Genomic DNA, 101525 nt, shown 5'->3' on the forward strand with positions numbered 1-101525 from the left:
CTTGACAGCTTGAAGAAGATCGAAGATAGCATAAGCAGTCAGCCGGATCAGACACCAGCTCCATCCTCCATGGATCAATTCAGCAGAAGTAAAAGCTTAACAGCTTAACAGCAATGTTGAGAATCAAAATTGTGGCCAGTTTGGCCTCCTGGATTATTTTTATTGGCTTAAATAAAGAGAGAATGGCAAGGGGGCAAAATTTGAACTTCCACTTTTGACCCTTGCTTGAGTTACAATAGAAACTAATCCCTACAATGAAAATAGAAACTAACTCCCTACAATGAAAATAGAAACTAAGACTACTAACTTGGTCCACAAGACTTGACAATTACTTAAATTAGATCAATTGAACCAACCAGTTCATTGGTTTATTACATGACTCAAAAAATAAAAACAAAACAACCCAAATAGAACCATGGGCTACTGCTAGACAGTTGCCTACTCCAAATCATGGTTGCTGCTGGGCAGGAGCCTTATTCTTCTTCTTCTTCTTCTTCTTCCTTGAATACACCCTTGGTTCTGCATCAATTCTCCCTGGCTTGAAAACATTCATCTCCGCCAAATGGGTGAAGGACATATAACGCTCGTACAAGTCCGGATCAAGCTTCTTGAAGTCATCGGCGTGTATCCAAGTGCTATCATATCATGGGTGACCCTTCCATTTGATGAGAAAGGCATGGTAATCGGCAGAATTGTCAAGGCATCTAGCGGATCTCTAGGGGCCTAGGCGACTGCCGCCTTAGCGCAGGGCGTCTTGCACTGATTTAATTGATATCGGAGTAGGGTACTTAAAGTGCATCCTAGTGCACGAGGCTCCCGCTACTGCAGGGTCTGGGAGAGCCAAATGTACGCAGCCTTACCCCCTGCTCGCAGGAGAGGCTATTTCCAAGTTTCGAACCTGCAACCAAATACATGCTCGGAGTAGGGCACTTATTTATGCCAAATATCATTTAAGTAAATGAAATATATTTGTATTTCATTTACTTAAGATATTATTCATAAATCAGCAAATACCCCCCATTTGAATCCAATAAAAATAGTTAAAAAATCAAATTCCAAAAGGATAAAAAGTCAACCCCCCAGTTTAAGAACAAAAACTGGATTTGTGGCGGTAGGTGAAATTTTCAACTTTCTAATGCTGTGTTTTTTCTCAAATCTAAAAATTCCATAAATCTTAATATGGTAAAACATTGCTAAAAACTCAAAGTGCGGTAAAATATTCATTTGTTTTGATATTTTAAAAAATATTTTCATTCAGAACAATTTTGACAGCATTCGCGTACACCAAATAAGGTTTTACCGGAACATAACTCTTTCAATATAAATCAGATTTAAGCAATCTTAGATTTGTTGGAAAGCTGGTTTTGTGGTCTACCTATTACAAAAAGTCTCATGTAATACTAAAATCATTTGATTAGTCAAACTTCTTAGAGAACAAGAACATTTCTCTAAATCGAGAGCAATTTAATTACTTATTGATATGATCATATTTTCTAAGAAAAGTATAAACCAAATGTATGTTGTGATTGTTTCAAACTTCCAATAGCTTGCTTCTTCAGTTCTGCTGTCTTCTAGTTCTATGTTGATTTTTTATGACTTTATGTGCCTTAATATTTATTTTTGTTTACTTGACGTGACTTAATGTTGATTTTTTATGACTTGATGTTGCTTAATATTAATTTTTTATGACTTGATGTGGCTTAATATTAATTTTTTATGACTTGATGTGGCTTAATATTAATTTTTTATTACTAAATAATGTTAAAAAAGAGGGGAAATAAAAAATAACACTTGGGCACCTTGTCGCCTAAGTGCTTAGGCACCCCTCAAAAGGGGTGCAACTTGTAGTTCGATTCATGGAGCTGTTATAAGCAAGCTCAGCTATATCAAGTATGGACAGCCAAGTCTTCTCATAATCATGAACCAAGCACCTCAATAAGTTTCCCAAGCTCCGATTAACTGCTTCCGTTTGCCCATCAGTTTGTGGATGAAAAGATGTGGAGAACTGGAGCTTTGTGTTTGTTCTTAGCCATAAAGTTTTCCAAGAGTAACTCATAAATTTAACTTCATGGTCAGATACAATGTTGTTGGGCAGGCCATGAATTTGCACCACTTCTTTGAAGAACAGCTTGGCAATTTGACAAGCATCAAAAGTCTTGCAACATGGCAAAAAGTGAGCCATTTTAGAAAAGCGATCAACAACAACCATAATGGAATCATACCGATCTCTAGTAGGCGGCAGTTCAAGGACAAAGTCCATGCTAATATCAACTTATGATGCAAGAGGGACAGGTAATGCAGATTATAAACCTATATTTTGCTTCCCTGCTTTTGCAAGCTGACATAGCCAGCACAGTTTGATCACATTATCAACATCTTTTGCAATGTGTGGCCAATAATAACGGTCTGTCACCTGAATAATGGTATTATCATTCCCAAAATATCCTCCCAAACCTCCTCCATGTAGCTCCCTTATGATGTGATGTCGTAGGGTAGAGTTGAGAATGCATAGACGTGTTCCCAAGAACAAGTAACCATTGTTAAGAGACTTGGAGTCTGGTATACAATTTCAGCTTTCTCAACCTTCGATACCCTCCACTGCTACTTTTGTCCAGACAGGTAATTTCACTACATGTCTATCTTCTTTTCATCCCTGGATCATTGATTCAGGTGCGCTCCGATCATATGGGGTTTCAGGTAATTTTTCTTCTTTTCATCCTTCCAATTCTAATGTTACATTAGCCAATGACTCCTTACCTAAGGTTAATGGTGTTGGAACTGTTCGTCCCAATTCTTCATTGTCCCTATCTTCCGTTCTCCATTTACATAATTTTACTTTTAATTTGTTATCTGATAGTAAGCTCACTAATACTTACAATTGTTCAGTGACCTTTTATCTTAACTCCTATGTGTTTCAGGATCTTACAGCGAAGAAGATGATTGGAAGGAGGCATGAAAAAGGGGGGCTGTGCTGACTTGAGGACGCATCTCCATCGGTTGCTTGGTCCAACGTTTTGTCCCCACATAAAGATCTCTGTCGTTTGGGACACCCATCGTTGCAAAGTTTTTAGAAATTAGATTCCCATTTTAGTTCTCTTTCTACCCACAACAAAATGTTGTGTTTGAATGGAAGAAAAGACATTTATTGGAGGTTACTCGTTCCCTTCTTTTTCAAAGGAAAGTTCCAAAGATTTTTTGGTTTGATGCTGTTTTGATTACATGCTTTCTTATAAATCGCATGTCTTCTTCTGTGTTAAATGGTGGCATTCCTTATTCTCTCATTTTTCCATCTGAACTTCTCTTTCCTTTACCTCCACGTATTTTTGGGTACGTTTGCTTCATTCATGATCATCGTCCAAGTGTATCAAAGTTGGATTCTAAGGCAATCAAGTGTATTTTCCTAGGATATTCTCGTACTCAAAAGGGGTATCAATTTTATTCTCCAACCATACAAAAGTATTTTGTCACCACCAATGTCTCCATTGAGTCTATGTCTTATAATGATGAATCTTTTGTTTTGTCTGATTGGATGATCATATGTTGTGCAACATTCTGTTCCACAGGTTCCGCAAGGTGCTGCCCCTTCTCCTCCTCCACCACCACCACCTCCTCCACCACCTATTCAGTTTACATTCTATCATCGTCCTCACGGTAATACAACACCCCCAGCTTCTACGGCACCTACCACATTGCCTTCATCTCCAGATTCTGAGCCAGTGATAAATATACCTCCTTCTGATATTGATGTTCCTATTGCTCTTCGTAAGGGTGTTAGAAGTTGTACTAAACATCCTTTGTGGAATTATGTGACTTACTCTGGTTTGTCTTCCTCTTTTCATTTTTGTCTCTCCACTATTGCATCTCATCCTATTCCCAAGTCTATTATAGATGCATTATCTAGTTCTGGCTAGAGGATAGTAATAGAGGAAGAATTGTTGGCTTTGGAAGAAAATCAAACTTGGGATTTTGTTCCCTTACCCGTGGGTAAGTCCATTGTTGGTTGTTGGGGGCTGTATGATGTGAAGGTGAATCCTAATGGTTCTCTTGCTCGGTTGAAGGCTCATTTGGTAGCAAAGGGTTATACTTAGGTTTATGGAGTTGATTATTTAGATACTTTTTCTCCTGTTGCCAAACTTGCTTCTATTCGTATTATGATCTCTCTTGCAGCTTCTCATCACTGACCATTATACCAGTTGGATGTGAAGAATACTTTCCTCCATGGTGATCTCCATGGGGGAGTTTATATGGAGCAACCTCCTAGGTTTATTGCTCAGAGGGAGTCTGGTCTGGTATGCAAACTCATGAAGTCTTTATATGGTTTGAAGCAATCTCCTAGGGCTTGGTTCGGTAGGTTCATCGAAGTTGTTCATGAGTTTGGATTGTTGCGTTGTGACAGTGATCATTCGGTATTCTGTCGCCATTCTAAGATGGGTAGAATATTTATGGTGGCATATGTAGATAATATTATGATCATATGAGATGATGTTGAAGGCATCAAACAATTGAAGATACACTTACAACACATGTTCCAGACTAAGGATCTAGGGAGGTTAAAATATTTATTGGGTGTTGAAGTGGCTCAATCAAGCAAATGTATTTCGTTCTCTCAGAGAAAATCTGTTTTGCATTTACTTACAGAGACAAGTATGTTAGGGTCCAAGCCCTATGGATCTCAATGTGAAGCTTACTGTTGATTGTGTTGATGTTTTAGGTGATCCTGAAAAGTATCAAAGACTTATTGGAAAGTTAAACTATTTGACTATTACTCGGCGTAACAATGTCTTTCCAGTCAATGTTGTGAGCCAGTTTCTGTCCTCTCCTAGGACATCCCATTGGGATGTTATTCGAATTTTACGGTATCTCAAGAAGGCCCCTGGTCGTGGTTTGTTGTATTCTGATCATGGTCATGGACGTGTAGAAGGTTTTTCAGATGCTGATTGGGCTGGATCTCCCATTGATAGCATAGCTCAAGAACTCGTGAGATCTCGGCGAGATGCCGAGTTTCTCGATTTTTCGAAATCTCAAGATGAGACTGTCTACGAGTCTCAAAATGTCAATATCTCGCCGAGATCTCGGTTTGACATAGGACAATGCCAATCTAGGTCCTTTATATGAGTGCCAGATCTTGCTGGAAAATCTTGGTATACAGACACCTATCTATGTCAGGAACCAAGACAGACAAGACAGACACTTATTTATGCCTAATATCAGTTAAGTAACTGTTTTTGTATTTGTATTTCATTTACTTAAGATATTATTCATAAATAAGCAAATACCCCCTATTTGAATCCAATAAAAATAGTTAAAAAATCAAATTCCAAAAGAAAAAAAAGTCAACCCCCCCAGTTCAAGAACAAAAACTGAATTTTCGGTAGTAAATACAATTTTCAACTTTCTAATGCTGGGGTTTTTCTCAATTCTAAAAATTCCATAAATCTTATTATGGTAAAACATTGCTAAAAACCAAAAGTGTAGTAAAATATTCATTTGTTTTGATGTCCAAAACACTATTTTCATTCAGAGCGATTTTGACAGCATTTGCGCACACCGAATTAAGTTTGACCGGTACAACTCTTTCAATATAAATCAGATTTTAGCAATCTTGGACTTGTTGGAAAGCTTTGTTTTGAAGATGATGATCTCGGTCCAGTTCAGGACTTAAGCAGACGAAGCTTTTGCAGAAGCCTAGCACTCCAAGGTGCTAATGTGCACTTTGATGTAGGGGTGTCAAACGGTCGGGTTGGGCCAATTGAATTGGTTTCGGTTTGGGAAAGAGTGAATCAAAACCAAATCATTGAGGAACTTAGGTTGTTGGTTGGTTTCGGTTCTTTAGTATTGGATTAATACTAGTTCAGAATGATTTGTTTTTGGGCTTGAACCACAATGAAATCTTATAAGTTTTATTTTGGTAAGTCAATAAAATCTTACATTCATAACCTTAATTGAGAAAAAATGGAGTAAAAACACTTTAAATCATCTTCCCCAATTCAAACTAGTATAATAGGGAAATTGATTTGATGTGTCTATATTGTAATTAGAACAAAGAAGAATAAATTATAGGGGGAAAATAACTAATATTGAAATCAAATGACAAATAAAGTTTGTAGTGAAATCATTATTACAAATCAAATCATTATTTATCATTATAAGGGAGGGAAAGATAACTAATATTGAAAACAATGGATAACTAATAAGTGAAAAGATAAATAATATTGAAATCACAAAATGACCCCTAATATCAAATCATGCATTCAATGTCCAACTAATTGTGTACAATGAACAAAGCTAGTAATGAAAATTTTGTTTTTTTTTGGGTAGAATAATGAAAATTTTGTTACAAATCAATTTCCGTATTAATAACCTTATACTCATTGATTTGTAACAATCCCCCCTTGCAACCAAAAATCTTTTCACTAATATTGAAATCAATGGATAAGTTTACCCAAAAAAAAAAAAAAATCAATGGATAATCAATTCACCTATTCATAACCTCATATTCAATGATTTTTTATATGCTTCATTCGATTGGTTTTTTGTCTAGATATTGGTTGATTTGGTTTTTAATCGGTCTCATCATACCCTAGTTCAAAACAGTTCGATAAGGATCGGTTTGATTGAAATACCACAAGAGTACTAAAAATTCCATGTCCAATGATTGTCTTCCTTCTCGAGTTGCATTTTATGAAGAAGATAAAGCAAGAAGATGATGAAGAAAGAATACATGGGTCTCACTTCTTTATGCTAAAAAAAACTCTTGTAAACTAATAAGAGAGGGAGTAGAGAAGACATGTAAAAACAATATAGCATATGCTGAGAATAATTACTCCGTTGATTTTTCTGTCTTTCCGAGTTGATGGAAAGCACTCTCTCTCCTCCCCTGTGAGTGTGCTCTGAGTCCTCCTCAGTGAGTGAGCTTCCTTGGTGCCATGGCCTACTACTACTTCGACGAAAGCTTTGTTGCCTCCTTCGTAGATCCACTAATATGTCATCTCCTTATTACCGTTCTTCTGTTTGCACACTGCTGCCTGGAATTTTTTGGAGCGCTTGTCTTTCTATTTGCGTTTTTATTGTGAGGGCTTCTTCTAAAATCTGTGAGTAGCTAGTCTTCAGGTCTACGGTCACGGTTCCCTCTTACCCTGCTTTGTCGATTTCCCTAACTTGATTGGCTTCCTGGGTCCTACATTCCTCGACCGCTTTGCTCATCTATTCTGTTATCGCAAACACTATTTATTCCGCCTTTATAGGTGGCATCCCCATGGATACTATCCAAAGAGGATCTGCATCTACATGTCCTCCCCCACCCCCACAATCCACCAGATCCATATCTGGAAGAGGATGATGAGTTCTTTCTAGATGATGACCTTGAGTGACAGGTCTCGGCCTCACAGGGCCTCACTCTATTGGGCCGTGTTCTCAATGGCAAGCAATACCGGTGACAATCGGTTACCGAAGCTTTGGTTATAGCATGGAATCTGAAGTTTGGGGTTGAGGTGACTCCTTTAGCTGAGCATTTCTTCCTATTTACCTTCAAGCACCCTATTGATGTACAGAATGTGCTGGAAGAAGGGCCATGGTCTATTTCCGGCAACATGTTACTTCTTACGCCTTGGACTGGAAGCATAGAAGTTGAGTTTGATCCCCCTGAGTTATGGATCCAAATCCATGAAGTACCACCGGAGTTGTTAAATCTACCGGTTGCAGTTAAACTCGTAGCAAAATTGGGAGAAGCAAAGTGTGTTATGGTGATTAAAGGTATGCAGTTCGGAGAGAAACATGAATACATCAGGTGCAGAGTCCCCATCGACATTGGTAAACCTCTCCGTTCAACGATTCCGATCAAGGGTAACGCCTCAACCATATGCTCTGTTCATCTTAAGTATGAAAAATTACCAATATTCTACTATTTTTGTGGTATGATTGGGCATGAAGATAGGCATTGTGAGGTACTCTTTGATGCCCGGAATACCCATCAATACTCCCATGGCTGTCCCTCTGCTGCTCATTGCCCCCAATTCCCTTCCTTCCGATTTGGGCCTTCTATGCACTCCATGGCACCTTCCCCGAGAATGATTGAATCAGCAATAGCTCAAAACCTTGTTTACTACGAGGGAGCAAACTCTGAGGAAGTGCAAACCAGCCCGATAGCTCCAGCCCAGGTTCATCGTCCCACTCTCTTCGCTGGCACTGGCATTAACCAACCTATACAGACCCCACCTCAACATCACTTTCCACGTGGAACCCCCCCATTAGCCCTCCCCTCATCCCAATACCATGCGCATCAACCCACCAACCATATCACTGCCCAACCACATCCTTACTACCATACCAGGCAATCAGATACGACCCCCACTACGGGCCTGACACCTGATGCTATCCCCTCCACCCCCATCTACACTAATCCCAATGCCACCCTCCTCCAACCTCTAACCATCCCAAATTAGGAAACGGTTACGCATAAATTTCTGTCCCAGCTTTTACAACACCCTGATGCTTCAATGTCCCTTTTGTCCCTCCTCCCCCTTTTAGCAGATATTTACTTATCCCAACCTGGCCCACCACTCATTCTGGCTCTGGGCCAGAACCCACCTTTAACCCATCAGCCTTCTAACCACCTAGACTTGGTTGCTAACCCAAGCCCACCCCCACCTCTAAATCAAATATCGGCTACCAATGAGGCCCACCACCTAAACAACCCAACTCAGAGCCAGCCTAGTGTCCAAGGAACTAGCCCAAACACCCGTGCACTTCACCTCCTACCCACTGAGTCCAATACTAGCAAACCAAAACCCAAGCGCAGGAAGCAAACCCAAATTGAAACCTCCCAACTTCCACCCTCACATCAAGACCCACCCACAGCAGATCAATTTTTAAGGTATGACCCCTCGATGGCTGGGGGATATCAGCCCCACCGGGAGCCATGAGATTTATTAGCTGGAATTGTCAGGGGCTGGGGAGACCCTTGGCGATTCGTGCTCTCTCTAATCTCACCCAATAGTCTAGGCCTGATTTCCTATTTCTGATGGAAACGAAGGCGAGTGGGAAGAAGATGAATAGAGTTTGCAGGCGACTCAAACTTCATAAAGCTGTGATTGTCGATCCTCATGGTCATTCGGGGGGATTAGCTCTTCTTTGGAATAATTCATATCAGGTGGAGGTCCTATATAGCGACAATCGGATAATCGATGTGTCTGTTCAAAGTCAATATACTGAGCCTTTTTTCCTTACTGTGGTGTATGGGGACCCAATCAAAGCTAACTGCCAATCTGTTTGGGATAAGCGAATTACCTTGGGAGCTAATAGATCAAAGGATTGGTTGTGCATAGGGGATTTCAACTCCCATTTGGTGTGGCATGAGAAATCTGGAGGAAATTGTAAAACATCCAGAGATGTGATCAACTTTCAGAACATGCTAAATTCCTGTCATCTCATGGATCTTGGATACCATGGACCAAGATATACTTGGAGTAACAAGCGTAAAGGCGTAGCAACTATACGTATTCGGTTGGACAGAGCACTGTCGAACACTAATTGGAGGATCAACAACCCAGAGGCTGTGGTTATTGTGAAAGCTATGGTGGGTTCAGATCATAGCCCCTTCCTTATAGATTCTGAAGGAGTTGTTGCCCAGGAGAAAGGCCTTTTAGGCTAGAAGCCATGTGGCATAGACACCCTGATTTCCATAACGCTGCTGAGAAGGCTTGGTCCACCAGGACACATGGTTCACCTGCTAATATATTCGATCAAAAAGTGAAGCACTGCAAACCAATTTTCCAACAATGGAACCGTGAGGTTTTTGGAAATATACAAATCAAAATTAAAAGGCTTCAACAGAACTGGAACAAATACAAGATTTGCCTACTTCTGCTACAAATGAAAAAAGGGAGATGGAGATTCGCGCAATGCTTGACGAAGAACTGGCCAGGCAAGAAGTAATGTGGCATCAAAAGTCCAGGGTGGACTGGTTAACTTGTGGGGATCGTAATTCGACTTTCTTTCATGCTATAACTATCCAAAGGCGACAGGCGAATAAAATCTTCAAACTTCGTCTCCCTTCGGGCAAGCGGACTACCTCCACTTCTAAAATTTTTTCGGAGGTCATCGATCACTACCAGCAGATATTTACAGCTTCTCCCCCTAATTCCCAGGTGATGGACACAATGTTAGCTACTGTGGATCCTATGGTGTTGGTTGATGATAATAGCTTCCTATGCACAAGTCCTACTGTGGAGAAAATAAAGCAAGCTGTTTTTGGGTTGGGCCCTTTGAAGGCACCGGGACCAGATGGTCTGCCACCACTTTTCTACCAAAAATTTTGGGGCCTAACTCACTCTGACCTGGTTGGTTTTGTGCAGGAATTTTTCACTAATGGTACCCTTCCACCTGGGATGAACAATATACTGGTGTGCCTAATCCCAAAAACAAAGCACCCAAAAACTGTAGATCAATTCCGATCGATAAGTCTTTGTTCTGTAGCCGTGAGAATCATTTCCAAAATCATGTCTTCAAGGCTTAGTACTCTGCTGGATCAGCTTATCTCACCGGCCCAATCCAGCATTTGTACCTGGCAGGCTCATATTTGATAATATTTTTACTGCGGATGAACTATTCCATTATATACGGCATAGGAAGAAGGGGAAGGAAAAGTTTATGGCGCTCAAGCTCGACATGAGGAAAGCTTATGATAGTATCGAGTGGCGGTTTCTTGAAAGGATGTTATTAGCGCTGGGCTTCTCTACACAATGGGTGGCGATGGTCATGAAGTGTGTAACCTCTGTCAACTATAATATTTTGATCAATGGTGCTCCTCGGGGACAGGTCCTTCCCTCAAGGGGGATTAGACAGGGCGATCCCCTATCTCCCTCGTTGTTTATCCTTTGTGCCCAAGCTTTGAGCTGCTACTTCAAAACGATGGAGAGAGATGGTAAGATTAAAGGCATTCAGGTTAGAAACAGAACTGATCCAATATCACACTTACTCTTTACTGATGATTGTTTACTGTTTTCTAAGGTAAATCTTAAGGAAGTCTGGGAGCTAAAGCAACGCATTGAGACCTACTGCTTGGCCAGTGGTCAATCCATAAATTATGCGAAGTCTCTTCTCACCTTCAACCCAAACACTCTGGCAAAGATAAAGAGGTGGTTCTCTCGGATTTTCAAAGTTAAGTATGGGCAAGGACCGAACAAATATTTGGGGTTACCCACAGAGATTGGTCTTTCTAAAATACAGATCTTTAAGGAGTTGGGGGAGAGGACAAACCAGAAAATTCAAGGTTGGAAACACTTATTGTTATCTCAAGCTGGAAAAGAAACACTCCTCAAATCTACAGCTCTAACCATGCACAATTTTGTGGCATCCCACTACAAGCTTCTAGCGGCGCATCACAATGGTATTAGGAAAAGATCCTCTGATTTTTTTTGGGGCTCCACGGAGGACTCTCCAAAAACCAAATGGATTGGGTGGAGCAGACTCTGCAATTCAAAGGAAACTGGGGGTTTGGGATTCAGAGACCCAAAAATACAGAATGAAGCACTACTGGCGAAGGCTGCTTGGAGACTTTGGCAATACCCCACCTCCCCTTGGAGCATGTTTTTGAAGAAGATTTATTTCCCTGCTATTGATTTCCTGCAAGCTCGTTTGGGGTCCAACCCTTCATGGGGTTGGAGAAGCATAATGCTAGGTAAGGCTGCTCTTATGAAAGGTATTTGCTGGATCATAGGAAATGGGGAACAGGTTAAGATTTGGGAGGATCAGTGGCTACCTCACGCCCCAAACTTTAAGATTAAACATCCCCCTCCCCCACATTGCCCCCTTTCCTATGTCTCCGACCTTATTAATCATGATAATATGGAATGGAAAATGGAGCTGCTTCAGGAATTTTTCTGTGCTACAGATAGGAAGGAGATTCTTAAGGTGCAGTTACCTCTCTTTCCCAAGGAGGACCAGCAAGTTTGGGCTGGCTCAAAGGATGGTCAGTTCACAGTGAAGTCTGCCTATCATACACTATGTAATTATCAGAGGGCAAAGCAACTATCTCACCCCTCATCCTCTACGACATCTACCATCCCTGGGGTCTCACGGGAAGGCTGGAAGTTCATCTGGAATCTTACAACTATTCCAAAGATTAAGAACTTCCTTTGGAAGGCGTGTGCAGCTGGTTTACCCACTGGTGAAGCGATGCAGCGAAGGCAAATACAGGGGGATCATCATTGTCACAGATGCGGGTACTTCCTGGAATCAACTTCTCACATTTTACTGGATTGCCCGTTCGCGAAGGCAGTGTGGATTGCTTGTCCTCTCACTGTCAACTTCGTAACAAGTGCCGCCTCTAATCTGGTGGATTGGATCATGAAATGGAGGGACTCGCAACTGCAAAACAGGAAGGACAGCCCAATTATATCTCTCTGTGCCTTTGTGTGTTGGTATATATGGAAAGCCAGGAACGAATTCTTGCATTATCAATCCAATGCTACTCCCATCGAGGTCTCCCAATTGGCCACCAGTGCATTTGAAGAATTTTGGAAGGCCCATCAGTCCACGTCTCCAACAAACTCAATGTCTGTGCCAACAGTGCATGTGACATAGAGTTCTAAGTGGAAAGCTCCACCCTCCAATTGGACTAAGCTCAATTGTGACGCTTCAATGGGTGGCCAAAAAGACAAGCAGGGCATAGGTTTCATTATCAGGGATGCTTAGGGTAAGCAATTGGTGGCGGTGTCTGAACCAATTCGATTTGCCTCCATCTTGCAAGGGGAAGGCTTGGTCGTTAGAACCGGAATGCTCCATGCCATAGCAGAAGGTTTTGATAACATCATGGTTGAATCAGACAATTCAATCAAGAGCTTATCCACATCCTGCTGGGTAAAAAGCGCCACCCACCATTGGAAGTGATCCACTTAGCAAAGGACATACAACAGATCTCCTCCTATTTTCTTCAATGTACCTTCGCTTTTATTCCAAGGACTATCAACACTGTAGCTGATACCTTGGCTCGGAGGGCAGTGTCTTTAGAGTATAGGACACTATGGCCCATTTCCTCTCCATGGCTTGTTCGGGCTTGTAACGAAGATGCCATGAGCACTTTACTCTCTAATGAATGAATTCCGCTTTACCAAAAAAAAAATAATAATAATTACTCTAAGGTCTAAAGAGTAAAGATAGCATAAAAAAAAATTAGGGCTCATGTTCTCTGTGCCGCAGCGCAGGCTGCGCCCAGACACATGGGTCTGCCACTCAGGGGGGTAGTCGGGCAGGGTGGTTATTGCGCCCACCCCCATGTGTCTGAGCGCAGCTTGCACCCTGCACAAAGAACATTCTCCCAAAAAATTGTTTATAAAATGAAGTGAAAAAGATTGTTAATCTGTCAATAATCCCATTCAGTCAAATGCTCGTACACGCATTCTTATTGACCCCACACTGGTGCAGGATGCACGACCAGATAGAGAGATCTCTTGCCCATTAAATGAAACCCATATCTACCAAACAGTCCAAATCAAGGGACATGAATCCAAGATCTAAAGTCTGCCTTGGCAGTTGCCATTGAAGACCATTAAAGAGAGGAAGGAAACATTAAACAACAATAATAATCTCATAATAAATTCATAAAACCAAATACCTTCAAGTGCAAAACAAGTATGTAGGCTGCAAGTGGGGAATGAAGACTGGCACCGAGGAGTTGCTGAAAATCATTAAATCTGCAGGAGATTCCATTTAAGGACATACCCATATCTGCAAGCCGAAGTAAATAAACAATTTAAGCAAAGACAAATAAAATAGAGAGAAGGTTTCTGCGGGTTAGGAAGTTAACTAATGGTGCCTTAGGAGGAACCCATTATTTTATTAATGGACTTCAAAGTTTCCCTCTGTTGTTTGGATCTTCTACCCATGCCCAGTGAAGGATTCCCCTGAAAAGGATAAGAAAAAAATGAAGGAAAAGGATTAAGTTTCCTTCAGCCGTGGTGGAGAAGGGACAAAGACAGACTTGTCTCCTAACTTATGGGTCTATGGAGTAAGGGAAGTTTGATCGTTTGTTTGGTTGGTTGGTCGGTCCCGCGCTTTTCGTAGACTTCACTTTCCATTTTCAAGTTCCAACACTGCATATAAATGAGGAAGTTCACCTGCGGCTTCTTCACAGGTCGAATCCCCGAGACCCACCGAACCCCAGATCATATTCAGGTAACCTTCTTTCTGCCATTGATTCTCTGCCGAATTCTCCTGGGTTTATTCCCTTCTCGTCTCTCTGATTTCCTTATCAAACTTCCCTTCTTCTTTTTCCATTGTTTCTGCGTTAGAAACCCGGACAGTCAATGGAGAATCCACTGAAAAGCAAGCATCACGTCAGTGAATCTGAGGTACGGGCTATTCATTTGCTCTCTCTCAAATAAAATTTTCTTCCATGCCTTGTTCAATTGCTATGATCGGTCACTGACTGTTTTCTCCTTTTCTGTGGACTGTGAACTTGTTTCAATTTGGTCTTTGGGTTTTTAGTCTTCAACTCTGTTCTAAAATGTGTCTGATAGGTTTTGCTGGTCTGACAAACGTCACAGACCACGGTACTTTGGGGATACGAGAGGGATAGAAATCAACATTCTAGGGGTATTTCGTGTAGGTTCTGTAGGGTCTTTTATCTTTCCCAGTAGGAAATAAATGAAAAATGGATGAGAATGCCGTTTCCAAATTCATCTGATACTAAAAATGGAGAGTCAGGTTAGCTCGAAGGAGTCTCAGCCAACATTGGAGGAAGCTAGACTGTTATTACAAACAGGAAGGAATGCTGGTAAGACTTGGAACTGTTGAGATTAAGGTCCTTCATCTACTTGAGGAGCTATCTCCACTTAATGCCTTAAGGTTTTGGGTTGGACCCTCCAACAGGAACAAGATAATGCAGGCAGAGTTTCACCGGGTTTGAGTTACAGTCTCTGCTTTTGTCAAAGTGCTAGGGCCTCCTCATGAATCGTATGTTGTCCTAGCTACATTGAGATTGGAAAACCCTGGTTCAGCTGTTAGCTACTTGTTTTCTGGAAGGTAGTAGAATTTCTTTTGGGTTAGGGTTGCCTGCTCTTCAAATTGTGTTAATGGCATTTGTCCATTTCAGAGCTTCTGCATCAAAGGGCCGGTAGGGGAAGTTAGAGGGGACATCCTGTCTGGAAACCATGCTCATCCAGGTTGTGTTTTACTTGGAAGGGCCTTCCTCTAGAGTAAACCTGCTAATAGATCTGTTGTGGTTTCTTGCTCTAGTCGGGGTTATTTGGTGGCATTTTTTACTTATTTGGGCTTCGGATTTTTTAAGAAGGGTCCCTATCACTGATTAGATGTGTGGATACGATGTTGGGGGTGGTGACTTCGAATCGATACCAATTTTGACATATGTTAATTTTCGGTTTAAAGCAAATCGGGTGGATCTTTTGGGGTTATTTGGGGGCATTTCTGTACTTTTTTGGGCTTGGGATTCTCTAAAAAGTGTCATTATCTCTTATTAGACGTGTGGATGTGATGTTGAGGGTCATGACCTTCGAATTGATACCTATTTCGACATATGTTCATTTTCGATTTAAACTAGACCAGGTACACATTTAGTTTGGCTTTCTCTTTTCCTGCCTTATAATTTTCAAGAGGGCTTTATGGTTAATTGGGATTTGGAATGCTTATTGGTAATTGATAAAGATACTGAGGTTGAGACATTATCCAATACTGTTAATTGATCAAGTAGAGCTATACAAGGTTTATGAGAAGTAAAGCTCGCCATACATAACATTATCTGCCTTTTGCCTTCTTTTTTTTTCCCTGCTTCAGCTCCTACAAGGCTCTGGTTTTTAACCATTTAAGTTTTCTAGCAAACTGATGCCTGAAGCATGCTCCACAGTCCAAAGTTTATCTGCAAAGACCGAAAGAGTGAGAAAAGAGGAGCTTTGCAGACAGGATGAAATATATGGAAGTATTTGTTTTGAGGATGGCATTAATTGCTGGTCTGGAAGAGGATGGAAGATTCTAATACATGATGCGGTGGGAGCTCAGAATTTACATCTGTTGCCTGGAGAATTCTTCTCTTATGCTGCGAAAGCATGTAGAGATGGAACAGATTTCAGAGGCACACACTGTCTTAGAGACGTAGACCCACAAAATTTAGCATCAAGTGGCCAACCTCCAAACCCAGAAATACTTTCAGATTTGGGACATTCGACGTTGAATACTTTACAATTGAACAATTTTCTTTTCCCCTGAGTACCAGCAGGCAATAAAGAATGTTTGCTCCTTTTTCTTCTACTTCTTCCACCCTCCTCACCCACCCCCCCCCCCCCCCAAAAAAAAATGAAAAAAGAAAAAAGAAAAGAAAAGGATAATCTCAGAACAGGTGGGCATCTCATTTCCAAATCTGGATTACATTAAATTTAAATGTTGTTTCTGTTTTCCTTGTTTTGGCTTGATAATTTCTAGTGCTAAATTGTTGTAGTTGCTGCACATATTCGACATTTCATATTATTAGTTTTTCTCTGCTTTCCCATGGCAGAAATTGAAAGAGAACAGGATCAATTCATATGGCAATCACAATGACAACATTATCCTGAACTTCGACTTCTCACAAGGCCTGCAATCTTGGCACCCCAATTGCTGTGATGGTTATGTTGTGTCAGGAGAGTCAGGTTACCTCAATGCGATATCAGCAAACTCAGGTGGGAGATATGCTGTTATCACAAATCGGAAGGAATGCTGGCAAGGCTTGGAACAAGATATCACAAGCAGAGTTTCACCTGGTTTCTCTTATACTGTCTCTGCTTGTGTTAGAGTGCTGGGGCCTCTTCATGGATCCACTGGAGTCCAAGCCACACTAAAACTTGAGTACCCAGACTCAGCAACTAGCTATTTGTTTGTTGGAAGGTAGCAAAATTTCTCTCACTCATGATGAATAATCTTATCAATTCATTTTAATGGCATTTGTCTTCCGCAGAGCCTCTGTGACAAAGGACCGCTGGGAGAAGTTGGAAGGCACATTCTCAATAGCGACCGTGCCCAATCGGGTAGTATTTTATTTAGAAGGGCCAGCCCCTGGAGTAGACCTGCTCATAGATTCTGTTTCTGTCTCCTGTTCCAATCTCAAAGGGCATGAGGTATCCATTTCTTTAGCTTTTTCTTTTTTGATCCAATTGTTTTCAAGTAAAAGCTTCAGTATGCAGTCAGAAAATTTGAGATTGTTTAATGGGTTGGCATTGAAATATTGGAAAATAATTAATAACTGCCTAAGTCGTATTTGCTGGTTTAAAAACTCATCTTATTTACATCATAATAGAATCATTAAAAGCATACAAAATTTTATTTTCAGAAGTTGGGCATTCCTTTGCTGGTTTAAAAACTTATCTTATTTACATCACAATACAATCATTAAAAGCGTACAAAGTTTTCTTTTCAGAAGTAGGGCATTCCGTACATATTTGCTGGTTTAAAAACCTTATCTTATTAACATTGCAATAGAATCATTCAAATTTTTACAACATAAATTTTCTCCATCCCTTGGTGGATTTTCTGCAATCTTTGGAAATTTATCTTTGTAAGACGTTTGAAATCATTAACTGCTGACCTAAAATATGCTCTGATCTTTATCTTCAGAGTGCAACAATGAAGTGCTTTGCTGATGATGAGAACATTGTACTGAACCCCCATTTTGATGATGGCCTTAATAACTGGTCTGGTAGAGGCTGCAAGATTGCATTACATGATTCTATGGGAGATGGAAAAATACAACCATTGTCTGGAAAGTTCTTTGCCTCTGCAACTGAACGCACCCAGAGCTGGAATGGAATTCAGCAGGAGATCACTGGAAGGGTGCAGAGGAAGCTTGCTTATGAAGTCACTGCTGTGGTCCGGATATTTGGGAACAATGTCACTAATGCTGATGTACGTGCTACTTTATGGGTCCAAGAACAAAACCAGCGTGAACAATATATAGGCATTGCCAGGTTAGCTTCCATTACTTTCCTCTTGTTTATTTCTTCCGTTACTCGTAGAGTACAAGAAGAGGACAAACAAAGCAACCACAGTCCTCATAGAGAAAATTGATGCACCAACCATGATAAAATCCAAGAATGGTGAAGAATCAATTATAGACCAAAGAAAAGACCAGCAACAAGAACGCAGGGCAGAGAGATTCTTCTCTGCGCAGAAATACCATATCTGCAAACCGCAAGGAGTAGGAGGGCTCTGATTGCCCTAGTATTAAGGTTGAATCTCCCTTATTGGTATAGGGAGAATATTGTCCTAAAGTTTCAGCCAGATCCGAGAACAGAGCCAGATCCGAGAACAGATCAGTGAGTTCTTGAAAAACACCCTTGGGAATTAGGGATTCTCAGAAAGCTGCTGAAACCAAATCTGAGAGTAATATCACCACAAAACAGTCTCCCAAATAGAAGATTCTCACCATACATTATGTAAAAAGAAGGTCTGATCACATCAACATCAGAATCAGATCATAGTACCATCACCAATCTGTACCACAGAGAGAAAAGCATCACTACACACGGAGAAATCTCATATGCGCAGAAACCCTAATATGCAAAGGTCAGTGTAATATTTTTGATAACTAGAAAGATAAGTGATCATTTTTTTTGGCGATAACTAGAAAGATAAGTGATCTTTAGATGATCAAAGACAGGGATGTTGAGAGATCAACATCAATATCAGCAGAGACAGCACTGGGGGGGGGACCATGCGCAGAGAAACCTGAAAGAGAGAAACCGCGGACATAGGGACCACAGTTCTAATGACTGAATTTTCACATAACAACAAACTTTATGTAGTTAGTAATGTAGACCAGTCACAAGTGATAACCAGTCCACAAGAGGATCGCAAACTTCAGGTCCAGTGACATTAAATTCTTCAATTGGTTCTCAGATTTGTAGGAAATTTCAAAACAATATAATAAAAAACAAGAAACCGAAGAAGGGAAGAAGAAGATATGGTAGATTGGTAGTCTCTCTCAGACTCAAGTCTCTCACCCATGGTCTCTCATCAATGGCGTCGCACTTTACTCTTTCACAGAGCAAAGCACAACGCTATGTTTTTTTTCTTCTCAATTTCATTAATCTAATTCGTGTACAAGGCTGTAGCCCCTTACAAACTTATATAGAAGACTCAAAAACAGATTCAAACACTAAAAAGGAAAGGCCTAACCCAATCCTTAACTTATAAGGTAACATAAACTGACTAGGAAGCTAAAATAAAAAAAGAAACTGGCTCAAAACAGGACACTAACTAAACTAATGAAGCAAATCTGGTTTTCTTACTTTCTACCCATATTTTAGGCCCATTAAAGTGACCCATTACAAAGAAAATCCATGGAATCAAAGGCCCAACACATACATAACCCAACCCAAGTCTTATTCCAATAAAATAAGCCCTTTAGTTGACTTATCTGCATCAATTCTCCCCTTCTTGAAAAAAAAAAAAAACCATCCACGAGTTTGGTAGGGATGGAATGAGACTTGCACGATCATCCTTCAATGGGAAGTAGAATTCAACAACCTCTGACTCCATCTGCCGTCCCTCCATGGCTCTGATACCAAATAACGTAGACTAGTCACAAGTGATAACCAGTCCACAAGAGGATCGCAAACTTCAAGTCCAACAACATTAATCGATTGGTTCTCAGATTTGCAGGAAATTTCAAAACAATAAAATAAGAAACAAGAAATCAAAGAAGGGAAGAAGAAGATAGGGTAGTCTCTCTCAGACTCAGGTCTCTAACCAATGGCATCTCACCATACTCCCTCATAGAGCAAAGCCCAAAGCGATTTTTTTTTTTCTATCTCACTAATCAAATTTGTACAAGGCTGTAGCCCCTTACAAACTTATATAAAAGACTCGAAAGCAGACTCAAACACTAAAAGGAAATGCTTAACCTAATCCTTAACTAATAAGGTAACATAAACTGACTAGGAAACTAAAATAATGAAAGAAACTGACTCAAAACATAATTGTAACTAAACTAATGAAGTAAATCCCATATTTTAGGCCCATTAAAGTGACCCATACAAAGAAAACCATGGGATCAAAGGTCCAACACATACATAACCCATCCCAAGGTTTATTTTCAATAAAATAAGCCCTTTAACTTATCTGCATCAATTAGGCAGCAAGAATTCCATATATCAACAGTACTCCATGGAAGAACAACTTTCCAGCAACACAAGAAACCCCTGTTTTTCATATTCTCACAAGTAGGGTTTCATAACATACAGGGAAGTTTTGTTTGCTGCAGAACAAGATAGAATGCACAGAGAGAGACTCTCAAAACTCAGTTTTAGGTAAGCAAGAATGATCATTCCCACTCTGATACCATGTTACAAAAGCAGACTTGAATAACCAGGATCAAAGTAGAATAAGAAGAAGAGAAGAGAGGGGAAATCAAGAGAGAAAAAAGAGAACTCACAGTTCTGGTTAGATAGCCCTAGTGTGAGCAATGTATTATATATAATAAAGGAGAACAAAAGAGACAAGTATACTCCTGGTTATAATAAACCAGCACAGATTTACCCCTATACATACGATACATAAAAGAAAGAACCCTAAACTACCCCTACCGGTAATACATAAACATTACATTCTTAACAAGAATCATTTCATTCCGTCATCATTGTACGTGATTGATCTGTCCCCTGAGTTTTTCTAAAATTTCTGAAGAGATGCTGGTTGCTTCTGAAGTTTGCAGGCATCAGACAAAGAGTGGGCACAATTACAGGGAAAGTTCCTCCTGAATGGTTCACCATCAAAAGTAGTCTTTTATCTAGAAGGGCCACCTCCAGGAACTGATATTCTTGTCAATAGTTTAGTAGTAAAACATGCGGCAAAAGTTCCCCCTTCACCACCACCTATTATTGAGGTTTGTCTTTCATGCATTAGCCCTCTCCTAAATACATACTACAATGTCTCTCTCTCTCTCTTCCTGTCTTTTTTTTGGGGGGGGGGGGGTGGGGATCTTCTGAGATTTCTTTCGTTTCTAGATTCTCAGTTTCGGAAGTCTGATGCAAATATGATCTTACTGTCGGAAGTGTTCCAAGGATTGAATTAACTTATCAATTTGTTCATTTATTCGTTCACTTGTTTTGTAGAATGCTGCTTTTGGAGTTAATATAATTCAGAACAGCAGTCTTCATGATGGTCTTAATGGGTGGTTTCCTCTTGGTAACTGTACTATGAGTGTTGGTACTGGCTCACCTCATTTGCTTCCTCCAATGGCAAGAGACTCTCTTGGACCACATGAACCTCTTAGTGGCCGGTGCATTCTTGTGACCAATCGTACACAAACATGGATGGGCCCTGCTCAGATAATCACAGCTAAGCTAAAGCTCTACTTGACATATCAAGTGTCTGCTTGGGTTCGTGTTGGTCCTGGAGTGAATACACCTCAGAATGTTAATGTTGCGCTTGGTGTGGACAGTCAGTGGGTAAACGGGGGTCAAGTTGAAGTTAATGATGACCGGTGGCATGAAATTGGGGGATCTTTTAGAATTGAGAAGCAACCATCCAAAGTTATGGTATACATACAGGGTCCTTCTTCAGGTGTTGACTTTATGGTTGCTGGACTTCAAATTTTCCCGGTTGACAGGCAAGCGAGGTTTAAACATTTAAAGAAGCAGACTGATAAGGTAATCTTTAGTTAAAGCCCATTACATGGTGACTGATATTTGTTCTTTCATGTTTAACACAAACAGCATTTAGATCAGAGGTTGGAATTTTAAGCAAATTGATTTGTGATTGTGGCTTTTAAGTAATTACCTAATAACCAAAAGATAGCTTTGGAAGTTCGATAATCTACTTTCCAGTTGAAAATTACTTGGCTGAGTATTTTAGCATCAATATTGAATAATTTAATCCATTATTTCTTTTTGTACTTTGAAGAACCTGATCAACCAGTAGAGTTGAAGTTGCCATTGGTTGAGTGAAGCACTTGCCAAACTCAGGAGGATTTTATATGCTTCTTCCTCTGTTGAACTATTTCAAATTGTGTTGCTTTGCAGATACGAAAGCTTGATGTTATCCTGAAATTTACGGGAGCCGATGTTGATAGTTCGCTTGGCACATTTGTGAAAGTCACACAGACACAAAATAGCTTCCCCTTTGGAGCATGTGTCAATAGGACAAACATAGATAACGAAGACTTTGTCGATTTCTTTGTAAAAAATTTCAACTGGGCTGTGTTTGGAAATGAGTTAAAGTGGTACTGGACGGAGGCACAACAAGGTAAATTTAACTACAAGGATGCTGATGATATTCTTGACTTGTGTAAGAGCCATGGCATAGAATGCAGAGGTCATTGCATCTTCTGGGAAGTGGAAAGCACTGTTCAGTCATGGATCCGATCATTGAACAAAAATGATTTGATGACAGCTGTTCAGAATCGGCTTACTGGTCTTCTCACGAGGTATAAGGATAAGTTCAGACATTACGATGTAAACAATGAGATGCTGCATGGCTCTTTCTACCAGGACAGATTGGGCAAAGATGTAAGAGCATACATGTTCAAGACAGCCCACCAACTGGACCCAGCTGCCACTTTATTTGTGAATGATTACCATGTTGAGGATGGATGCGACACTAGATCTTCTCCTGAGAAGTACATTGAACAAATTCTCAATCTGCAAGAACAAGGTGCACCTGTGGGAGGGATAGGAATTCAAGGACATATAGATAGTCCAGTTGGACCTATTGTTTGTTCTGCCTTGGACAAGCTGGGTATACTTGGTATTCCAATATGGTTCACAGAGCTAGATGTTTCTTCAATAAATGAATATGTTAGAGCTGATGATTTGGAGGTAATGCTTCGAGAAGCCTTTGCTCATCCTGCTGTGGAGGGTCTCATGCTTTGGGGATTCTGGGAGCTGTTTATGAGCCGTGAAAATTCACATTTAGTGGATGCAGAAGGTAATGTTAATGTAGCTGGCAAAAGGTACCTTGCTCTTAAGGACGAGTGGTTGTCCCATGCTCATGGACACCTTGATGATCAAGGAGAGTTCAGATTTAGAGGCTTTCGTGGGACATACACTGTTGATGTTGTTACCCTAACAAAGACTACCACTAAGACATTTGTTGTTGACAAGGGAGAGTCACCACTTGAGTTGACCATAAGTTTATAATACTCCATGTGCCATTGGATCTAAATAAAGAGGAACATCCTTCTGGTTATGTTCCATGCTTTTATTCATTTGGGGGAGAAATAAATAAATGACATCTTGTTGGGTAGCATGGTATCTCTTTGTCATGGACTATGGAACATTAATGTATCTTGTAAATGGTCTTGTAAATAAAACTTCTGCCAAGGGATTTCTTTATTGTCACTCAGGCAAAGAATGAATTGATTTTCCAATATGTGCACAGTTGTAATATTCTGGTGACTTCAATTTTTTGTGTTTTTGAACATCTAGTATGGATTAGCTGGGGAGGAAGATGAGTGATAAATGCTGAGGGGCAGGGTGGGGGGAATGGCTTTGAGGGGCCAAATTTATCAATGAGAAGAACTTTAATCAAGTTCTTCATTTTGGCTTCTTCCCATCACCATGGATATCAATACTGAACCAGCCTGCAAGTAGAGGGCCTAACCCAAATACTACACCTCAATCACTCCTACCTTCTCTCCACTGGTTTCCTTTACTGGGAAACTTCAAAATCAATTTTGATGGGACTTTTTCTCCCAGTTCTGCTGATATTGGGATAATTATAGAGGATTATATATAGGATGTTATTCATAGCCATACTAGCCTTTGGGTAATCTTTTGTAGATGTTACTGAAGCTTTAATTGAAGCTTGCCTGTTCTTAAATCAAAATTTTACTTCATTGCAGATCAAGTATACCCCTCATGAGTCATGATGCCAAGCAGCAGGTTATTGACTTGCTTATCTGTCAGTTAAACAAAGTGTTTCTGATGGCTGCTTTTGCTTACCATTTCCTGATTGTGTTTCTTCTTCCACTTTTTCTTCTTCATGTTTGTAATTTTATGAGTTTTCTCATCAACAAAATCCTTAAAAACAAAAGGAGTAGAAAAGAGTGGTTATGGGTGGGGTTAATCATTTAGCCTAATAGCTTATAATCCAATCCGAACCCAACCCATTTATTAATAATTAATCTTGATGAAAGTGCACCCCATTAATCTCACTAAAGGTTTAAGTAAACTAAAACTACTATTTCCTTACTTCCCATCATTGTATAGGATTTATATAACCAACCGTCCAGTCACCTTTATGCCTCACCTTGGACACATGGCAATGGACTATTTCAATCCCATGCCAACCTGACCAGACGAGACCTGACCAGACCAAACCAGACCAGACCTAGCCTTTAAAGGGCTAAGAACCAATGAAAACCTTAAGGGAGCATAAGAGGTGGGGAAAGAATAAACTGAAAACCTTCTATTGGTTTAGGGTAGTAGGAAGCTTGAAAGACCAAGTAATCCTAGTAGCCCACTTTCTGGACTTCCTGTCCATGAAAAAGGGAAACCTCTGCCCCTAAAAGCTGAGGTTATGCCCAAAGCTTGGTATATAGTTCCATTGGATGCCTAAAGAAGACGCTTATCCCTTGTCAACTTGTCCGAGTTGACTAGGGTTCAACTCGGAATGAGCTAAAAATGTATTGATCTTAGGAAGGGTGACCGAGTCAAATTGGTGACTGAGTCTCCTAGTCCTTAGGCTCCACGAGTCAAAAGGTAAAAAACCAAAGACATTTTCTCTGCTATAACCTTGCTGGCCTAGCTAAGCTAATCATGTTCAAATCCAAGTGTGAAACCATTATAGATCTTTCAAAACAGAAGAACAGAGACCAGATTCTAACAGCCCAACATTCCTTTGCTTCCAACTATAGGTATTGCTTGCTTCAACAAACCTTCCTTGCTTTCCTTACCATTTTTTTAACTGTTCTCAACTCTCCAAGTCTCATGAAGATTATGCATTACTCATATAAACCTTGCCCAACTCCTCTTTTCAATCCTTCAATAGAACAGTACCAACAGAAGCCATGGCCAAGAATTGCAGAATTCTTGTCTTCATTGGGATTCTCATTTTACATCTTATCCAATTTTCTCTTTCTTCTGTTGTTTCTACTGGGGACTTCAATAAGGATTTCTATGTCATATGGTCTCCTAACCATGTAAACTCTTCTGCTGATGGGAGAATAAGAAGCTTGAAGCTTGACAAAGAATCTGGTAAGTTTGGACAACATAGAACCAAAGACTCTGTGAATTCATTTAGTACCTCTCTCTCTCTCTCTTTACTGTTTGAATCTTACATATATATATATAGGTGCTGGTTTTGCTTCAAATGACATGTTCTTGTTTGGGGAGATTAATATGCAAATCAAGCTAATACCAGGTCATTCAGCCGGCACAGTTGTGGCCTTCTATGTAAGTAACTCTGTTTTTTTTTTTTTTTTTGAATAATTCTTTTGTGAGTGATGATTGTTTGAACTTGAGCTTTGGGTAATGCACACAGATGAGCTCTGATCAACCTAACCGCGATGAGATAGATTTTGAATTCCTTGGCAATGTGACAGGGCAGCCATACATTCTTCAAACAAACATATACACTGATGGGTTTGATAACAGGGAACAGAGGATTTATCTATGGTTTGATCCAACAAAAGACTTCCACACTTATTCAATCCTATGGAATCTTCACCAAATTGTGTAAGCCATTTTCAGAAATTCAATCTTGTATGTCTCAACAAAATGACTTTACAATTCTTACCCTCTGATTAGATTAAGAGATTTTCGAGAAACTAATTATGTAGTGGAATATATAATGTTCATGTTGTTGGGGTATGATGTCTTGTATTCTGTCGCTTGCATGAGTGGGTTGATTCCAAAGGGCAGTTAAGAGGCCTGGAGTTTTTTAGACGTGTATGGGTAAAAGGGCGTACCCAATACACGAGGCTCCCTGCCACTGTGGGGCCTGGGAAAGGTCATAACGTACACAACCTTACCCCCGCTCTGCGGAGAGGCTGTTTCCTAAGACTCGAACCTGTGATCAATTAATCACAATGGAGCAACCTTAATGTCGTACCAAGGTCCGCCCTCTTATAGGCCTATATGGGTATTTTGGTGAATTACCTGTATAAATTTCGCTTTAAATTTGTAGCCAGGGTTCTTTCTCTAAAATCATTCTAAAAGAAGTGTGAGGACGAGCTGCAGTAACCATATTCTCCATTGATAGTGAAGCAGATGAATTTGGATCAGGTCCTGCATGGGTCAAATCTGGACCCTCCATGGGATGTGGGCCCTACACACTAGAGGTTGGTCCCTTGGAGGGTCCAGATCTGTCTCCATGGTCCCTAGATGGGGACCTGATCCAGATTGAAGTAGATCCCATCTCATCGTGGATGTAGGCAATCTTACCGAACCACGTAAATCTTTGTGTGCATTGTGTGATTGTTTGCGATTTCCATTCCATTTTGCATCGTTTTAGGTTCTCGTTTTTTCTACATATGTGTGTTCCTCTTGTAGGTTCCTTGTGGATTGGGTACCCATCAGAGTATATAGAAACCATGCAGAGAAGGGAGTAGCATTTCCTAGGTGGCAACCAATGAGCATCAAGGCTACTATATGGAATGGTGATAGCTGGGCAACACGTGGCGGGAAGGACAAGATAGATTGGTCCAAGGGTCCCTTCATAGCCTCATTCAGGAACTATTCGATAGATGCTTGTACCTGGAGGGGAAATGCAAGGTTTTGCAGGAGTGATAGCAGTAGCAATTGGTGGAACAATGCCAAGTTTAGCACTCTAAACCCATGGCAGAGAAGGCTATTCAAATGGGTGAGGAAGTATCATCTCATCTATGATTACTGCCAAGACAACCAGAGATTCCAAAACAATCTTTCAAAGGAGTGCTCTCTTCCCAAGTATTGATCTATATTAATTACAGTTTAGTGGGTTGAGGGAAAGAAAGAACAAGAGAGAGAGAGAGATAGAGTGAGAGATTGCAACTTTTGCTGTGAAATAATTTGACTGAACTATTATTGGCCGAGGCATAACCCATCGAAGATTCCAATCACACGGACTGTTCTGCCTATCTTTCACACAATTGGCTATAGACCTTGCTCCACTTAAGGGTGTCAATTGGGAGGTTCCGATATTCCGGACGATTTGTACCGGTATTGGTACCAAAGGTGCCAATCCTAGAATTAATGTGGTCCCGAATTGAAGGGATGGAACGGTGCCAATTCTTAAATGATTCTACGCACGAGTATGAGAAATCCTCTTCAATTACGCTTACTGTGTGCCATGTGTCTTGTCCATTGATGGACTCATTCCTCCGGTACTTATCTTTTTTATCTTTTTTTTTTTTTCTATCTATAGAAAAGGGAGAAGAACTTTAATAGTTTGTGAATCTTTTCAACATTGTAAGATCTAAGGTGCCACTTACTTTAGAAACGGAACAGTACCAATTCTTAAACGATTGTAGGCACGAGTTCAGGAAATCCTCTTCAATTACGCTTACTGTATGCCATGTGTCTTGTCTATTGACGGACTCATTACTCCGTTACTTATCTTTTTTACTTTTTTTCTATTTATAGAAAAGGGAGAAGAACTTTAATAGTTTGCGAATCTTTTCAACATTATGAGATCTAAGGTGCCATTCACTTTAGAAAGCAACTTAGAATACGAAACCATGATGAATTTCATGGTTTTACTTCTTTAAACTCCCTTAGATCACATGTAAGCTTCTCAAAATGACAACTAAGAATTAATGATGACCGAATAAATAAGCCCGTATATGGTTTTAATCCTATCACTTAACAAATTTTTAGAAATAGAAAAAAAGGTCCATCAATGAAACTTCCATAAGAGAAAATACCACCCAAATACATCAAACTACAACTAGAATGCAAGAATATGAAATATACCTTTTGAAAGGGTATTAGTAGTTCCAGTTCCATCTAGTATCTAACCGATATTTTGGTATCAGTACCATTGGGAATCCTATCCCAGAACTATCCCATCCCATTTATTATTTTGGACCAAAATTAGATCCTAATATCGTCCTTTTTATTAATGGGATGGTCTAGTACTGGTTTTATTAGGATGCTTCGGGGATGGTTTCTGGTTTGTCCCAAATTGACACCCTTAGCTCTGGCATTCCATTCCATTTCCTTGAGTCCCATATGATTCATCCTTGTCTCCCCTAGCCTGAATCCTCTCTATGCATTTGATAAACCCGGTCCCACACTCCCACTCCTACGTATATACTCAAATAAAATAAAGGGAAAAGGTTCTCTAACCCGACCACGAAGGATACATTAGCACACACACACACACACATTGAAAATGACCTCTCTGCCCCTTATGTATGAAATAATTTGTCGCTCCTCATTGGTGCGTTCCTCTCCTCTATGCCATTTGCTCAAAGAATCCCCTCCCTAAAACAAATAAGTCAGACCAAACCTTTGGGGACCCATATCAGACCTTGGGCCTCAATGTTTGGGCCCTGGTCAACAAAGATTTTGAATTCTAGGTTTTGGCCAAAAAATGGCTTAATCAGGAGTTCCAACTTCAAACTTAAATCCACACAGATGCCCAGTTTGTCGGGCCATTTCATAATCGATGCCGGACCATCACTGATCTCCTGAAGCCCATTAAACTAGAATGGCTCATCGACAGATAATCATAATGGATCAGTTTCGACTTAAGACCCCTCCATAAAGGATGGTTCAGGTGAGGTGATCCCAAACCTAGTTTGAGCTGGGCCACTATTACTGGGCTGAGCCCAAGTTGGTTTTCAATTCTTAAGGGCAGGTAGCTAACTTCACCTTCTGCCCATTTGGTTTGTATCAACTCAACTGCAATTTACCCTTGTGGCAAAATGAAATTTTAGAAGAAAAAAGGGTCTAAGAGTCAATAAATTTTAATTACATGGTGGGCTATATCATCAAGATGGACCATGAAATTTGAAAGGTGGCTAATTGAAGGGATCCAATAGTGGTCAAAATAGTTAAATAATTCTATTATTTTCCATCTAGGTAATTAATAACCCCGTGGATTTGACATGTGACGTGTATAGAGATTTCTTTGACTAGTCAAACACATGGAATCCTTGGACCATTCTACCCATATATAATAACCCAAGTGTGACTGAAATTTTCTGGATTGGATGGTTTTGTTCCTAATGTTATTTAAAAGTCGATTTTTTTTTTTTAACAATTTTACAATTGGTTTGTACCGTTCCACCGATATGGGATCGATTGAGTATCGGAATTTATTAGGTAGAGATGCAAATTAAATTCTTTCTTAAGTAGTATTATTTGAGTGTTAAGAGTCGGCAACAATTAACCATCTAAATGGTCGGTTTCCTTGTATCATTTTCTTGTTCGATCAGTGATAGAGAGTCATTATCAATAAGTGATGATTGTTAAACAGCCCATGCTAGGCTTTTGTTATTATTGAAACATCCAATAAGGCCCGAAAAGATGGGAATGAAAAGGGTCTAATTGAGGTAGGTGATGGGCTAACATATGGTTGTGGATATATAATTGTGGAAGTCTAGAGAAATATACATGCCTAGGTGAAACGAGATATGATTGATTCCTAAAATTCGTTCCTTTTCTTTGTTTTACTGGCTTCAAACTAGGAACTGAATATCCGGTAAAGGGTGAGTTCGGGGTTTACGCGTATACATTAAGTGTAAGAACACAAAAAATTGTCAAATCTAAGTGCCTAAGAGAGCTCATTTTAATTAATAAAAGGGTGAGGGTTTCCCACACTGTCGGAGTGTGAAGAAATCTGCATGTGGATCCCACATTTGTAAAATATATAAAATAAAAATATGATCAAATGTTCTCTGTGTCGGGGGCATAGGCTGCTTAGACACATGGGAATGGGAAAAATGACTATCCTGCCCCCTTAAACTGTAGAAATACTCAGCTCATATGTCTGGGTGTAGGCTGCACTGCGACACAGAGAACATCAGTCCACAGACAATTTTTGGGCGAAGATACAGAAAGAATCCGCACACAGATAGTTTGTGGATATTTTCCCCTTAATAATATTTGCTACTCAATCGATTAAGACTTAATAGTAGTATACTTAAAATAAACTGATATTTTTTATTTTAGTTGGACAGTTCTAAGTTTACAATCAAATACTAAATCAAATATTCAAGGTGTTACATGCATAGAGCCATTAACCATAGGCTACCTCTTTTTTTATCTTTTCGTTTTTTTTTTTTTTTTTTTTTGGAGTTAAAACTCTAGTAAATATTTAAACTAGGCGCTCTTGCACAACCTGCTTTTGTTCATCCCCACACGATCACGACACCTTATCTTTGTCTAATTTCTCCTTCCTTATCTTCTTACTCTACCAGTTATTTGCACACGTGGGAGAACGACCCTATTGGTAGTTATTAGTTTATCCGAAAACGGCGGAGGGCGGAGGGCGGAGGGCGGGGGGGGAGTGGGTTTAGTTCTTAGATGTGAATAGTTTTTAAAAGTTATCTTAACCGTAAATTATCTTATGTGAGCTGAGGTAGGTTTCCTCATCCAAAGGAGACGCAGAGTCAGATTCACGTTTACGTACGAGGAAGGATCACATTCGTTTAGATAGAATTCACCCTGTGAGGCCCATATGGGGTGGATTCCATCTGAACGAGTGTGACCTGTTCTCATACAATCACTTACTTGAACGTGAGCTCAACTCCAAGACGCAAGCCTTTGTCTATAAAACCGAAAACCTTTATTTTTTCTCTTATATATTTTTTTTTATCTCCATCCTTATTTTAACTACCCCTATTTTCTCCATCTTACGTTTTAGAGGTTTTTTTTGGTTCGTTGTTTGAAGGGTGACCTTTTCCGCTGATGGCTTTGCCGTAGGTTGATTAGTCTTCTTTTTTCTTTGCATTTTTGTATTCGTCTGAGTATACCTAATGTTAAACACTTATATTTTTATTTTTAATTATTAATATATCTTTGCTGACCTTTAAAAAAAAAACTACCCCTATTTTCTCTCCTCCCTTTCACCGTTGTGCATGTTTTACTACCATTTGCAAGGAGCAATTACTATCACTATTCTACACTTAATCTATATTTACTAAAATTACCCTACCTTAAACTTCTTTTTTAAAAGTACCCCGCTTTTAAATTTTTACATCTCCTTCTACCCTCATATTTTTAAATATCCAGATTGTCCTTCCTTTTCACCTAGTAACTTGCTAATCTATTTAACCTACAATTCATCTTCTACTTTTTATTATTTTTATCTTTAAAATAGTAAAAATTAAGCACCCACCCACTTTTTCTCTCCCGTTTTTTACTCCATCCCCCTTTTTTTTTTTCCTTCAATTTTTTTATTTAATTAATTTTTTATTCAACATTTCATCCACATCATTCTTCAATCATATAATGGTTCTAAGTATCGGTATCGTGTCGCCCGTATCGGGCGATGTACCAATTTTGTTAGTCACCGATATCGATACTATGCTGATACCGTATCAGTAGCACGGTATTGACAAGGGGTAAAATGGTCAGAGAACTCATTTTTTAAGAAAATTCAAGGGTAATTTTGCCCGATACAGTTGATCCAGGCCGATACCGTGTCAATATTGTATCGATTTTGTAGGTTACCGATACCTGTTCCGATATCGTGCACTAAAACCATGGAATAGATTGACTCTCATAAAAAATAGTAAAAAGTAGATTGAATAAAAAAAGGAAGAGAGAGTAGAAGTGGGGTGTTTTGAAGAGAGTCCATCTGTTCCATGGTTTTAGTGCACGGTACCAGAACGGGTATCGGTAACCTGCAAAATCGATACAGTATCGGCCTGGATCAGCTTTATCAAGCAAAATTACCCCTGAATCTCTTTTAAAACGAGTTTTTTTTTAACCATTTTACCCCCTTTTCATACCGTGCTACTAATACAGTATCGACACGGTATCAATAACTAGTAAAACCGGTACGTATTGCCCGATACTGGTGGTATGATACCAACACTTAGAGCCATGATCTGTTCAAAGAAGAACGATGACGATGAAGTGTTGAATAAAAAATTAATTAAATAAAAAAATTAAAAAAAAAATTTAAAAAAAAAAATCGAATGGAGTAAAAAACGAGAGAGAGAAGAAGCGGGTGGATGCTTTCATTTTTTATTATTTTAATGACAAAAATAATAAAAAATAGAAGATGAATAGTAGGTTAAATAGATTAGCAGGTTATTAGGTGAAAAGGAAGGGCTATCTGGATATGTAAAATATGAGGGTAGAAAGAAATATAAAAATTCAAAAACAGAGTAGTTTTAGTAAATATAGACTAATTGTAGGGTAGTGATAGTAATTACCCCCTATATATATATATAGCTATGAAATGAGTGGTCGTCGATAATTTGACCCATGCAATTAATCTACTTTACAGAATGATGATTCCAAAACATTTAATAATTTTGTCTTAAAGTGCAATCAAAGGGAACCTACCCGAGTTCCGATGATAGGCCTACCATGGCCACCAACCATTGAAGTAGAGAGTGACCAGCGTTTGCAGCCTACCATTGACACTATTATTAAGAGATATACATAGGAGAGTATAATATGTTGTGGGTCCCAACGTCCCAATCTCACCCCCCTCCCATGCATGCAATGCCACTCACTCTTCAGATAATTGATGAATGTTATTGTTCCATCGATTAAACTCCTCCAATAGGTTTTATGTTATTATCTCATATGAGCCCACATGGATTATGAAAGGGGTTTATTGTGAGTTAGTATGGTCTTGGCTTTCTTTTAGGGGTGTCAGATCTTCTGGTTTTTTAATGTTTCTAGTTATAAGGGGTAAGGTCCAGAACTGGATCAATAAGTTAATCGATTTCAAATTTGATATCCAACACCATTAACTAATGGATGTGCTGGTTCTTGTTCCTAAATGGTTCCAAGTAATCCAATTTTTTTAAAAAAAAATTCTCTAACACATGCTATATATATTTAATAATATTATAATAAGACATTAATTTCAATCACATGAGATATGCTTCATTTTTTTCCCCCTCAAATCACAGAATGTTCTTAAGTAAACATTCTCAAATGAACTTTTAAAATTTACAATCAAATCTTCGATAAAATAGTATATGAGACAAACGGTACCAAACAAAAGTGAGACTAAAAAAAATAAAGGGTTTGACAGTAACTCTCATGAAATTGAGTCTTAAAAATTCTATAAAATATAGGATTAGGTTATGAATTTGTTCTGGTTCTATTGGTTCCTAATTGATAGATTCTTGGAATCGGACTAATAAGCCATTGGGTGGGGGCCGTTCTGATCCAAAATTGACACTCTTAGTTTCTTTATTCTATAAATGAATAAGACTATTAACATCAATCTATGAAAGATTGTTTTGTTCGTACCTAAACACAAGGGATAAAATGACCATCCCACCCTTCATAAAAGACAAAACTTTCACCCGCAATGTGCCAACTTGCACGCTTTCATTGGTCCACGCGCTAGCACACTCCCCCCACAGAAAACGTCGGCCCTCAAACATAAAACAGTTCGGTAGAGAGAGATGGAGGGGTCAGGGATGGCTTGCTATTAGCTGGCCGAAAAGGAAAGCTGTCAACCAGGGGCTTTCGAGCCTAGTCTAGTCTAGTCTAGTCTAGTCTAGTCTCTCTCTATCTCTCACCATCTTTACAACTATATAAACAGCCCATCATCTCTCTACTCTCTAGTACCACTACCACTACCACTACCACTTCTACAAGTAGACCCTTTTATGTAGCTAGCTCGCACCATTATAGCTAGGCACTCCTCCACTTAACTAAAAAATTTAGTTTCCTCATTGGCTGTACGTAGAAACAGCCCTCGATCCACAACACACCATGGCCACAGGGGCCTCCTTTAGATTTGCTTCTCTTTCTCTTGTCCTCCTGCATCTCCTTGCATGGGCACCTTCTTCACTATGGGCACGCCCTGCTACCTTCCTCCAAGACTTCCGTGTCACTTGGTCCGATTCCCATATCAGGCAAATCGATGCTGGCAGGGCTATCCAATTGGTCCTCGACCAATCTTCAGGTATATTTATTCTAATTACTAATTACTAATTCTGTTACTTTCATAACAACTCTGATTCTAAGTTTTAATTTGGTGAATTAATTTTCAGGTGCTGGGTTTGTCTCTAAGAGCAAATACCTGTTTGGGCGTGTCAGCATGAAGATCAAACTCATCCCTGGTGACTCTGCCGGCACCGTCACTGCCTTCTATGTCTGTTTCTACCACTTTCTTTCCTTCATTATTTTCCAAATTTTCTCGATTCTGATTTCAATATTGGGTTCTTCTCTCTCTCTTACAGATGAATTCGGACACCGACACGGTCCGCGACGAATTAGATTTCGAGTTCTTGGGGAATCGGAGTGGACAACCTTACACAGTCCAAACCAATGTGTATGCCCATGGAAAGGGTGACAGAGAACAAAGAATCAACCTCTGGTTTGACCCTTCTGCTGATTTCCATACTTACTCCATCTTATGGAATCACCACCATGTCGTGTAAGTCTTAATTAATTACTTTCCTAAACTTAATTAACTCTTCATTAATTAATTAATGGTGGTGGGGGGGTTGGTGCAGGTTTTATGTAGACGAAGTACCCATTAGAGTTTACAAGAATAATGAGGGAAGAGGGATACCATTTCCAAAGTTTCAAGCCATGGGGGTTTTCTCTACTTTGTGGGAAGCTGACGATTGGGCCACAAGGGGTGGACTTGAGAAGATTGATTGGAGCAAAGCACCCTTTTATGCTTACTATAAGGACTTTGACATTGAGGGTTGCCCTGTCCCAGGTCCTACCAACTGTGCCTCCAACCCTAGTAACTGGTGGGAATCCCCTGCTTACCAGCAACTTGATGCCGTTCAAGCAAGGAGATACAAGTGGGTCCGCATGAATCACATGATCTACGATTACTGTGCCGATAGATCTCGCTACCCCGCCGTCCCACCGGAATGCGTTGCAGGCATCTAAAATCTAAATTGTGAAAAATAGCTAGATACTATTATTACTATCTATCTTTATTATTTAATGCGATATTAATTATCATGGATGCCAAGGTTAATTAATTATAATCTGAACAAAATAAAAATGGTGATTGTACGTTGTTGTGTGTTATTCAAATTATCTTGAGAGAATTAATGTTGCAATTTCTATTAATATGTAATTATTTCCATCAAGTGTGTATAATTAAATAAGTTATTAATGAAATAATAAGGAACTTTACTTTGATTAATGATAATATTTTTTGTTTTGGTTCTGCACACTGCCACTCCTCTCTGGAATTGACCAAAATTTAATTACGTCGGAATTCCACATAAATGGGATGTTAACCACTTCTTAGCCGTCAGATGTTTTGACTTTTTAACTCTAAAACCGCTGTCTTTGACCTCGTTGACGATTAAAAGAATTATGCGTTATGCGTGTCGTGAATTCTTGTACCTGTTTTGGAGATTGACCTGTTCCAATATTATCTGTGGTGATTCAGATGAGACTTTTTCTGAGATTTGTGATGGTAGTAGAGGGCTTGTCTGGAGCACATCACTAATCTTGTTGGAGGAGTGGGGATGAAGCTCCGCCCTATGATACGGTTGATCCGATCAATGGAAGAGTATTTATATTCTTTACCCATCTTGTTGTAAAGAAGTTGAATTTGAGGGTTTTCGTGTTAGGGTTTTGAGAAGAGAGAACCAACACCGTTTTGAGTGTTTTTGAAAGATCTTGATTGTAAAACTTTCTTTCATTCCATAACGAAATATCTTCAATTTCGCCTGTGGATGTAGCACATCGTATTGATATGTGAACCATGTTAAATATCTGTGTTATTTTGCTTTATTTTTGTTTCAGTTTTCTTTGGTGTTTGTTTTTACACATGTACTAGAAGGAAGTACTGAAGAATGGGTTGGACCCACGAATGGAATCGAATGCCTTAATTAATAGACAAGAATGAATGAGAATGTAAGATGCGTACATGTAGCTTACATGCACATGTAGACCACCTCAACAAGAGGTAGCTGAGGAGAGTGAGGACATTATTGATGATGATGACACCCACAACTTACCTACACGTGCATCCACTGATTATGGAGTCAAGAGTCGTACATAAAAGTCTTTTGAATTTTTTTTTTCATCTATTGAGTTCACATTTAGGATCTCGATTCTCTACTTTCGAGCTGTGCCCCTACTTCCGTGTGCTTTACACATAGTAAGATGGAAAAGATCATCTTACCCCCGTTTGGATAAGGTACTCGAGCAGGGTAAGGCGATCTTTTTGCCACCTTACTGTGTTTGGGGCGCACGGCACAATATGAGTAGCTCGGCTGTAAAATTGAGTTCCGACCCTCAAATTTATGGATTAAGTCATAGTTGAAAAATCAGGTTTTTCAATTCCACGCATTCTTTTCAAACCTGAATAATTGATCAAGCCAAACCTACTCATGAAAAGTCATTTTCTTTTAAATATCTTCTTTCTCTTTCTCCAAGAGAAACGGAATTAAGCCTATGATTATTTCATAGTGAGAAGAACAAAAAAGGGTTAATGTTGAAGAAAACAAACAAAATTTCAAGGGTTGTTGTTTAGCTGCAGACCAAACTTACGATTTGTTAATAGTATATACCATAATAATAATAACAATAAATAAATAAACAACTCAACGAGTTTCACGTGAATTGAGAAAAAAAATTGGGTTAATAAAAACTCGGACTGATTTGGACTTCGTCTGGCCATTTCTTAAATCTAAGAGTCTTCATGACTCTTGATCAGTTTTATATTCTTTTTGTTTTACTCGACTCAGGTGACTCGATCGAGTCAAAACCTATTTTTTCAACTATGGGATCACACGAAACTAGGAGTGTTAAAACAAATTAAGCTCTGACGGTGCATGGATTTACATGAATTACTGAAAAATCAAAGATGCATGCCAATATAGAGGGGGGGGGATGATTAAATTAGGTGTTTAAATTTAATATGTGATTAATAGAATAATACAATCTTAGACTTATTCATCCAATGATTATAAGCACATCATCCCACACATGGCTTAAAAATTGATAGCTTGCTGATCTTTAATTTGACTAATTAAGTTGCTCTCCAATTCTGGTTGGAGAGACATGACATTTGAAGAGCTTACATCTGAAATTGCATGATGTGTATATAGAGATGCTAGGAGTTGTAATATCCTTACAATAGATAGATCTGCAAAGGGTCTTGCTAGCTCCCCTTTTGCTTCCTCATCCCCCACCCCCTTCTCCCTTCTCTATCTTCTTGAATGTTGTGTCAATATCTTAATGGAAAAAAGAAGCATACGCCGCTCTTGTATAGATTTCTTTTATATCTTTCTCACATAATAAATAGTAGAGCACATACTCTCTCTGTCTCTCTCTCTTATTTGACCATATAGACCCCATATGAATGATACATCCTCCAGACTCCAGACAACGATCTCTTGCCCAATATATATATATATATATTAAGATAGAGGACGGGTTTTCTACAAGGGCAATGTAATAAAGAACTTACATGGGGTACAAGATCCACACGACGAACCAACGTTCTTTTCCCATATATAAATTGCTTTTGTCTTTTCCAAAATAAAATTTATGGTAACACTAATTAGCTTATCAAGAAAGCCTTTTTTTTTTTAACGAGCGTTTGCATTCTTTTTTTAATTTTTTTTTATGAAGAGTGTTTGCATTCTTATTTTTCTGGATACATTATCCAGTTATCCACTTTATTAGGGATCCTCAAAATTCTTAGTATGTTTACACGAATCAACTCAAGTAAGGATCCTCAAAAAAAAAAAAGGGACTGATTAGAATGGTTATTAAAATTGTAAAACGAACCAAACCAAAGAACACAACTTGAAATTAATGGAAAAAACGAATATATATTCCAAGAAGACAAAGAAGATGAACATGAATAAAGTGGATCGGCCCACATGTTGTTGGCCGACCTAAACTCCAATAAGAGTGGTGTGACTCTCCCTCGATCAATTGTCTATTACCCTTACAAAAAGAGAGAGAGAGACTTCTAAAACCTCAGAAAGCCAAGAAAAAAGAGTGATCATATCTAACAAAGTTATGGACTTGGACGTTCTCAATACCTAATCGCCAAACTTTTATTGATAGAGAGAGAATTGGGGGTTACACTCCAATAATTATAGGGGTGCCAAATCACTTGTCCTTTGAGAAGATTGAAAACTGCATTTCAACCTCGTTAATAATAGGTAGAACACACCAATTAATATATTTGGAGTTGCATTATAAGATCTCGTTCAAGGGTGCGTGCTCCAGACATCTTTAGATGTAACACAACTAATGACCTGATCGAGCATGTTCAAGTTCGGTTAATGAAGTGATCAATCAACTCATGGTAAGCTGATCTTGTCATGTCCAGACAAGAAAAGCTGGATTTATTTCCGGTGTTGTGGTGGAGTTTGGCATGGTATCATTACTAGAAAAAAAAAGGGAGAAATTGTGGAGGACATGAAGACACGCCGATGACAAGCCCATAAATAGATCCATACCCTTTTAGAAGAGGGATATATATGAACTGAGAGCGCCAAAGTAAAGTTCGAATCTATTAACTTGATGGAGACTACATGATTTAAAAGACGAAGAAAGGGGGTGATGGTGGGAGAGGAGGAATTATAGCAAGAATGTTTCTGCTACAAGGTTAGCCGTCAAGAAAATGGAATAATTAATTCACTTTCCGTTTTTGTATTTTCTAAAATACCCTTTAAGATCTCATTTTCTTGATTGCCAGCTTTGTAGCAAGAACATTCCTACTACTAGTGTAGCAGTAAAATTTCGTCCAAGAAAGATGGTGAGGGATGTAAGGACCATTGAAGTTTACGATTCTGATACCATGTTAGAGAATATATATATGTATACATAGAGAGAGAGAGATAGAGAACTCAACAAAATTAATGTGGTTCGGTTCAGTTTGAACCTACGTCCACACAAAGGTAATATATTCTTCACTAATTCAATAGGACACGGTTCTCTCTACTTAGAGAGTAGGAGAGAATCAAGAAGGGATTGGATACATACAAGGAAAGAGAATTAAAGGAAACTACTAGCCTTTATTACAAGAGAAATATAAGGAAATAAAGAGCGGTTGATAGATCGTTTTATATACATCTACCCTAGGGTCTGCATTTATTGGGTAAGGTATATATGTTAACCCAAGCATCTAAGGATGGAACAAATCATACGCTGTACACAATAACTAGTCATATGTACGCATGGTTCTAAGTATCAGTATCCTATCACTCGTATCGGGTAATATATATCAATTTTTCTAATCATCAATATTTTTTTGCTAAAGGTCAACAAATATATATTAAGAAAGAAAGATATGAAGATATGTACAAAAAGAGTTGAGGGAAGGAGTAAAATGGTCAGAAAACTCATTTTTTTTAAAGAAGATTCAAGGGTAATTTTGTATATAGATTTTACAAGTTACCGATACCCATTCTTATACCATGAACTAAAACCATGTATGTACGTGTTGTAGATATTGTAGACTTGTATTTTTTTTTTTTTTTTGATAATAATTGAAGACTTGTAGTTAATAGGAGAATAGATATCATTAATCTGTAACCTGTACCGCTGTGATTTTTATCTACTGGTGTAACGTACTGCAGCATTGACTGTAGGTGTCATGTGTGTTATGTGGGGCCCTTTGTGCACATATGGCACCTGTAGCACCGCACGATGAATACAACAGCAAATAATGATCTATACCACTGTGCACAATATGTCTGTCTTCCATGGAGAGACCCACTATCACATCAATCAATCATCTTCATACCCCTTCCTCCACCCTAAGCATCTTTCGTATCAAACTGTTCAACATATCCTCGCGTCTCTTCCACCTTCATTGGTTCCATATATAATCCATATATACCATCCATTACTGAACCAACAAACCCGGTTTATTTCTACCTGGTTCCACTTCAAACCAAATGTAACAAGTGTTCACCACTATATATGGGCTTGTGGAATGATCGTAAGATAGAAATGGGTTCAACATTTGGAAACCCCATGAGCTGAACGGTTAGTACTGAACCAGAACCTGCAAAGTTTAAAAGCCAATCTTAGCTTGCTAGTTAGGTTGGGACTCCCGACCGACAGGGGAGTGAGCTCCTAACAAAATGAGATAGGGGCTTTCTTCATCTTTGGAATCCACTTTTTAATATAAGTTAGAACTTTAAACTGTATCTCTTAGTTCCACGTTCCAATCTTCCATCTTGTTGTTATGTGTGATCTGACTGATGGAAGATGACTTTAATTTCATCTTTGGAACAAATCTAAAGACTCTGTTTGGTTGCAAGTGAAATAATATTTGTGAAGGTAATTACAATTAAATCAAAATTAAAATGAAAATTTTATATAAAAAAATCTATATCTGATTATAGTTTTATTAAATTTTGTATTTCAATTTTTTGGATTTAAGAAAAGAACATAAATATTTCATTTGAATAGTTTTGTTATCATATTCAATAAGAATTTAGAAGGTGGGCTTTGGTGCAACGGTAAAGGTGGCTCCATTGTGACTAAATGGTCATAGGTTTGAGTCTGGAAACAGTCTCTTATTTGCAAAATTAGGGGTAAGGCTATGTATAAATTATGACCTTTCCCAGATCCCGTAGTGACGTGAGCCTTTTGCACTGAGTACACTCTTATTCAATAAGAATTTAAAACAGTTAAACAATTATTATAGAAGTTTCTTTTTTTTTTTTAAATAATGTCACTTATTTTTCTTCCCTTCTCTGGGGCTTATATTTCGTCTTAAATTTTTTTTCGTGCAAATGATATTTTGCATGAAATTTTTCTTATTTTTTGTACTTTATTTTAAAAAACAAATAATATGAAATCTTATTTTATAGAAAATTTTCCTTTTCTAACGCTTTGTACATATATTAACAAAGCTTCAAAAGGGAGGGGACCTGGATGCAAATTCAGTTCTTTCTTAAGTAGTATTATTTGAGTGTTAAGAGCCGGCAACAGCCAACCAAAGGGTCAGTTTCTTACCACTGTAGAGGCCATTATCAATAAGTAATGACTGATAAACAGCCCATGCTAGGTTTTTGTTATTATTGAAACATAATAAGGCCCAGAAAGATAGGAAAGGAAAGGTTCTTTTCTCTGGATCTTCATAATTGGGGTAGGTGGTGGTATTAGGTGATAATAATGACATGGACCGGCTTACATATGGATGTGGATATATAACTGTGAAACCCTAGAAAGATACATGCCTAATTAAGATGCGATATGATTGCATCACCAAGGTCGTGTCCCATGCGATATTCAATAAAGAATTTGTTATGTGTTTAATGGGATGCACTCTAGTGTATGGGTTTTAGATTGGACCAGTCTAATATAAGATAGGTCAAAAGATTTGATTTAACGCGTTTCACTAACTTCAGAGCTTTTGACATATCGATCAAGTACCTAACATTTGGTATCGGAGTTGCACATCATGTCACGGATTCGAGTCACGGAAATGGCTACTTATGAGAGGTCTACCTGAAATAGAGTGAAAGTCGTCAAGAAAGGGTTACCTGTCGCCAGTCAAAAACCGTGAAACAGAGTGGAACCGCTTGGAAAGGACTACCTACCACCAGAGTGAAAGCTGCCTAGAGTGAGAGTCATCGAAGACGACGATTGTGAAAGCGTGATGGTCTGTTATGTGCCTAATGAAACCCACTCTAGTGTATGAGTGCTAGATTAAGCCAGCGTAATATATGACAGATTAAAAAGCTTGATTTAACGCATTCCATCAGCTTCAGAGCTTTTGATGTATCGATCAAATATCTTGCAAGATTCCGTGTTGTATATGATTTCTTTGTATTATTGGCTTGTAACAAGAAACTTAAGATCTGGTGAAGTATGAGTCCTAGGGGCAAGTCATCTTATGACTGCCAAACGAGAACAAAGCCTTTACCTGAATGATAAGGTTTTAAAGAGCTTGTCGGTGTGGACTATGGACTACTCACTACAGATCCACAAATCACAATATATTCAAAATCTTGATTTAATTATTGTGTTTGATTATTTATACCGAACCAGCTTGCACCGTAATTGTTTTGGCTTTAGGGCAAAAAGCCAAAAACCTTAAGTTCTAAATTAGGTACAATAAGAGATATTTTTAGTAGTCAAAATGTCAACTCATTATTGAAGTTTTGTTTTATATGCAAAAGAGTTTTATTTTTTTTTTATGTTACGTAGGATGGTGATAGTTTTTATTCATCTTGCATGCATGGTTACATAGATATTATTATCCCATTGTTTTATTTTATGAAAATATATAGATAAAAACATAATATTTAATAAAATTTTAAATTATTTATATATTATTAGATTATAATTAATTGGTATGAATATTGTAGCAGTGGATGCATTAATATTAGGATTCATATCCAATGACCATATGGATTTTGGCATCCAAATTCGATTAAGATATTAAACCATCTATTTACATTTTTACCATAGTCCCTATGAATCCTTAGGCTCCGTTTGTTTAGAGGGGAAGGTGGGGTGGGATTGTTGGGAAGATGAGACCCACATGTTAGAAAGAAATTATTTTAATTGTTTCTAGGTTGTAGTGATATATACATAGAATCTAGTACCTATATTAATCCCATGTAGAAATTAGGAGTCCGTAGGAATTGAAAAGCCACTTCGACAATATTTTTTATATGCAGCGACATAAACTCAAGGGCTGTTTTGATATGATTTGTTAAATTAATTTCATGGAGTCATAAATTGAAATTATGGTATTTAATATGATTTTCACCTTATTTATGAGAAATTGAAATCAATTTCATTTGAAATAATGAAATAGCTAACACCTGTTTTATACTAAAATTGAAATCAGCCGACAATTCTTCATCTGCCATTCTTGCCCACGTGGAGCATTACAAATATAGACACGTGCTAAAAAATACAACATTTTAGTTTTACTAACAACGTCCACTGACCCTCCTCCTTGCGCTGCCTTGGATCAGTGGATGTAGTATTTAGATGCTGTTGTCATACCTTCGAGAGCAAATGTAGAGAGTGATCAAATATTCTCTCCACTTAATTCGTAACAAGTACGTGAAGAATCACAGAAAATAATTCCACATTGCCTCGAGATGTGTCATAGAATGAATTATATGCTATGATCTCTTTATTTGGCATAATGCATTTTAAAGTCTTGAGATCTAACGATCAAAATTAATAACATCGTACCATCAATAGGATCGGCCGGATTCATGAACGAGTTCGTGATACATTAGTACATAGAGGAATTCCCAAAACAAGGGCCACGTGCTTCGTAGGAGTGTTGATATAAGTGGCTAAACACTAATATACTTTTTTTTTTTTAATATAAACTAAAGCACTTATTTACATTTCCATTTTTGGAGAGCACTTTTTGCAAGAGACAATATGTAGTGCGTTCTTCAATCAATGAATTTCCATTCGCGTAGAGCACTGTTTGCAAGAGACAATATGTAGTGTGTATCTTCAATCAATGGAGCATGAATTGATTTCAGTTCCTCTGCATGTATGTGCAGGTGAATGTACATGTGAGAGTTAACCATTTATTGTATTTTTGCCATTTATAAGGGGAGGAGGGGTATTTATGAAGATAAAACAGACATGTGGTTACTTCTCAGATGTACATTCACATGTACGTATGTCCAAATGATCCATTCTAGCATAAACTAAGGTCTTTGGAATTTATGGAAAGTCTTGGGTTACCTCCTATCCGTCTTCACCGTCATGGATGTTCTTGAAACCCAAAAACATTTTTAAAATATATAATTCTTCATTTTCATTCTTGCGCAGGGTAATTGGTATCGGCTCGAAGATATCGATCCGGTTCGGCGAACATTGGTTTTGATTCGATAGATTTACCCCTATTTTCTTCAAAAGATAAGATTTTTTTAAAAATATTTTTATCCTTAGTCCTTACCAATTCATCGATACACAAGGTTTTAAATCTCATTTTCGAAGCTAGTTTCAACCTTGGTCGAAATCAAGATTTCACAAGTTTTGACCAAAACGTAGTATTTTCCAGATAAAACTCGATATGTCATGTGCTATCAAAACTAGTCGGAACTTGGTTTTTTTTTTAATCAAAACTATCGAACTGCATTGGCCTCATTTTAGGTCAATCATCACTCCGTATCAAGTTAGTTGACCATTGTGACAGAGGTTTCGTGCGACAGTAGGCAAGGTGGCCGTCCTGTTACCACGGGGATTAGTTAGGACAATGTATCCGGATACCCCTTGTTATAAAAAAAAATAAAATTACATTTAATATTTCACCAATAAAAATCATTATTTATGTCTTAATTGCAATTAAAGGGGACCCCACCCGAGTTAGGATGATAGGCCTACCACGACCACCAACCACTAAAGTCGAGACTCAACGTTTGCAGCCTACCACTAGCATGCATGCCAATACGGCTTCTGTTACATTCTCATATGAGTCTTCATCAAAAAAAAACATCTCTCAAATGAGTTATATGGGGGTTAATTATGAATGAGATTTATTGTGGTGGGTTAATATGGTTTTGGATTTCTTCACTTTAAAAGTGTTCTTTACCAATTTTATCTGAGAGAGATAGTACAGAGAATAATTTGCATTGCATTGTACACACTATAATTACAAAATGTTCTTAGAGGAAACAGTTCTTTTTTTTGGTAAAATTAGAGGCAACAGTTCGGAAACTAGAGACTAGTGACGAGAGAGAGAGAGAGAGAGAGAGAGAGAGAGACGGCTTGCTATTAGCTGGCCGACGCTTTCAATTCGAATATAATAGAGAGAGCAGTCTAGTCTAGTCCAGTCTAGTCTAGTCTCTCTCCCCGACTATATAAAGAGCCCACCACCTCTCCACTCTCTGCTACCACTACCACTCCCTCAAAGCCGCCTCAGAATCATCAACTCAAATATACCCTTTTGTAGCTGTCTCTCTCTCCAGCACACACTCATCCAGTTAACTTACTAGTTTCCTTCATTGGACGTAAAAACAGCGCGCCCTCCACAGCACAGGACCACAAGAAACCATGGCCACAGGGAGCTCCGTTAGATTTGCTTCCCTTTCGCTTGTACTCCTTCTGCATCTCTTTGCATTGGCACCTTTCTCAATATGGGCACGCCCTGCTTCCTTCCTTCAGGACTTCCGTGTCACTTGGTCCGATTCCCATATCAGGCAAATCGATGCTGGCAGGGCCATCCAATTGCTCCTCGACCAATCTTCTGGTATATTTATTCTAATTACTAATTCTATTACTTACTTTCAAAACAACTCTGATTCTAAGTTTTAATTTGGTGAATTAATATTTTCAGGTGCTGGGTTTGTCTCTAAGAGCAAATACCTGTTTGGGCGTGTCAGCATAAAGATCAAGCTCATCCCTGGTGACTCTGCCGGCACCGTCACCGCCTTCTATGTCCGTTTCTTTCTCTTTCTTTCTTTCCTTTATTATTATTTTCCAAATTTTCCATCTTCATTAATGTTTCTTCCCTCATATATACAGATGAATTCGGACACCGACACTGTCCGCGACGAATTAGATTTCGAGTTCTTGGGGAATCGGAGTGGACAACCTTACACAGTCCAAACCAATGTGTATGCCCATGGAAAGGGTGACAGAGAACAAAGAATCAACCTCTGGTTTGACCCTTCTGCTGATTTCCATACTTACTCCATCTTATGGAATCACCACCATGTCGTGTAAGTCTTAATTAATTACTTTCCTAAACTTAATTAACTCTTCATTAATTAATTAATGGTGGTGGGGGGGTTGGTGCAGGTTTTATGTAGACGAAGTACCCATTAGAGTTTACAAGAACAATGAGGGAAGAGGGATACCATTTCCAAAGTTTCAAGCCATGGGGATTTTCTCTACTTTGTGGGAAGCTGACGATTGGGCCACAAGGGGTGGACTTGAGAAGATTGATTGGAGCAAAGCACCCTTTTATGCTTACTATAAGGACTTTGACATTGAGGGTTGCCCTGCCCCAGGTCCTGCCAACTGTGCCTCCAACCCTAGTAACTGGTGGGAATCCCCTGCTTACCAGCAACTTGATGCCGTTCAAGCAAGGAGATACAAGTGGGTCCGCATGAATCACATGATCTACGATTACTGTGCCGATAGATCTCGCTACCCCGCCGTCCCACTGGAATGCGTTGCAGGCATCTAATTAATTAGTGAAAAAAAAGTATCTATCTTAATAATGTAATGAGATTAATTATCATGGATGCCAAGGTTAGTTATAATCTGAACAATAAAGGTAAAATGATGGAGAAAAAATAAGAATGTGATTGTTGTTCTGTGTTATTCAAGATATCTTGAGAGTTTTACCAAAAAAAGTTATCTTCAGAGAATTAATGTTGCAGTTTTCTATTATTATGTAATTATTTCTATCAAATGTGTATAAAGAAATTATTAATGAAATAAGAAGGATTTTACTTTGATTAATGATAATGTTTTAGTTGTTTCTTTTGTTTGGCAACAAGACTACCACTCTTCTCTAAGGAGCTGAGATATTTGTTACCTGTTCGGAGGAATTGGAATTAGGATAGGAGGAGTGAGATCGTTTAGAGGGGAAGGTGGGGTGGGATTGTTGGAAAGATGGGACCCACATGTTGGTAGGGTTTTGTAGTGGTGGAAATGTTGAGGTAATATTACTTTTCTTATTAACAGTAACGAAAGTCCCACCAATTTGGTGAGACATGAGATTATGGAGTGCCACATCAACAGGTAAAATTATTTTTTTTATGAACAGTAACCAAAGTCCCACCAATTTGGTGAAACGTGAGATTTTGAAGTGTCACATCAGCAGTGAAAACAATTAATGATGTCATATGAGCTTTTGTAAGTTCACCACTCCAAATTAACCAAACAAAATTGGGTGGGATTTTGAAATGCCACAACCACATTAGCATTTTCCCACCCCACCTAGTCCCATCTAAACAAACGAGGACCAGAAACCCCGTTTACCATATCAGAGGTTTACGTACATAGAATGATTATTTTGGTGTAAAGACTACAAAGGAGTGACTAGAATTAATACGTCACTCTGGAAGAAACCGATATGATGCCGATACGGATAGGTTTTGATCGGATGGTTTTATTTAAAAATCAAAATTTTTTTTTTGACAGCTTTACCCTTGGTTCATATCGACCAGGTATCGAAATTGGCCTGAGCCAATACATACCGGCCGATACTGCTGATCCATGACCGATACCTCCAACAATGGGTCTACCCTTACTTGTAGTACTGGCGAGCTATATATATGTCTAATTCCATGACCCCACGGTACATTATTTGATGATTTGAACCTCTCCTTCGAGTGTTACATTACAGTTACGTTAGGTACATGGGAGGATAAGGATGAAGTAAGTGATTCAATTCCCTTCCCTTTTATAGTATTAATTAATTGTTACTATCACCATCAACCAATCATCTTATTCATACCCGGCCCCTTAAGAACATCTTTCATACAAAAACTATTCAACCAATCCTCACGTCTCTTCCACCTTCATTATTAGTTCCATATATAATCCATACCATCCAGTACTGAACCAATAAATAAATAAACTGGCCTGTTCGATCTACTTCTACCTGGTTCCACTTCAAACCAAATGTAATTAACCAGTGTACGTTCGCCACTGTATATGGGCTTGTGGATTTTGATCATAAGATAGAAATGGGTTCAATATTAGGACTGAACGGTTAGTACTGAACCAGAACCTGCTGCAAGCTAGGTTTAAATTAATTAAAGCCAATTAATCCTAGCTAGGTTGGGATTTGGAAGCATGAGTCCCGACCGACAGTGGGGTCAGGGGTGGGCTAGCTCCTATAACAAAATGAGATAGGGGCTTTCCTCTTTGGAATCCACTTTTTAATAGAAGTTAAAATTTTAAACTGTACCTTGTAGTTCCACGTTCCATATATCCTATGGCTTTATGTGATATGACTGATTGAAGATGACTTCACTCTTTTTGGAAGAAATCTATTTGGCTCGGTTTGATAGCAACAAAACACAAATACAGGAAGGATAAATCAAATTAGAGAAAGAGAACGGTACGTCGCAGCGTGCGGTGGCATGCGGCCGTTGTATCTAAACACAGGGCTGTGTGAAATGATCACTGCATTCTCAGAAATTTCTATCTTTTCATGTTATCGAATTATTCTCACCACTAATGGTCTCACATCTTCGAGAAATTCCACCTTTTCATGGGGTTACAATTGTCATTTTGCCTTCTCCAATGTTTGGGAGTAGAGGCAGCACACTGCACGCGTTGAGGTAGCGATCTTCTTTCTCACATAAAATAGTTAAAAAATCATTATTATAGAAGTTTTCATTTTTCTTTTAAAACTTATTTCACTTCTTTTTCCTCACATTCATTTGGACATGTTTTAGGTTACAAAATTTTTCAGGCAAATGATGTTTTACATGAAATTTTTTCTACTTATTAATTTCAAAAGTTTTACACGGAAATTAATGAAGCTGCAAAAAGGGAGTGTGGTGGATGCAAATTGAATTATTTCTTAAGTAGTATTAAATTATTAATTGAGTGTTAAGAGCTGGCAATAGCCATCCAAAGGGTCAGTTTCCTCTATCATTTTCTTGTTCATACTTCATACCTTAATTACCACTGATAAAGGTCATTATCAATAAGTGATGATTGATAACTGTGAAAGAAAGCCTAGAAATATAATAAGGAGGCTCAAAAAACTGGGAAAGGAATTGAAAGGGTCTTTTCTGTGGATCTTCTTAATTGTGGTAGGCAATGGCCGGTATTAGATTATAATGTTATGAGTTTATATATAATTATGGATATATATAACTATGAAAGCCTAGAAATATACCTGCCTAGTTGAAATGTGATATGATTAAATCAAGATGCTTAAGGATATTATCCCATTCAATATTCCATAGAACAGTAAATAAGGTTATTTGGTAAGCATTCCATTCTTAAATTCTTGGAATGTGACCAAGAATGCAGCTCATTCTGGAATTGATTTTTTTTCCATTAATTCCACGTTCTCATTCCCACTCCTGAACTTTGATATTTGACGGTCTTTTTTTTCTACCGATTCGTTGTCCATGAGTTATTCAATAATGAAACTCCATGAATTGTGTGTGTGATTTATTCGATGAAATGTTTATTTAAGAGTGAGTATTCTAAAATAAGAATGCATTTTATTCTAACATTTTAATCAAACAATATTCTCATTCTCAATTAAGAATGTATTCTACATTTTGAGAATGAGAATGCATACCAAACACAACCATTCATGTAGTACAAGATTTCTTTGTATTAATGACTTCAAACTAGATGCTGAAGATGTAGTGAGAGTAGTAGTAATCCATAGTCCATGCTGGCAGACTCCTAGCTTGAGTCCTTATCATATATAGATAAGGGTTTTGCTATATTGGTTAGGCAGTCATATCATGACTTGCTTCTAAGCCTCATCCTTATCTCCTTATTTTAAATTTTAATAATTCAAAATGTTGATTCATATATTTGATATATATGTCATTTATATAGACCATAATTCATCTTCATCTAGATAATAGGCCATTTCTATTAGTTCATAATTCAGGGATTTAAACAAAGTGAATTTGGGTACATAAATCAATTCACAATTTGTATCCAATTAGAAGATTTAAATTCTTGATTTAATTATGTTTGGTAATACCAAACTTCGCACCATAACTATTTTTGTCTTTAAGGCAAAAACCTTCGGGTTCAAAAATTACGTACAATAGAAGATACTTTGAGTAGTCAAAATGTCAACTCATCAACGGTGTTTTGTTTTATATGTAAAAGAATTTCGTCATTCTAAGTCACGTAGGATGGTGACAGTTTATGATCATCATACATGATTGCATAGAGATTATCCCATTATTTTATTTTATGAAAATATAAAGATAAATATATAAAATATATTACATATCAAGCATAAATTTTTAAATAATTTATGGTCGAGATCGTTGTTTGATCGTGTAGCTCTTGTACCAATACATTGAGTCAATGAGAGAATGCACAAGGGCATCCGTATGATGAAATTTTTTATTTCAGTAGGGGTTGCATGGGAATTTCATGCATTCTTGTGTCTGGGCTTAGGAGCCATGTGATCAAGTAGTATTTTTTTTTTTGAAGAGGTAAAAGAGAATTTATATAGTCTCATGGTTCTTGCGTCTAAACACAAGGGTGCAAGAAATTACCATCCCACCTTGGTGAAATAAAATTCTCATCCATATTGATGCCCATGTGCACGTTCTCATTGGCCCCCATGCTAGTGTAGGGGCTACACAATCAGACATCGATTTCTTGCTAGGGGTGTCAATAAAGCCCGGCTGGCCCGAACCCTCCCTGAGTTCGGCCCGGGTCCGACCCTGATTTTTCAACCCTGAGGGCGGGTTTGGGTTTAGTTATAGTCTGGCCCTGACAGGGTCTGGTCGGGTCAGGGTTTAGATCCCGGGCCTAGCTCAGCCCGGCCCGACCTGATCCTGTATTAATTATAAGTATATATATATTTATGCTTAATATAAGTATTTTCTTAACAAAAAAAAAACAAAGAAACAAAAACAGAAAAGAAAAGATAGACTATTTTTCTTATTCATTATTGTTCTCCCTAGTAGCCTCTTTTAATTAATGTCCTCTGGTCTCTTACTTTTAAGTTGACACATGATAATTACTAGCTTTGTTATCATCATGTAGTGGGAACCCACAAAAAGAGTAGATCACTCTGGTAAACTCTCTAATGACTTTGGTAATTTAGGTTTTTATACATATTCTAATCTGTGGTTCATTGCTAATAGATGAAATTGGTAATCTTGAGATAATAAAGATACAAACTGAGACATCTTCCATTAACGTATGAAATAAAACACACTTCAAATTAGAACTATTCTAATGTAAAGTCATGGGGGGAAAAAAAAAAAACAAACTTAAACCAAAGCTTTTTCCCTCTTCTAAATTCAACAAAACAGTGCACCGATATGTAGATTAGTCTCCACCATTAGATCCAAATGAATCCAGATAAGTGCGAAATGTTGCAGCTTTCTTGGGTTCATGATTCTGATCAAAGTAGCTAATCTTCTCATCCAAATATTTATTTAGTCCACTTCTAACCTTTGTATCAAAACATAATTGGTCCATCCATTTGGTTCGAACCTGGTTTTGAAACTTGTCCTTAACAACCATAAGCGTTTGATCATTCTTTGCCATAAATCAGGGTCGGGACTGGGTTGAGAGTTTCTTGACCTTGGCAGGGTCGGGTGGGGTCAGTGTCAGGGTTAAGGCCTCTAAAGTCTGGTCAAGGTTTAGGGTAGGCCTGGCCCAACCCGACCCATTGACACCCCTATTTCTTGCCCTATACAAATATTAAGATAGAAGAGGGTTTCTTACAAAGACGGTATAAAATGAATTTGCATGCTACACCAATGAGGGAGGTTTAAGAATGATCAATTATATAGGTCCACATGATCAAAATAAGAGAGAGAGAGAGCGAGAGAGAGAGAGCCCCACTATTTATTATGTGAGACAGATATAAAAAAATCTATTCAAGGGCGGCGGATTCTTCTTTTTCCCATTAAGATATTGATAGGACATATAAGAAGAGAAGGAAGAAGGGGGAGCGGGGTGGGCCGGGGAGGGGAGGGGAGGGGGAAGCATAAAAGAAGTTAACAAGACGCTCTGCAGGTCTATCTATTGCAAGGAAATTTACACCTCCTAGCATCTTTATATACACATCAGGCAATTTGGTTTAAGCTCTTCTAATTTTTATTTCTCGCCAACTAAAATCGGAGAGCAACTTCGTCAAATTAAAGATTAGCAAGCCATTAATTATTAGTCATGTATTGGATGATGTGGTAATTATATCATTGGATAAATAGGTCTAAGATTGGATTAGTCACATTTCTTTTTTTTTTTTGGGGTAACGGTCACATTTCAATTTTAAACACCTAATTTAATCAAATTTCCTCCCATATATATTGACATGAATCTTTGTATTTGTCAGTAATTCATGTAAACCCATGAATCGTGAGAGTTTTGTTTTACCACTCCTGGTCTACTTGTTCCATAGTTGAAGTCAACCCCATTCTTCATTTCTTACTTCCAGCACTTACTTCTTTTAATCGGCAACGAGTTGAAGTCAAAGCCAGCGGGTCCAACAAAAGAAGAATTAAATAGTCAAAACATCAGACCGCTAAGAAGGAATAACATCCCATTTACGTGGAATTCCAATGCAGTAAACTTTTGGTCAATTCCAATTTCAATTCGTTCCAACGGGTAACGATGAAGAAATTTCAATTCCCAGAGAACTAAGAGTGGCAGTCTAAACAACTAAAATAATTATCATTAATTAAAAGCAAAGTTCTTCTTATTTCCTTAAATAATTTTTTTACACACACTTTGTTGGAAATAATTACATATTAATAGAAACTGCAACATTAATCCTCTCAACATAACTTGAATAACACACAACAACAATCACGTTGCACCATTCATATTTTCTTCAGATTATAACTAACCTTGGCATCCATGATAATTAATCACAGATAGTAATATAGTATCTAGCTATTTTTCACAATTTAGATGCCTGCGACGCATTCCGGTGGGACGGCGGGGTAGCGAGATCTATCGGCACAATAATCGTAGATCATGTGATTCATGCGGACCCACTTGTATCTCCTTGCTTGAACTGCATCAAGTTGCTGGTAAGCAGGGGATTCCCACCAGTTACTAGGGTTGGAGGCACAGTTGGCAGGACCTGGGACAGGGCAACCCTCGATGTCAAAGTCCTTATAGTAAGCATAAAAGGGTGCTTTGCTCCAATCAATCTTCTCAAGCCCACCCCTTGTGGCCCAATCATCTGCTTCCCACAAAGTAGAGAAAACCCCCATGGCTTGAAACTTTGGAAATGGTATCCCTCTTCCCTCATTGTTCTTGTAAACTCTAATGGGTACTTCGTCTACATAAAACCTGCACCAACCCCCCCACCACCATTAATTAATTAATGAAGAGTTAATTAAGTTTAGGAAATTAATTAATTAATGAGTGTTCGTTGTTTTAGTAGAGTAGACTACTTACACGACATGGTGGTGGTTCCATAAGATGGAGTAAGTATGGAAATCAGCAGAAGGGTCAAACCAGAGGTTGATCCTCTGTTCTCTGTCACCCTTTCCATGAGCATACACATTGGTTTGGACTGTGTATGGTTGTCCACTCCGATTCCCCAAGAACTCGAAATCCAATTCGTCGCGGACGGTGTCGGTGTCCGAATTCATCTGTAAGAGAGAGAGAGAGAGAGAAGAACCCAATATTGAAATCAGATTCAAGAACGTTTTGGAAAATAGTGAAGGAAAGAAAGTGGTAGAAACGAACATAGAAGGCGGTGACGGTGCCGGCAGAGTCACCAGGGATGAGTTTGATCTTCATGCTGACTCGCCCAAACAGGTATTTGCTCTTAGAGACAAACCCAGCACCTGAAAATTAATTCGCCAAATTAAAACTTAGAATCAGAGTTGTTTAGAAAGTAACAGAATTAATAATTAGTAATTAGAATAAATATACCTGAAGATTGGTCAAGGACCAATTGGATAGCTCTGCCAGCATCGATTTGCCTGATATGGGAATCGGACCAAGTGACCCGGAAGTCCTGGAGGAAGGTAGCAGGGCGTGCCCATATTGAGGAAGGTGCCAATGTAAAGAGATGCAGAAGGAGGACAAGGGAAAGGGAAGAAAAACTAAAGGAGGTCCATGTGGCCATGATGGCGAGAGCTATAAAAAGGGTTTATTTGATTTGATTCTGAGGCTTTGAGTAGTAGTAGTGGTTAGAGAGTAAAGAGGTTTTGGGGTGTTTATATAGTTGTAGTCTTGTAGAGAGAGGAGTTTTTCAGCCAGCTGTCTCTGTGCCTCTCTCTCTCTCTCCCCAGTCTCTACCGAACTGTTTTATATTTTATTGCATCTCTATTTCTTATTATGATCCTCTATCCTCATCCTCAAAGAACAGTTTTGTATTTCTATCATTTGAAATCTTCACAATATTAACAATGGCTAATTGAAAAACTGCGATGGGTATATAGGGAAGGACATGGTTATTAGGTAGTTATATAATAAAGGGAAAAAGATCTCTACTTGGTGGTGTTTTCTACGCCTTCTCACAGGGCACTGTGAGATAACGCCTCTGTCTCTAGGTAGATACTCAGGCGTACTCACCCATTGAGCCAAACGCTTGTGTAGAGACCATGGGACCAAGTAAAGATTTCTTGCCCTATAATAAAATACCACCATCTTTTTGAATCTATGTTTACGGCAGTCCACTCCATATCAAGTAGGTTTCTGTCTAACGACAAGTAATTCTATTCTACGAGCTTCACTCTAGCACCAGCTCGTCTCTTCTGCATGAGAGTTGGTACTAAGGTGCTACTAAGAATAACTCAACCCATAAATTCTTTATAAGGTGAGGGAACCCAAAACTATATGAACTCATATCAAATCTTTTTGAGATAAATCCCCTTAATAAATAAAAAAAAAAAACCTACAACACAAGCAATAGGAATTTTCTTATTGCCCATAATCGTGGATGTCAAAATAGAATAATCCCCTTCTCCTCTAAGTTCGTAAATATCTCAAATTTTAGTATTTTTTAAAATATCTTTTTAATCATATTTGATGTTGACACCTGAGTGGGGCCGGATCGTAACATAAAACCTAGAAGAGGAGCTTAATCTATTTAATTATAATATTCATGGATTATCCAAAGAGTGAGTGGCACTGCATGCATGCATGCATGCATGGGAGATTGGGACATTGGGACCCAACATATTCTACCCTCTTATCTCTTAATATTAGTGTCATGAGTGGTAGGCTGCAAACGCTGAGTCTCCATTTCAATGGTTGGGGGCCGTGGTAGGCCTATCATCGGAACTCCGGTAGGGTTCCCTTCGATTGTACTTAAGACAAAAATATTAAATGTCTAGCGCAAGATGATTGGTGGCCGTGGTGGACCTAAGATGTATCGATCATTTCATGTAATCCTATGTCTAGACGCAAGGTAAGATTCACACACTGCACATGATAGACCAAATAGCCTTCTCTTACCACAAAAACATGTAAATTGTTTTAACCACTTATATATCAACACTCCTTAGAAGCCAAAAATGTTATCAAATGACGTGGCCCAAGTTTTAGGAAATGGAGATATGTACGGCTTCTCTAGCCTTGCTAGGAATAATCTCTATCTAGGTACTTGTTATTGATTAAGTGGAGAGAATATTTACTCAATCTATTTGTTCTCAAAAAGTACTAGACGACATTTACCAAAAAAAGTACTAGACAATAACATATAATACGTACACTGCATGCGAGAGGAGGGTTAGTGTACGTTGTAGGAAAAAAAATCCTCTCTAATTTCTTAAAAGTGCAGTATGGTGTAATTCGAGTTTGGGATGTTGCCACTTGGTAAGCGTGGCATCCAATGATTTGAGCTTGAGAAGAAAGAAAAAATAAACTGACTGAATTGAGCTTGGAGCGTTGAATGTTGCACCTACCAAGTGATGACATCCCACCCCCAAATTGCATCGTACAACACATGTTAAGAATTGGAGAGGATTTTAATAAAACTAGTTACTACAAGTAACCTCTAAACTTCCTTAAACGTAATGAGGCAAGGTGTTGTATTTTTTGGCACATGTCTATATTTGAAACACTTCACATCGGCAAGATTGGCAGATGAATAATTGTCCGCTGCTTACAATTATAGGTACGCTGTTTATAATTATAGGTATAATACTAGCCCATAAAAGTTTATCAAACGAAAAAATAAATAGGTAAAAAGAACTCCGTTTGGGAGTGTACGGGTAAACGCCGCCTAGACATATGGGAGGGCAAAATATCGCCCCACCCCCATGAAATGTGCAAATGACGTTCCGCTTGATGTCTTCACACACTTTTCCACGTATGCACAAGAGCCACACTCCCAAATAAAGAATACTTCTTCAAAAAATATTACAGAGCACATAAAAGAATGCAGAGGGCGATGCATGCACAGTAAAAGAATCCAGCTTGACAACCCATTCATTGCCCATATATAGGGATGTGATGCAAGTGTTTTCTGGATTTGGATACTCTGTGGCTTAGGGTTGGGCGACCATCATGCTTTGCTCAACTCACAAGCCGCCACGTGGATTTTATGTCGATCCAATGATTGGTAGACAAGTTCAATTCAAAATTCATAATTATCGCTCAAAATTCAAAAATGTCAAGACACCGTCTACTTTTACCCCAAAAAAAATCAACACACCGTCTACCAACCATTGGATCAACATAAAATCCACGTAGCAACTTGTGAATTGAGCATAGTACAATGACCGCTCAACTCTAGGCCGCAGAAGATCCAAATCCATTTTTTCTTGGGGACTACGGAGTTTTGAATCATCATCTGTAAACTAGATTATTAATTGCTTGGGTCAATTATGGACAACCTCTCATTTCATAGCTAAATATGAAAAGGAAAGACAATCTTTTTTAACTCTACTGTTCGAACCAATTCTATGTGGAAAAACCCTAGATTTATAGAATAACCGATTTTGGGGCTGATTCAAGCTGATTCTCCAATCTAATTCGGAATTGATCAAGACTGATTTAGATCTCAATTCCAAGTTTAAAATCTCGTATTTATTGCAAGAAATCCGAAATATTTTTGACACTATTTCAAGAATTCCATCTAACCATCATAACCTGTGAATTAATTTAGAAAAATACGATCCTTTCTTCCTTATCTCTAGCTTCTCGTTTACAAAGTTTCCTTCATTCTTTTCCATTAACCCTTAAATTTTTTTTTTAAGAACACAAACAGAAAAAAGGTAAGGAGAGAGAAGGAGAGAGAGACATTGGATAAGGACAAGGTGTCAATGGTGATCGTGTGGGGTGTACCTGCACCCTTGACCTTGACCTCAGAGGATGTATAGTGGGTCTTTATGGCCTACCGGGTAGCCTAGGGACCCAAATATGTCCTAAACACAAACCGGACCAAGAATAGGGGAAAATTATCTCCTCCAGTTTTCTGTCTGGCCCAGCTCTCCAGTTTCTCTATTCGGGGGTGTTGGACCCCATCCGGACAGAGGTAGGGTGGTTATTCAGAGGAACTGGGAACTGGAGGTAATAAAGATCCAAGAATAGGTTGTGCAAAAGAGCCTAAGTTTAAATATTTACAAACTCAAAAAACATGGATGATACATTTTTCATAGCATTAATTGGTGTAGCATGCAGATTTCTTTCCACCTTGGCAACGTCGGAAACCCTCTTAAGCATTTGAATTCGACAATTATTTGTGCTCTTACTCCCAAAGTGTAACTTCTATTACAAGAAATAAGAGCGTTACCTCTATCACGAGAATCATGTCACCAAAGACTTACCAAGGCTTCGGAGGAACTATTGTAAATATGTAAATGGATAGACAAAAATCTAAATCAAATTTGGATACTAAAATCCAGATATGGTTATCGAATACTGTATCTGCTACTACAATTTTTCGTTCCAATTATGCTCTAATAGTATATAAATTATGGGAAAATTAATGCTACCTGATTGCGTGGTTGGCGTGGCTCTAGTGCCTAGATATAGAAGTGCACAAAAGCATATGAAAGTACCACCCTAGCCTCATGAAAACAAAAAATGACATCTGTGTTCTTACGTCTGCATGTGCTCTCGTTGGCCCATGCATTGGTGCAGACACGACAGGCCCAAACATTTATCTCTTGCCTTTAATAATAATTGGGAAGATTGTTTATATCTGGCAGATTCGGATTAGATTTGTCCTTACGGATCTCCTGTTAACTAAGCCTAAAACGGCCAAAACGATACCCATCTCCCCAATGCGTGAGTTTCTGATCTGTGTTCTTACCTCTGCAGTCGGGTCCATGGTTTGAGGAATTGGTATCAGATCGACCGATTCATATAGGCAAAAGCTGTTACCAATTCCTGGCCAATCCCATATGTGGAGGAAAACTCAGTCCTAAAACGAATAACCCAAGAAGACAAAGAATGACCATGAATAAAGTGGATTAGACCCACATGTTCTTGGCCGGCCTAAACTCCACTAAGACTGGTTTGACTCTCCTTCAATTGTCTTACTCTTACAAAAAGTGAGAGAGAAAGGAGTCCCTTTTAAAACCTCAGAAAGCCAAGAAAAAAGGCTGATCTAAGAAAGTTATGGACTTAAACGTTCTCAATACCTATGACTGATCACCAAACTTTTATTGAAAGAACTGGGTTACCCTCCAATAATTATAGGGGTGCCAAACATCTTGTCCTTTGAGAAGATTGAAAAGTGTATTTCAACCTCATTAATAATAGAACACACCAATATATTTGCCTAATTGGATTCATGGTTGGAATCCTTCAAGGGCAATGAAGATTTGCAGATCTATGATTATGATCGATAGGAGAGGAGACATCAACCAAAACCCACTTGCATACACTCACCACCTACATAATTAATTGCACTTCTTGCTTTCCAAAAAAAAAAAATCTTAGGCAGCGTTTGGTATACATTTTTGAAATGCATTCTAAATTGATTTTACATTCTCAGATAATAAAAAATAATTGTTTTCATCGACCAAGAAAACGAAATCGACCTAGAATGCATACCAAACACAGCTTTAGTTTCTTATTGATTGTCAAATCAAGTTTATGCTTCCACACTGTTTAGTGTACACTAATGCTGTGTTTGGTATGCATTCTTGGAATGCATTCTAGGTTGATTTCACATTCTCTGATGATAAAAACAACTATTTTTATCATCCAAAAATGTGAAATCGCCTTAGAATGGCATTCAAAGAATGCATATCAAACACTATCTAAGTTATACTAAGAATCACCTTTCTCAAGGGGGAAAAAAACACTTTAGGCAATTAACTCCAAAACACCCAAAGTAGAGATAATTTTCCCTAAAGAGAACAGTCAAAGTCCCTTTGTTCTGTCCTTTCAAGGGTCTCCTCTTTTATACCTTACAGGGTATATCCATGCATGCCGTAGCCATCTATTCTTCAGATTTATAAATTCATTATTTTCCCCCTTTAAGATGATCTACTAGAAACAAAAAAGAATGCTCCTGGTTCACTGTTACTGAGTGAAAATTCAAAGAAATTTGATAACAGCTACATACCAAACACAATAAGATTAATTGATTTGTCATTTGCTTCGAAAGGCACATGGGCATTGATATATTCATACAAATAATGCAGAAAATTAGGGGAACATGTTCTAACAATCACATGAGAGGAAAGCCTAAAAAAGAAGTTAGGTTCCAAGTGACTTAATGGAGATCAGTCACAAGTGGTAATCAGTCCACAAGAGGATCACAAACTTCAGGCCCAATAACAGTAAATACTTCAATCGGTTCTCAGATTTACAGGAAATTTCAGAACAATAAAATAAAATAAAATAAAAAGAAATTGAAGGGAAGAAGATAAGGTAATATCTCTGAGTCTCGGGTCTCTCACTAATGGCATCCCACCATACTCTCTCACAGAGCAAAGCACAAAGCTATGTTTTTTTTCTCCTTTCAATCTCATTAATTCAAATTTGTGTACTAGACTGTAGCCCCTTAAACTTAAATAGAAGACTAAAAGACAGACTCAAATACTAAAAAGGTAAGGTCTAACCGAATAATTAACTAATAATGTAACATAAACTGAATAGGAAACTAAAATAATGAAAGAAATTGACTCAAAATAGAACTCTTAACTAAACTACTGAAATAAATTCCGTTTTCCAACTTTTAACATATATTTTAGGCCCATTAAATTGGCCCATTAATGAAAAAAAAAAAAAAAAAACCATGGGAGGCCCAACATCTACATAACCCAACCCAAGGCTTATTTCCAATAAAATAAGCCCTTTAGATGACTTATCCGCATCGGGATCCCACCAATCCAGATGGAATTATTGACATTCAAAAAACACTGTGCTCTTGCAGAACAGTATTCTACAAACACTTCACCAAAGACACTTTCATTGTTTCTAAAATGTTGCAAGCACCTAAGATTAAAATCCTAAAATCAATATTTCGAAAACATGAACTGGAGGCGGAGTAGGCCAGTCAGGCAAGTTGGTCCAAAGAGTTCAGGCTTGCAACTACTCTGGGCTAACAAAATAAAACCAGCTGACATTGAAAATAAATATTTCTCATGGGTGCGATGGCAGGGTACAATCAACAATGGCTGGATAGGGTGTGATAGTGGAGCTTGCAATGATGGGCAGGGCGAGGTGATGCGCATTGCACTGGAATGGAGTTTATGGTGGTGCTGATGTTGCAGTGGTACACCCCCTTCCAAACAAAAAAATTGGAATTATATCATCAAGAGTAAAAATAGAAAATGTGAATTTTTATAGGGAAATAGAATGCTACCTAGTTACGTGTGGCACGTAGCTCCTGTGCCTAGACACAGGGCTGCACGAAAATGACCGTCGCACCCTCGGGGATTTTCGCCTTTCCATGTGGGCACAACAGTCATTTCATGCAGACCTATGTCTAGGCACAGGAACCTCATGACGCACGCCACCAGGTAGCGTTCTATTCTCCAATTTTATAGTTAGGTTCTTGCTTTTATTTGTACCAAACTATAGGGGAGGTACATGTAAATTGCTCATTTATTTATTAATTTGATGGACACACTTCCAACAATTTAATAGAATGATTCAGAGAGATTTGGTAGACACTGAATTTTGTCACATCGAAAAATTATTTGACAATAATGGAAGGAGTCTCTTGAAACCTCATTAGAAAAATGTGTCGTAGAGCAGTTCAGGGTTTTGTTGGGAAAATGACTATTTTGCCCTTCGTATTAATTAAGTGCCCTAACCTTTTCAAAATTGACCAAAACTTATAAGGTGAGTGTGTTTTGTCATATTAAGCTTATATCTATAAGATGCAGCAAAGATGATGTTGTTTGGCCAAAATTTTATGCAATTACAATATTGTAGGTGCTTTAAGCAAAGATGACGTTGCTTTGAGCGTGGTTTTGAATATGTTCATACATGAATTTACTTCCGACGTCCACATCATTTGATAGTATTCAGAAAGACCTTTACAACGATATATGGTTCGTCAAAATCAGACTATTGAATGAAAAGATATTGGTGTCCTAAGTTTTAGGTCACAAATCACTTTTCTGGCCAATTAAGTAGTGTCATATGGTATTGTCTCTGAGATACCTCAAGCACCATCTCTAAGGTACCGTATATATGATGATCCTTGCGGTACCGCAGGGCTCATGGGGTGGTCTATAAATAGACTCCCTTCATTAAGAAGAGTGTGCGTACTGGACCGGAGAGATCCGAACCACACCCCAGACAGAAGCGAACTGTTGCCTAGTACATCATGGGAATAGCCTTCTCACTCCACAAGAGGGTGGACCAAAGAAAAAAGGAGGAGTTGCCATCTAGATTAGAGTATAGGACCCACAAATGAAGTCCCTTCTTTGTAGGAGGGATACAAAATTAACTCCAAACTCAATGGTAGGTCTGCTCCAAATCACTGGGTAAGTGTCAAGTTACGTTCGGGGAAGGTCTTTAGTACCCCCAAAACTGGCCTTCCTAGACCATAAATTTGTTGTTCATGCATGTTATGCACCTAATTAATCTAATTGAAAAGGTTTAGTGTATCTTGATTGAGGTTTATGAATATAGTTAAACTAATTAGGATTAACTCCTTAATCCTTATTTTTTTGGTTACCCTATATTAGGTACTTAAGTGCATTATGAATCTTACTTAATCTAGTTAATTTCATTTGCCTTAATTTGAAACCCTAATTTTCAGGCCAAAGTCCTAAAGTCAACTTTAAAGATTAATCAAACACTAAGCTAGGTTTAGCATGATGGAAAGCAAAAGCCTACCTTTTAGCGGAAATGAGCATTGATATTTACAAAATGAGTATATTACTCCCCCCTCCCCTCGATTATGCTCTAATGACAGACCCCTCCCCTGGGTATTGAGTAATGACTCTCCCCTCCCCTGTATTAACAAGATTCTATTAACCGTACCCATTCTGTTAAAAATGGTTGTTAAGTGATGACATCACCTTAAAAATATTCATTTAAACCCCAAAATGCCCTTATTTTTGTGATATTCCAATAATACCCTTGACCATATCAAAACCCTAAAAACATCTCTAGACCGTTTCTCCAGCGTGAGTAATGGTCACCACCGCCACCACCACTTCTGTAGCCACGGTCACCACCGCCGCCGCCCTCACATCGTCCATAAACATTGTCGCATCCACCACAGAGCAAGAAAGCCATCCAATATTGGAGAACAGTTGGTGATTCTTTTTTTCTTTTTTTTTGGTTGAACAGTTGGTGATTTCAAGGTTGGGTACTGGAGGTGATGGCAGCCTTTCAGATAAGATGGTGATTCCTGATCATATCATTTTTTTCATTGTTTCTCGTTCGTCTTATCTTTTCTTCTCATTACTCAGGTCAGATCATAATCTCTCTATCCTGCGCATAACTTCCTAATTTGTTCTTCAGAGTTATTGATCTATTGGTTGTGTTTCATGTTCTATAAGTTTAGATTTCAACTCTCTTTTCAAAATCAATCACCAAAACCCAATCTTTTCACTGTTTTCCAAGAATGCTTCTTCAAGTAGGAATTCTAAATTTCTCAATCTTAGAATCTAATTTTTTTATTATGTTTTCAAATCTAGGTATCAGTTTGGAAACTTAATTTATTGTTGTTTTCAAAACCAGATCTTTCTACTGATTTCATGGAATCCTAATTCCAACTTGATTTCTTAAATATCCCTGTTTTGAATCGAATATTGGTTTTTGAGTTAAACCTCAGAGAGTAGAGTGTTGCCTGGTTGAACAACGTGTGGACTGTTGGTATCTTCCCTAGCTTCCTCCTTTCCATCCAGTAAGCCTTCTAATCTCCCTTTTCTTTCTTTTCCTCCTCCTTCCTTTACCTTGTATCATCTCTATTCTGTTCTGGCGCTAGTTCTGGTACAGCAAGAAAGGCATCGATCTCCCTATAGGTTCCTTCTTTTAATCTCAAGTTTTGGGACTTTATTATCTAGCAATGGGCAATCCCTTTCTCGAAGCTCTGTTCGAGATCTGTTGGTGGGAAGTTTCATTCGAATTTCGAGGTTTGGTTCTTCATTCTACCGCTGAGTTCTAGTTTCAGTCTCCTCCGGTTCCTTTGTTGTTGGTTGTTCCGAGCATTATAAGCATTCTATTTGGGAGGACTAGTAGTGGGGATCTCTCACTTGGAATTTCATATTCAACCTTGACCATATGACGGAGTTTGAACATCTGAATTCTTGCTGGACTTCAGTCTGGAATTATTCTGTTGCGTGGTGATATGCTGTGTGTGTCTAAGTTATCATTTCCTCACCATGGAGACCCTTTGCATCAGCAGCAAGGAAAGGGCAAGGAGGGAGCATGACTGGGGACGGTGAGAGGGGTTGCGTTGTCAGCAAGGTGGGGGCAGAGTTGTAGGAAAGGGGTTGTAAGAGGAGGAAAAAGAAGAAAATTAAGCAGAAGAAGGAGGGGGTAATATAGTCTTTTTGTATCACTTAACAGTCCTTTTTAATGGAATGGGTACAATTGATAGAATCTTGTTAATACAGGGGAGGGGAGAGTCGGTACTCAATATCCAGGGGAGGGGTTTGTCATTGGAGCATAATCGAGGGGAAGGGGGAATAATTTACTCTTACAAAATTAATGACAAAATTTCCTTTGGGACATGCAAGAAAAATATATAAAACCTTATTTGGATGCAAAAAGTTCTAAGACTTGCTTTAATAACATAAAAAAACATGCAAAGGGCATGAGAAAAATTTTCACAAAATTCAAGTGAAAAGCATGCTTGAAATTACCAAAACATCCTTAGAGTGAAAGCGGTAGAAAAGACCCCTAAAATGCCCAAATGTATGGAAAAAGATTTGGATACCTAAAATTAGCTCTAAAATGTGATTGACCGGAGTACCCTTGAGTGGCAAAAACAGTAAATAGGGCCAAAAAAGCTCTTTTTATTTAAGAGGATTTGAAAACACTCATGCATGTTTTAAAACACTTTAACATACCAAAATATGCAACTAATCGAGGTTAAAACCCAAATTTTCGGAAAAGTTGGCAAAATTAACATAATGCCCCTAGTTGGTTCACATCCTTGCAACTCATCTTTCGCTTTTTTCAAACCCTAAACGATTTGGGGAAGATGAGTATGGTTTTTTTTTTTTTTCTTCAAATCCTAGGATAAGAGCAATTTGGTCGCTAGAACATGGTTATCACTCACCAGGGATCTAAAGGTCACCGGTGAGCTAATTTGGCCGTGGTTGGCGCCGATAAGCCCCTATTTTCCTTTCTGGTTCCTTACGTCGATGAGGGCAATTTGGCCATTTAAATCAAAATTCTAACGTTTAACGTCTACAATTAACGCAGTGGGTGTTTTTGTTACTTAGTTTGAAAAGCAGGAGAGGTACATGGAATTTTTGAAACCTCACGGGTGAAAGTGTACATAAGTGATACCTCAGGGTAGGTACGTGATATTTTCCCCCAAAAAAAAAGGTATAAAAAATCGTCAACCCTATTGTTTTTTCGGTATGGGGCTTTTATTAAGCAATGCTCTTCTAAGCTTATTATCATTTCTTCTGATTGTTTCCTGCAAGAGTCGTCGGCCCTCAAGTTCTGATCTACGAAGAAGCAGCAGAAGAACAATAGAGATGGAGATTCTGAAACCGAAGCTGGGATTACTAATTCTTTCAGCATTGCTTTTCGTCTTCAATCTCTCTATATGGACGATCCACGGGCAGGGATCTATTCCCGCCAGGATTGATGGGTTCGTGTACAAGAACCATCTACCTGATTATGCAGATACGATAATGATCGAAGCATTCTTTGACCCGGTCTGCCAGGATTGCAGGGACGCTTGGCCTACGCTGAAACAGATTCTCGAGGACTACGGCCCTCGACTTTCACTTATCGTTCATCCCTTTGCGTTAGCGTGAGTTTGTCTCCCTTGCATGTCTTCTTTGTCTATTTAGAAAAATAAAATTGAATAATTTTTATTCTTATCTGCTAATATGGACTTCATTGAATGTAGTGGGTTTGTTTGTTATTTTAAATATGGAATGCCGAACTACAATAATTTCTTATCTTTTTTCTTCTTTATTTATTTTTAGTTGTGTAACTGGAATATGCAATTTGCTCTTAGGATTGTTGATTTGGATACCCGTTTGGATTTTGTTGCCTGTCGTGAAATTGAACTGTAGTACCCTTCGCAGCCCCACCCAACGGAAAAGAAGAAGAAGAAGAGAATGTAATGTTCTATGATTTGACGAACATTTGGGTTCACTTCTTTCTTTATAATCAAAATTGTTCAAGAATGTCTTTTCTTATTCAGAGTTTTTTATTTTTTTTGAGGGGGGGGGTGTTTGGGGATCAAGGTCTGACACCAAATTCTAATTTAACTCGAAATTTAGTTTCGGGTGGATAGTAGTTTTAATATACCCCTTCTTCTATTTAGGCCTTTAAAAAAAAAAAAAAAAAAAATTGGGAAGGGGGGGGGAGGGCGGTGTTGGGGATTTTGTCATTTCCTCTGCTTTCTTTTTTACTCTGTCTGATACAGTGATAAGTGATAACATTTTCAGAAACTGTTTTCAGTTTTGGAAAGCAGGAAAACGTTTTTATGGTGAAAAACATCTTTATAAGCCCTTTGTTTCGAACAATTGCTTACTCTCTGTTTTTGGGAACAGAAAACACCTGTAAATTCAATTCAGAAAATATAGGTTTTCAAAACAGTTTTCTTTCTTCTGTGCTACTTTTAAGTAGAATTATGTTTCTGTTTTTAACATTCAAATCCTAAACAAAGTAATGCAGTGTTTGGTTTGACCCTCCAATCTTCTGATTATTCTCATGCTCTCAGTTTACTCTCTCTCTCTCTCTCACACACACACACACTCTCTCTCTCTTAATTTGGTTGGATCAAAGTTCCTTGAACTGGGTTCAGCCATAGATCTAATACCAAGTAGTGTCTATCTAATCACCCCTAGGCTGTGGTTAGAAAACCCATATATAGTAAGCCCATGACCCATATAACTCATAGGGGACTTGAAATTAAGTCTAGCATGAACCAATCTTGAACCATAGGTTCAGCTGGACCTAGAAAATTGAACCCAACCCAAAATAATAGGTTCTTCTCTTCTTGATGGATTTTTGCATCAATTCTCCCCGGCTTAAAAAAACTCGACCTCGAGTTTTGTAAAATTGAGGAATCAGCTTGATGAGGTACATCATAACAGAACTCGGGTAGATCACGGATGTTAGGAATGAAATCCTCAAGTTATGGAACTCATTCTTCAAATAATTTTTATGGAATCACGAAGTCAATGTGCTCAACTTCACGATCGACATCAAATGTGAATGATGTGCCCGTGGAGTCTGCAATTGTATCTTCAACTTCTTAATCCGTAGTCTCAGCCTCTATTGTAGTACCAAGTTCCTTGGTGTCTTGTCATCATTGTCCTCCTCTATTATGAATGATGTGTTCTCTCCTCGTTGGCCTCAATAGTTGCTACAATTGCATTTGTATTCTTTTTCCGTTGAGGGCACAATTTGAAAAAGTGCCCATATTTGTTGCAATTGTGGCACTTGGTCTCACCACCACTGTTCATTAGAGCCTTGCCCTTATATGTGGCTGTAGGTGTGTTAATTGGTCTACTCGTGAACCCTGTAGGCCTAGTAGGTGCTCGTGGTGTTCTGTTCTCCCCTGGTTTGGAAACTGATTCACCTCACTTGGGGCTTTAATAATTCCTCAACTCGTAATGCCTTTTGAAAGCAATCTTGTAAGTCATAGATATCGACCACACCAATCTCCCTTCGAATCTTTTGTTAACCCCTGCTTGAATCGAGACAAAAGTTGAGCATCATTCTCTTCGATTTCTGTATGTGAAACGATTTAAATTGTTCCATATACTCCGACTACTTAGAGGTGCCTTGCCGTATAGAATTTAGTTGGTCATGCAGATCCGTCCAGAAGGTCTGAGGGAGGTACTTTCTCTTTAGCGCTTTTTTCATCTCGTCCCATGTGGTGGGTGTTGTACCTCGTATGTGCAACCTCCGTTCTTGGTTGTTCCACCACTCTCTTGCTGGTCCAATCAACTTGCCTCGAACTAACTTCAGTTTCATTGGCTCTGTGAAGTCATTTTAATCATAATAGTCATCTAAAGAGGTTAGCCAGTCGAACACTTGTGGGTCAAATTTCCAATTGTACTCTTTCAACTCTAGCTTAACCTTTTGGGAGTCAGCAGTGTGCCGATTAGGTACACCATTATTACCATCAAATTTGCTCGTATGAGGTCCTTAAAAGAAGGTTGAGGTGTAGGAACCCTCTGACCCATAAATTTTATGGTATTTATGGTATAATGGGTTGGCAATCGTTCATTAGGTCTGGGATGCTCAGAATTATCATATGTAGGGGAAAGATTTGACTCAAACTTTTGCTCCATAACAGTCATGTGATCTGACAACTGCCTGAACATATTAGTGATCTGGTTGAGTGATTCTTGAAAGTTTGTTGAATGAGAGTTCCTTGAACTAGGTTCAGCCATAGCTCTGAGACACCCACAGCTCTGAGACCAAATAATGGCTATCTAATCTCCCAAAGGTTGGGGTTAGAAAACCCATTAATACTAAGGCCATGACCCACATAACCCGTTGGGGACTTGAAATTAAGTCTAACTGGAAGTCTGGAATGGGGATTATAGGCTTCTTTCTGAAATTCTGCATCACACTCTCTTGTCGCTGTGCTGCGCTCACGTTCACTCATAACCAGCGGCGTTCGAGGAGATTGTGTTGTCACTAGTTGTTTGCACTTTCAGAAGATTTCTGCCCAGCAAATTCGGCATTTTCTGTTTCTCTTCTCTGTGGGCACAAAGAGAGAAGGTGAGGATAGTGTCAGCAAGTGAATAAGGAGAGGGATCAAATGACCACCCCCTCCACCCCTCCCACACCATTAAAAAAAAAAAAAAGAAAAAAAGAAAAGAAAAGAAGAGGGAAGAGTGGATTTTTGTGTTTGTAATTGTAACTTGAGACTAGAGATATGGAATTGCGTGGGTACTCTCAAAGTTGTTGATTAAATGGTGACTTGACAAAATGGGAAGGATTATGGAGAGACTAGAGACTGGACCATCTTTTATGGATGGATCAGAAATCAGTGAAGAGGAGAACTTGCTGATTCAAATGGTCACTTTATAATCATCAGATTTGTCAGCGTGGCCATGGCAGCATCTCTAGTGCTACAGTCTTCATTGTCTTTGAGTGAAAACAAAAATTCAAAATTTAGAGAGAAGAAAGGAGAAAAGCAGAAAGACTGTTGTAGAAAACAAAACTACAAAAGAAATCCTTATCAAATATGTCTCTTATGAGAACAAAAATAGAAAAACAAAAACAATCAAAAACGGTTTTCTGTTTTTTCAATAAGACACCAGAAAACGTTATCAATTGGGGCCATAGGCTTTGGGTTGTTTATTTGTTAGATATAGATTTTCTATAATAAACCCTCTCTTTTTTTTGTGTGTGTGTGCGCTTTTGATTCTCTTGTTAGTTTATGTAAACAATTATCGAGTTCTATTTGGGTTATATGGTTTATCCTCTTGCTTATGATTGTTAAGGTATCCAAATAATTTTGTCATCTTGACATAACTGCTGATTTAGGTATTAGTGTTGTGCACAGTGCACACATGGGATTCAATATGAGTGTCAGTGTCAATTCAACTCCTGGAGAGAGACTGAATTTGATTTGCTCCTATTGCTTTAAGTTGGTCAAACATAGGAAAGAATTCCCTTTTCAAATAGCCTAGAGTTCAATCATAAATCACCTTACCTTCTCCTTGGGCGATCTTTACTTTTTGCTTGTCTTTGTATTATAATTTCAGGGAAGCTATAGTCTCTGCATTTTTCATTGTGAAAACATGGAATTATCAGTTATTCTGATTGTTTACTACTGTGCTGGTGGGTCCTTGTCTCCATGATCTGTTGATGCAGCCCAAACTGGAGAACCAATAGAAAGATTTAAAAAAAAAAAAAAACTATTTCCTCAGTTGGAAGCGGAATGCAACAACCAATCACTAGGTAAAGATAACTGGGGATAAATGATGGATTGGTGGATAACCTGAGAGTCACTGGACTGAATCTCTCAAAGCCATGTAGGCTCCAACCTCCAAAGGAAGGAGGAATTTCTCACTCCAGTATTCCAACAGATGATCCCAACACCATGTTCCTTTTATGCCCACTGATACGATCTGCTTGCCAGCTTTAAAGCTTGGTGTTACCCAATCTAGGATTTCTTATTATTGCCAATGATTGGCTGTTAATGATAAGTAACATGAAAATAAAATTCTGGTATCTCTATATGTGTTGAAATCTGTTGTTATATCAGACATCCTACGTACATTAATATGGAACCCAAATGCCCTGATAGATTTTTCTCCTATGGCAAATGCAGTTATCATGATAATGCTTTTGTTACTAGCCGTGCTCTGCACATTGTGAATAAGCTGAATGCCTCTGCCACATATCACTTGTTGGAGCAGTTCTTCGAGCATCAGGTTTGGTGCGTTACAACTTAGAAAATTGTCTATTTTTGGAGTAATATTTTGGTCTCATCTATTACCAATGCCTTAATCTATCAAGGATATTTAGCGGAGCTAGATATGGCATAAAAACTGCTTACTGTATAGATGTGAAGAAAGTTGAGCTCACAAAATAAAGATAATGGTTGGGGGAGGGCTAGCAAACCTTGGAAGTGGGGACTTGACAGTCATGATTACTGTTACAATATCAGAATTTGAAACCAGCAATCACAAGAGAGAAGATGGAAGAGAAGAAGAACAGAGAGATTGCTAAGGAGACTAGAAACTGATGGTTTTAGCCTCCCCCCTGGAAGTTGTAGTGGAAGCGGTTTGATACTAGATACAACAACAACAACAAAAAACTCAGCCTTATCCCAACTTAATGGGGTCGGCTAAATGGATCCAACGAAAACAAAGTAGTAAAAACTGAGGTCTAAATACAGAAAAAGGGGAATGAAGAGATGGGGAAAAGAGATGAGAAGTGAAAAACTGGTACATGGGGAACGAAGAGATAGGGAAAGAGATGAGAAGTGAAAAACTGGAAAAGACAAATGAAAGATGGAAAATAAAAGAATAAAAGAAGAAAGAAGAAAGTAAGAGGAAAGAGGTCACGAATTTCGTTGATTGGACCAACTCCAATGGCAGAAACCCTAGCTTAAGAAGAAGAAGACTTTATTTTCTCTATCAAGTTCTCTCTTTCTCTTCTCTAAGAGAATATTATGAAAACAAAAATTGTAATGCTAGTGCAATTTCAGGTTTGTGCCAAGTTTCTCTTAAATAGAGAAAATCTACCTTATAGATTATAATCTAATGGATAAGATCGCGCCATGTGGTGTGATCCTAAAGGGTAGCCTTTAAGTTATCCTTAATTGCACAAAAGGTGTAACTTGAAAACCCCTTGTGGTAGATATTTTCATTGCCCTTTCTTCCCACCACAACCAACATCCATAGTGTGTAATGACCCCAAACTAACCAAATATAGTCGGAACCGCACAGGGTAAAACATACCATACACACATCAGAAAGAATGAAACATCAATCACATAACGTCAAAGTTCAATATTAGCGAAAGACTTACTATTCATAAAAGGGTTATTTACATAGATACAACACCGGAATAGATCTGATGGCTACAAAATTTCAAACCTACTTAATAAAGCAAGTACAACATTTGTCTGGTCCTTTAGACAAACATTTTTCATATATACAAGTACAACTGATCCAAAAAGGAAGTAAAAGAAAACATCTAAGGTTTGTCCTTGGTACCCTTCCCCTTGTCTTCTTTCTTTGGATCTTCTTAAAAGATTATACAATATGAGGTGAGCTAATAGCTCAATGAGTGTCAATACATAGTCATGCTATTTCAATACAAGAATATATCTTCATATGCATAACATTGAACCCAATTTCAATACCACAGCATATTATTAATTTAAACAATGCAATGTATTCACAATGCATAATTTCATCCACTTCCTCTTCACATTTCTTCTGAGAAGTATCTCATATTCTGATTCCTCTCCCTTGCTAAATGAGATATCATCCCAGTATACCTCTCACTCCTCCCCCTGCTAACTGAGGAAACCATATACATACCTCACTCCTCACCCCCCCTGCTAAGTGAGGTTCAATTCAATTCTTACCTTATATAGCTCACAAGCATTATAAGAGGTATTCATTCATTAACATGCACTTACAGTTATTATCCACAATTAACAAATTGCATGTTAACACAATCATATACCATTTCTGTTCATGCATAACGGTACATAGCATTCAATAATAATATATTCAAGAGAGTTACATAGCATTCAATAACAATATATTCAAGAGAGCATATGCAACTCATCATACAAGACATACATGTCAACTTGTTACTGATAATATGCCAATTCATACCTTCCATTCATACAATAACCATTGACTATGTACATCAACTCACCTATACTGTACTTAGTAATTAACGCTCTTCACAACTTCAAAAGCCACTTGTACAAACAAGATTCCTATTTAGGACTACATCATATCATTAGAGGTTATTACTGATCCAAGTCCACTTTGCAAAACACCCTACAATTACAATTACAAAATTTATCATCTAAAATGGTTAGATCGTTCCTGCAGAACCTTCTAGTTCAAGGTCGGATATCTTACACAAGACTTGGGTTGACTTTGTCTTTATAAAACATGTAGAATTTTGAATCTTTTTACTATAGCAAAAAGAATCAAGTCATTTGGATTCTTAACAAATGAGTTATGACAGTTTTAGTGGACCGAGGTCAGAATTAACACAACAATGTGCTTTCGGGTTCATGACATTCATCCATTTGGAACCGTTATTTTGATAACTTTTTAAGCTGAATTAGAAGATAGATATTTCTATACAAATTGTAGATGCATGAGTTTATTTTCTAATCCAACAGGAATAACTCATTTTGAGTTGTATTGAAAGTGTTACACTATCTGGACTGAGCAAAGGTCATTCTGCTAGTTAGCAAATTTCAGTCCAAATGGTAGTTTGGAACAAATATGAATTTGGGTCTTCCAATAGGGTTCCATATGGGGGTTTCACCCTTTATATTCAAATCCAAAACTGTCATTTGGACTGAAATTTCCTAACTGGCAGAATGACCTTTGCTCAGTTCGGATTTTCACCCTTTATAATCAAATCCAAAACAATATAATCTCAACTCACAATTGAGCTCAATCAAAACTACTTAATTCAAAACAAAATCACTTTAAGGAATCTAATTGAACTTACCTTTGGAAATACTCAAGTGAAACTTTGAACCCTTCTTAAATCTGTACCTTCTCTCTCAATCCTTCTTCAATACTTGATTTCGGTAACACAAATCCTCTATCCTATAATAATAGCAAATAAACCATTCAATAATCCATCAAAAAAGAGCATAAACTGCTGGAGGAGAAGAATTATAAACCTATATTACCTACTAGGAGCTGTTCCTCTTGGTTCCTTCTCCTTCTTCCTTTTTTCTTCTCTTTTCTTTTCATAATTAGTTTCAGCAACACAAACCAACAAAAACCAACGTAGGTAGCTCTTCTCTCTCCTTTTCTCTTTCCTTAGTCAACCTGCCACCTCCTCCTTGTTTGTAACCTCCTGTAGAGAGATTTAAAATTAGGGAAAGGCTTGGATGATCTTAGTGACCCCAAGCACCTCTTTATTTATAAGACTAATAAAAGAATAAACATATGTACATGAGCAATGTGGGATTAAACCACATACAAACAAACAAATAAATAAAGAGAAAAAAAGTCCAGAATACCCCCCACGGTATTCTGGCCCATATCTAACACTCCCCCTCAAGTTGGAGCATTTATATCGTGCATGCCCAACTTGACTAAGATAGGATGAAACAGCTTGCTAGTCAGCCCCTTAGTGAACACATCCGCTAGCTGATCAGTAGACTTCACAAAGGGAACATAAATAAGGCCAGCTTCAAGCTTTTCCTCATGAAATGTCTGTCAACCTCCACATGTTTAGTGCGATCATGCTGGACAGGATTATGAGCAATGCTAATGGCAGCTTTATTGTCACAATAAAGCTGCCAATAAAGCATCATTGGAAGATGGACAACAACACCAATATCCTGTAATAATCCCTTAAGCCACAAAAGTTCACAAATGCCTTGGGCCATCGCACGAAACTCAGCTTCAGCACTGGACCTTGCCACAACATTCTGCTTTTTGCTATGCCATGTGACAAGGTTCCCACCCACAAAGGAACAATAGCCAGAGATAGATTTTCTGTCAGGAGAACCAGCCCAATCGGCATCAGTATAAGCTTCAATCTTCAGGTGACCATTAGAAGATAAGAGAATTCCCTTTCCTGGAGCAGATTTCAAATACCTCAAAATACGACGGACTGCATCCATATGAGAGGAATAGGGATCATGCATGAATTGGCTCACCATACTCACAGCAACTGCTATGTCAGGTCTGGTGTGAGAAAGATAGATTAGTTTGCCCACTAACCGCTGATAACCACCCTTGTCAACAGGTTCACCCTCTTTCTCCCTAAGTTTTGTAGTAGCATCCATAGGAGTATCTGAAGGATGACAACCTAGCAACCTTGTCTCAGTCAACAGATCAAGGACATATTTTCTTTGAGAAAGAAAGATGCCCTTTGAAGAGCGAGCAACTTCTATCCCTAGAAAATATTTGAGAGAACCTAGATCCTTGACCTCAAACTCACGGCCAAGGAGAAGCTTCAAGTCCCTGATAGCAGCATCATCATTACCAATCACCACGATATCATCCACATAGACTATAAGTAGAGTAACCTTGTCACCAACTCGTCTGATGAACAAAGTGTGATCAACATTGCTCTGCTTATAACCTGCTGAAATCATAGGCTTATGAAATCTGCCGAACCAAGCCTTAGGTGATTGCTTCAACCCATATAGAGCACGTTTCAACTTACAGACTTTGCCCCTAGTCCTGTCATCAGAGAAGCCTGGTGGAATGTTCATATATACCTCCTCCTCAAGCTCCCCATGGAGGAAGGCATTCTTTACATCTAACTGCTGAAGATCCCACCCAAGATTCGCAGCACAAGATAATAACACCCTGATAGTGTTGAACTTTGCCACTGGTGCAAAGGTCTCCTGGTAGTCAACTCCATAGGTTTGAGTAAATCCCTTTGCGACCAGATGTGCCTTGTACCGATCCACTGAACCATCAGCCTTCTGTTTTACCACAAAGACCCATTTACATCCCACTGGTTTTTTCCCTGGAGGAAGTGCCACAAGATCCCACGTGTTATTTTTGTGTAGTGCTCTCATTACTTCCAGCATTGCAGCCTTCCACTTTCCATCTGTATATGCTTCCTGCCAATTTTTAGGAATAGAGACAGAAGAAAGAGAGCATACAAAAGCACGGAAAGAAGGAGAGAGAGAACTATACGAAACAAAGCGAGAAATAGGATGTAAAGTGCAAGTCCTAGTACCTTTGCGATGAACAATAGGTAGGTCGGAAGGAGAGAGATTACCAGGAGATGGAGGATCCGGGTCTAGAGCCGGCAATTAGATGAGTACTGGTGCTACAGTGGATTGCAGCTGCCCTCTGTTGGATCTGCCCCTTGTATAGGTGATGGTGTTTGAGTAGTCGATTCTCTTCTGAAATTCACCAATGGTCCTCTGGACGGGAGTCAGCTCCCCTTGGATAGGAACATTAACAACACTATTTTCAACAGTCTCCCCCTGTACAGGATTCCCATCAGGTGAGGGAGGAACAGCCAGAGAAAATTGGGCATCCAAAGTAGGCTGGACAGCAGCCGTGGGTGGTGGTAGATTAGGCTGGACAGCAGCCGTGGGTGGTGGTAAACTAGGCTGGTCAGCAACCTGAGGAACCTCTGGTAGAGGAATCTCAAAAGGCACATCTTCACTAGAGCTCTCCCCTTGAAGAGGTGGCGAAGAATAGTAAGAAAGTGACTCATGGAAAATAACATCCATACTAACCATGGTCCGGCGGGAAGGGGGATGGTAACACTTGTAACCTTTCTGGGTCGGAGAATAACCAATGAAAATACAACGAAGGCCCCGAGGTTCCAGTTTGCCAGGAGATCTAGTATCCCTAGCATAACACACACAACCAAACACCTTGGGTGGCACAATAAAGGAGGAATTTCCCAATAAAACATCAGAGGGGCTACGAGAGTTAAGGACCCTAGAGGGCAGCCTATTAATGAGATAGGCTGCAGTGAGTACCGCATCCCCCCAATATTGAGATGGGACATTCCTCGCAAACATCAAAGCCCTGGCCATCTCTAGCAAGTGGTGATTTTTTCTTTCTGCCACACCATTTTGGGCAGGGGTATCCACACAACTAGTTTGATGAAGGATGCCATGATCAACCAAATATTTTTGAAAATGTGACTCAGTGTACTCTGTTCCATTATCACTTCTCAATACTTTGAGAGTAGCTTGGAACTGAGTTTGAATAAGTTTATGAAAATGCTGAAAACATGAAAAAACTTGATTTTTTGTTTTCAAAAGGTATACCCATGTATTCCGAGAATGACAATCAATGAAAGAAACAAACCACCGATGGCCAGAAATAGAAGGTTTACGACTAGGGCCCCAAACATCAGAATGTACCAAATTAAAACAAAAAGAACTCCTTTTATTAGAAATTGGATAATTTGAACGTGTCTGTTTGGCCAGAACACAAGCCTCACAAAAAAAGTCATCCTTAGTACGAAGGGTGACTAGACTAGGAAATAAATGAGCTAAGATTCCTAAAGGGGGGTGACCTAACCTAGAGTGCCACTGGTAAAGTTCAGAAGAGACCATGGAGTTCTGGTGTAGTGGAGAATGTAATGGTGGTGGAGAGAAGCAAATGTCATCAAGCAGATACAGCCCACCGTGCACTTTACCCAATCCAATCGTCTTCCCAGACTCCAGATCCTGAAACACACAATGGGAAGGAAAAAAAGTGACTTTGCAGTTAAGGTCACGAGTAATACTACTAATGGAAAGAAGGTTAGTAGTAAAATTGGGAATGTGCAAAACAGAAGTTAATGGAAGAGAGGAAGTGCAGTTGATGATTCCCTTTCCAGATATGGAAGAAAGAGAACCATCAGCCATTTTGACCTTATCTTTCCCTGAAGTGGGAGAGTATGTATGAAACAAGCTAGAGGAACCGGTCATATGATCTGTAGCTCCAGAATCTATGATCCAAGGATGGGAAGCTATAGAAGCACAATGGCCTCCAAATGGAATACTTGACCGGGCAAAGTGTGAACCTGAAGGAGCAGATGAATTGGCAGAAGCTGATGTAGTAGAGGCAGTAGCAGCGGAAGACCTGAGCATACGTAGGAGTGCATGTAGATCATCCGGGGATAGACCAGGGTCAGTAGCAGGAGCTGCGGTAATAGTCTCGGTTTGATGGGCCTTGGTCTTGGTCTTATTCTTGGTCTTGGCAGCCTTTTTTGCTTCAAAATCAGCTGGTTTCCCATGAAGTTTCCAGCACTTCTCTTTGGTGTGATTGGGTTTGTGACAGTGCTCACAAACAACATTCCCTGTAGCAGAATCACCAAGAGAAACAGTGCCACTAGGAGCAAGAGTGGCAGGGGCAGCAGCCTTGAAAACTGATCTGTTTGTAAATAGGAGGGTGCAACATAGCAGCCCTTTGGTTCTCCTCAGAAGACACCAATGCATACGATTGTTCAAGTGTGGGAAAAGGCTTATGGCCCAACACCTGAACACGGATCTGATCATATTCCACATTCAATCCTTCCAAGAAGTCATATACTCTGATCTTATCCACGTGCTTCTTATAAGAAGCAATATCAGTCACTGTAGTAGGATGGAAGTCTGAGAAATGGTCCAACTGTTGCCAGACTGCGGAGAGTAGCATAGTATTTGGACACCAAATGTTCTCCCTGAGTGGTGTGAAGGACTTTCTTCCGGATTTCATATACTTGGGCATCATTGACCAGCTGCCCATATGTTTCCTTGCATGCGGCCCAAATCTGAGAGGCAGTGTCCAGAAGAAGAAAATTATTCTGTAAATCTGAAGTCATAGAGCCAATCAAATAAGACATCAGAACACCATTATTGGCAAGCCACTTTTCCTGAGCAGGCCCTGTTCAGGAGGCATAACACAAGTGCGATTAATATGACTGGTGAGACCACGGCGTGCAATGGCAAAAGAGGCAGATCTGGACCATAGAAGATAATACGAGCCATCCAGTTTAATAGGATTTGGTGGGAAGTTGTGGTACTCTGTCTTGCCGTGACCATCATTAATAGCCTGATCTGAAGTAGCTGAAGAATTGGTCGAATCACCCATATTGGCAGCAAAAAAGTCCAATAATAACTTCAAAGTAAAGTCTGAATCACCTCTCCAAATATGAGAACCAGCAACCAAGTGAAAAACCCTAATCGATTATGTCAGGGTTTTGAAGAAACCCTGACTGGCTGAAATCGATAAAGGAAACAAGGGGGCCAAAAAATTGCAGTGAATGGACTTAAACTGAAGTCGATGGAGCCTGTATAATTGAGAAAAAATACGTGCAAAAAATCAGATCCAAAGAAGCAGCAGCAGCCCTAAGACCGATAGGTGTCAGGGTTTTGAAAAAACCCTGTGATGATGGAGGATCGATCTCAGGGAGGTCTTCAAAAACTGAGCCGATAAAGGCCAAATTGATGTCGAGTGGTGCCTTAGAAGTGGAGAAGCAGCTTGCAGAAATTCAGGTTCAATAGGCAGCAGTAACCCTAAGATCGATAATTGTCAGGGTTTTGGAAAAAACCCTGTAATGGTGAAATCGATCTTAAGGAAGTCTTCAACTCTTGTGGGATAAGAACTGAACCAGTAAAAAATTGCTGCAGCAGCCACCACCACCACCACCTTGTAGCCACCAGCTATTTACATACATGACTGCCAAATAAACAAGCTCTAAGTCTATCCTCATCCTTTGGGTTCACCCAAACCCGTGGCTAGACCTACGGTTCATTTGAACCAAACCAAACTAAAACATAACACTAGCAGTTTATGCTCCTATGTTGGTTTTATGGACATGATGAATCGTGTTTTCAGAAAGGTGTTAGATCCGCTTGTTATTGTTTTTATTGATGATATTTTGATATACGCTAGAAGTGCAGAAGAACATGAGGAGCATTTGAGAATTGTATTGTAGATTCTGAGGGAGAAGAGACTGTTTGCAAAGTTTAAGAAATGTGAATTCTGGTTAGACAGAATTGTATTTCTGGGACATGTTATATCAAAGGATGGTATATCAATAGATCCCAACAAAGTGCAAGCAATGATTAATTGGAACAGACCGACCAATGTTACTGAGATTCGAAGTTTCTTGGGTTTGGTAGGGTGTAGGAGATTCATTGAGGCATTCTCCGGTATTGCAGTTCCTCTTACCCAATTAACAAGAAAAAATGTTCGATTTGGATATACCGAAGATTGTGAAAAGAGTTTATAGGAATTGAAACAGCGGTTGGTTACTGCTCTAGTATGTACTATCCCTACAAGATCTGGTGAATTTGTGATATATAGTGATGCATCTAGGAAAGGTTTGGGGTTGTGTACTTATGCAGAATGAGAATGTAAGAGCTTATGCTTCTTGCCAATTGAAGCCACATGAACAAAACTACCCTACTCATGATTTGGAATTGGCGGCAATTATCTTTGCTTTAAAAATTTGGAGGCATTTTCTTTATGGTGTGAAGTATGAAATCTTCATAGATCCCCAAATTTTGAAGTATATATTTACCCAGAAAGAATTGAATCTGAGGCAGAGGAACTCTTCCTCTTAATTCCTTCTCCTTCTTCTTCCGTTCTTCTCTCTCTTTTTCTTAATTAATTTCAACAACACCAAGCAACAAAAACCAACGTAGGTAGCTCTTCTCTCTCATTTTCTCTTTCCTTAGTCAACCAACAACATCCTTCTTCTTATTTGTAACCTCCTTAGGCCACCACCGCCACCTTGTAGGCACTAACTACTTACATATGTGGCTGCCAAATAAACAAGCTCTAAGTCCATCCTCATCCTTTGGGTTCACCCAAACCCATAGCTGGACCTGTGGTTCACTTGAACCAAATCAAATCGAAATAACAGTAGCTTAGTCAAACAAAGTGGCTGGACCAAGTTAACACTTCACCCTATGCCTTGTGGCTACTAATCATTCCACCACCTCATCCTCTCCATGCGCCACATGGCAGCTCTACATTAAGACATATGGTCCAATCGTTCCAAGACACCACTAATCATCATTGATTAAGATTAACCTATTAACATAAGCTTGCCACATCGTCCTTGCACTATTCATCATAACCAATAAAAATATGCCATCTCACATATATAGAATATTAAGTTCCACATCATCATAAATATTAATAAAATAATACAATGCGTAAATAATTATAAAATATTCTAAACAATATAAAATAACTATGAAGTGTCCCATACCACCTCACTGTTACAATACATTGTCCAGAATACTTACCAAACAATTGTCTTCATCCCACATTGGCATTCATTGGCACTTCATACACTCATACACTCATACGGTGCACCTACCAACACAGGGAAAAAAAAAAAAAAAAAGAGTAATCTAAAAGTATGTGGGGCCTTACATAGTGGACTTGCAACCATGGTACAAAAATCACCGTCATGCAATCAGGCCCATTGCAATTAACTAAGGGAGTTTCATGACCAGTGATTGGACCAAAAACAATTTGAAAACACTTTTCAAATATATTTAATATAATATAATATAATATAAAATCGCTTTTGCAAACTCTTTACAAAACAATAACCTAGGCCCAGGTTTTCAATCAATCACAGTTTAATAACTCACTGACTTGGATGTTCTCCCTAAATGGGTAGTTGTAAGTTGTAACCTTGTTGAGTGTCACCCCTATCACCATTTATACCTTGTACGCCAAGCGGCCAATGTATAGTCAATCCTGTCGGTAGACATCAATCATTGACTCACCCCAAGCGCATAAAATATAATGTAACCGTAAGTGCCTCTCAGGTATAAGAAAAAGTAACTACTAGTCTACCAGAAATTCCTATTGCCAAAACCAATCAGCATTGAAACCATCAAAAATTTCAAATGGATCAATTTTCAAGTGTTCAACACATTAAAGTGCTCCGTATTAACATACAATACGGCAACCCTAGAACAAAGTGCCAAAGTCTGTCCATTGTTGTGAACAATAAGTGGTACTTTTGGGCTGTTGTAGAAAGTATAGCAATTATAACAAACACATAATATAAGAATATAATTAATTAATTTAATCAAATTAAATTGGGTTTGATGGACAACACCCCCTTCATATCATTAATATAGAATTCAGATTACAAAGTTTCCTAGCAGAACTAGGAAAGTAAGTCAGCATGAAAATCTAATCTAGAGAGATAGAGTTTAGACTAATAAGTAAGCTGCTTAAGGAGAAGAGATAGAACACCTAAATACTACTACCACTGCGATATAAGCACTAATAATCCATGATAGGGTTTAACAATTACAAAAACAACGAAACCTTTAAAGGTGTGAGGGCAGTCCAGATTTTGAGCTGGAGCATGATCTCTCGTTTTTTTTGGGGGGGGTGGAGGTGGGGTTTGCGTATAGTGCACCCTTTTGTTTTCTTTGCTTGTAGGGCATTTTTTTCGCTGGCTTCTTCTATGAGTATGTTATTCATTTTCCCTTTCTGTATGTGCCAATATGTGTTTTGCATAGGCTGATCATGCTCCATATTGATTCATAATTTTTGATTACTTATTTTTTTCTTCTCCAAGATGAGATAAACTGTTATTGATTATGAAGAAGCCTTGCATTACAATTATGCTTTGAGGACTTTGTGATGCAGATCAATTAAGCGGGCCATTTGTTTTTGGATCGGTAGAATCAAGTTATTAGAAAAGAGAAAAAGAAAAACATATACAGACAGTGGAGGTAAGCTCTAAGGCCATCTCAAGGACAATCTCAAGTGAGAGAAGAGCTCCTCCCAGTCCCAAGCATTATCAAAAGACCAACAAATAGACATACACGACTCCAAGGAGCCACCCTCAGGGGGGACAACAGCTGCACAACCAACCAACACTCAAAAAAGCAGAGCACAAAATCCGCAAGAGGACGCCAAATTTCTATTAAATAAAACAAAAACTTAACACCAAAGAAAGTACTGAAAATTTTAGGTTTTTGAAGAAATCAGCTGATGCCAATGCTAAATTTATTGTTCATCAAGCGACAGTTTTAAAAATGAAATGGGACAATTTACATAAAAGGCAAATTCGCCTTTAGATGGTCCAGTATAAAGAGGCTTCTCTCAAGGGGACCCTAATCCTGCTACATGTCAGGATGATGTGGTAATTTTGAATTGTTGGATATACATTCAGGCTCAAATTCACCCATATACACCCCAGGTGTATTGGCATGCATCCCCATATATTTCCATGTATGTATACCATATTCTAACCAATACTGTGCACTCTCCTGTTTTCGCTGAAAAAGTTGAGATGTGAGCATGGGACCTAAGTAAGGGTCTACCTATCCACAAAATTTAAGGCCCATCCAATCTGCCACATGGCAGGCATGGGTCCTGTGTAAAAGGGACCTTTTGCCCATTAAATAATTAAGCCTATAATACATTGGTGATTTGATAATTCTATACTGCTACAACTGTTCCTTACGACATATTGATCATATTTGGCTCTTACAAATGGTAAATTAATCTCCTTCATCCAATACTGAATTAGCAATGAAATTGGGTTAAATGATTTGTGACATTTAGATATTAAGGGGCTGTATGACAATGTTTCTATTCCAAATGAGTATTTTTCTGAGTCAGAAATACCTTTGTTTGTACTTTTTTTGTTTTTTGTGTTTCTGTTCATTTAGAATACTTTTGTACAAAAACAAATGTTGTATGGTAAAACTGGGAAAAAATTATTTCTGTTACTAAAAAAGAACAGAAACACGTATGGAATGCATATTAACAGAAGTATATCTTCTGTTTGTGATGGTAACATTGCTCCATTGCGACCAAGTGGTCACGGGTTTGAGTCTGGAAACAGCCTCCGCAAAGCGGGGGTAAGGCTGCGTACATTATGGACCCTCCCTAGACCCCGTAGTGGCCGGAGCCTTGTGCATTGGGTATGCCCATATATCTTCTGTTTGTACCAAATCACATAAAATGCCATCCTACACATATTTTCATTACTCATATTTGAGAACACTATTTTAGCCACGTAAGCAAGACCGTAGAACGTGTCAATCGGACACGTGTGGTGGAGGTGGTGGCAGTAAAAAGAGTCGAGCTTGAGAGTTCGTTATGTTTCTTTATTTCCTTGAGTTTTATACATTATTTCTTAGTTATCTTAAGGAAATTGTGGACTTTATTGTCAACTTTTTGTTAACTGAAGTAAGGTAAAGTTTTTGCTGGACAGCAGCATATCCACTATGGAATCTATGGATGCTCTACCTACTTGTGTCATGTAAAATTGTGATGTGTCAATCTCTTCTGTTTGATATCTAGGGAATAAATAGTCTGGATTTGCCATTTGTCAAATTTCAAACTCAAATTCAAGGTTTTAATTTTCTAAATAGTATACTATAAAATGGAACTTACTAATGTTTATGAAGTTTCTTATATTTGAATATTCTACATTGATGTAGTTCCATGTTAACCAAGGAAGTAATATTCTCAAAGTTAGGAGACTAACGAATGTGAGAATAGGAAAATAGTAAAGTTTTATTCTTGAAGAAATAATGTTAAATCCCATGTCCTTGTCAGTATCAGTTTTGTAGAATGCCAATACCGCTAAACGAAGCATGTGGAAATACTTGGCTACCAGGGGTTTGTTGAATCCAGATTTATCAGAAGGCACTTAGAAAGCATAAACTTGCCTTAAATACCAAAAGAAAATTGGAATTACCTTGAAACTGAACCTTGGAAACCAAGATTATGATGTGCCTACAACATTCACCTATTCGTTTGATGATGTAATTGCAGTATAACTTTTGCCTGTTTGATACTTTTAATTCCATCCAGATTCCAGACTAAGATTGGTTGATGTGGATGTTAAACAGGAAAACTTTTACAATCAACAAACCTTCGCAATGTCTAGAGCTTCTGTTGTCGATCATATTGTGAGGTTTGTAAATAAAACAGTTGGGGATGACTCATTATCTGCAGTTGAATCTGGCTTCAGTGACAGTAGAAGTGATCTTGCAACTAGGATTTCCTTCAAGGTGAGAGCTTTACTATCAGATATCATTGGAAATTATAGAATCCTGCCATAGTATATATGCAATGTCTACTGGGTCTCTCATCATGCACTTCATGCCCTACGTGATCATCAATTCAGCAGGCCAGTCAGTGGCATCCAGCTGCCCTTCTCTTTCATAGCTTTGGCTTATTTCTCTATCATTTCCTTCTCTACTTTACACAAGCTTCTCACCATGCAGTATGGATGTTCAAGAGGGGTGATGGGCACACCTTATTTCTTTGTGAATGGATTTCCACTGCCCAATGCTGGCTCAGCTGTGGACTATGATGGGTGGAGAAGCATTATCGATCCCCTGATCAATATGCAGGGCAAGTCTGGGGATGAAACTCCACATTTCTTCTTATGAAAGACGAGGCCTTAAGCATGTGAGGAATCTCCTCTTCTTGATTGGATTTCGTATCTGTTTACAGTATCAAGAAAATGTTTTACATTTGAATCCACTTGGAAATTTGAGTGCGAAGCAAGTTTGGATTGATAAAGCATAGTGCACCATGAGTAGAACTGATGGTTTTTCTTGCCTAATGAAAGGTAACCCATAAAGTTGTTTATTAATGTATAATGTTCAATTTGAGTAGTTTTTTTGGTGAAACTCAATTTGAATGTTTGTTCAAATGAAAAGAGAATATGAGGTCGTTTTTTAAGTAGAAATGTGGTTGTCGTGACCCTCTTCAAGTTAAGGGTCTTCAAATAATTGAAAGAATCTGATTAGATTGGTGCTGATCGATGTGGTTACCTTGGTCCGAGACCCTCTTCACATCCATAAGAGTTAAGAAATGGGGAAAGGTTCTCTGACCCACTGGTGTAGGGTACGTTAGCACTCTATCTATCTCTCTTCTCTTCACAGGAAGATTTCGCTGCCCTCCAATATATGATACCATCTTGTGATACGTCATTGAGGCACTCCTCTATGCTGCTTGGTCAGAGAAGCCTCTCCCTTAAAGAAATATACGCTAGTGTATATAGAATCAAGGGGAATTGTAGAAAGTACATTTAATCTCTTTTAGTGTACTGTTTGTTCTCCTAAAAGGGCAGGAGGGTTAGGTCTAAGGGATTCCCTAACTCAGAACAAAGCCTTTTTTGCTTAGATTAGGGTGGCGGCTTCTCAATGGTGAGACTGCTGTATGGGCTCGAATCCTCAATGCCAAATATTTTTGTAATAAACCTATTATTGATAATGCTGTTATGACTAGGAGTAGGATCATGGGATTGGAATAGCATTGCTGGTATCAATCCTATTCTGCAAAAATTGGTTTTTCGATGGACAGGTATTGGTAGATTGGTAGGAATACTCTATGTTGGTCCCGTCGCTTCATTTGTATTGCCTTCCGATGGTGAATCATCGTGTTTCTCTAACTAAAGTTTATGATTTTATTTCTGTGAATGATTGGAATGTTGGGTTGTTAGCTTCTTGTCTACCTTTGTGTTTGTGATATTATTAATATTCCTATTTTCTCACATGATGATCACGGTGGTGTTCTCTCTCTAAGCAGAGTATTTTAGCCACTAAGCTTGCAACTAAATTTGTACAATCTGAAGGTACTCAGACTTATACTGTTTCTACCCCCCACACTGACTGGTAACAGGAATTTATTTAGGTTGTGGAGTTTCTTCTGGAAACTCAGGATTCACCCAAAATTTAAGATCCATGTTTGGAGGGTTCTTCATGATGGTATTCCAGTTCGGGATATTTCGCCTATGTAACCTTAGCTCTCTGGCAACATTTAGAATTTTATTGGTGGGAATGGAATGATACATCACTGGCTTTTTCTTACCAATTTTGTGATTCAATCCAATTATAGTTAGAGTTAATGAATTTTGTTTTTTCATAGTTTCAGATCAGAATCTAAACCTAATAAGCAGATAACAATAAGAAATAAAAGGAAGGAAAGAAGGAGATCAAAAGAAAGTAAAACCTGTGGATCGTTCTCGAGCTGTTGAACTTTAGCCAATTCAGGGATGCAGTCGGAGAAGTTATCAAGCGAATCTATGTATTGAGAAGAGTACTCCCTGCGCTGAGGCTTGGTGTGGCGTTTAGGAGCCAATTCATCAAAGTGACCCCTCGTTTCTGACAGATGAACATCGCTTCGATGGCCTTCTATCAGCCATTTTCTTCTTCCTCCTTGATTTCTCTTCTTTCTCTTCTTAGATATACATTTCTTATGTATTTTGTGATAATGACAGAGAATCTCTGTCTTGCAACCTCATGATCTTCATTGGTTTTTTCTCAGTTTTTGCCTATCACTCTATTTTTCTTTGGTTTCATAGAAATGAAATTGTTACTGATAATACTAAACTCGATCCTACTTTGGTCTTGATCAATGTTACTAGATGGGTTTCTGATGCGCTCTTTATCTCCCTCCCCTCCTTTATTGTGTATCAAAAATTTTTGTCTCACAATCGTCTAACTTTCAGTTCAAATGCATGTCTCAATGAAGAATAATGCTTATAAAAATGTTGAAAAAAAAAATTAATAGTTTTGAAGATGAATGAACTGTTGAAGTAGAAGGAAATAATTCCATGCATGTTTTGCTATATAGTTCAGAATTGAGATAAATCACAAAAGGTAAAATCCTGTTGTGTTTAAGGTTGGTTACAATACGATTCTAGATTTATTTTTTTTTGCCTCTTGTTTTATAACCAGATTTTCTAAAAATTAAATGACCCATCTAGACAGTCGGGGCTCAGTTGTATCATGCAATTTGTAGCAAATCATTAGAAATATTAAACCAATGAATGAACTTGTATCATCCAAATATGTGTGTAAGTGGATAATAATAGATCGAAATCCGAGGTGTTGATAATATTAGTTTAATATTCTTATTTGAAAGTAGTTTCAAATAATTTTGGTTGATCATTGGTCCTAACACTCACAATTAATTATACAATGCACTTGTAATTTTGGTGGATCATTTGATTCTATACTTGTGAGGGTACATTGTGGATATTGGTAGTGTAGGGAGAAAATGTAAAGAAAATATCTACCATAGGGGATTTTAAGGTTACATTTTTTGTAAAAATGTCTTTTTGTGTAATTAAAAAAAATATAAATGTAGAGATTTTCTTTTATGCAATTGATGATGACTTAAAAGGCTATCCTTTAGGATCATACCACATGACATGATCTTGACCATTGATTTGTAATCTCCTAATTAAGGCTTCTATATTTAAAGAGAGGCTTGGTTCAAACTCTAGTTGTTGCACTACTATATTGTCAATACAGTATTCTCTTGGTGAAGAGAAAAAAAGAACTTGAAAAGAAAGAGAGAGTCTTCTTCTTAAGAAAAAGGTTTCTGACACTGGAGTTGGTGCAATCAATCGGTGATCGCATATTTGTGCTGCATTCCTTTGGAGGAACGTGCCACTCGTGCGTTCTAAGTAACCTATTTCTTCCCAGTGATGATTTGTTATCTCACGTGTTTATTGAGATCCTGTTACCGTAATTTTTGTTATGTATCTGGAATCATACCACTTTCGTTGTCGCTAACACGTGGAGGGAGTTTCAAGGTGGATTGATGAAGCATATTGCAAATTGCACGGTTATTGCAAGTTGGGAGGTATTCAAGGGTATTGTCAGGGCATCGAATGTTGTAGGGTTTGGTGACGATGTGGGCTAATGGTTGGGCCCCACTAGGGGTTGCAGGGATCACGGTAATGGGGCTCATAATGATGGGGTTTAGGATTGCAATAGGGTCGGGTTGGGCCGGGCTTTATAGAACCCTAGCCCAACCCTAAGTCCCCTTAGCTGGGCCCAGGCTCGACATGACCCTGACTCAAGGCCAAAAAAATCCAACTCTGACCCGCCCTCAGGGTCAAGTCGGGCTGACCATGAATGGCCCTGATCATAGGAGGGGGAAGGAAATAAATGGGCTGAAATGGGCTAGGGAGAAAATTATCAATTTTACGTAAAATAACACTGTGATAAAATGTATTATATCACTTATTGTCTTCATATATAATATATTATATAGCAAAATATGGGTGGCGTTTAAAGTTTATACTGTATATATTATATCAATACATATTTTAAAGTATTAACTTAAAACAAGGTCGAGTAGGGCCGGGCCAAGCTTAGCCTGAGGCCTCAACCTTGGCCCGACTCGACCCTGACCCGCCCTCAAGGCCAAATATCTCAGCCCAGGCCCTGTTCGGGCTCAAGGCAGGCTAGGGCGGGTTTGGGCTGACAGGGCCAAACTTGCACCCCTAATGGGATTTGTGTGAGAAGAGATGTGCAGGCGACGATGGTTCAAACGAGGAAGTAGATGGAGCCCTAGCTAGGGATATGCATGGGTTGGGATTTTGGTTTAGGGTGCTATCTTAGGATGTGCCGGGGTTGGGGGGTTGTGGGCTTTGTAGAAGGGTTTAGGGTGCTAATTTCAAGATGTTGGAGTCAGATGTGGCTTCAATGTTGGTGTAGGTGCCGATAGAAGACTGTACGTAGGTCTTCGCTGCATAGGGCAGTCCGATGCGTAGGGAGTAGCGGATGGTGTGATGCACATAGGCGAAGGCTAGGGAACAGGGGATTCGGGTGGTTCAAAGATGCAATGGTTGAGCAGGGATGGGTGCGATGGCAGGGTACAACGGCTATGTAGGGGTGTGATAGTGGAGCTTGCAACGATGGGCAGGGTGAAGTGATGCACATTGCACTGGAATGGGATTTATGGTGGTGCTGATGTTGCAGTGGTACAAATGCCGATGATGGTGATGATGGCTGGGAGAGCTGGAGCCGGCTGCCCAAAAGTCCCATGGCCTTTGCCATGAGAGAGAAACTCCGTTGAACCCCTATTTTTGGATTCTTCTTGTGGTGCGAGAGCTCTTTCATTGAAGCCCATAGCGCCATTCCCATGAATAGTGAATATGTTGTTTAGGAACTCCCCCCGCCCCAACCCACCTAACCAAACATCTCACTTTCCTATACTTTTGAGCAAGTACAATTCTCCCACATTTTAAATCCCACTAAACAAATGGGTCCTTATATCGAATTGAAAGTATCAATCAAAGGATTTTAGCTCCCAAAAGGATTGTTTTTTTTCTCTAAAGCGTGCTCTCAATACAATTTCAAAAATCAGAATTGGATGATCAGCTGAATCGAATCGCTTAACCTCCCATACGGTTGATTCACATTCTATTTCTAGGGTTCAGTTGGAATCTTATTGATTCCGATCAATTCCCAACCGATTTCAGCCAACTTAGAACATAATCGTATCAGAATCGGCTTGATCCAATCCCAATCCCGATCCCAATTCAGAGTTTAATATAACCTTGGATCTCAAGCATCCGCATCTGCATCCCCTGTCAGAGTCTGAATTCGAGGAAAAAATTTTGCTTCTACACTTGTAATAGGAATGTTCCTGCTATTACAAGGCTAGCAGCCAAGAAAATGGAATAATTCAAGAGTTCAAATCTGTTACCCACTTGAGGACGGGTGGGGATAGATCTGAACCTTCCATGGGGGTGTGGGACCCACGCCCCATGGAGGGGTCAGATCTGTTCCCACCCGTCCCCATGTGGGTAGCTGATCCGGATTCATAATTCACTTCCCCTTTGGGTTCATAAATACCTTCCTAGGTTTTTGTATTTTCTAAAATACCCTTTTAAGATGCCATTTTCTTGACTGCCAGCCTTATACCAGCAAGGTAAGAGAGGAAAGATCAGAAAAATGACCGTAAGAAATGTAAGAGGTTATTACTTGGACCAAATGATTTGTAGGGAAGCGAGTCAACTGAAAGAGAATGAGAAATTCAGAATTCAACCCCACAAGACAAGACCAGAGTAGAACTTAAACCCCATCCATTCCGAGTTACACTCTCTCCCAAACAGTTGCTTCTTCCCCCAACTCCTACGGCACCCTCTTACACCTACATATCCATCTCTCTTTCTCTTTCTCTCTCTCACTCACTCTCGTTTATTCCCTCTACAATATAATTAAGTTGTCCCTATTTTTCCATAAACTGTGACTGAGTCTCATTCTCCATCACTTGGAATAAGTTTGAGCGATCACTGAAATAAGTTTTTATCTGTTACTCATTACTAGTAACTCAATGTTGCTACTGATGATGAGAGGCAGAGAGAGAGAAAGAGATGCATCATTTAACAGTGAAAAACAATCTCGTCGATGCCAATGCCGTGCCAATGACGTCGTCGAAACTTGGCGGGTTTGCAGTTGAAGACAAGCCTGTTTGTCCCAAACCTCGCCGGGTGGGAGTTCCGCCGGAATTTCTCAAACTCCCTCCTTGTTGTCTTAAACAAAGGTTTGCAACTTTTTTATTGAACCCAATCCGCCAAGGAAATTGAGAATTTATCCTCTCAGGACCACACTTGAGAGGATAAAAGGATGCCACTGTCTATGTTTTTATGGTTAGATTCTTAAGTTTGGTGCATTGGGCAATGCACCGCACTTGAGAGGATGAAAATCCGCATGCCACAATGACTGAAATTAGCATATTTTTTTTATATCTTAGTTTTTGATCTCCTTCTTCATTTGATCAATTCAGTGACCATAAGTCCAATGCTGAAGAGATGAGCGAGGTTCTCACCATGATTGCTGCCAAGGTCAGAATCAGTTATGTTAAGCCAAACAATAAGATATATACAATTGTTAGGCCCCGTTTGTTTACAGGGGACAACTTAGATGGGGCAGGAGAATTAGAGTGGGGAAATGTTGATGTAGTATTTCAAAATCCCACCCCAATCTTGTTTGGTTATCTTAGGGGGGTGAACTTACAAAAGCTCAGGGAACATCATTAAATGTTGATGTGGCACTTCAAAATCCCACTCCTACTCTATTTAAAGTCTCACAAAATTCGTGAGACTTTGGTTACTATTCATGGAAAAAGTTACTTTACCTCAACATTTTCACCCCAATAAAACCCCACCAACATGTGGGTCCCATCTTCCCAACAATCCCACCCCACCTTCTCTCCTTCAGTTCCCTGCCGGCCCAATTCCCCAGTGCCTCTAATGAGGATGGACCCAACCCGAGCAAGGGTAAGGTGGTCATTACGCCCCCCCTTCTTAGAGGTGCTGGGGAACTGGGTCGGGCAGGGAATTGGATCAGGAGATAAAGATCCCCTTCCCCTCTAAACAAACATGGCCTTGGGGATTTTACAGGGTAGAAAAACTCGACTTTTATCCTCTCAAGTGCAGTGCATCACTAAAGTCCATCCGACGGTGGCCAAAGTTGAATTGGTGGATTTTAAAGGTGAATAGTTGCACTGCCCACCGTCGGATGCACTTTAAGGTGTACTGAGCAGTGCACCACACCTGAGACGATAAAGATCCGTAGAACTCATCCACTACATCCATCTTAGATATCACTTATTAGGGACTTTACAGGAACATGGTGCCCTAAGTCCTTATAAGCCTCAACATGACAAGAGGGATATTGTTTGCATGCAGGTAGAGATGGATGATGGAAGGGAATGGGTAGGGTGTGCAAGGTGTTGCTCTCCAACGTGTTACTATTCAGGATCTCCTCCAACGAGAACAGATAATGCATTGGTTCATGATGTCCAGTTCCTTCATCAGATGGAGCTTCTCTCACCTTTTATGCGGACAAAGTTATCAAATAGGTTTGGCTTCGCTTCTGCTTCTCCACTCTGACTTCACCTGTTTTACCGCAATGTGTTACACAGTGTAAACTGTGATCTTAAAATTTTGAGCTTAATTTCCTCCCCTCCCATCCCCCTCTTGGGCCAACTCCCTCTCGCTTGTTGTAAATATTATGAGGCAAGAGCTCATAATTATCTTTGTACATATTCTTCGTTAACTTTTTAATCACCAATTTTGAAGTAAATTTTGCCTGCTTCACCATAAATGAAGGTTATTTCTTTTTTTTTTTTTTAAATAAGAATTTGTAATTCTGACTATTGAATAGAGGAGACATGGTCTAGATTACCCATTTGTCAAATATCGTTGTCTGTTTGCATGGCTCCTGCACCGGTGCAGAGGTCAATGAGAGCACACACAGGAGCATCAATATCGATGCGATTTTTTGTTTTATGGGGGCGGGGTGGTAATTTCATGTGTTCTTGTGTCTGGGCACAGGAGCCAAAAAAATCTTTTAGTTTTTGGCCAATTTCTATCATTCCCCTTTATTTAGCCCTATAATTACTCAAAGTCTCCTACTCAATACTCACAATTTTTTCCTGTAGGTTCCTCATAAAAAAAAACATCTACCTCTCTATCTCCCCTAATACTTTCAAATCCCTAGATTACCAGTATGCCCCTGTTGCTCTCTCTCCCCACTCTTTGTGCATCTCTATCTCCTCCTCCCCCTTGCTATGAACTCTTCATCTCTCTCTCTCTCCAACAGCGATCCACCGCCCGTTGTGCCCCCTAGTGATCATGTGTTGCATCCCTTGCCCTCCACCATCCCTCGCCCCTAGTGATCACTTGTTGCATCCCCTGCCCTCCACCATCCCTTGCCCCTAGTGATCACTTGTTGCATCCCCTGCCCCTCGCTCTCCAACTGTCACAAACCCCCATTGTTTTCCGCTAAGAATAAGGCTATGTTTGGATACCAAGAAAATAAAAGAAAAGAAAAGAAAAAACATAATAAGATAATATTCATGATGACACAATGACTGTTTTATATATTTGTCTATATCTCTCCTCAAATTCAAAAAATTTTGAATTTTTTCTTTTCCTTTCTTGGCATCCAAACATAGCCTTAGAGAAAGAAAAAAATGCAAAAGCTCTAGCAAAAGCATGTGAGACTCATCTAGTTGTTTTAGGTAAGGAGCTCATCAAGTAGAGTATTCAAGTTTTCCCATTGAATTCACATTTCTTGATGGAACGAATAGTAAGGGTGTTGTTGTTAATAGAAGAACACTTATAATATGAGAGATATACATAACTTTGACCAAATGGCTACCAACCAAAAGTACTGCAATGTAGTAAGGCTTCACAAACAATCACAGACTCTTTTACTGGAACAATTACTTGTATTTGTTAGGAGAGAATGGTGGGGGCTGAGTCATGCCACTAGTCACTCTCCTTAAGACTATAGATGTCCTTTATGGTGCAATATAGGTAATTCAAATCAGTCTCCAAGATGAAACAACTCCAATAGCCCCTTCCAATAGTTGTTGCACTCACTTACTAGGCCACGTTGGGATGCATTCAAGGTGTGCTCAATCAACAAGGACAAGAGTATATTAAAACTTCTCAAAACAGTAAAAACAGGAGTAAAAAACATAGAGTTTGAGAGAGTATGCGAGTATAAGAGAGGGTGAAAACACTTGGAATATAATGTTTAAAGTGTCATGGACATCCTCTATTTATAATGAGAGATACCCCTCGGAAACACTTGTCCAAGAGGGGCCAAAAGATGTCTATCTTAGAGGGAAGACAAAAAAACCAGTCATTGAAAACATCCAATGCATTTTGGACAATGTTTAATGTTAGATCGCCGATGTCAGTAACGCACCAAACGACACTCATCCAATATTGGTAAAACCTCGTTCAACATTGGACAGAGTGTAAAGCATGTCGGTTAATTCCTGACAAACCCCAATTTTGAACATGGCCTGGCTGACGTTCACCAAACAAAAACTGACGCCGGGAAAAAGACAACTAATGTCGGATAGGCAGATTATTCTGAAACAAGCCCGATGATAAGCAAAAAACAATATACACACACACACACATAGGCTTTCCGTACCCTAGCTTGGCTCAATGCTTATGAGCATGTGAAAATAAACCCTGAACTCCTCAGAGAGGCAAGAGCATAGTGAACCTTTCTTTCATGGAATTTTACCCTTGTAGTCCCATTATACAATATAATCATCATTCTACTCTTTTTCACATCCAATGTAGGACTAGGGATTTTCAACTATTTTGCTTTGCTAGAAGTAGCATTGGAGAGGTCTTGGGTTCAAAACTTGTGGGAGACTAAACAACTAAAACCGTTTAAAAGAGGTATTTTGAAACTTCTTTTTAAATTTAAATACAACAATTCTTCCACAAGGTTTTTTGTTTTTTGTTTTTTGGGTAGAACTCTCCCACAAGTTACAAATGACAATTACAGAGTAGGTAAATATCGATACTGATCCTGCCATCGAATACTAAATCCATGATGATGGATGAGACAAGGAAAAAAATATTGATAAATTGACACATGTCCTTAAGTAAGGACTAATGCATTTAAATATAATTCAATCAAAATAATAATAATTTAATCACATTAAAATACATAAGGGGAAGAAGTACTTTGTTAGTGGGAGGAGTGTTGAAAAGTCAAACTTTTTCAAATTGACATCCTTAGGAAAAGAGGGCAATGATGACCGTTTAATTCCGTTGGTTGATGTTCGGTAATTGATTTAATAGTTCCTCATGTTCACAAACTAAAATTAATAATGGTAGCAGAGGATCCAAATTGCAACCACCCCCCACCATAAAAATAAAAAAAAGGATAGGGTTCTTTTTTTTTGGTGAAAAAAAGGATAGGGTTCTAGCAAGCAGGGTACTCTAAAGTCTATACCCTCTCACATTAATTTTTTAATTACTATTATTATATATAAAAAAAAAAGTTAATTTAACAACTCATGTGAGGAGACGCACACAGTATACACCTTAGGCTCAGAGAGTTTCCTTCCCCACCCCCACCCCCCAAAAATAAAAATACAAAGAGGGACACGGTCCACATCGATCTGCATGGGGAATGTGTTGGACCAAACCAATGGTAAAGAGTTTCTACAATGGTTTGACCACATAATAAATAACATGAAATCTAATTTAGAGAAAGAGATATAGCTCTCAAGCACTCTACCCTCATGACATTCTCTTTCTTTCTTGACCAGCTAGGTCCTCCCGTATAAGAATCACGGGACCGGGAGATGACATTATATGTGAGTGGCATGTAGATCCCTGCCCTATAATTAAATATAGATTCCACAGTCTTAAGAATCATGAACCCGATAGCTGAATTGGTCGATTCAGATCAGAATTGACCGTGATTGATCCTGATTCTAACAGATTCGATACAATTGGTTAATGCTCTAAAACCCCAGAATTGTTGGATTTTTATATTTGAGAGTCAATTCTAAGGTTTTTGCGATCGATTCTGATCTCCAATTTCATGTCTTGAAACTTTGATAGAATCACATCAGATCCTTGGAATGGGACACAAGAAGAACCTGTAAATAGGGGGGATGGATAATTGGGCTGTAAGGCTGATGAAAGTTACAAAATCTGTTGAAGTACTATGGTATGGATTTTTGAACTTAAGAACGGAATCATTGACTCAAGCCACCCTACTCAATGCCATTGCCATCATGGCTGTAAGAATTGGGAATCGGTTGATTCAGATTGGAATCGGCTTACACTAATCCTGATTTCTATCATTCTCAATCGTTGTTTCTTGGATCGGAATTGGATTGGTCGATTCTTAGTTATTTTCTTCATAAATCATCTTGAATCTGGTTCCTAAACTAATTCAATTTCATCATAAATATCATAGATTCTCAAATATTGAATCGATTCAAGTTAATTTAGATCGAAATCCTATCTGACCGATTCCGTTCCCGATTCCGAGTTTTAAAACCTTGATTGCCTTTTTTTTTTTTTTCTGTTTTTTATGAGATTACCATCCCGGTTACATCTACAAATAACATATGCCTTTCCCAGTTCGGTTGCCTCAGACAGATTATGTAACCTGGTCAACTTTTTGACTTTTAAAATTTTTCATTGATTTGATTCATTCTAATCTTCTAGAAGGATTTGAAAATTGGGAGAAGATAAAGGAAAGAACTGATTTGAACAGGTCATATCTGGTGCACCATTTTTTTTTTTTTTTTTTTTTTTTTGTTTTCTAAATAAAAGAAGCACGCGAATACTATCCAGAGGAGGTGACCTGGTTGGCTATCTTCATCGACTCGTTGTGTGGTGTCCTCTTCAAACGTCAGAGTTGAAATGGACAAAGGGTGTCAATCAGTCGGTTGGTTCAGTTTTAAATTATTATTGGGTTAACCAAAAACCAAATTGTTAAGAAAATTTTGGTTTCAAGCAATTTTGATTTTGGTCCGGTTTTTATAGGTTTCTAATCAGGTTATTGTCCGGTTTGGTCCATTCCGATTTCAGTTTTATGTGTATACATAAAGAAATTAATGGAAAATTTCTATTTTTTTGGTTTTTGGGTAGGGGTGGGGAGGGGGTTCTGGTTTCTTATCCAATTTGATTTTGATCCCAACCATGGTTTTGAATCTCAAATCGGATCGGTATTGGTCGAGGCCGATCCCGAGATTAGACAGATACAATAAGGTTTGACTGAATCGTTCCTTGGATCGTTCAACTCGGTTGGATCGGTCGATCCGATCCGATCCTTGATCGATCCGATTGAAAATATTTTTTTTCAAAGTTTTTAGGTTTTTATTTTTTATTTTTATATTATCTTGACCGATATTGACTAATACCAATCGATATTGACCGATCCAATCAAGATAATATCTGCCGATCCAATCCCGAGATCAAAACATCCACCAACTTTGACCGATACATGATCCGATCCATAAAAAAATGATTTTAGGGGTGTTTTGTCCGATCCTGATCGATTTGTACCGATCCAATCCTGATCCGAAAAGATTTTGACAATGACCGATACCTGGATTTTGAACCTTTATCCCAACTCTAAACCAAACGGATAATCTAACCGATTCGAGCCGGATACACCCACTGCACCAGTTCGAAGACACAACAACTACCAACCTTCCACATGATAGCAAATATTAAAAGGGCGCCCCCACGTCAATGGGCCGTAAGCCCTTAGCCAATTCATGAAAGTGATACCACGGACGTCAAATATATACTAACAAATGAAGCTCTGCTCATGACTTTAGTAGCTAGTTAGGGTTAGCTGTGAAAGCTAAATTTTCTAAGAATTGGTCCTGATGAGTTTCTAGATGTCATACTGATGATGTCCATATCAACCTTTTTTTAATTGAGATTTTGATCTTTGTTGAATTGCCTTAATGGCTCTCTACTGCCTAAAATAGGAAAAAGTCAAAAATCTATGGCCCATCTAACTAAAACAACCTCCTTTCTCCTCTTCTTCTATTTTCCTTCCTAAGGTAGAAGAGTTGCATTGTATTCGATCGCTGTGAAATGGTGATGGTGACAATTCTAATTGGGTGGTCACTTGTCAAATTTAAAGAAGGATCGGTGTTCTTTGTGGGAGAGCGTGGCCTTTATGTACGAAGATCAATGAGAGCACATGCGGGGTGGGATTTTTGCCTTTCATGATGAGCTAAGCGATCATTACGCCCCCTCTGTGTTTGGGCGTAGCCGATACATTTTTCCACAAAGAACTTTCTTCCTTCAAAGAAATTCTCCACTGTATTGACATTTGTCATTGAATTTTCAGTTTTATTTTTAAGGATTTTAAGTTTTTTTGCCCACTTGGACTGAAATGGGACATGTGGCTGTGAATAGGTGATCTTGGTGTTTTTTTATCCATAAAATTTCATCCTTGTCGGACTTGTCGTACAGTGGATACTTGGAACATATAAGAAGTCCTACTTGGGTGGCGGCTTGTTGATTCTATGATATTTTAATTTCACTATAATCTTGATTATAGAATAAAAAAGAGTGAATATGAAATGTGAAATCGGATTTATTTTGGTGTCATATGTGCTTAGATTTTACTTTTTCTCTTTGTTTTTTTGTCTTCTCAGATCAATATTTGTTCTCGAAGGATTTTGTTTTCGTGTCGATCAAAAAGACCATTGTCTTGTTATAAATGGGGACATGGTTTCCCATGACACAGTGTTGGAGAATCTCCCATGCCACAGGTGCAAGAAATGGTGTAATCTACATGGGGTCTACATGGTTAAGATAATTAAAAAAAGGGAAGTAGTTTTCTATCCGGGAGTGTGGTTTACGCCAGCACTTCCATATGTCTATTTCTCTCCTCCTCAAAATAAGGGGGCAGAGGTATCTTTTTCAATGGGGAGGAGAGAGATAGACTCATGGGAATGCTGGCATAGACCACACTCCCGGACAGAGAACTTTCTCCCTAAAAAAAATATTAAAAAAAAAAACATATGAGATGCAAATAGTACAGAAGACTCACTATGCAGATATAGATCTACACAAATCACCAGTGCTATGGTGAAATTTCTTCTTCTAGTTTTCTTCAGTGTAACAGACACGTGGCTCACCCATGGAGATAGAACTAAGATGTATCAAAACATAGAAAACAATCAATGAAGTAAAACATTTAGAGAGAGCTATTGATACAAAGTTTGGGGGTAAAGTGAGAAAGTTGGAATGATTCGAATTATGTTGGAGGCTTGGCTATTTATAGAAAGAATAAACTAGTCCAGGGTCTTCATAGTTGTATTTTGTCTACTTTGTCTTTGTGAGAAAATTGGATTCGATGCATTTTTGTGCATTTTGTATCGAACCAAGTGCTCTAGTTACTTGTCACGACGGTTAATAAAAGGTATAATTGTCATGATATGGATTTATCAGTAATTTTCTCGTGATGTTTCAGAGATCACGATGCCCATTGTTATTTGAGAATGGATCATCTGCATGTGCGTGAAGGTGAACGTACTTGTGAGATGTTCACTCTCCTTGTAAATGGCAAAAATGAGACAGATGGTTTTCTCTCACACTTATGTGCAAAGGAATCAGACTCTTGTTATTAAGCACCTACAAGGTGAGCCCAACGCTGACAAGATAAGTGTCGATGACTAAGGTGCCATCAAATTGTGTCCCTGATCTTCAAACCACAAATTGGAGAGTTCTACCTCATACCACTAGTCCCTCAAGGAATCTAATGATCTTCATACATTCAAAAAATGAAACTTATTGAGGCTCCGACCATGTGCCTCGGTGTTTTGCCAAGGTGCATGGATCTCAACTAGGGTTATAAAACATGTAATCAGTGACGAAAGCTGTCAGTGTCGATTTGGATTGGAATCAGTTTGAATCAATCTGAAAAATAGTCCTAAAATCGGTACATTCAAAGAATATTCCAACAATTATAGTGTTTTTATCGAGGGATCAGCTGTATTGACTCGTTTGAAATCAAGATCGGTGACGGCCAATTCCAATATGAATCGAGTGATTTCCCATCCGATTCACCGATTCGTCGATTCTTGAAACCCTAGTCGCAACTCTTGTAGAGTTTTGGTATTTATATAAGCAATGCAAGAATAAAGAATATGCTTAATAGACTTGTTAGGTGAAAAGCTGTCTTTTTGGTTGCTTATCCCTTTGGTGGCGACCTATCTAATGGTCTCTCGACTCTCTTGTTAACACACCTGCAACCCTAACCCAGAAAGTTCGCAAATCCCAAAGCCTGCTTAAAGATTAATTCAAACCCAAGTTAAAGATTGATTTGTTAATTTGTTAAACATAGAGCATAGAACATCATACAATATTATTAGTTATAACATCTCTATTTGCAAATTGTCTCCCCCGCAATTTCCGCAATTTAAGCATTTAAAAATGCAAAGATGTGTTTTTAAGGATAAGGGCATTCCAATGTGTGGACTTGTTAAAACACCTATTTGTTCGATTGTCACTTTCGATGATGAAGTCCAAGTCGTTTTTGGTTTTTTTTTCCATCTCCACGGGGGTAGAGGGATCGGGGGAGAGCGTATAGGTGGATCTCATCATCCAATGCAAAATATTCAAGAAACAAATGGAAGAGCAAAGAAAACTTGTTTACAAAGAGTACACAATTTTTGACTTTTTAAAATTCATTCCCCCAAACTGTTTCTAGTGAATACCGAGCCAGATTTTCTAGTTTAGATCTCGTCCCACGTGTGACAGGTGGGAATTCCATGGGGTGTGGGTTCTATGCATCATAAGCGAATCCCACATCCTATGTATACTTGTAAACGGATTGGATTTGGCTTAGATACGGATCGGATGTAATCGGATTCAGATATTTTTTGATCAAATACGGATACCTCTAAACGGATTCGGATGGATTAGGATACGGATCGAATTCGAATTTTTGACCATCCGTTTATACCTCTGCCTTGTGTAACCCGAACCTTTCTCCCCCTAGTGGATACAATTCACTCTCAATCCATAGTTTTAGATCATGATTCTTTTCTCCTCATATTCTAGAACCTGTTGAATCTTTAAGAACCCTCAAGATCATTATTTACTTAATTTTTTTTAATTAAGTATTCGGATTCGGATTTTTATCAGAGTATTCGGATTTTTTTTTTCGGATATCTCTAATCGAATACGGATGCCCCTAAACGGATACGGATGCGGATCGAATTCGAATTTTCGATTATCCATTTACAGCCCTAATCCTATGGGTGCAAGTGTCTCCTTGACAGCTCGAAGCTGCCCTGAGCTTGAACAGGGCCTGGGTTGAGATACATATGCCCTAAGGGTGGGTCAAGGTTGAAAATTTTTGACCCTAAGTCAAGATTGGTCCGAGTCAGGATTGAGGCAGCTGAGCCTAATCCGATGCAGAAGCAGAGGATACCATTGGAGGACCTTGAGAAGCTCGCAAGAGCAAGAAAAGACTCATGATATTTAGAAGCTCGCAAGAGCAAGAAAAGCTATGGCCGGATACCATGTAGAAGATGTGATTTTTCATTAAAATATCAATAGAGAGTTATACAGTGTTTATATATACAACCAAGAAGAATCATAGAGCGTAACAAAAGCACGTGGACGGTTACAATTGTTACATGAAAGATGATTCAGTGTATACACAACTATGGTGGTTTATCACTAACAAACCCGACCCTATCTTCTCTTTTTTTATTTGTTCTTCTTTTTCTTCGTCCTCTTTTTTCTTCTTCTTTTTCTTCTTCCCAGTTTGGCCAGCATATGCATCTCTCTTCCTTCCCCCATCATGGTTAGGACCAATCAGGGTCAGCTCGACTCGATCCTAAGGGCAGGTCAGGGTTGGATTTTTTGATCCTGAGTCAAGACCCGATCGATCTTGGGCCCAACTAAAGGAACTCAAGATTGAACTGAGGTTTTAAAAGGCCCGACCCAACCCGACCCTATTGCAGTCCTCCCACATCCCATAGAAAGTGTGAGATTTGTCATGTATCCGAACTCAGGTTTTTTCTTACTATGATATTGATATTGATAGTGTTTTACACTTTATCGAAGAACTTTTTTAGTTTTGATATGTAGTTTTGGACCTTTGGTATCTAAAAAGTTAAAATGCATTACTCACCCGAGTCATTAGGTTTGGAAGAGGGCGAATCAAGTTAAAAAACCTGGTTTTCAAATATGACTTCATAAGGATAAAGCTCGCAATTAAAATCCCAACACAATAAGCGGTTGTAGATTGAATCAATGAGAGTATAAAGTAACTTGGAAATTAGAAGTCAATATTAAGACTTGACAACAAGAAATATGGGGTTATCATCATTTTGACAAAACGTGAGATGTTATTATGAAAAAGAGGAAAAGTTTGGGCACGTCAGTGTTGTGCCTAACCATGTGGTTGTCTTATTTAGCGGAGGCTAACGTCTCATTGTGTCTATCTCTCTCTTCCCAAAATGAGGGGTAGATATGTCATTTCATAAAAAGGAAGAAGAATGATAGACAAAAGGAGGTGTTAGCGGATACTATAAGCCTGAGAGCATTCTTCTTGTCATTTTATTTTTTAATCCAAATAAATTAAGAAAGGGTTTTCTTGGCAAATAGCATAGGGAGCGCACAAATTAAGAAGCGCTAAAACAGTTTCATACAAACATAGGAGGGCAGAGAGGTAATTTCCTATAAAGAGAAAAGAGATAGAGAGAAAAGGTGTTAGTGTACTTATGTAGCCCAACTGAACTTTTATAGCTCTCATTCCTAAGAAGGATATCCCCATGACTATTGGAGATTATTGCCCCATAAATCTTTGCCACTTTTGCTACAAAATCATCACAAAAATTATTGTTTTCAGACTTTAGCCTTTGCTCAATAAATCAATATCTTTCAATTAGAATGGTTTCGTGAAAGGAAGGCACATCCAAGATAATATTCTGATTAGTCATGAGATTCTTCATAAGATTAAATCTCAACGAAGAAGCAGGCAAAAACTGATGTCGATGAAATTAGACATGAGCAAGGCGTATGATAGACTCAAGTGGGGTTTTCTAAGGCGTACCTTGCAAAACTATGGCTTTCACTCAC

General features: G+C 38.7%; 6 protein-coding genes across 9 annotated transcripts; 5 read left to right on the plus strand and 1 right to left on the minus strand.

Moving 5' to 3' along the window:
- The first annotated feature begins 13975 nt into the window (after positions 1 to 13975).
- Positions 13976 to 23243, plus strand: LOC122662043 (endo-1,4-beta-xylanase 1-like). Of its 2 annotated transcripts, none has more exons than XM_043857594.1 (8): positions 13976 to 14172; positions 14289 to 14348; positions 16505 to 16872; positions 16943 to 17102; positions 17599 to 17948; positions 20689 to 20866; positions 21096 to 21632; positions 22005 to 23243. In XM_043857594.1, the coding sequence occupies exons 1-8, from the start codon at positions 14101 to 14103 to the stop codon at positions 23118 to 23120; spliced, it is 2841 nt and encodes a 946-aa protein (XP_043713529.1). In that variant the 5' UTR covers positions 13976 to 14100; the 3' UTR covers positions 23121 to 23243. The 2 variants fall into 2 exon arrangements, with proteins under 2 accessions (XP_043713529.1, XP_043713530.1); XM_043857595.1 differs by having other exon boundaries at positions 14113 to 14131.
- A 1549-nt stretch (positions 23244 to 24792) lies between these two features.
- LOC122662048 (probable xyloglucan endotransglucosylase/hydrolase protein 10) lies at positions 24793 to 44750 on the plus strand. The gene is made up of 6 exons (XM_043857603.1): positions 24793 to 25178; positions 25276 to 25376; positions 25465 to 25658; positions 26475 to 26886; positions 44180 to 44183; positions 44730 to 44750. The coding sequence occupies exons 1-4, from the start codon at positions 24992 to 24994 to the stop codon at positions 26875 to 26877; spliced, it is 885 nt and encodes a 294-aa protein (XP_043713538.1). The 5' UTR covers positions 24793 to 24991; the 3' UTR covers positions 26878 to 26886; positions 44180 to 44183; positions 44730 to 44750.
- LOC122662049 (probable xyloglucan endotransglucosylase/hydrolase protein 6) lies at positions 33752 to 34966 on the plus strand. The gene is made up of 4 exons (XM_043857604.1): positions 33752 to 34014; positions 34103 to 34203; positions 34292 to 34488; positions 34568 to 34966. The coding sequence occupies exons 1-4, from the start codon at positions 33822 to 33824 to the stop codon at positions 34956 to 34958; spliced, it is 882 nt and encodes a 293-aa protein (XP_043713539.1). The 5' UTR covers positions 33752 to 33821; the 3' UTR covers positions 34959 to 34966.
- On the minus strand, positions 43140 to 53775 carry LOC122662046 (probable xyloglucan endotransglucosylase/hydrolase protein 6). Of its 2 annotated transcripts, XM_043857598.1 has the most exons (6): positions 53580 to 53775; positions 53391 to 53491; positions 53097 to 53293; positions 52595 to 52988; positions 52068 to 52069; positions 43140 to 43150 (listed from the first exon to the last, which is right to left on the minus strand). In XM_043857598.1, the coding sequence occupies exons 1-4, from the start codon at positions 53773 to 53775 to the stop codon at positions 52598 to 52600; spliced, it is 885 nt and encodes a 294-aa protein (XP_043713533.1). In that variant the 3' UTR covers positions 43140 to 43150; positions 52068 to 52069; positions 52595 to 52597. The 2 variants fall into 2 exon arrangements, with proteins under 2 accessions (XP_043713533.1, XP_043713534.1); XM_043857599.1 differs by lacking the exons at positions 43140 to 43150; positions 52068 to 52069 and adding an exon at positions 46499 to 46510.
- On the plus strand, positions 45032 to 46244 carry LOC122662047 (probable xyloglucan endotransglucosylase/hydrolase protein 7). Of its 2 annotated transcripts, XM_043857602.1 has the most exons (5): positions 45032 to 45243; positions 45331 to 45431; positions 45519 to 45715; positions 45795 to 46188; positions 46225 to 46244. In XM_043857602.1, exons 1-4 carry the CDS (start codon positions 45048 to 45050, stop codon positions 46183 to 46185), a joined length of 885 nt encoding a protein of 294 aa, XP_043713537.1. In that variant the 5' UTR covers positions 45032 to 45047; the 3' UTR covers positions 46186 to 46188; positions 46225 to 46244. The 2 variants fall into 2 exon arrangements, with proteins under 2 accessions (XP_043713537.1, XP_043713535.1); XM_043857600.1 differs by having other exon boundaries at positions 45795 to 46238.
- Positions 53776 to 64694: 10919 nt separating the features above from the next.
- On the plus strand, positions 64695 to 83890 carry LOC122662050. The gene is made up of 4 exons (XM_043857605.1): positions 64695 to 65013; positions 69514 to 69616; positions 83215 to 83376; positions 83593 to 83890. The coding sequence occupies exons 1-4, from the start codon at positions 64733 to 64735 to the stop codon at positions 83758 to 83760; spliced, it is 714 nt and encodes a 237-aa protein (XP_043713540.1). The 5' UTR covers positions 64695 to 64732; the 3' UTR covers positions 83761 to 83890.
- The last annotated feature ends 17635 nt before the right edge of the window (positions 83891 to 101525 follow it).

Source organism: Telopea speciosissima, chromosome 5 (assembly GCF_018873765.1).
Source record: "Telopea speciosissima isolate NSW1024214 ecotype Mountain lineage chromosome 5, Tspe_v1, whole genome shotgun sequence".
Lineage (NCBI taxonomy): Eukaryota > Viridiplantae > Streptophyta > Magnoliopsida > Proteales > Proteaceae > Telopea > Telopea speciosissima.

Bases quoted from the DNA above. Each gene is read 5' to 3' on its own strand.
- LOC122662043 (XM_043857594.1), top strand. From the start codon at position 14,101: ATGAGGAAGTTCACCTGCGGCTTCTTCACAGGTCGAATCCCCGAGACC. The intron at 14,173-14,288 runs GTAACCTTCTTT...TTTCTGCGTTAG, and splicing joins GAACCCCAGATCATATTCAG to AAACCCGGACAGTCAATGGA. The intron at 16,873-16,942 runs GTAGCAAAATTT...TGTCTTCCGCAG, and splicing joins AGCTATTTGTTTGTTGGAAG to AGCCTCTGTGACAAAGGACC.
- LOC122662048 (XM_043857603.1), top strand. From the start codon at position 24,992: ATGGCCAAGAATTGCAGAATTCTTGTCTTCATTGGGATTCTCATTTTA. The intron at 25,179-25,275 runs GTAAGTTTGGAC...ATATATATATAG, and splicing joins GAAGCTTGACAAAGAATCTG to GTGCTGGTTTTGCTTCAAAT. The intron at 25,659-26,474 runs GTAAGCCATTTT...TTCCTCTTGTAG, and splicing joins TGGAATCTTCACCAAATTGT to GTTCCTTGTGGATTGGGTAC.
- LOC122662049 (XM_043857604.1), top strand. From the start codon at position 33,822: ATGGCCACAGGGGCCTCCTTTAGATTTGCTTCTCTTTCTCTTGTCCTC. The intron at 34,015-34,102 runs GTATATTTATTC...ATTAATTTTCAG, and splicing joins GGTCCTCGACCAATCTTCAG to GTGCTGGGTTTGTCTCTAAG. The intron at 34,489-34,567 runs GTAAGTCTTAAT...GGGTTGGTGCAG, and splicing joins TGGAATCACCACCATGTCGT to GTTTTATGTAGACGAAGTAC.
- LOC122662047 (XM_043857602.1), top strand. From the start codon at position 45,048: ATGGCCACAGGGAGCTCCGTTAGATTTGCTTCCCTTTCGCTTGTACTC. The intron at 45,244-45,330 runs GTATATTTATTC...TAATATTTTCAG, and splicing joins GCTCCTCGACCAATCTTCTG to GTGCTGGGTTTGTCTCTAAG. The intron at 45,432-45,518 runs GTCCGTTTCTTT...TCATATATACAG, and splicing joins GCACCGTCACCGCCTTCTAT to ATGAATTCGGACACCGACAC.
- LOC122662046 (XM_043857598.1), bottom strand. From the start codon at position 53,775: ATGGCCACATGGACCTCCTTTAGTTTTTCTTCCCTTTCCCTTGTCCTC. The intron at 53,492-53,579 runs GTATATTTATTC...ATTAATTTTCAG, and splicing joins GGTCCTTGACCAATCTTCAG to GTGCTGGGTTTGTCTCTAAG. The intron at 53,294-53,390 runs GTTCGTTTCTAC...TCTCTCTTACAG, and splicing joins GCACCGTCACCGCCTTCTAT to ATGAATTCGGACACCGACAC.
- LOC122662050 (XM_043857605.1), top strand. From the start codon at position 64,733: ATGGAGATTCTGAAACCGAAGCTGGGATTACTAATTCTTTCAGCATTG. The intron at 65,014-69,513 runs GTGAGTTTGTCT...TGGCAAATGCAG, and splicing joins GTTCATCCCTTTGCGTTAGC to TTATCATGATAATGCTTTTG. The intron at 83,377-83,592 runs GTGAGAGCTTTA...CTCACCATGCAG, and splicing joins CAACTAGGATTTCCTTCAAG to TATGGATGTTCAAGAGGGGT.